The sequence below is a fragment of the Styela clava genome, chromosome 3 (assembly GCF_964204865.1).
Source record: "Styela clava chromosome 3, kaStyClav1.hap1.2, whole genome shotgun sequence".
In the NCBI taxonomy this organism is placed as follows: Eukaryota; Metazoa; Chordata; class Ascidiacea; order Stolidobranchia; family Styelidae; genus Styela; species Styela clava.
Genome location: NC_135252.1, coordinates 15169288 through 15275513, shown reverse-complemented (window position 1 = coordinate 15275513; position 106226 = coordinate 15169288). Strand labels below are relative to the sequence as shown.

The window sequence follows — 106226 nt, the reverse complement described above, 5'->3', positions numbered from 1 at the left end:
ACTCAGGAAATCATTCCAGTCAACCGAACAGAACGGCTGATATTTGTGCTGAGCACTTTAAAAATATTAGTGTTTCGAAAGCGAAACGAATCACGAAGTTCCCACAAGTGTGTCAGAAACAATAAATTATGGCATCATTATTACACATCGAATTCAATGTGTAATATTATGCAGCAGACATTTTCGATGACTTAATAGTTCTGCTAGTGTCTATCAAAAAGGATGTGGCAATACAATATCAAGATATGAATTTATTCGGAAGATGTTACCTGGAACACAAATACTCTTATATGGTGCCCTTGTAGATCTGTCTCATGTCCTTTGTTTGGATGTTTTTATGTTAGAGATTGAACTCTGCATTCTTCGAAAAACTCGCTGTTCGTTATCAGTACATATAATAATATCCCATGTCCAAACACGGACGTCGCAACAACATTTGTCCCGACCAGACGCTGAAGACTACAACTTATTCATTGCCAAGAGTAATTATCAATCTAAAAAAAAATTAAATTTAACTTTTCCCCGAACAAGACTTAAGAGCAACTAGTATTCGGAAAAAAAAACTATGACAGTGACACGCCGCGGTCTCTATAATATAAGATTTGTTCTTGGACTGATGAAAATAAATGTTCCTAAATTTTATGTAGAATTCATTTAGACTTCTATCAAGATTTGTTGGGCGATATATATTGAAATGTTACTTTAAAAAATATTTTAAATTGCGCAAATTGCATATCAGTAAACGCAACATAATCTATATCTACAATCTACACTATCTGTTCAATAGTACCATTTTAACAACATTTGTCCCGAACAGGCACCGAAGACCAGAACTTATCCATCGCCAAGAAGATTTGCATGCGATTACCAATGTCAAGGTGATATATCGTATATTATTCTAGAAAATTTTAAATTGCATAGTTTTCCTCAAACAAGACTTAAAAGAGTCTGCAACTAGTACTTGGGAACCTATATAACTGACATGGTCAAACTACGGCCCTTGGGTAATTCAATATGGCCCGCCTGATGCTGCCACAACCCAATTAAAGTCAAATTTTATAAAGTTTTAGCTAAAAAATACCTCAATGAAATTGTTGAGGTTGCGATTAAATTTTTTTATCGAGCGAAGCTTATTGTTTTTCACTTTTTCTTTTGTAACACTGTATATATTGTTCATGAAATGTAACTTTTTATGACCCACTCACATGGCCCGCCAGTCTAGGAGTGCAAAACTTTTGGCCCTTGGTTCAAAAACCGTGCCCACCCTTGATAAAAAAAAAACTATTGATACCCGCTCTAAGAATGTTCTCACTTTTTATAAAGTCTATTTTTACCTGCTAAAATTTGTTGGGTATATATATTGGAATATTGAATTTTTCAAATAGCGCGAATCGTATTTTAGTAATCGCAAAATGTTCTATACTTTCTATATATATACCATCACACAAACTGATAAGCAAGGCTCTATTTATTCTTACATGTAATATTAGATGCAGATACGTTTCGTATGCGATTACCACGAACGAAGAACGAAGAGTTTCACAAAATACGAAGTGAAGATCCGAATATTCGAAATGAAGGTATTATGACTTTATTTGATTATGAGTATAACTGTAGAATTCGATCTGAATCATAGATATTATTACAAAATTGTCGAGAATATGCGTAAAATATAATTCTTTTTCTCTCAAATTTGAATACAAATCAATTTTGAAATATTTTGCTTGCATTGAGCCTCACGAATGCCACAATGCACCATTACTAGTTGTGTTCATGGGGCATTCTACGTGGTAATCATGTTGATAACTTATTTTTACTTCCACTCAAGATCCGAAGGATATAGCATCTAATAGTCATTCAAAGTTACATCTGTGAAATAAATTCTACTCGAAACTTGTTATCAAAGCAGCTAAGAAGACTGTAACAGAATAGTAGCAAAAACAGCTAGTAACGCATTGTTTGATTCGGAAAATATAAGAGACTAAACTTTACTGATGATCTAAGTTAATTTTACAATCTTTATCTGATCCGTGATTGTTTCTTATTCAAACAGATTCAATATAAAACTAACTAAAAGAAAAAGAAAATCCTGTCATTGCGTTGATTCTGACGGAACAAAATAATGTACAAATAAACTGCCATAAGGGTTTAACAAGCGCTGACGGAAGCATGATGCCGACAAAACCGATGTTCAATGTCGTTTATGTTGGTGACGATGAAGGGCTCGAATTGAGAAGGATGAACGAAATGGTTGTAAGCATTCATTCCTACATGGCTACAATTTATGTATTTCAGGTGCTTTTCTATATTGTATTTATGTTGAGCTTTCGAAAAACAGCAGTTGAACATGACATTGCAAGTTGAATCTGAACATTATGGTTTTATGGCTATTGATTTGTTGACAATTGATCTCCAAATATGTTGTTGTGCCCATATTTACATGTTTAGCCAACAGGACGCATCTAACCATTTTCGTTTTTCAGGCTCTAATAATCAACTATTTTCGTTTTTCAGGCACCATAATCGTTTTCGTTTTGCAGGCTATGACCATTTTTGTTTTGCAGGCTATAACCGTTTTCTTTTGCAGGCTATAACCGTTTTCGTTTTGCAGGCTATAACCGTTTTCGTTTTGCAGGCTATAACCGTTTTCGTTTTGCGAGTCCCAACCGTTTTCGTTTTTTGGGCCCCAATCGTTTTCGTTTTGCGGGCCCCAATCGTTTTCGTTTTGCGAGCCCTAATCGTTTTCGTTTTGCGGGCCCTAACCGTTTTCGTTTTGCGGGCCCCAATCGTTTTCGTTTTGCGGACCCGAACCCTTTTTGTTTTGCGGGCCCGAACCGTTTTCGTTTTGTGGGCCCATACCGTTTTCGTTTTGCGGGCCCGAACCGTTTTCGTTTTGCGGGCCCGAACCGTTTTCGTTTTGCGGGCCCTAACCATGCTTATTGCAAGTTGCGTTAGTATTTTTGATGCAAAGCCTGTCTTTGGAGCAGGATGTTGAGCACATAAGTGCCTTGTGTGACCATTTGTTTTCAGGTTACCATTCTCTTTTACAGGTTTCGTTGAAATTTAGATATGTACTTTAGACACCTGGATAACTGGGGAAATTGTGTATGATGAAACCGTTGAGATCTGCAATAAAAATCTTGATGCTGCTGTCACTGCTGGCTTTTAGATAATAAAACTACTTGTTTGTATTTTATTTTCGATACATATTAAGGTTCAAAAACACCCGAGTGGAAACTTGCCTAACTGGTGGCAAATCGTGGATGAAACCTTTATTTACTTGAATTGTTGATGAACACTGACATCACTGCTGGGATTCGAGGTGACGTTTGAGACAAATTGTGGAGGATGGAACTGTTGATTTATCTGCTGTGAATTGTAACTGTGGAGTGCACAGGATATTTAAAAAGGTGATCAAATAAATAGGGTATTTTTGACACTTTTTATTCTCTGTAGTTACCTATTAAGATGTGGAAAGCAAAATAATTTTTCAATATTTTTTCTTTATATAGATTTGCACTATGGTCTATGGAGCAATTACCATCAACGATATTGGATGAGCAATTCGGATATCAGAAAATGAGTTATTGATAAAAAGGAACACTACTCCATGGAAAGACATTGGTAAGTGGTAAGCAAATAACAACAAACAATGCAAATGTCAAGTAAATTGGAAATTTTCAAATCGCAGATTCTCTTGTCCTGTTAACGTGATATATCGATTAGCATTAGAGTACTTTGATAGCTGTACAGTTAAGCATTCGCCACAGGTAGTTTGTTGAAACTCAATTTTGCTTATTCAACTTAGAGGGGTGACAGAAGCGAGAAGCGTAGTGAAACTGTGGTTGGCATCAAATCTACAAATTGTCGCAAATACAACGGCAAATACAACGGTATGTAAAACATTAAAAACCTTCATTTTGTTTGTCAATTGTTTGTCTAGTTTGCAACACAAACCTACAAAAATTGCCAGTGGGTATTTGTCTAAAATATATATTCACATTACACAGATCTATTCTACAAGCATCGAAGTGTCCTACACAATCCAAATGCGGTTCTTCACTACGGCATTTAATTCCGATCTCAACTTAACTCAACTTGAGGAACTATAGACAAAACACTTATCAGAATATCAAAGTCTTATCTCTGATATTATGAAACTCTAAAACAAACAGTCAGATCAGTGCAGCTTTAGACCGATTCTGTGACTCTTGGATCAACCGTGAACGCGTCGAACGCTGAAACTTCAATCACAGACGATACAGAATATAAATGCCATCTTAGGTCCGAAGTCGGCACATTTAGACAATTAACAGCGAATAAAATTGATTTGTAATGAACTTGTTAGACCGTGGTGAGATGCCTTTGTTAGATGCCTGAGACCTGTGTGAACATTGATGGGATGCTTAAAAATCATGCTGTTATAGAAAAAGCCCCAGTACGTATAAATGCGAACAGTGTGTTTTTGCCAAGACTTTATTTATATCATCACTCCAGCTCCGTTCATGGTTTACAGCATTTTATTTCCGTATCGATTTGTGTTATCGTTGAGATAAGGTGCAAACGAAACTGCTATACGGGCTAAATATATCAACGAAACCTCTTCAGTTTGCAGCCGTACAGTCCGATCACTTAATTCCTTTTGAAATTTTGGACACCTTCGAATTGGCGATCGTTTACATTTATCTTGTGCTGTTTTTTTTTAGATTCTTGTGTCGAAGTAGGTTATTTATTTTTTTTTCTTGAAGTTTGTTGTTTCTGTTAGTATTTTTGAGATACTGTTACGCAGATTATTAAACATTTTTATTGTCAAATTTTAATTTTTTTTTGACAAATTATTCAAGGTACTTGGCTACTTTTTTTCAAGTTGATCTGACTTGAAAATTACGGCAACAGATCACAGATGTTAATTATGCAAGACCCAGTATTCTCTATTTTGAGTAAAACTCTATTTTTAATTTAATAGAACTGCTGAAGATAGATTATTTTTGTGTAATATTTGAGTTACATCTGGACCATGCTCTTATCAGTGGCTTTTGATTGAACATTTTCGACCTATTTACTACAACAAAAGAGTGGACGTAACTCGCGTCATGTAAGAAATAGTGGCAAGAAGATGTAAGCTTGTAAGTCGGTCAGTTATTTCGTTTGACACTCAAAAAAACATGTTTCTGTGATGAATATAAAAATAACAGCAGATGGTGTAGGGCGGACACCCATTGATAAAAAAAAAAACGCATGTCGGCAACTAGTACTAGAAAATTAGAATCGCTTAGGAGAAATCTCGCCAAATAGGTTTTTATCAGTTCAAATGATTTTTTTTGGCACTTAATCTTTAGTGATATATACAGATGAACTTCTAGACTTCTACCCCACTTTCGTACGACTTGCACACATAAGTAAATTTTTATTTTTTTGATTTTTTTATTTTTTTTACAAAAAAAAATTTAGCAATTCTGCGGAGAAATCCTTTTTTCGTTGTTACTTCTTTTGTTTCTGCAATAGCAGATTTTTCTTGGGCTCTGTCTGATTCTTGTAATTCGTTCACAGTGGGTTCGCCTGGCAATATGTCTATTCTTATCTCGCTTTCTAAACTGTGTGAGGATGTTATTTTCGTGTCTAATAAATTAGGACTGTCCTCGAGATATTCATCGTCAATAATTTTGTATGGCGATTCCGATATTTTTTCGAAAGGATTTGACAAAATGTCTTCCTTACTCTTTTTCAGAAGTGATACAGATTCTATCTGTTCATTCTCTGAATGGTCGTGCTGCGACTCGACCTCGGTACGTTTCGTAGGTTCGAATTCTCCTGTATCTGTTTTGTTTAAGTGGTTGAGTTTTTCTCGGTCATGAGAATTCAATGGCGGCGATATGGAACGCAACGTAAATATCCTGGGTATAGCGTAATTGCTTTGGCTATTATTGTCCCAAAAAGTGCATCCATTTTGAACAGCCCTGAGTGCAAATATTGCATTTGTACTTTCTTCAGGCCAAGTGACACGAAATGAGAATAAATCAATCGAACCGTCTCCTTCCTCCCAGAAAGCTTCCACATCGGCAGAGTTTTCCCATTGATTAAAAGTTATTCTGGAGGTTACACGTTTTTCATAAGTAAGATTACGTACTCCAATACGACCAAGTATTTCTCTCTCATCCCAAATTAGATCTGTGAGCACCACATTTGTGGCATACACCAAGTTTCTTCTTTCCTCCGTATTTGATAATTGCTGAATGACATCCATAATTACAAATCCTACTCAACATGTATTTTGTTTTCATTTTGTGCGAGCACCTCGTTTTCTAATTTATAATAAAATTATTTACGTGCGTTAGACCTTTATGGCACTTTTTGATGTAATGTGAGCTTCTGCGCTTCCGGAACCTATAACCCTTAGCTGTTACTTCAATAGTTTTCCCATTGATTAAAAGTTATTCTGGAGGTTACACGTTTTTCATAAGTAAGATTACGTACTCCAATACGACCAAGTATTTCTCTCTCATCCCAAATTAGATCTGTGAGCACCACATTTGTGGCATACACCAAGTTTCTTCTTTCCTCCGTATTTGATAATTGCTGAATGACATCCATAATTACAAATGACAACCAACACAGCTCAAATTATACGGAAAATAGGATAATTTCCGAATTTAACATATTTATTCCATTTTTGTGATGTCATAATGGTTATAGATAAATAAATCTGATTGAAAAGAGAATTGAATCCTTGCTTTCTTCGAGATATAAGACAACCGAAATTATGAAATCATCTTTGACAAAAAAACGTTTAACCGGTCAAGCAAACAAGCAAATAATTGTCTTAATAAGTCTTTCATGGAATGAGGCCTAATTAGACAATCTTCTCAGTTACATCCCAAGTAAGATCAACGTTGTATTCCTCTGAGTCATGTTTGATCGTGAGTTAATCATAATAGTAAACAATAATATCACTACCTAATCATTGGTCACTAACCAAGAGTGAGAAAGATTATCTGGCCTCATTGTTTCTCTATGGTAAATTGGCTCTATCATGAATTGGCCAACTCTTCTCCTCTGTTTCTCTCCGATTCTGCCTATTTCTTCTCTTTTGACCTTAGAAAAAATATTTTGCGCGCGTGCCACATTTCAGTTCAGGGTGTGGTAGCGTGAGGTTGTTTCTGCGTTGGTCTGCGCCAGGTATACGCATAGTTTTCAGGCAAGGAAGATCGCAATACTATTAGTTGTCAACAGTGCCTAGACAAGATTAATGTTTATAGTTGGGTGTACGTAGAACTCAGAAACACATAAAATGAATTTTCTTAATCTGATACGCATTTGTTTCTGCCATATTCATATTTCTGATTGTCATTTTGAGTGTTATATGATTATAGTTTCTGTAATCCTATATTTTGATGTTACATGATTTACTCAACATGTATTTTGTTTTCATTTTGTGCGAGCACCTCGTTTTCTAATTTATAATAAAATTATTTACGTGCGTTAGACCTTTATGGCACTTTTTGATGTAATGTGAGCTTCTGCGCTTCCGGAACCTATAACCCTTAGCTGTTACTTCAAACGACGACAATTTTCCAATGTATTTCCTTTTTAGCTTTTAATTGGTTGCGCTTGAGAGCAATTTGTTAAGCTATAAAGTGAGTCCCAACTATTACTCTAAATTACAGGCTTGAAGGCGAAGAAAGAAGTGAAAGAAAATATATATCGACATATGATATCGACACGATTGATGGTCGAGTCACAGTTGACTGATGTAAATGGCAAGGTAGGTAGTTGGTCATAAAATATTACATGTCTTAAAATATTACAACATTACATACAAGTTGAACATTTTCATCATAACTTGATTATAAAGCAAAGATTTCACAATTTCAAAGCAAAGATTTTACAATTTTCAAACTATTCACAGGGCACAGATAAAAGATAATAATACTTCTGGTGATCTAGTGAAAACGAATCGCTGTAAATTGACAGGTTGGTTCTATTTTCTACTTCATAAAAAATAATTTTATTGCAAGCGAGGGCGTATTGTTGGCTCATGTTGTTTGTAAAATGTATGCTTTTGAATAATTGAGCGCATCACTAATAACAAAAATTTTTAAAGTTACTTTCGCGTACTTGCGTTGTGCCGTGATTTTAACCATTCAATTTGGACGGTCGTGGCCAGAAATTTTTATCTATACGTCAACACATTTATATTATACATAATAAGTTTTAATAAGATTTTGTAGTTTATTTGTCAAAGTTTTACACCACAATATTGTTGCATATTACAGTTGTTAACGTTAAAAAATATCGTATATATATTATACATAATAAGTTTTAATAAGATTTTGTAGTTTATTTGCCAAAGTTTTACACCACAATATTGTTGCATATTACAGTTGTTAACGTTAAAAAATATCGTATTTATATTATACATAAGTTTTAATAAGATTTTGTAGTTCATTTGCCACAAGTTTTAACACCACAATATTGTTGCATATTACAGTTGTTCACGTTAAAAAATATCGTATTTATATTATACATAATAAGTTTTAATAGGATTTTGTGGTTCACTTGCCACAAGTTAACACCGCAATATTGTTGCGTATTACAGAGTTTAGTCTTCCGTCTTAAACCACAATATTCTTACACCGAATGTTTCTTTTTTTACAGGAAACATACGGCGAATAGAAAACGAATTTTTGAAGAGAAATGGCAACTGCAGTTTGCTATTTGTCCCGGGACAAAGTTACAATTGGTAAGTTCTCCTTCAATGGATCTAACATATTGCTTCTTGGGTCGTGCTTCGATTCTAATATGCAATTCAAAATACCGTTCCTAATATCACTTGTTAAATATATCGGTTGCTTCGAGAAATTATTCTGATTTTATATATTAAATACTGAAAATTTCCAGTATTATCCATATATTTGTTTTGTTACATGACTGGGTATACAGTGAAGAAGACACATGGCGCAACTATGACCACATTTCTCAGAACAATATGACTGAAAGTAAGTCCTTATCAACACAAACAAATCTTGTAGCTTAAACTCAGATATAATTTTCATGCACGAATGATGGAAATAGTCAGCGCTTCGATCACGTAAGGCGCCCGTTTTTTTGGATAAAAGGATAAAAGGATAAAAATGTGCTCCGTATTTTAAGATTTCCTTTGATGAGCAAGATCGACCCGTGACCAAATATCAATCTACATGTACTGTTAAGCATTTCATTAGTCCTCTGCATAATGATAACTAACTATCCTCAATTAATTTCAAGTATAAATCTAAGAAGAATATTGAACAAACCGTCGCAAGGAAAGAAACTGTTTATCAAAATTTGCAAATACAAACTGTACTGAGCGTTTTTGTATCAACTATTCTCGCATTCTTGCACTATTAAAAAAAATTGTGAATAATCAAATGCAAAAAATTAATGTTGGCTGTGTATGTCGATTAACTTTATTAATTTCGTTCTACAATTTCTGAAATATATTCACCCGAAACAGCGCCCTGAACCTGAAATTTAGACGGCATCAGTATCGTGATAGTCAAAAAGTAGTATATGTATTATATACATATATATGCTAAATATTAATTTTGTTCTACAATTTCGGAAATATATACCCTCGTCACCGCTTCGGTCTGGCGATAGAAAATAAATATGCTAATTGAATTTTGCCAACCCAATTTTAAACTTAATTCTATAAATTAATTGGCGAGGCTAACAACCATATATTATTTATTTATTCACGTTGTAATATGTCCATGTTGGTGCGTTTTTACGGTTTGTTGTATTTATCTTGATATATTAATTTGTAGTTCATTAACTTGTGCTTAAAATATTTTCAAAATCATGACATTCTCAAGTTTTATTCCGGATATGAAAAGTTTGACAGATTAGATCCAAGCGGAGGTTGCGGGGCAGGATTGTAATTGATTTCGGTTGTAAATAAGAAAACGCGCTAGAATATAAAAGAAAGGACACGAAAACCAAAAAAAAACGGTCGGGAACAAATGTCGACGTGACAAGAATACTGATAAAATTTCCAGACTTTAAGCAAGTAATGTCACATCTACTATTCCCGGAACATCTCGGCGCAACCGCATCTTTGTTGAGTTTAATTCTGGTGTAGACCTTATTTATGAAATGATACAAACATCTTTGCGCAGTCACATCTTCCCCTGGGTCTTGGACTCCACACAAATACTCTCTTCAATGTCGGATATATTGCTATATTATGACCTAACTGAAATTCCTAATTGTATGAATATTTAGTTAACCGTAGGTTCGGTTCCGCTCCAGCAGTTCCCGATGTCAACTTAACACGATCTGAAATATATAACATAGCAAAGATGCAATATATATATAGACTGAATAAAATTCAAGAAAAGCTAAAATAGGGTAATTAGTATAGTTTTGGAAATCTATTCAAAGCTTGAATTTGAATACACTTTTAAGTTTCTTACTTGTTTTCAATTGAACATTTTCTTGTTCTCAGTCGCTTCCATTGGTTTACTACTTCGTCTTTGGTTCAATTTTTGCATTCCAAGAATCATTTAGTATCATGCTATGGCCTATCTGCAAAAATCTCACTAATACAAAATTGGTAATCTCAATGCCACTTTGTAGATATTTGAATCAATAATAGTAGCCCTAGGTTTTAATTGCATCAGTAAGCTGTAGAATCTTAGAAAATAACAGTAACGTAATACAAGCAGATTAGCGACAAAAGTGTGAACATAAACCATTGAACTTAAAAAAATCACAAAAACAAAATCAGTGCTCACCTGGCGGCGTCAAATTTGAAAAGACCGAATGGGAGCAGCTTGCCGTGGCAGGGAAAAAGTTTGGATGTAATGAAGAAACAAAGAGAGCCGTGTATACCACGAAATTAGGACGCCTTTTCATTGGTTAGTGGGAATCACATGACTATAGGTGACGCCAGAAAAAGAGGAGAGAAGATAACCACCACTACAGCCCTTATAATGATCTTCCATGGCCCATACAACCTGTGTGAAATACGCGGTTATAATTGCTGTGTTTTATCTCATTGTTTCGTCATTACCATTTATTTTCATTATTTTTTCACGTCATCATTGCTCACTCGCATACTGGTATTTGCGTTTTATTTCGTTTTTAAAGGTGATTCATCGCAGTCGTCTCATGGCTGATAATTCCAAATTTACGATTTACAAGCCAAATATCCAATCTCTGAATGGAGAAAAGCAAGGACAGTACAGTCACTAAAATAGAGTGTTATTGTGAATATTTTTGGGCATATATACAGGGAGTCTCAAAAGTAAGTACACACTTTTAATTTTGATTTGCTGTTCAGGTACTCGTCATAGCGCGTTCATTTCTTCAGAAAACATAGTATGGATAAATAGTAAACTTTTGGAATTGTTTGCATTTTTCATCAACCTACAGAATGACAAGGAGATTACCCAAAGAAATGAGGTGCAAAACTGCTGTTTGGCAAGAAGCATATAAATCAGTAAGGCAAACTTAGCGCCTTTCAAATAAGAATTTAGAATTAATTCAGCTCTGAATGTTTTCCTCGCCCGCTCCTTAGTATTCCTGATCTTTGTGCATCAAGTACAGATCCAGTTTCCATAAATTTAAGATGAATTGCATAAATTGTTCGTCGTGTAGGAGCCGAATTAATTCCAAATTCTCTGTTAAAGAGGCGATGAGTTCGCTTACTGATTTATATGCTTCTTGACAGCAATATTGCACCTCATTTCTTGGGTTGATCCTAGGTTGATGATAAATGCCAACGATATCTAAATTTTACCACTTACCCATGGGTGTCTCAAAAATGTCGTGTCCCACTTGTCCCAAGTATCCCACTTGTCATGCATTTTTCTCTCAAATTTTATATGTAACTGCAATACCTTATATTTTTTCTGTCAAGATGTTTGTTATTTTATTGCAAGAATCAATTGCTTTTACTATCTTATACCAATTTCTTTTTATTTCAATGTTAGGTTCCTTTATTTTTTTCATCTTCAAGTCATTCGTACTTAATGATACTAGCCCAATTGAAACAAGAGAGCTACGCACAAATATATGGACACGTTAGACCAGAGCGAATCAGTCTTTACAGGTACCTTTGACGCTACCGGTACCCTCAAAAAAGTTCTGAATTTCCAGTAGCAAGAATTTTGCAGAATCAAAACGTACAGCCAGTCATGACACTGACTAAAATCCGTGTTCCCATGGATAAAAAATAATACAGCAAAATTTTAGACGAAATATCAAATTTCATAGAATTCACGCAAAATTTTGAAATAAATAAAAGTAATAGCTTTCTAGCGAAGAAATTAATCTTTAACCACTGAAAATTTCAAAGCAATTGGTCCAGTATTCGAAGAGAAAAGCGATTTTTTAAAAACGTGTCAAAGAACAAGAACAAGAACAACATAATATTGAAACGATCGTTATGGCCACTAAACGTGTCCAAAAATACTACAGTCACAATTTTTTAAATCATTGTGATCATATATATTTGGCGCATTCACTACAAAGAACATAAAGTCATGTTTTTGATGGAATTAGTCTGCTTTACAAATGCGTCTTTCTAACAAAAATAAACGAATTGCTTCAATTGAGCATTGACTGATTGAATAGCTAAAGATAATATTATTTATTACGTAATTTGTCTACAAATATCTCATTTATTGGGAGCACGTTTTCCAAACTGGGAAAAAATTCAACTTTTGTTCTTTTGAGAAGAAATCGGCTTTGTATTTGCTGTAGCATTACGGATTTCCCAAAGTTCGCTCTGCCTACTATAATACAATGCACACATTAAATTAAGAAAATACTTGAACCGTACAAAATCGGTTTTTCAACTAGGGCAATAGACAAAGATCTAAGGATTGAATTAATACAGTAGTTTTTATGCATAGTAAGGGAAGAATAAAAAGGTTGAATGATTTGGTAAGGGAGAAGTTTAACGGAAAAGGTTTGGAATCACATGACTTTTACACCTACATCTTATTCATCAAATGTTTTGTCCACATGTACAATACGTATTTTGTCCACATGTATCCCATTTATCATACATACCATTTAACAGATGTTTTGTCCACCAACAGCTCATTCGTAAAGTGTTTTCTTTTCATACATGTCGTTCGGTTTTTTTTTCACATATATCTCATTCACCAGATATTTTGTCCATATACATCTCGTTTCCCCGATGGAACAACAGCTCATTCGCGAAATGTTTTCTCTCCATACATTTCGCCAAGGGATTTTGTCCACATATATCTCATTCGCCTGATATTTTGCCCACATGAATGTCGTTTATCATACATCTGACTAACCATTTATTTTGTCCATTTATATCTCGTTTCCCTGATGAAACAACAGCTCATTCGCGAAGTGTTTTCTCTTCATACATTTTGTTCAGAAGTTTTGTCCACATGTATCTCATTCGCCGAATATTTTGTCCACATGAATCCCGTTTATCATACATTTCATTCACCAGATATTTTGTCTATATATATATTTCGTTTCCCTCATAAAACAGCCGCCGTGATTATTCGCTCGTTAAAAAAACGACTTTTTCAGTGAGACTCTTCTGTGGCGTATAATATTCAATCCATGGTAATTAACTTAATTGTGTCTAACGTAACTCGCGGTGGCGGTGGCGGTGGCGTCTGTGTAAAATATGTAATTCATCAGCCACCCGTTCGATTTTTAACTTTCTTATAAAGTATGTGCCGCTCGCATTCAATTCTGGCCCGCGAGCGACAGAAGGTTGCCGACCCCTTCCGTATACATTACAGGCAGGTAATGATATACATACCATTGCCTAAATTTTTTGCATGCATGTGTTTGTTCTAGGGTCCATACAGTCACACTCAGCCAAGCAAATAACACAGGTTGGCTGGCGCACAACAAACATAATATCGGGTTGACATGTATGCTACTAAAAGTTGTGACTTAGAATGAGTGATTCATTTGGTGCTTGAATGTGTAAAAAGTTCCTGGTAAGTCAGTTCAAAAAATGAATTTTATTGCATACAATAACTAGAATGTCGGCTATGGAAATGCTCCGAATCAATTCCAAATCACGTGTGTGTTATCAAAACGCTTTTAAGCTGGTATTTAAAGCATAGTTGATTTTTTCCCTCATTTTGTTGAAGCTGCTTTTAATATCAGGTTTATCAGAGTAAGTTGAAATTTCACTTATAGGATTTCTTTTACCTATTCAGAAATTCAACAGCAACGTAAAAGGACAGGAACGTGATTCAGTATAAGAAAACTTTATGATATAAAACTGTTCAAATACGCAGGAAACATTACGAATATTCAGAATTTATATTTGTATACTTCAACGATTAAGTGTAATATTAATATAAGTGTCTTATATTCAGTCCACCAAAGCAATCCAATAGCACAGCCGTAGAACATTCACTTGTATAATTCAGTTTAGTGATATTCACTGATCAAATTTTGTTTATTATTTTTCCATACAGGAATGATCTGGGGAAAGTGAATAAAACTCCGAAACAGTTTTTTTATCTACCCATGGGAAAAAAGAAGAAGTACGACATCAATCAAGAATGCTTTGGCTACATCAGGATCGGAGTAGAGAAGTGAGTGCATGTTTCATACTTCCATATTGAATGTATATAAATTCTAGGTAGGCTTATCTTTGATAAGTCAATGATTCGCGTAATTCTTTAGAATCTTTTTACCGCGTGGGTTTGCGATTCTGCCTAGTATACAAGTAAGAAAATTGTGTTCTTTGACAATTTACATGTGGGATATTTTTATTTTAGAAACTCGGCTTTGAGGCCCGCAGATTATAAAGAAGGTTTTGATATCCCTGGATCTGCATTTGTACCAGGACGAGTGCTCTGCACTCTGAATGCAGATGACGCCGTAGTATGCTATCTCGAAAAAAATTTGAAAAAAATTCTACTACTTTCCATCCATATAAGTGTGTGCTATATATAATTCATATGACAACATGGCGTATTACTTGTTCGTTGAAAACTTTCAACAGTTTCTGCAATCCGCAAAAATCTGTAAATTGAATTCAAGATAGTTTCGATTATCCCAACTTCTCTCAAATTTTCGGGACCTTGTGTATACGTTAGGTGCTACGTCAGACCTATGAAAGATTTCAAATGCAGTTCGTACGTTTAGTATGAACGGAAGATATCTTTCTGATTGGTAATTACATTGTTATCCCATTTTCATCAACACAGGATAAAGAATACTTGATGAAATGTCATTCTCGAATGAACGATGCAAGGAATTTAACGACGCTCAGAACACATTACTATTCGCACACACCCGATAAGTGTTCGTTTAAACCAGGTCATGTTCGTCCTGGTGAACATACTGATTTTGGATCTTTTACTATTTTGTTTCAAGATAAGGTGGGCGGACTGCAGGTTGGTTTCAATTAGTATCTTTAAAATATGACATAGTTGATAGCCATTTTTCTACATATTTTAAACGGTTACAACAAAATATTAAGGTGAAAGCCAGCAATGGAGAATACGTGGATGCCACATCTTTTACTATTTTGTTTCAAGATAAGGTGGGCGGACTGCAGGTTGGTTTCAATTAGTATCTTTAAAATATGACATAGTTGATAGCCATTTTAAACGGTTACAACAAAATATTAAGGTGAAAGCCAGCAATGGAGAATACGTGGATGCCACTCCTATACCGGGAACAGCATTAGTAAACATAGGAGATGCATTGCAGTTTTGTACGCAAGGAAGACTCAAATCAACGGTAATTTAGTTTTTAGTGTCTCCAAAAAATCAAATTCACTTATAGGTGCTCATGTATACGTTTATATTTATACAATATAAGTAATGATGAACGTTTATCCAATTACAACTTAAAAATACGCCACACTACTTTGTATTAGCCCTTTCGCAAAAAATGTTGTCAACTAGTTTGGGAAGATGGTGCTTGGGGCTTCCGATGGCATTTTATGCTGTGCTATTTATAATAGATACAATATTGAGCGTTTATATTCAGAATATAAAATGTCATTTATTTGTGGCGGGAAATATAACTTTACTTTGGTTTTCGCAGATGATTGATTGTCCTGTAGACCAGAGTTTTCCAACTTTGAGGGGAAATTTTATTTTGCATTCGCGTGTAGTATTTTTATTAAGAATCACTTTAATGCAGACGAGACAAAACCAGAGCACGCGATGTACGTGTCACAATCAAATTTTCCATTGAAGATTAAATAACAAATGGAAACAGAGCTTTATGCGTAGTAGGAAAGGGAAGAAGGTTTAAAATATGCCAATGGAGGAATGAATTAAACAGGAATGTGAACTAGGGCCTCACTTGTTCGAAAACACACCACTGACAAAAATAAGTTAGACTATGTACTCGATTGTGTAAAGTACATGTTTTTGTAATCTTGTATTGGACATTTTTCGAACTATAGTTGATTTAACAAGTTGAAAATTTTGTACTCCCGTAGTACGTGTACCAGGTTAGGGCTAGGTAGGGTTACCATATTTTTTTGACTTCAAAGCGGGACGCGTACAAAGACACGACCCCTTAGCTGTGATCCTGAAACTTTACAGTTTCTGATTTTACTACATAGGCCTACATTTAAATTTTAAAGTCATCCGGGTTGTCTTCATTGACCATATTGTCATCGAGAGTTCATGCGCATATTCTCTGTCGAAATATCGGGTTCAGTTCGAAAAATAGAAAGAAATAGACGCTAACGATACAAATGATCCGAATCTAGATTTTTTTTTGTACAGCAAAAGGAATAAAGAATAATGAAATAGTCCGTTTTCAAGCATTTTCCCTGTTCGCCCAAGCATGCTTTTCATGTAGATAACACTTTCAAAAAGACGTTGCTCAATGTTACATTCACATGAACGAGAATTGATTTTACATGTGATACGTTCGCTAACAATTTTAGCGGGAAAGAACGAAACAAACAAAATAACTCATACACCTTCAGTAAGTAGGCTAGCGTTGTGCTACACAGCAACAATAGTAACGAAAACATGTTCATGTATTATGCTGGTTGGCTGAACGCAAAAGCGGGACATTCAGCTGACTTGTCGGGACGGCGGGACAAGAGGCTAAAAAGCGGGACTGTCCCGCCTAAAGCGGGACGTATGGTAAGCTTAGCGCTAGGCCATTATTTTATTCCGATTTCCCTTACTTTAGTTCTATTACGAGTTCGGGGACTGTCTGTGTTAGCCAAGTGAATATCCCCCTGCCCATAGGTTTTAGTCCCTTTACACAACTTGACGTAAAATAGGTGAACAAAATTTGTTGCCTCCATGTTGGTACACATACCTCTGGAGCGCCGTACATTTTTGATGCATGTTACAACCGTTTTTGCACATATGTCAATATAGTAACAGTGTACCGTATGTTCACAGTTTCGAACTATATACATTTATTACAGGAACACAGAACACTGAAAACAATGACATTTTCTCGCCCAGAAAAGCTTCACAAGTCACCGATGAACCCGTTACTGTTCTTCAGTATTTGAAATAGCAATACAAAAGCATTAACTTACAAAGGCTGAATGATCACAGTGAATAACAATGCGAACACTTTCAGATAAAATGTTAAGGAATCAAAATTTGTTTTATCATTACGATCAGCTTGAAATTAATTGTCGTTCTGTTGCAACAAGAAAGATTATATTTACAGTATATATATATTTATATATCGTTTCCGTCTCTATTTTCTTCCTCAGAGCAGCAGTTTTTTCTTTTGATTTGAGCAACTGACGAATCAACCATAGCAAATAAATCTTATGTCAACGTTGCAAGTACTTAATTTTATACCAATTATTTATAGTCAATCACAAGAATAGAATCTTTTTACAACCCAGTTTGAAATTGGCCCACATTTGTTTCATTGTCCTAAGTTAGGATAGATAGAAAGCATGGTGGTGCATGACATTTTTGAGACACCTAAATGACTCAAAACAATACTACAAAAGCAAACTAAATTTTACTCGTACGTTTTTACAGGAGTGTGGTTGAAAGATTATGTGCCAAAAAGCCCACAATTATTTAGAAATCTAGATGGCAATAAAACGTTACTTCAAATAATCATTCATTACACTTTCTTGTATTACAAATGTCTCTTGTGTGTATCTGAATGGATAGCACATTGTCTCACTCGCAACGAACGTTGCCGGAATGAGCTAGAAAACTAAGTCAAATAAACTTAATCAGCTTAATAAATGACATCATTAAATTGAAGACTGAGATGAGGATGCTTATATGTGCAATCGCTCTTTAGTGTGTTGAATTTAAATTTTGTTACTGATGTATGTCTATCGCACAATTCCACAAATTTTCTACCCTTTCTGCCTTTTCTGCCGTCGCCTAATGCGTTTTTCAAATTGAAGCGTCACGGGAGATTATGCGCCACTAGCCCACCACTGTAATGCAAAATTACTTTCTTTATTTTATTGGAATTTATGATTGAAATCTATATAAGCAGTCACCTATTTTGTTGTATTAGTTCGTGAAAGTAAACAACTGGGTCTGTATAAACTCGGACTCTGGGATACAAAACGGCGAACAACATTGGTTAATGATTTATTTTTATCATATTAGTTTGAGGTAAGTTATATCAAGTGCGATAATATGTTTGCACTAGCATGGCCGTAGGGTTCGAGTCATATATAGAAAATTTTCTTTAACGGGATTTTGATATAGTTCTTATAATTATACTTGAGTCAATCTATAAAACAACATAAAACTGCTGGAAAGTTTACTGCAACGTATTACAAAAGAATTGAGGTATTTGCAAGCAAACCTGATATCACATGTACAAAACCTTTCTGGTTAGATTGTAATATGTCGGGTCGCAGCCTACCTAGTTTGCTAGCGCAACATAGCTAACGTTAGTTAGTGATATCTTGAAATACGCATACTCGTTGGTGCACACCGTGAGTAAACATTTAATCAAACTAGATAAATGCCTGTGTTTACTTGGAGTTATGAGAACTCGGTAGTAGGCTAATCCTGTTGCGCAATCGTAACACTATACGAAACTGACGTTTGTCCTGGAAACTGTCATTTGTCGCGTATGTCAGGCTGCTGACATGTCAGACTCAGGAGTCAGCCTTGCAAAGCACGAAGGGTGGTTGTGGAAATGGACAAATTATGTTTCGGGATATCAAAAAAGGTGGTTTGTTTTATCAAATGGTGTGTTGTCTTACTTTTTATCTCAAGATGACGTGAAAGAAATATGCAGAGGGCAAGTTTCGTTAAAATCAACTTCAGTAGTTGCTGATGACTCTAGTCACTTCACTATTCAAAAAGGCAGCACATCGTTTTACCATCTGAGAGCTGATTCAGCAATTGAATGTGAAAGATGGATGAAGGCACTCGAATTGTCCAAAGCAACATCGATGGATGAAAAGGGTGCAGAAAATCTTGCCAGGCTTGAAATGTCATCTGCTAATTCTCTAACCGATCCTAGTCTGTTGTTGCGCATGAAGCAAAAATTCTCTGATCTAGAAGCGCATACCAGCTTAATAACAAAACGTGGATCAGATATTCTTTTTTCTTTTAGTGAAATCGAACAGGAAATTACCAAACTCCAAGCCGACTCACTCAAAAATGATAAAAATGCAAAAATAAAAGAAGCAAAGGAGTCAGCAATTTTGTTTCGAATTACTTCGGAAGCAATGGTTACCACGTGTTCTGAATTTTTACAACTCGCAAAAAATCAAATTGGAGAATGCCAGAAAATATCGGAATTTTATGCAAAACCACAGCTACTAAATGCCTTTGAAGATGCTTCTGACGATGAAAGTGAGTTTTTAGATGCGAGTGATGCGATGTTAGATGTCGGGGTTAAACAAAATGAACAGAATGATCAAACTTCAACCCTGGTTACATCTGACAACGGATTTAGGATATTTCCTGACCCTCTTTTAGACGAAACTAAAAAATCAAAATATAGAGCCAGTATTCCGCTAAAACCAGAATACAAATTAGAATTGTGGTCTATTCTCAAACATCTAATCGGTCGAGATATATCCAAATTTGCCGTTCCAGTGAATTTTAATGATCCACTCTCTATGTTACAACGACTTGCTGAAGAACTTGAATCCAGCGAATTACTGGACTCGGCTGCTACCTGTACAGACTCAGCCGAACAAATGGCCCATGTCATGATATTCGCCACAGCTGCATATTCTACAACAGCAGATAGAATGGGAAAACCTTTCAATCCAATGCTGGGAGAAACATTTGAGCTAGATTGTGAAGAAAAGGGATTCCGAACCATTGCAGAACAGGTCAGCCATCATCCACCAGTGGCGGCTTACCATGTAGAATCAACAAGAAAAAAAGAGCATGGAGGATGGTCGTACTGGCAAGAAGTCACGCCGCATATGATTTTTCGTGGATATTACGCGGCTGTCAAACCTATCGGAACATGTCATCTCGTTTTTCACAAAACTGGGCATCATTACACCTGGAATAAAGTGTGTTTAAACGTGAATAATATCATTATCGGAAACTTATGGATTGATCAGTCGGGAGTCTCCGTATTTACAAATCACACAACTGGAGAAAAATCGAGTTTGACGTTTTATCCTTATAGCTATTTGTCAACGAAAAATTTTCGAAAAGTATCTGGCACCGTAATAGATAAAGATGGTATTGAACGATTTATCGTTTCAGGAACGTGGGACAAATCAATGTCATATCGCAAAATTGATTTATGGAATCGCGGAAAAGAGGAGGAAGTTGTATTATGGAAAGTGAATCCTAAACCGACTGGTGCCGATAAGATGTATAATTTTACAAGATTCACAATGATTCTAAATGAGTGGGAAGATGGAACAGCACCAACAGATTCTAGAAGACGACCAGATCAACGAAAAATGGAAGAGGGAGAATGGGATGAGGCAAACAGTCTTAAAATGGAATTAGAGGAGAGACAAAGATATAGAAGGAAATTGAAAGAACAAGAGGATGCAAAAAGAAAAGCAGAGGGCCTTCCTGATGAACCCCACGAGCCGCGTTGGTTCAAAAAGGAAATTTGCCCTTTGACTGGAGAGAATAGTTGGACATATCAGCATGAATATTGGGAAGCTAAAGAAAAGCAAGACTGGTCACGTTGCGTTGATATTTTTGATTTGACTGGACAAAATCTTTCGGCTAATCAAAAATCCAACTGGCCTGATATAATAAAATCAGCAAGAGCGAAAAAATGATTTTCGTTTTTGTACGTTTGATTAGGAAATTTGTAAATTTACCATACTTTTATATGTACTAAAATGAATGTTGTCATTAATGTGTGCTGTATTCAGATGTTGATGAACATCGTGGGTTTCTTTAAATTAATAGCGCTGTGATGTTTAATTTTCAATGAATTTACTGTTTTTTCATATTTATGGAAGCCCGAAAATTATTATTTGCCATATTTCGTTTTTGGAAATTTGAACAAAAAGTCTAGTTATCAAAGTGAAAAAAAATTAGTAGTAAAATTGAAGTATTCAACATCGTGTAATTTGTAAGTTAAATAGAATTTATCGAACAATATTATCAATATCAAATTATTTTATTCTAAGAAGTCTATGAGAGTCAAAGTACGTCCATGTATTTCAACTATTTCGTTTGTTTGCTGATAATTATTTCTAGTGAAATATATGCAATTTAAATTCGTGCAATTGTAAATTCATGGGCATTATTTAATCATATAATGTCAAAACTAATTTTTAAATATATGTTATGTTCTTTCATGTGATTTGAATATAGAATTTTAATGTAGCGTTAAAATATTCACAAATATGGAAAATACTGTCAAGCCTGGTTTGGCGAGAGATGAGTCGAAATATTTTCACACTGTGGACTATGTGGTGTTCGCAACCATGTTGTTTATTTCTGCTTCCATCGGTGTATTTTTTGCAATTCGTTCTCGAAGAAAGGGTACGACTTCAACAGGCGATTATCTGATGGCAAGTCGAGAAATGTCTTACGGTATTGTATGATGTAATAAGTACAATTTGTATCGTAGATTTTGAATGGGCCTAACTAGAACCGTTTTAAACATAAAGATAATTATCACCAAACCAGACTTGGTTCAATATTCCAATTCAATGATTTATCAAGCTAATATTTGCATGTAAGGTTTATGTTTTGGCCGATTCAAAGTCAGCACATTTGTCGGGTCCTTCTGCCAACGTCGTCTATTTTGTTAAAGATTGATGGCTAATTACGGTGCTAGAACTCCTAGGTAAATAGTAAACAAAACATTCCGATGGAAGAAGCTAGTAAATACTGCTTACAAATAATTGACGCTTTGTATTGCGGTATTAGTCTAGTTACCAGAAAATTCCGACTGACGTGTCCGCATTCATTAAAAATTTCATTCATTAAGTTAATCCTGTATTTACCAATGTGCTTCGTAAGTTGAAATTGAGGGCATGATCTATTTGCCTTTGATAAACAAATGCCTTATTTAATTCGAAGGTAATATGAAATCAGTGGATCATAACTCATCTATCAACAGCACCATAGCCTGTAATGCTATTGAGTTTACTAGGTACAACTGTATCCTATATACATATTGTAGGGGAAATATTCCCTCAAAACAATGAAATTAAATTCTCATTACCAGGTCCAGTTTCCCTCAGTCTCATTGCAAGTTTCATGTCATCGGTTACTATTATTGGTTTACCAGCTGAATATTATGTTTATGGAACAATGTTTACTTGGTTTGGAGTGGTCTATCTCCTGCTACCAATCATACTAATTGCAATTTACATACCTGTATTTTATGACCTAGGAATTGCTAGTACTTATGAGGTGAGTAGAACAGACACAAGTACACATCAATGTTTTCTAATAATTGGAGTTTAAATTTCCAGCGTATTGAAATGCAAATATTCTTGATTTAGAAATATCATTTTAAACTAAATATGTTGAAGGTATAAATATTTGTCATTCAAGTCGTATGTTTCTTTCTGAATCACATAAAAAAAACTGACACACGAAATCTAGTGTTTTCTGTTGTTGTTTGGTTGTTTATTTGTTTACACTGGTTGTTTATTTTCGATTGAGGCTAATGAATTTTTCATTTAGTCTCAGCAATTTATTAACAATTTTAACAGCTTTTATGGGTATATTTTCATGATTGATTCAAATTTATTTTTAGTACTTGGAACTGAGATACAATAAATTTACGAGACTCGCTGTCACGTGTTTATATCTCATTTTGTCGGTAAGTCGAGAATATTAGAGATATTACATAATAGTAAGTTTGACGCTAATTTCGGCCAAATAAGCCACATAGTTTTACAAAGTTTTCTAGTGAAGCAATTTAATAGAATTTTATCACTAGTAGGTGTACATTTTCTGAATATATTAGGACTATGAAAACTTGCATACGAGTCCATGACCTGGATCTGAAGGTTTCCAGAAACTAATAGCTTTTATTCTGAAGCTATCAGTTATTCATTGCCATTGTTATCTTGCTTATACTAATATTTGCTATATTTTTAAGACACTATACGGTGGAATTGTTACATACGGACCCGCACTTGCTTTGAGTAAAGTTACAGGACTCAATATGTGGGGATCCATAATATGTACTGGAGGTGTTTGCATGTTTTATACAACGCTGGTTAGTGTTTTTTACCATCGAATGATCAAAACGTTAATCTGATTGTTCAAGTTTTATTTTCAAATTTTGTTATCACACTACAAACAGTCTTAACCCTCGTTTTACCCGTCTATGCCCACACATAACAAAACGATTATCAACTTGTATTCGGAAATGAATACATTTCGTATGTTAATTAAAATATATTTTGGATCAGAAGTTTGCAAGTGGATTATTTTTAATATGAATATTGCGTATATTAACAATACAATCGGAGAAATGTGTACAGGAATAAATCAATGTCGAAAACGATTGTATAGCTTGACAATTAGAAGTAATTTCCACTTCTGAGTCTATTATCCATTTTAAGTCAGATTGATTTCATAAGAATATCGCAATAGCAGCTCTTCGGGACGTGGCTCGCCTGGTTTTTAGTTACAAGAATTTGTATAAAAACAAAATTTTATTTTTATGACCCCAATTTGAAAATGCTCGTGCATTTTTTGCCTTTCCAACTCGGTTTCACACAATTATTCGAATTCAGTATATGTATCCAGGGTGGACTCAAGGCCGTTATATGGACTGATGTTCTTCAGTCTATTCTAATGTTGTCTGGATTTGTAATTGTCATCATACAAGGTTCGATCAACTCAGGTGGATTTTCGAACATTTGGGAAGCAGCACAAGATGGCGGAAGAATTGATTTGATACAGTAATGTTTCAATTTATGACTAATTATAAGTAGTTTTACACCATCAATATGAACGAGAATATAGACTAGCAGTCATGTAGTACTAGGTACCATAGTACTAGGTACCTGAATCTTTCCATTCGACATTGTCTACGAAGTTTCTTTACACTCGCGATGAAATGACTAGCATGGGGATCAAATATTGGGCGCGATGGTCGTGAGAGCGTTGAACCCAACTATTTCGGCATCGCAGTTCAAAATTTTGGGCTACACCCTTGCTCACCACCCCACCCAGGGTGTGGTATATGTTGATTGGGCAAAGATAAAATAAAACAATAGTATTTGCGCATCAGTGCCCTTATTTAGAGAGCGTTGTTCGTTGAGAAATCATTAAAAAACACCATATAAAATTGATATATAGGGTTAAGGTAACGGCACAAACTGATTTAGAGTAAGCTCTCATTGCGAAAATAATTCACGAAGTATTTTGGTTCGTGATTTGCTACCAAGACTCTAAAAAGTATGCTGAGTATCGTAGAGTGACACTAGTTCACAAGCAAATAACTGACAACAAACAACTTTAAATCTTCCAGTGTAATGAATAGTATATCGAAACTATTACCGATAGAGTTATCTCAAGAGTCAGTAACCAGAACGCAAAATATTAACACTGATGAATCTATTTTTTCACAGTTTTGAAATCGACCCACGCATCCGCCATACATTTTGGAGCATCCTCATAGGAGGATCTATATTATGGACTTCTATATTTGGTGTTAATCAGTCACAAGTTCAAAGATATATCTGCTGTCGGACGAGGAGAGATGCCAACATGTATGGTCTTTGTTTTATTACATTTTTACACTGATTATTCCATTTACTATATGACAGGAAATATATAGGCAGCAAGTAATCATAACAGAGCTTTTCAAACTTTTTGTGAAGAATGAATGAAAAATTTTGATTTGTAGTTTCCTTACATTCCAGTAATTATAATCGATAGCTGTAACAAAGTGTTCGTTTTTAAATTCAGTGCGATCATCATTTCTGGCATCGGTTTGATCATCATCATGATATTAGCTGCAATGACTGGACTGACGATTTATGCAACTTATGAAGATTGCGATCCTATCAACAATGGAGATGTTGATAAAGCTGACCAGGTAAACAAAAACTTCCTTTCATCCATTTACGATAAGAGAAAAACCATACTCAAATTTGAAATAATTGTTGAAGATATTCCCACTAGAATTTCAGATATATCAGGTTGAGAGCAATTTTATCTGATGAAACTAAATGACTATCATTCAAGTATTAGGATTTACAATATTCGTGCAAGAAATTGAAAAATTAGCTCCTCCTTCTACTAAAATTTAAATTTTATAAATTTTTCCAGTTATTTCCCTATATTATCATGGACATTGTCGGACATTTGCCGGGAATACCAGGACTGTTCGTTGCAGCAGTGTTCAGTAGCTCGTTAAGGTACAGCATAGAATTTTTCATTTTTCATTAGGATAAAATAACAATATAAATAAAAAAAATAAAAAAATAAAAAAAATAACAAATAAAGTTGGATGAAACGTGTACGTATATGCCCAGAACTTGTTATTCTTCCTAATTTTATTTTTTGTATTTTCAGTACAATTTCATCTGGAATAAACGCAATGGCATGTGTAACATTGGAAGATTTTATTCGCCCACTGACTGACTGGAGAGACTTATCATACACTAGAACTTCCAGAGTTCTTGTTCTTTTATATGGATGTATATATATAATGGTTGCGTATTTGGCATCGGAAATTGGAGGATTGATTCGGGTAAATACAAACAGCAGACTCGGATGTTTGAATCCTCCGATGCCTGGTTCAAAGGTCAATTTGACAAAACGATCAATGAATAGTCTGACTCTGGAACATCGCGTATACAACAAGATGCCAATTTTAACATTTAAACGTTTTTGAATGTGAAACGCCAATACGCTATAAATACCCTAATGGATCAATTGTAATGAAGCTCCAAAAGCGTTAGCAGAAGAACTAGTCGAATTAAATACATAGGCAAAACTTCAGTAGTGCGTAGTCACACTCATTATTCTTAATTTTGTCCATTCAATGCGTTCTGCTGAATAAAGCACATCTGGAGAGCCTCTTACCAAACCGTCTATTGCCAAATTCAGATTGGTATTTATTTTTACAGATGTCTTACAGCATCCACGGAATAATCGGAGGTCCAATCACTGGAATTTTTACAATTGGAATGTTGGCATCCTGGGTTAACAGTCATGTAAACAATCATTTTTTTTTTGCATTGATTCCATATTCTTTGCGGGAACCTATCACTAAGAATAATTTGAGGCAAAAATCATCACCAATGTTTTTATCTCATTATATTTATATCAAAGTTGTCTCGGGAAGACTATTTTTCAGGGACTAAATGACAGCCCCTATTACCCCCAAAACAATTGAACGAGAAGAAATAAACTTTTTAGGAATGTTGGTCTGAACATCGCAAAGAAATTATTTTCTACATCTAATCGTCTCGACAATATTAGTTTAGATGAATGAAAGTTTTCGTTTTCAAATTCAACTGTTGCAAATCTATATAACATAGACTCAAAGATGCAAACTTACACATATGTTTTTTATCATATTAGGGAGCATTATCAGGATTGCTGGCCGGACTTGCATCAACAACCTGGCTCTTTGTTGGAAGCACAATCTACCCATCTCCATCTATATATACGAGACCTCTTCCTAGATCAACGGATGGATGTGATGGATACGATACATCAAATGTGACAAATGTTTTAATGATTACAAATCAATCTTATTCACCAATTGAAATTTCTACGCCAAGTTATTACAGCGTTGAACACTCGAATGCTTCATTCGAATATCAAACAGTAGATGGAACCTTGCAAACTATTACAAACGACGTTGACCAGAATGATAGCGAAAGGTTATATTTAGTATATTTATTGATATACATTTCGGCCAAATAGCGAAACAAATGCTTCACTTGTCAATGAAATTTGTCTGCCATTTTTGGTATGTCTCTCTGTCTGTTGTCTATGGCAGGGTAATATATTTACTTATTATATTACATAGTTTGCTAACAGACAAGCCTTCCACATTGCCCGATATACAGGCTTGTCCATGGGAATGGGATTCCCATGAGATGAGATGGGACAGCACACATTTATATTTCCCATGGGACACGAAAACCATCTGATTTTCGGGAAATGATGGTAAAACATTTCGTTATGGATTTCATGTCCATATATTTGAGCATAGCTCTCTTGTTAGTTATAAAAAGCAAAATATATTCAGTATTAACAATATACTTCGTGAAGGGACTGATAGACACATGTATAATAGTTATGAATATAAAGTTAACAAAGTCCGTAAATTTTGTTGTTTTGCATGTCTCTTCTTACATGCAGTCCTATTTATTAGACGCTAAATCTAAATTTAACAATGTTTATTGAGTTTTATTCCGATGGGAATCCCATGGGATGGGACGGGCACAATTGCTATGGGATGGGAATGGGACAGAAAAATATGTCCCATGGACAAGCCTGCCAATATATAATGATCGTCGAACGCAAAATACATGCTCGAGACTTAAATGGTTAGCGCTCTTGAAAGAACAGACAATGGTAGAACTAGTTTCCAACAAATATCGAGAATAGGTGCAACAAAACCATGCTGGTATTTTAAACCTTTGTTTGGTGATTGTTTGAAGCGAAATTCTACATTTGTATATTCTTTTTGTATGCAGACCTCCTATCGCAGAATTTTACGCTCTGTCGTATCTTCATTTTGCAACTGTTGGATTTTTATCAACCATTTTCGTAACAATGCTCGTCAGTGCATTAACAGGTATAGGTTTTTGGCATTGTGACGTTGTAGAAACAAGTTAGCAGCAATCAACCACAGTACCAAGATACATTTGATTGTGATGTTTGGTATGGTAGAAAAAGGACGATAATCGTTAACATTTTCAATGCACTGCAATAAAAGTTCATTGGACCTATATACAAGAACTTTTATATTTAAATTAAAGCGCCGGTATACTTGAATTTGATATAGTATATTTATATCTATAGTCTACACTTGAGAATAACATTTAAAAACGATAAACAATATCGTCGTATTTTATACTTCTCGACGAGAGGTATTTTTGGTGCTGATCAAATTATTCGTTCTTGTTTTTGATGCCTTTACCTTTCGGTAAAACTTAATGTTCGTGGTGTATTGATATTACTTCTTCAAAAACTATTTCATTTTAGGTTGCACAGGAAAGAAGGGAGTGCATGATGATTTATTAGTTCCATGCTTGAGATCTGGAAAGAAAACCAACGACAATTCAAAGAAAGGACGATATGCCAAGGTAGCTATTGTCGTTAGAATAAGTACTTCGATTTTCATCATTTACAAAAAAATCACGATAAAATTACATTTGGATGTTTAAGAAATTATCTTTGAACAAAATGTTTGAAAGTTAACTGCATAATTGTCCAAAAACGGATAAGAAACGGGGAATGAAAAATATTGATCGAATAGAAGTAAGCATGTTAAATTCGGAAGATTTGTGAAAGTTTCAATCATTCTTGCACGTAATATTCAACGTTGTTTATCATAAAATATACGAAATATCTTTCCTGCGTTATTTTGGTTGGTATGTATATTCGCTACATTGGCGGTGCTCGCCGTAAAATACATACAAGATATATCGAAAAATTTACAGGAAAAATAACAGCGATAACTCTTTTTTGACGATCCGAATTTAGAAACATTACCCATTGCTAAAAATATCTTCATTTAGGTCGAAGGGGTTGAACGGTCAACTAGTTGGATGCCGGATAAACCAAGAGGGGCAAGCATCGGAGTATCAGATCTTATTGGGACTACTGCTCTCGTTGATGGACCTGTGTACTATCCAAACACCCATGAACAAATTTACTCAATGCGGAGAAATTCAGACGATTATGATAATGTACCAGACGAGGATTTAAATAAGGAATCGACTTTCTAACGATGTATAGGCGATGAAAGTATTACCAGGCCACGTCTACACAGAAAAAATATTGGGACTCGTGAAATGGCTAACTGTTAACGCAAGACTACACGTAGGCTATTTGCAACGAAACACAAACGAGAATATCGGTCAGAGACCGAAGACTTATCGATCGAAAGTTAGGGGATCCCCAAAACAGCGCTCTTACTCCATAGTGACACCTTGTGTCCTATCACTAATTAATTTATAACTCGCTAATTATACGACATAATTTGACCAAAATCAATAGGCTTCTGGTCCGAGATAAGATTAATGCACATGCAAAATCTGGAGCAGATTCACTCTCGCTTTCGTGAGATATCGCGTGCATCTAACAGACATACAGACAGACAAATACCTATCAAAATACTTACCGTTTAAGGTAACAACCTGTCAAACGAGAATATCGGTCAGAGACCGAAGACTTATCGATCGAAAGTTAGGGGATCCCCAAAACAGAAACTGCGGTTTCGATTCGAAAAATTCTGCAAACCCGAACTGGATTGTTTTGATTAGTTTTCAGCCAATATCAGAAATGTAGGAAACAATAGCCAACTCTCCATGTCGTCGAAATACTACTCGGGGAAATACTTTTATGAAGAATTCTGCAAATCCGAACTGGATTGTTTCGATTAGTTTCCAGCCAATAGCCTATTTCTGTATTTACCAATCCTATAGTTTGTGTCAAATACAACAGCGCTAACCCAGGTTGCGACGGCTATTCAAACACAGCCTAGCGATATTTTGGTGAGGAATTCTGCAACCCCGAACCTGATTTAGGGATATGGACATTGCTTAAACTTTAAGGAGTAATTATAAGTAACGAGATACGATCTCGCGGCGTGTATCCTTCGCTCTGACTCAATAGCGTGGAAAATTTCTCGAAGGAAACTTGCGCATAGCGACGACGTCAAAGTTACAAGAGAGATATGGACAAGGCTCAAAGATTAATCACGAGATACGATCTAGCGGTGTGTATCCTTCGCTCTGACTCACTAGCGTGAAAACTTGCGCATCTGATACGCACACACACATTCAGCGCGTCTCGAAAATCTCTCGATTTGTGAAAATCCAGATATCTTCCTCACTAATTAATTAATAACTCGCTAATTATACGACATAATTCATCCAAAATCAATAGGCTTCTGGTCCGAAATATGATGAATGCACATGCAAAATTTGGAGCAGATTCAACCACGCCTTCGTGAGATATCGCGTGCATCTAACAGACAGACAGACAGACAGACATACAGACAAATACCTATCAATATACTTACCGATCTTAAGATCGATAAGTAACTAGTACGAGTTTTACAACACAACTTTGCCCTATTAGTGGGCGATTCACTGATAACCCAGTTTTTTGGCTTACTATCAATCTTTTCTCCAAACAAACCAGCCAAAAATTTGGATTGGTTGCGCTCTTGTAATTCTACACAATAGTGGAAATTCAGTTCAGCTGGTAAACATGTTTTGTGACGAAATAAATGGCGGGATTCCAAATTTCGAGTAGAATTAATGAGACCGACAAGGAAAGAATGGCCAAAATGAATCGTTTTTTTATTAGGACAAATATCTTTATTTTTATTAGTGATATAGATTTTTTTTTGCCAAATTCGTTATTTGCACTACTACAATAAAAAAATGTGAATATTTATTTTCAGAAAAAATGTGTTTTTTATATTATATCAAAAATACGACATTTCGTATTTAGTTGTTCAAAAGTTCTTGCACATTTGTAAATCATGTACATTGTTTGTTGGCCGATTCAAAAAATCTGCATTAACCTGTACATACATGTATGAAATTGAATATAATTTATTTTATAAAGTTAATGGAGTTGTAAAAATAATGTATTTAGAAAAATATAAAAATAAATGCCACATTTTACATGAAATATAAAGTGTGAACTCCTTATAAGAAATTGTGCTACTAACTGAATAAATGGATTACTTATATTGGTCTTAAATTCCTAATTAGACTATTAAGAGGCTCAGATACTTGGACGATTTATTTTATCTCGACTAAACAACTAAACGAGAATATCGGTCGGAGACCGATGACTTATCGATCGAAACTGCGGTTTCAATTCATGACTCTATAGTGACACCGCGTGTCCCATCACTAATTAATCAATAACTCGCTAATTATACGACATAATTCACTCAAAATCAATGGGCTTCTGGTCCAAGATATAATGAAAGCACATGCAAAATTTGTAGCAGGTTCAACTTTGCCTTCTTGAGATATCGCGTTCATCTCACAGACATACAAACAGACATACAGACAAATAGCTATCAACATACTTACCGATCTTAAGATCGATAAGTAATAACAACCATCGTTCTGTGTTTGTTTTGCATCTTGATACAAACTAAAGCTCTATAAGGTTATCTTTATCTTCGAACCTATGAAAGAAAATCGTAGAAATCTTAAAGCAGGTGGACTGACATGAACAAAAGAACAATGCTCACAAGTAATGGCACGAATGCAAAATGACTAATGTCCACACCAATGCCAACATATTTTAGCCAAATGTTAAAAGTATTTTAACGAATGTTATATGGAGGTTGGAAGGCTTATTAAAATACCAGATCTCATAGAACTCAGGGGGAAACTGGCAAAAAAACTAATAGCTTACTCCAATATTTATGCATTGAAAATTCTAAATTAATTGGTTCATTGAATTACAGACAATTTTTTGCACGCCCGAATTTGCCCGAATAAAAAAGTAACAAAAACAAGTCTTCAGCAAAACGATCCATATGGCCACATCTTCTTTTCCCAAAAGCGATATTTCCACTCGCTATAAGATTAAAAACAACAATAATTTAGCTAAACGAACGACCCATAGGTTCGATTTGTGTCCAAATATGTCAGTTATGAAATAGTAAAATTTTTCTGATGTAGTGTACGAAATTGCGTCATATTATTGAAGATTGTGCTATTCTCGATATCCTCACTCGCACTTCAAGAGTTTGCATCGAATTTAAAAATAAAATTTTTCTCTCCGAAAATTTAAATCGTTACAATATATATAATAATTCCGCGATTGACCTATTTGATGGCTATCAATTCTTGACCACGTCAAAATAGTGAATTCGAATTTCAGGTGAATGATTTACTTTATATGTTGTTCAAACATTCCTGCAGCGCATCAGGATGTAGTTTGGAGTGCTTGCTTGTTTGTTCAGCACAAGTTATTTGTTTAACTTAATTTAAAGTAATTTGTTGATCAAGTTGGCGTCATTGAAAATGTTTAATTCGCTTATATTGAATGGTCGAAATGGGAAGGGTTCATTACGTATAAATATACCAGATGTTTTTTTTAGATTAGGTAACTCGATGTATTCAATGGACCGTTTTGAATTTTGTTCTACACACAAGAATGAACAAGGTGTCTGTTCATAGTCGCAAAGTTGTTTTGCGTAAAAAGTGTGCTTACAAAAGTATGCAGTGTATTCGGACAAATTGAAACTTGATCAGGCGGACCTAAATAATTACGTAATACGTTTTCGAGGTAAACCATTTTTTTGATTTCTTGGCATGATGCGCGGATAGATAGAGTAGTAAGTCAGAGAAAGACGAACGGTCAACTTGGAATAATAAAGAAGGAATATAAATTTTGTTTCTCCCTCACTTTGGAGATGATTACATTTTAAATGCATAGGGATAACAATGACGTGCATTGCGGTGTCTGTGGCGAAACCAACAGCTAAGTTCAAGTTCGTTTACATCGTTAGATAAGAAATTCGGTAATACCTTCTGAAACAAAAAAATAATGGCTATTAAATTATTAAAGTTTTTTTTTTAATGAAATTGAATATGCAATATGCTTGTATTCTATCTGCATATATATATATATTCATATATATCGTAATATTAGTTCTGATAGTTCTAAATGAGAGCGGATTTTATTTACTTTTTTCGGGGCTCCCGAGGTATGCGAACCAAGATGGCGGACATCGGAATGTAATATGTGTACTAGGTTAGGGTTAGGCCATGATTTTAGGTATAAATTACTACTGGAGGCTCTTGGCTAGTCTTCGAACTGATAATAGGACTAAAATAAGGAAAATTGGAAAAAAATTATCGCCTAACCCTAACCTGTTACCCATGTTACATCCCGATGTTCGCCATCTTGGTTCGCATACTTCGGGAGCACCCTTTTTTCATTATAGCAACAGAATAGATTTTACAATAAACAATGGAGGTAAAATCGTCAACAGAGTCTGTTATTTCGCAAATGCCGAACGGATCGAAGTATTTCCATCCGGTGGATTATGTTGTATTTTCCATCATGCTGATTCTTTCTGCTTCCATCGGAGTTTATTTTGCTGTTCAAGCTCGGAGAAAAAAAGCAACTTCGTCAGGAGATTACTTGATGGCTAGCAGGAAAATGACTCACGGTAATGATGGTATACCTAATATGCTCTAAGCTAAAGAATATTTCATACGAAATGCATAACCTTCCGCATTCTTGAACTAAGGTTCTAATATGAGATATCCAGTATATATATATATGATATATGTCATAAATCAAATAACGTATTTATGATTCGTTATAAGCTAGTGATCATACAAGAGAGCGATGCTCATATATATATGGTGGACACGAAGGACAAAACGAAGTAGTACAGCACAATGTACAACATTTTTGATGACGTCATCGCACACAAAAAACGAATCCCATAGGCATAGAACTCACAGAAATTTTCGAAAAAAATGAAAGTCATGGCCTTCTTTAGCGAAAAATATAATCTTTAACTGCTCAATTTCAAAGCAATTGAACCGGTAGTTATTTAAAGTTAAGTTAGTTGAAGAGCTTTTCGCATAACAATAAGATGAACCCAAACAACCCAACAACAACAACACCAACAGCATGATGACAAAACGATCCATTTGTACACTTAGTGTTCAAAAAAATTTTTTAATACAAGATAAATACAAATGTTTACATTGCAGCAAATATTTTGCGCAAATTGTTTATTTGTGTGTCTCTTTTATACAGGACCGGTTTCGTTCAGTCTGCTCGCTAGTTTTATGTCATCAGTCACTATTCTGGGTTTGCCAGCTGAATATTATATGTTCGGAACAATGTTTACATGGTTTGGATTGATATATCTTCTACAACCTCTCATCATAACCTCGATTTATCTGCCAGTATTTTACGAATTGGAACTTGTTAGTGCGTACGAGGTAGGCTAAGCATTTCATCAGTTGCATAAAATAAGGAAAATATTTAAAAATACAATTATCTTATGATTTTAAATTTTTATGATTCGGAAAATATACCTATATTGTATTACTGTATTACAAAATACATAAAACATACACCATTTTTAAAAAAGTTATGCGGAAAAAATTCCATCAATCAAGATAATTCCAGCACATATCCTCTAATTCATGAAAATAGGCAACATAACTGGGACAAAAACGATAGCAACACAATATAACCATATACATGTCCTTTTGTTTGCAGTATTTGGAACTACGGTACAACAGATTAACAAGACTTTTGGTCACAGTTTTGTATCTTGTTTTATCAGTAAGTTTTTATGACATCATTCTTAAAAAGTGTATACCAAGTACGTAATGATACATAAACTCTAAATAAATTAAGTCGTAATTTGCTCAGCAAGGGAATGGAAAGTAGACTATCATAGAATTTACTAATTCACATTTTTAATAGCTGTATCGGCATTAGAATAATCGAAATAAAATTTTTATATATATTCGCTTTTCCACGTAACGCTTGCATCCGTGCCTCAATTATAAACACTACAGTAGTTTTCAGCAGAATGCAAAATATCGCATACTTTCTAAATATACTAAAAATCTACATTTAATTTTTGTAATCAAATCTAAATCGTTTTAAATAATTGTTTTTATTAAAGACGTTGTACGGTGGAATTGTTACATACGGACCAGCACTTGCTTTGAGTAAAGTTACAGGACTCAATATGTGGGGATCCATAATATGTACTGGAGGTGTTTGCATGTTTTATACAACTTTGGTGAGCTGCTTCTATTTTACTTTCCATGCATGAATTTTATGCTCAATTGAAATGTCACAATACACACATATATGGACCGCATTAAATATAGTCTCAAAAACTTTAGGTGCAGCTGTATCCAGAACAACATGTTTGTCGTTGTTCTACTGAATAAACTCAAATATGTGGTTTTCAGTAGTTAATGTGTATTTACTATTTACACAGCAATTATACTCTGTATTTCTGTCTATCTTATGCAATATATGACAAAAATGCTTTGACTTGATTGTTATGCAATTCTCTAAATATGCTATTTAATATACTAAAATAAACAATTTTTCCAGGGTGGATTAAAAGCGGTCATTTGGACGGATGTTTTACAATCAATTATTATGATATCAGGGTTTTTAGTTGTTATCATACAAGGGAGTATCAATCTTGGAGGATTCTCGAATATCTGGAAAGAAGCAGTAAATGGAGGACGTATCGATTTTGTTCAGTAAGTCGTAGATGGTATAATGATGCTTGTTTGAATCAATGCTAATTTATTAATTGCATTTTTATAGTTTTGAAATAGATCCTCGGATACGTCATACATTCTGGACCATTCTTATTGGCGGAAGCGTTCTGAACGCATCAGTAAACGGTTGCAATCAATCACAAATTCAAAGATATGTTTGTTGCCGCACAAAGCGAGATGCCAGCATGTAAGATAAATTTTACCTATTAAAAGCATATTCTAAGCTCTCGTTTCCAATATGTTTGTTTATTTTGTCTCATAATACATCCACGGAATTAGAAAATATGACTCCGATTTGAGCGTCGCGACAAACAATTTAAATTGAGCAACACTTGTATCGACTGATTATGGCGATACTCATGGAAAGCATGTAATTATGTTATTGTTGAAAACAATATATCAAGTTCGATGATTGCCTCCAAACTTTGGTAAATACGGTATATTCCTGTAGATCTCTATACCTAGGCTTACCATACCTCTCGCTTTAGGCGGGACAGTCCCGCTTTTCAGCGTCTTGTCCCGCCAAGTCAGCCAAAAGTCCCGCTTTGGCGTTCAGCCATCCAGCATAATACACGAATATGTACTCGTTACTGTTGTTGCTGTGCAGCGCAGCGCTAGCCTACCTACTAAAGGTGAATGCGTTATTTTGTTTGTTTTCCTTTCTATTTTTTGAACTAAACCCGATATGTAGACAGAGAAAATGCGCATGAACTCTCGATGACAAGCCGAGATGGCTCTAAATGTAGGCCTATGTAGTGAAATCGGAAACTGTAAAGTTACAGGATCACAACTAAGGGGTCGTGTCTTTGGAGGCGTCCCGCTCTGAAGTCAAAAAAAAAATATGGTAACCCTATCTATACCTCAATTCCATGAATAAATACTCGCAAATTCCTATCGTCAATATTTCAACCAATTGGTCACTTTGAAATTTGTGACTCAGACTTTGCGATGCCACACTGAAAAGATAACTGATAGGCGCCGTTGCTGACGCGACGCTTCGCTCCCACCGTTAGCTACAGGCCCAAATGGAATCAAACAACATATTTAGATGTACGACGCTAGTGCAAATAAGATAACGATGCAATCAGTAGAAAGTCGAGTCAGGACGTTCAATTGCATTCACCAGTCGGGATAATTGGAATCATTTATGTTTTGTTTCCCAGTTCAATTTTCACTTCTGCTATTGGTTTGATTATCATCATGATATTAGCGGGAATGACCGGACTAACAATATATGCGATATATAAAGAATGTGATCCTATCATTAGTGGTGAAGTTGACAAAGCTGATCAGGTGAGCCACAATTAAACAAAATAATCTGTAACTAACAACATCGACTATGTTTCCATATTCCGGAAATATATTTGAATCGATCACATAATAAAAGTATGTAAAACAGGATAATCCATCACCTTCATTGTCTCGGACAATAAAAAAAGACTCTATTTTTTTTCACAATACTTAGTTGTTTCCCTACGTCATAATGGACATTGTTGGACACTTACCAGGAATACCAGGACTATTCGTTGCCGCAGTTTTTAGTAGCTCTTTAAGGTTTGTTTTATCGTTTTTTATTTTATTAATCAAACATTCCGGCGTTACTACTATTTGCTTCCTTCAGAAAGATTAGTATAGAAAGAACCTGAATGTGAAATATTAAGATATTTTCATAAATTGTGCTTATTTAGTCTAGTTTGATTGTTTGTATCAACACGGACAAGTGATTTACTGCCCGTATTATTTCGCTATAAACTCAGTTTGGCGAGAAGGTATCCTATTCATAAATCTATATCTCTTTATCTTAGCACAATTTCGTCCGGTATCAATGCCATGGCATGTGTGACATTGGAAGATTTCGTTCGGCCTTCAACGAACTGGACAGAAATGAATTATACACGGATTTCAAAAGTTTTTGTTATTCTATACGGAGTGTTATACATTTTTGTTGCTTTCTTGGCTTCACAAATAGGTGGACTTATCCAGGTGGGGTATAAATTCTATCTAACAGACCTATTGTATGAAATTTATCAAGAAAATGGATAAATGAAAAATTAATGTTTACTTTAAGATAGAAAACTGGAGTTGAGAGTAACACATTTGCCCCAAAATTCAATTTCGTTGGAGCCTTTTTCTTTTATTCGTAAAATGGAATAGACACTGAAAGAATAGTTGTAAGCAGCCCCGAATGCGCCGTCAAGAGTTTATATACATATATAGTTTATTGACGCGAGATTTGAAACAATACAGGTCAATGATGTCAGGTAAATAGCTAAGCGGAGAAGAATTGCACAAAGTGAACCCTCTTGAAAATGGAAGGGGTGGGAAGGGGAGCATTATAGGCTTTTTAGGCGAGAAAAGTCAAAAGTGAGACCCACTATAGCTGTTGATAGCAATCAGTTCGCCCGCAGCGGGATATGCCCAGCCTGCAGCTTCATCCCCAGAAAACCGTGTCCTATCAGGCTACCAGTTGATTAATATCTTGCTTTGTGGGTCCGGCTTTGCTATATATATCCCAATTAAATAATTTTATAAATCTGGTACTTCAAAATGATTCTATAAATAACCATTTTTGATAATGAAAATCATGATTCATTTTTAGATGTCTTTTACCGTTCACGGCACAATCGGTGGTCCCATTACGGGAATTTTCACGATCGGAATGTTGGCGTCATGGGTGAACAGCTGGGTAAGTTACACATTTATTGTCAATATATCAGCTACGAGGAAATGATTACTTAATAATATAAATGTAACATCAACAAGATCTATATATTCTCAGGGTGCATTATCGGGAATTTTTGCCGGCTTGTTCTCCACAATGTGGCTTTTCGTCGGCAGTAGATTTTACCCTTCTCCACCCAAATATACTAGACCGCTAAATCTATCTACCGATGGATGTATAGAAGAAGATCTGTTTTCAACAGCCAGTGTGACGAATGTTGACACAAGTTATGAAGTAATGGGAGAAACTTCCGCAGATTACGATACATCGACTATAAATTACAACCTTGTAACTGAGATAAGCAACGACAGGTAAATCTGTCAGCATGGATGTTTTGTTGGCCCTTGACCTTAATGAACTATTTTTTATAGTTCAACGCTGCGATAAGTCGGATGCTTATTTTGATGGTGTGTTTGCCAGTTGACCGTTAGGTTATTCAATTTATACCAAAAATATACTGTCTATACTTTAAAATAGAACCGAAAACTATTTAAATGCAACCATGTGAACCATTAAATTCAGAAAGGGACTTTGGCAAAAAAGTTAAATTTTAATTGTTATGTCACCATTGACTCCTTTTAAAGGCAACCATGTGAACCATCAAATTCAGAAAGGGACTTTGGCAAAAAAGTTAAATTTTAATTGTTATGTCATCATTGACTCTTTAGTCATTGTTACGGGCACAAACAAGAAAGTTGAGTATGTAAATAGAATTCATCGTTTAGTGGTGGAGTTTTGGCAGCATCTAGCGGTTTGTCCTTACCGGTATGCTTGCCGGTATTACGAATTGCCGTCAAGACCCTCCAAAAACCTAAATTGTTTTGTGGCTTCAGTTCGTACTGTCTAATATTTATCCTCTAATCCAGCGGTTCCCAAACTATGGGTTGCGTACACTGTACAGCACTTCATACCGTGTTTCCCCGAAATTAAGACAGGATTTAGATTTATTTTCCTTTGATAAATAACACTATGTTTTTTTTTGGAAGAGGTCTTTTGTGTTCATTTATCAAAAATAAAATTACATTGTAGAAAATCACAAGATTTTTTACTAAACATCATATAAAAACCGACATCCGTTGTTTTTATTTGTATTTCCTTTACAAAAATCAAGTGACAAATGTCATAATTTTGATTGTGACATCACACAACCTTGAATAGTGGTGTGATCTTCACGTTACCTCAGGCCAATGAAACTTTCCTCTCCCACACATTTTAAATTTATTTTAAGGGTGGGGTTTAATTAAAATCATTTTGAAAATTCAAATTATTATCTTATTTTCGAGGATTAGCCTCGAATGGCGATGATGGCTGTGTTCTGTCATAAAAAAAAACAAAAGAAAATCAAATTAAAGTTAAGTGGGTCGCCATAAGCTGTGGTAATAAATAGTGAGTCCCCACTCTAAAAGGTTTGGGGACAACTGGGAGTCTAATCAATGAATCACTTTTATTTTGGGATCAATCTCTAAAGCGGAATGAAAATTTTAATGCGTATGACCAATTTTTGCAGACCTCCAATTGCTGAATTTTATGCTTTGTCGTATCTTCATTTCGCAACTGTTGGATTTTTGACAGCGGTGTCGGTGGCAATGATTGTCAGTCTTTTAACAGGTACGTACATACGCTATTCAATGACAAAAGTCGTACATGTATATGGTCGAGTTTTCAGTGTAATACATACAATTGCTTACAATTTGAAACATTTGCTTTCCTAATAAATACATTTACTAGATATAGCTATTACAATTGTCAATTGTATAGATCGTTGTAAACTGCTTGTTTGAGTAGGTCTGATATTAGTCAGACGAATTGTGGCCCGCGGCTTCATTATCTGTGGCCCGCGTCGCTATTACGGGAGGGCAAACAAAATTTGCATTTGGTGTTGTTTCGTCATAAAAATAACCAGAAAAATATTGTGACATATTGTTACATCACTAATGTCATTGAATTGACTAGTGTTATGGCTAGCTGAGACAACTAGCGAAGTTGAATAATGTGCTTGGCAAGTCTAAATTGTTAACAGGCTTTCTATCTTTTTGGTCGGGAATATAAACAAAATAGGCTTCAAAATAGGCTTCATAGAAAGCTAAATATCGAATGCAGAATCTAGTAGCCTAGGTCGGCTATGCCTGATGTTATGGCCGAACAATATAATTCCTGCCGGGTGTTTTTTTCAACCAGCCTAAACAGTATTACAAAAAATTCTGCCTATATGCCTGAAAATTCAGTAATTACTCTCCTGTATCTCAAATTTGTTAAAATTCGGTATTCAATCAATCCGCAGTTGTTTATAAGTTATTTTGTAAACAAGAGTTTGAAAAGAAAGCTGACCAATTCAACCAGATTTTTTACTGGACATGAGAAGAAAAATACCACAATACTTGCTTGATATGTCTGCAAGTTGTGTCGGTGACAATCTAAAACCTTTTTTTTTCCTTTGGCACTTTTTTCCTCTCCGTTATGGAGAGTTCGAAATCTTACACTAAATGTAGATATAGTAAGATTTTTTTGTACGTTGTAGTGAGTTTTTGGGTGGTTTTAGCTTGATAAATGACAAATAATGTTCAATGTGTTTGGACAATAAAAGTGTTTGTTTCGTATTGCATTGTTTACCTATTCTTGACACTATTGTGGCCCGCAAACACATCAAGAATAATAGTGTGGTCCGCCAGGCCGTCAACCTTGGACCACCTCTGAATTAAATAGTGAACCATTGGTTGTCGCTGCTCCCTGGTGAAAATGTGTGTTTAATTTTATTTAGTTTTTTCCCTTTTCTATATATGTTATAGAAAAATAAACTCGGATAGAAAAAATAAACTTGTCGATGGCTATGTACATTTGATATAAGATAGTAACAAACGATCGATGTCCATTTCGTGCCCAATGATTATGTTCATAGAGACAATTCTTGTATGCGAGGCAATTAAGCTGAACTTGACTTGTTGATCCAATCAGCTATAGTGATTGACGTCTGATCCGAAGTTAAAAATTTATCTTATTAATCCAGTTTTTAAACTTGTAGAATTTCATGAGGTTGTTAGTAACATGTTGGCTTTTTTCTGTACTGTAAAAGATTCGTACATTTTACTAATATTTCTTTAAACGGTATCCAGACAATCATTCAGTATTGCTCCAAACCACCGCCAGTAAATATATTACTAATTACTTAGTCGTAAATAGAAAATAGGATCTTCTAAATTTTGGGAAATAAAGTTTGAAACGATTACAGGTCGAACAAAAGAACGGCCACCTGGTGATGAATTACTGGTTCCTATCATGAGATCAGGAGAAATTCCCAAAAAAGAAAACTTAGAGAAAACAAGTCGGGTATGTTACATGAATCAATTACTGTGGGGAAAGAGATTTTTCTAAGAATTTGCTCTCTATATACGGTATATCATAATACAGGTCGAAGGGGCGGAACGTTCAATGAGCTGGGTATCACCAGACAAATTGCTGATACACAAGCACGAAGAAACAGACAATGCACCAAAAGGCACAACGACGTTTTCAAAGAATCCTAACATGAAGGATAATAATGCAGACGAACAGATGGTTCTTCTCAAGGAAAATTCACTATCAGATGAATCAGAAGAGGTTTTTGAAAGTGAATCGCGAGTTTGATGCCTACTCTCAATCAATCATCTTTCCACTTACTACCTCTTAGCTAGATTGCCTGGGTGAAAAGCTGGTAGATGACACGGTTTTCAAATAAGGCTGATGAATCTCGACTTATTTCTATTTAGCATCAGATCTGTACCATACCCTGAATGTACTCAATATGAGCAGTTCGCCGATGTTTCCATAGGTACAGACTTTTTCGTTACAGATAATGGCCAAATTTCCAAAATCTTATGACATTGTATTATTATAAAAATGGTATTTTAATAAAACACAAATGTTACAAAAGTCTTACGATATAATAAAAAATTGTCAGGTTCCATAGATTTACGTGATCTCTATTACGGGATGGGAAGCCTCGCATGTCGCATTTGTCTACAGCAGGGGTCGGCAAACTTTTGTCGTTCGCGGGTCAAAATTAAAGCTTGCAAGTCATTAGCGGACCGCACATATTTTTAGAAAGTTAAAAACCGAAGGAATGGCCAATAAATCACATTTTTCATACAGATTTCAGGTAAATTTCAAGCAGTACGCGAAGACTGATCATTTGAATATTTTCTGGTCATTAAACCTTTTGCATCAACTTTTTTACGTTCTGTTGCCATTTGTCTAATTATAATCAATTATAGGCTCATTAAACGAGTGACTGTGAAGTGTGAATTATATACTTGTTAGGTAATAATATAATTTAGTGCCTCAAATCAAATTCTGACGCGTAAAGAATTTAATCGTCAATACAGCTGTTTTGTTAATATAATTCAGTGAACTGTCGCGGGCAGGATTATATATATTGCTCCGCGGGCCGGAGTTTGCAGACTCCTGGTCTACAGGGAAACAAATAAAACTATAAACAGAAAAGAATAACATAAGCGATGATTGCACTTAGCTTGGCGTTAGGCATTGTATTACGGAAAGTAGGGTGACATCGGCTGAGCAATTTCAAATTATATTACGATGTATCAAGCCAAGAACCAGTTCGAAATCAGCCTAACAAATCGCATGAATTTGAAATTATATCCCCAGACAACATAATCAAGCTAACGATGATTGCTTAACCGCTTGAACCCGGCAAGCCGGTTTACCGGCTTGTTTGAGTACGCTCTGTGCCCCTGCAAGCCGGTTTACCGGCTTGTTTTTTCGTGTCGGAAGGAATCAACTTTATGATCTCGTATCTCAAGAACCCCAATGAGTATTTAAATAAATTTTATATTGCATGAAAGCTTGTTATTGGGACTAATTATATTGTAAATATCGGTGCTCTGATATACGATGTTTCAGTAAAATTGGCAATTTGAAAGTGAGTATGAAATTATTGTATGATAACAAATTTTCAATATAAAGAATTTCGACTTCTCGCCTAAATAGCCACATATTCAATCGGCAATATATGTGGAGAATTTGAATAGCTTTTTATATACGTATCCAAAACGATTTTACGATGAGCCATTCAAATTTTATGGCCAAATATATTAGATTATCTGTAGATTTAACAGCGACGTTGCGTCAAAATGATGTTCTCGTTGAAGAGAGGCTACGTCTCGTCACGCACAACTTTACGTATATTACGCAAATGCAAATAAACGTTACGATATCCGCAATAACGTTACGTCGAGATGTTATTATTTAAATGTCCGCAGGAAGTAATTAATTAACCCGATGCTACGCATTCAAAATTCCACTACGCTTTGACTTTGACTGCCCGCTCAAGCCCCATTAAGTTGTGGTTACGTATACGCAATATGAACAAGATTTGGATTTTAGTAGCAAATAACGGAACAATAAAGACCATGAAAAATGTATGTACATAAAAGACTGCTTGCTAAAATTTTTAAATTGAATATTGCACTTTGTTGTGCCCGGAACAATGAAGAACATGAAAATATTATGCAGATAAAAGACACATTCTGAATCCAATATTGCACTTTGTTGTGCCAGTTATACCAATGGTTGTTGGTTTCGTTACCTATACATAGGTACTCATTACAGTATTTGTACATATATACTGTCTCGCATCGTTTCAGCAACGCTTTGTCTTTAGCAGCTGGCTTGGTTTTTTGGCAATAATGTAAATTTTGCTGCATACGACCCATCTATTATTAGAACTGGCGTTTTGCGGTAGGGTATCTAGTTTTGGCGACGCATATGATCTTGTTGGAATAAGAGTTGCTCTTTCTGCATTATTAGTTCTCTCAGATATTGATACATCCACTTGCTTCGCCTAACATTCGTACAATCAGATATTTCGATCTGCAGAGCAGGCAAGTACTTATTTTGGTTGATATTTGAACAAATACTGATGGGCGAATAAAACATTTTCCACCAGAAATTATATATGACGATATTAACTTCCCTTCACTTCGCTATTACTGCACGCATTACTCGACGTCGGTACTTCAATCCATACAGGGTTAATATCATATTGAAACTCGGCGACCGATGTTCCGCTGAGAACGTCGTCGTGAAAGTTATATTGCGCATTTTGCCACGCAATACGTTTCGAACGTACTTATCAACACCTTCATGACGGTAGTCACGTGATCGGCTTTTGCGTAGCTGCGTAATCAGTGCGCCATGGCCGCTTATCGAAGTTGTTCACGACACAATGATATACAATTAAATATTTAAATATAAAATTGGTTATATGACAGCCACAATAGTAATTCGAATATCAACAAAAAGCTCACAAAAAACTCTTTATGAACATCAAATATTGGCAGTATATTTTGTACCAAAGTAACAAAATTTCGAGCCAAAACTCACATACATGAAGAAAAATCACTGTTAGATTAGGGTCAATTTTATTAATTTTGACAAAATGTATTTCCAATGCACGATAAAATTCCCTTTCGATTGAAATGTCACACAACGTGCTACCTATAATTGGTAAAAAATTATAAGCGTGTCAAATAGCCAGTATTTAGACTTATTTTATTGTTCTACCAATACGGCGCCGCGAACCTTCAGGGTGAGCGAGTAACTTCGCTCAGAGCCGTCAGAGTTCAAAGAGTTAAGCTGTAAAACAATCCGAAATTTGATGGACGTTTCCCAGACCTTTAACCCCTGAAACCTTCTTCTTTTGCTTTACTATCGTCAAATTTTGAATGTTTATTTTGAGAGTGTTTCTTCTGGTTTTCGCTTACAAACTAGTTTGCATGTCTAAAACCACCATTCTTAATAAAAATATTCAACCACGTGTCGCTTACGGGTACTGATAACCGATCTCGGGCTAGTCTACCGCATCGTTTTCGGGACTTATTTTTGATTATTTCAATTAAACTAAATATCGTTGAAAGACATATTAACGAATGAAGATTATTTAATTTACAACTAATTTTCCGAAACACAACTAAAAACTGACAAATAGCCCGCAAATTCAAGAAAACGAGGAAATGTTACAATCATGCTTGAATAAAAGATGTGTCCGAGCGTCCCCATAAACTGCAGTTGTTACGTCATTGTTGACGATGACAATTGTTACGAAAATAAACAAGGTAATCGATGCCTCTGGACACATCCGTTACGAATAATTATGCGACAATAATTATAGACTGATCACATCCATCAGATATTATCCGAAATATAACCACGAAATTTGACCCATCGTTTCTAGAAGATGTTAGCCATTACAACGCAAGTCACACGTCAAAATCTATTTATGACGTCGTAATGCAGTTTTCGATTTGCCCCGTAAATACTGTACAGAAAATATATACCTATATTTGCGTGAAATACTAAGTTTTCAGTTATCTTATAGGCAAGATGCACACTCATATATTTGGTGATAGCTTGAATTAAAAACAAATAAAAAAAAAAAGGTCAAAGATATAATATAACTAAGGCTGGGAATGGTTAACCGATTTCAGATGGTTAACGGTTAGGATTTATTTTAACTGTTAACTGACATCTCAGGTACAAATCATCTTTATACCGTACAATTTCGTCAAATATGATTACGTCATCTCAAATTTATCTCTTGCGGCGTTTAATTCAAAAAAATATTACTAACTGTCAATAAGGGTAAGGACTCAATAAATGTAGTAAAATAATGGAAGTACCAAGGTTGCTGATAATGAAAATTTACAATGATAAATTCAGAATCAGTTTTTGGTCGATTTCGAAATATATTGTTCACGATTTCATTGCAAAATCGGATATTCAATGTCATACAACAAGTGTGCAGTTGATGCCGTTTTCTCTATGAAATATATCTCGAAGTAGAATTTGCACATCAAACACTGAAAATTTGTCACATAAATGACGTTTAACAACGGAATTGGGTTTTCTTAAATATTTCCACATGCCCGAACCACGCTGCCTATCATTTGCAGCAGAGGAATCATGAAATTATCTCAATTCGTGAATAATTTTGAGCGATACCGGGATAAGAACACGCGAAATTGCTTTATGACCATTGTGACTATATGGTATGCGTAGCGCCCTTGAGTGACGCATACCATATAGGCATAAGAACCGCAAATTTATCTCTTATACCGTAAATATATACTACTACCTTATACTTCGCCCATTCATACTATATGGTCTCACCACTCAAAGGCGCTGTATTTACGCCTAAATTTTGATTTCATTGTTATGTATATGTTTATTTGGTGTTGTGTTGTCTCTATTTGTATATATTGTCTTGTCTTATAAACTCCCCTGTATAAACAGTTTTGTATACTCCACCCTTACCACTTTCACCACACCAAATGACCCATTGCCCCACCTTGCACAACTGTCTATATAAGGGACCATATTATACATATTTAATCCAATGTTTTTTGTTTTATATTTGTCAAAAAGGGTGCATGCCGCACTTTTGTGCTTTAGGCCAGTACGGTCTTGTGCATGTATCCCGTCTTAAATAATAATAATCGTTCATTTATTTTTTATCACTATTAGGAGACGAATAAACATACATACATAACAAGCTGAAATTAAAATTATTACGTCAAACGTCACGCGGCGGTTAACCGGTTAATTTTACCCGGTTAACGGTTAAAGTGTTTTCCCTGAAATTCCCAGCCCTAAATATAACCTCATGGTACAATTCGCACCAGGTTGCAATAGATTTCGATTCATACGAGATTTACATATTTATCTCGGAGGAGAGGAAAGCCGATAACACAGCGTATACATATGACGAATCATCTCGTCAGGTTACCAGTCCACGCCGGGTTGAAAAAATCAAACAATACACAATCACCAGCGTTTCAATGACTAGTCGTTACGGCAACATGACTTGCCTCTCGAAACTAGTTCCATTTGTTACATACGAATTTTATTCGTAGGCAACTACGTTTCTTTTTGCATAAAATGTTTAAAAGCGGAGAGAATTCAAAAACCTTCTAACAAGTACTGTTATACAATACATTATCTTTCTCCGAAACTTAAACGACTGGTTCAAGATCTTCCATAGTTAAAAAACCTCATTTATCTCGAGAAATGCAAAATATTATATATACTCAAGTTGCTATTATTGTATAATATTGGTACAAGTTTGGGTACTCCTGAAGTATGCGCACCAAGATGTCGCATAACCTGAACCCTAAGCTGGAACACAACCGGAGTTCAGGTTGTGCGCCATCTTGGTGCACATACTTCAGGAGGTCCCAAGTTTGTTTGTCACCCATTTGATTTGACCCAATAAAAATGATGAAGTATGAATTTTCTAGTTGATATTACCGTGATGGGGTTTAATTATGTATATATATGTTAAATTTGAATGGTAGTTTACAGAAAACGCAGATAGAAATTGTATGTATTACATTTAAAATCACTACTCATTCGACAGTTCCCATCCCTAGCAGTTATAAATCAACAGAAAGAAGGTAAAAATTAATCCAAATATATTTAGAAGAGCCGGTTGAGTAGGGAAGCAGTACAAAACAAGAACTACTTCTGCAAAAGATGTAAACGGATTACAAAACACAGGAACAAGAGTAGACTTCCTTTTTATCCTTTATTATTACAAAAGATGAAAATTAAAGGTTTGCCATGGATGTTATCAAACATCTGCAGGACAAACACCAAGAAATGCCATACAATCACAAGCACAAATAAGGTGTGTAAATAGCATGACACTACGCAGCAACGATCTCAGAAATGAATCTCTGATATTGAAGAACGAGTACCTGAACTTGTGCTATAGTAATGCATACACAACTAGCAAGAAGCAATAGATCCGGTCTAGCCAACCTACACTGTGTTACTCGCTATGAGCTCGTATTATTTTTAATGCATTCTTCCAAGATATCAAACAAAGTCACAGCACTTTGTAGGCTAAACTATCGGTATATTGTAGATCATTACCAGTGGGGCTACCCACCCAGCACACCAACTTACACGGTGATAATCTCTGGTTATTTTTGATGGAGTATTTCCAAGATAACACACTAGATAGTACTAACAAACCACGGACATGCGGGGAATGTTAATCCAATATGTTTACTCATCGTGTTTCATCACCATCTCATTACCTTCGTCCAATCTCTTGAATTCTCAATGCAAACCAACCAAAATAAACCTTTTATTCATTGAACCATCTGTATAATATTGGTACAAGTTTGGGTACTCCTGAAGTATGCGCACCAAGATGTCGCATAACCTGAACCCTAACCTGGAACACAACCGGAGTTCAGGTTGTGCGCCATCTTGGTGCACATACTTCAGGAGGTCCCAAGTTTGTTTGTCACCCATTTGATTTGACCCAATAAAAATGATGAAGTATGAATTTTCTAGTTGATATTACCGTGATGGGGTTTAATTATGTATATATATGTTAAATTTGAATGGTAGTTTACAGAAAACGCAGATAGAAATTGTATGTATTACATTTAAAATCACTACTCATTCGACAGTTCCCATCCCTAGCAGTTATAAATCAACAGAAAGAAGGTAAAAATTAATCCAAATATATTTAGAAGAGCCGGTTGAGTAGGGAAGCAGTACAAAACAAGAACTACTTCTGCAAAAGATGTAAACGGATTACAAAACACAGGAACAAGAGTAGACTTCCTTTTTATTCTTTATTATTACAAAAGATGAAAATTAAAGGTTTGCCATGGATGTTATCAAACATCTGCAGGACAAACACCAAGAAATGCCATACAATCACAAGCACAAATAAGGTGTGTAAATAGCATGACACTACGCAGCAACGATCTCAGAAATGAATCTCTGATATTGAAGAACGAGTACCTGAACTTGTGCTATAGTAATGCATACACAACTAGCAAGAAGCAATAGATCCGGTCTAGCCAACCTACACTGTGTTACTCGCTATGAGCTCGTATTATTTTTAATGCATTCTTCCAAGATATCAAACAAAGTCACAGCACTTTGTAGGCTAAACTATCGGTATATTGTAGATCATTACCAGTGGGGCTACCCACCCAGCACACCAACTTACACGGTGATAATCTCTGGTTATTTTTGATGGAGTATTTCCAAGATAACACACTAGATAGTACTAACAAACCACGGACATGCGGGGAATGTTAATCCAATATGTTTACTCATCGTGTTTCATCACCATCTCATTACCTTCGTCCAATCTCTTGAATTCTCAATGCAAACCAACCAAAATAAACCTTTTATTCATTGAACCATCACTTGTTCAACAATTTAGCAAAATCTTTGTTGCTCATGCCACCACTCGACGAATTTGAAGAGTCTCCGTTTTGAGTCTTTTTACTTGATGATTGGCTTATTGATCTCGGCAACAAACTCAACTGTGTTCGTCCACGTCCTCTGCTAAAATGTCCAAATGCATTCAATAATTTAGTAATATCTACTTTAGGTGTTATCATGGAAGCGTTTTTGTTTATCATCAATCGACCCCTTTTCATATAAAACAGATCTATGCAAAGCGTTAGATTTAAATCTGCATATTTTGAGTCAAATTTCCTAAAAACAAAATAAATAACAGATTTTTTAAGCTAATTTGATGTGTAACTAACTATATTACAAGATAGGGATGTCTCACAGGAATAAGTAGCAAAAACTGGTTGAATTTAAACTTTTTTTTCTGATTGTTATAATAGTGACCCTTTTACCTTCCTTGAAATTGTCTTCCATCACCTCCACCCAACAACGATTTACTTTGATCACCACTTTGGGGATTCCTTTTCGGTGGATTACTTATTTCAACCTATAAAAAGAAGAGAAGTTTTCCTAATGTAACAATTGGTATTTTTTCACCCGGAAAATAATGGACGACAACTCTTTGCGAGGGTATTGTCAATTCATCTTAGTAAAAATTGTTCAAATCATTACGAACATCAAATAAATCTGAAGCAATTAAAACGGCATTGCAAATTGCAGTGTTTTAACTTTGTATATACCAAGCCTTTTGAAGGGTATGATTGTCAAAATACTATTGAGTAACAAACTCTTTGCTCTAATCTGTAACACATATCTTATATACCTTAACATTGAATCCATCAATCTCTTTTCCATCAACTTTTAATAAAGCCTGAGCTGCCTCAGATTCATTTTCATATTCCAAGTATGCCAAACCCTGTTATATGACAAAAAGTAGTAGTGAAATGTATGAGACGAGTAACTATCAGCAGATTTTACTATGAACAACCAAAGAATCAACCAAAATGGTATATTTGAGCAATATTCATACCAAAAAATAAGTATAAGTTGTCAGAGAAGCTTGAATTATTGACTAGGCTAGAGTTAGACTCAAGTCACCATGAAGTGACTCAAGTAATAAGAAAATGAGACTCGGTGATTGACTCGACTTGGAATCAACATTACACCAGTCACACTCTTATTCACTATTAATGCTCTTATACTACTGTGTTTCCTCATTTCTATGACATTAGAAACAGTTAATCAGTTCAAGAAATGATCATGACTGGATAAACACAAAATCAGTCACACACAAGACAGTCAAGATAACTGTGGCGATTGAAAATTACCTTAGATTGTCCACTTCTATTTGTCACGATACGCAGCGCTTTCAACGTTCCATGTTTGCCAAATTCTTCTCTCAATGTTTCCTCTGTCGTTTTGAATGATAAATTGGAAATAAATAACTTGTGTTTTTCCAATCCTACTTCATATCTGAAGATCTAAATTCATAAAAAAATCGATGAGAACAATAGCAGATAAAGATTTTGAGATATGATGAACTGACTTTTAAACTTCTTCTTTATTCAAATGTGAAATCCAACTCAAGGATGTTCAAATTATAACAAAGCAATCTATTTTTATTATCCAAGTGAGAGCTCAGTATCAGAACCACAAAAAAAAATGAGCGTCAAATTTTTCACTTTACATTTGCGTGTAATCACTTATATTCTTGCTGTTAAAAATGATTTACAGGGTGCACTGCTTGATATGCACCTTATTCGAATAAACATCGGAAAAAATTTCAAAGAGTATCCCTGAATTATCTTTTAAAAGAAGAATAGGAGATTCAATTCAATAAAATTGATATAAGATTATAAGAAATTGATACTTTAGTATTTAGTATACCAAAATAAAGAATAGTGTCAAGTGTGAAAACGTTTAGGGGCCATTTATCCAGATTCATATTAACAACTCAAGCTTGAAAAAGAACAGAAAATCGTGTGCCAAAAAAACATAAGCTTACCTTGAAATTTGGATGTTTTTTCTTATCAACATTAGGAGATACAAACATTGGACGAGTGTTTATATGCTGAAAAACAAAAAAAATTCGATATTAAACATAAATGCATCATTCAGTTTTATTTCACCCTAATTCGAAAAATGTACAAACCTGTCTGTCTAATTTTAAAGCTTCTTTTGCAGAATTTTCATCAGTAAATTGAATGAAAACAAATCCTCTGAAATTTCCATTGTGACTTCTGGCAACACGAATTTCATCAATCTTTCCGCACTTACTGAAAATCTGTTCCAAAAATTGATTGAATTGATAAAACTTGATATATATATATATATATATATTCTGGCTGAGTGGCTGCTATTATCGCCTGGTACTTAGCATGTAAAAGTCTATATAGGAGTATAAATGTATGACATTTTTAAACCCCATGCAACCATCTCATTCAGGGTATACCAAATTAAGTGGGCAATGCCAAATTGAAAAAATTCATGTCCTTGATAAAAATGTAACTCTTCATGCATTAGTGGAAACTTGTGAAGAACCTTCTTACGAGTGAAGATGTTAAAAGAAAAGCCTAAAAAAGATTCGAAATATATTTTAAATAAATTATAAAATATATGACTGTTTGAATATCAACTTTATATGTTTTTATTCAACCCCAAAAAAACATGCTATATCTTATTAATATAAGAAATGTGATATTTAACCTCCTGTAATTTCTCTTCTATATTTTCTAGTTTGAAGTCCAGATTGCTGACGAATATAGTTTTATTATCTGATTCAGGTTCAGCATCATGGGAAGATATATCTAAAAAACAAAATAACAAATACACAGTTATCTTACCACATACAGCAGCACTCTGTAAGAATGCACAAATTATTGAATTTGAAAGAAATTGAAAATTGGTCATATATCTTTAGTTGATTAGCAATACTTCAGAAAAATCTTTACAAAACTCATAGTTTATCATACATCATGACTTTGCCAAATAAAGTAATTTAAGAATAAAATTTCAATCTTTATAAAATAATAATGCATTGAAATTGCTTGTCATTTACCGAATATATAAACAGCTAAACAGGGCTGTCGAGTGTCGAGTCAGTCCGAGTTTAACATGTTTGTAATCGGGTCTGAGTCTTATTTTCGAAATCCTTAAACCAGAAAAAGGACTTGAAATTTGGAATTCTCCAGAGTCGGGATTTCAAATTCTTCATGATAATAAAACGCTAATTGAAATTTTCTAAAGGAAGTCAAAAAGCATCAAGTTTACTAAACGCTCCCAACAGCCTAAATTTTCGTTTTTAGAATTTGATTTTTTCAACCCAATTTTAAGTCGTTTGTAACTTTTCTCTGGATACACAGCTCTGATCCCAAGCAAGGCTTCCGTGTATACCATATTTTACCTCGAACTATAAAAAACATTTCAAATATCGTACATTACACTCTAAATCAAAATTGAAACTATTACAAAAATACACTCAAATTTCAATAATTAATATAACTTTTATAATCACCTTGTGATTTGTTATTATTCCGATCAGAAGGCATAATCTGACCCTTGAACCCTGGAGGCGGCTTATTTTTAAATCCAGGAGGTGGACCTTTGAAGCCTGGTGGAGGTTCTAAAAACAATAGTAATACAATAACGAGAATATCGGTCAGAGACCGAAGACTTATCGATCGAAAGTTAGGGGATCCCCCAAAACAGCGCTCTTACTCCATAGTGACACCTTGTATCCCATCACCAATTAATTAATAACTCGCTAATTATACGACATAATTCGCCCAAAATAAAATCTGGAGCAAATTTAATCTCGCTTTCGTGAGATATCGCGTGCATCTAACAGACAGACAGACATACAGACAGACAAATACCTATCAACATACTTACCGATTAAAATCGATAAGTAATAAGCTTTCTTTTATAAAAATATATCAGTTGACGAAAATAATATTCACTTACTTGAACCTGTTGAGGACACTGCTGTTGGTTTGGATGGAGATTTTGATTCATTACCGTATCGTACTGGAAGGCCTAAAAAATTAATACAGCACTGTCATTTTCCCATTTAACATATTCCTGAGCCCTTTACATATTTACAGAATAAATATAGATTTAACCTGAGAATAATTCAAAAAAAATTTTTCATATAAATTCTCAGCAAGCTGGAAAAAACTTCCAAAATTGTGACACTCCAAAATTCTTATTCATCAAGTTATCAATGACACAATCTGCTACAAAAAAAAACAACAAACCTGCTGGAGTCTTGAATCCACTACTTGATGTTGAAGGAGATTCCTCAGTTTTCATTCGTTTCTGTTCTTCATGATATCCACCATGATCTCCTGGGATATTGATAAACATAAGTTTAAGAGAGAGACAAAATACAAAGCTAAGAACGAAGCTGAAAGCTAGGACTAAGCCAATAATGAGCTAACTGAATGGCTATAATTGATTAGAATTTCCTACTTTCAAATCAACAAATGTCCTCAAGGTATGCCAAAAGGCTAAGCTGCTAGTGTACCGGAGAATCATTTTTTATGAAGATCAAATGATTCATATTGAGTGAGTGAACTAAACTATATACAAGCCTCAATAATAATGGCATCCACCTTTTTTATCATGACTTTTGTCTTCTCCAGAACTTTTTCTTTTCATTGGTCCAGATTGTTTGTTTCCCTTCTGTTGTCTTGGTTGCCATTCCTTTTTTCTAGGACGCTGGATGTATGCAGAGGCAGAAGCAGCATCCTGTGAATATAAATAGTAGCCTACATAAAAAACTTTTCATACAAACTAATATCACAAAACACTCATTTGCACGCTATCACATCAACAATCATTTACTCAGCACGAAATTTCCAGGTTTGAATCTCATGATTCAATGATATGCACGAGGTTCTTAAAACTTTTTTCATCAGGACCCACATGACATAGCCAAATTTTTTCACAACCCTTAGGAACTAAAATAAAAACATGGTAAACTCACATACTTTTCAACTGCCATTAATGGAACAATTACTATTCCACTGCATTTTTTATCAACCCCTGTAACTACTAACTGCTCAGGTTTATTCAGATTCAACTTCCCTCAGTACCGTTAGCCTATAATTCGTCAGCATATTCTTTGAACATAGAGCAAAGTTGTTGCATAACAATATTTCCGTCAAGCATGATGACTCGTCTAATTTGGTTTTGTTCTGGCTGGGAGAGGCGTACTTCTTTATTTCTTTGAATAAAATTTTCTTGGCCGACTCGAGGGTTCAGCCAACTCAGGGTAATGTTCAGCTTCGTCACGTCCAGTCAGCATCGGTTTTTCTCAACTATTTGAGATGTTTCCTTGTCAATACTTTAATTCATAACGTTCTCAAAACATAACGCTCCCACCGAGGGCGGGACCGCCAGTTCGGAGAGCCCTGCTCTATGTTATAGGAAGGGCCGGTTTCACAAAGCAGCTAGTTAGCAAAAGTTTCCTCTAACAACCCAAATCACGCAATTCTGAGACTAGTAACTATAAATTCACACTATCGAATTAAATATTCGATTAGCCCTATGATTCTGTTTCCTTTTCCATCCCATAATGAATATCCCACCTTTTCTCTCCTTTTAGTGACCTTTGACATTTTATTTGTGACACGCCTCCTCGATTCATCCATCTCTTCAATATTACCAAACTCTCTCTCGAAATCGAGTAGCATCTCACAAGCAACTTCTGCATCTGGTATTCCCCCTCTTTCACTGTTAGGAAGTATTGCGCAATTCTGTACAGCTTGTCGTAATATAGATCTGCATTTATCGAGTTTGTCATCTCCGCCATACAACCTGGAATAGAATTAAAATATTGAAAAATACTATAATATGTGACTTTGAATTAAAACGACAATTAAAATACAGCTGGAGTCTTAATGGAGACACAATAGAAACAAATGGTATGTATATTATTGGCCGATTCCATTTGGAAAACTATATTAAGCAGTATATCCTTAGACTTTTATTTGTATTTGCTATGGTTTACTTTCAATATAGAATAAAAACTTTTTGAGTCTGGTTTGTTATGTTATATCAAAAAAAAATGCAAGACACGGGTACGATTTGATCATACTAATTCTTGAATAACTTTGATAGAAATCAAGAAAACCTAAAACTATCGGGATTAAAAAACGTCAACGCAGGTAATCCTCATCAAACAAAATCTACGGTAACTAAACTATTAGAAATTCTTACCAAGCAAAATTGAGGAACTACAAGAAAATGTAATTGAAGAACCAAGCTATGCAAAATTAGTAACAATAACATATTTCCCTCAAGTCCACGCATCTGAAACAAATAACCTGACTTAACTAATCCCTTACCTGAGAGACCATGTTTCGCCACATGATTGAGCGTCATATCAATTTTTCTCTCCTCCAGATAAACATGCAAAATCCTATCCAGTTTATTATGCACTTAATACATCATACCTTTCAATATTATACCATTCCCTCCAAATACAAATTTTTCTTCTCGCATCTGCATTGTCTTGAGTTAGTGTTTGTAAAATATCAACAGCTTTATTATGATTTTTTAAGCATCCAGCTTCACATCTTGCCCAGAATGTCCACATTGAATAATTGTCATCTCCGGTGTCATCAAATGCTGGAAATAATAGCAATACCTGTCAGTATGCAACATTATGACAGAAGACATTTATCCAATAGAGGTAACAGTCAGCCATGCTTATTACACAAGGCCATATATTATAGCCCTGTTGAACGCAGTCCGAAAAATGATGGAAAGTCATCCAAAGGCATTGACCATAAATGATGCTCTGGAGTAAATCAAGGAAGTTAATCACACCATATAACCAGGACTCTGTGGACTCGGTGGCACCTTCACGACCTGCTGCCCTGAGAATAAAACTCAATAATCTTTGAAGTTTCCCCTCTAGGCCTAGGCGGTGTGCAGTATGTGCAAAATGTAACGTTATTTATGGACGTACATACATGAATGTTCATTTACAGATGTCTGTAACTGTAATACTGTAATCAGATACAGACAGCAGGTACAAAATCTCGCATTTGTTGAGTTTCATAAAATTGCACACTGTTTTAATATTTGTAAACCTGTTATGAACCACAGTGATATCGCCGTAGTCGAACATTATTCATTTAGGATTGGTGTTCAACTACCGATTTTATCAAGCACTAAACTTTTTGCCACTTTACCACTAAAAGTCTCTGATAAATGGTAACTCGTGTCCAACCTCATTCGAGTCAATGGCTGGAGCCTTCCGGCCATTGGTAGAACATTGACGGAAAAACAACTTCTGACCCTCAAACTGAGTCAAACGCAAAATTAAGACCATGTTACCTGGATATAATTTATCATTGATGTAGTTAGTTGCTTTAACAAAGGTTTCTCTTAATTCTTCTATTTCTTCTGAACCTGAATACAACGTATAGCTTGACACTTTGAGGTGCATATTACCCAAACAGGACAGCAATGCATAAATATATGGACAAAAAGGTTGAAGCTCATATAAGTGTTCCAAGATGTCATAAAAAGCGTTCACATGACTCAAAATTCACCAACAAAATTTGGGGGAAAATATTTGGTCCTAACAAATTAAAAAAAAAAAACTAATAGCCTTCTAAAGACTTTACCCAACAATAACAAACTATACAACAACAATTCAGCAAAATGATCGGTGTCAAATAATGAACAATAAAGAATATATGGCAAACTAATAAACAGATAAAGTAGAGTAAAAATATGTTGAAACAAGAATAAAATGTAGAACAAAACGGGAAATAATATATATAAAAGAGCATACTACGAATCAATTTACCATTAGAAATTCTTCTCCTTATTTGAGAGCATCTTGTCCTCCATAATACAACATATTCACTAGCTGATGTAAATCCGGAAGATAGCGCTTCTTCGAAAACATCATTCAACTAAAATAATATTTCGAAGTTGAAATTCGGCATAAAGCTTTTACTTCTGCAAATTTGAATTTTTGAAAAGTAAAAACATTACCTTTTCTTTATTTGCATTATTTCTCTCCAGTGCTAATAAGTATAAAACCCACAATTGACCGGTCCATGGACAATTTCTGACTGACCTGAGATGGACATCTACCAGTAATTTCGGCGAGTGAATCTGATAACTCTAGTAAACAAGAATAAAATTTGATATTACAAATATCAAAAAATGAGTAAAAATGAATTAAAAATATTGATATTCTAAAATTAAATAACTTTCTATATGCTTGTAACTGTAAGTTGTTTGATGTCATTTGAATAATAAATCAGCGTTAGTCAATTACCATATTACAGTGAACTGATCTGGGTTAGACTTAGAAGAGTTTTTAAGCGGAACTATAGGAATCTTATAGTTAAAAAACTATAAAATACCATCTATAACATCTTTCACACTGAACTAACTCACCATATATTTCAAATATTGTATCCAGAAATCAGAATTCAAACAATTTTCAACCAATGCTCTTTCATAAATACATTGTACTCTTTCCAGAGCTCCTAATTTGATCTCATGTTGAATGTAATTTTGATATTCCTCTAACTTGGGTGAAGCAGTCTGTAGCTACAGTAGATAAGAAAAATGATAAAAGATAAAAATACAATGATAAGAGTTACAAAATGCAATGATTACCAGATTCAAAGGAAGCAAATGATAAGTCATTTGAGTTTGACATAGTTTTTAATATATTATGTAAAATCTTATATTAATATTCAAAAAAATGAACATCTAAAACGAGAATATCGGTCGGAGACCGAAGACTTATCGATCGAAACTGCGGTTTCGATTCACGACTCTATAGTGACATAATTCATCCAAAATCAATAGGCTTCTGGTCCTAGATAAGATGAATGCACATGCAAATTTTGGAGCAGATTCAACCTCGCCTTTGTGAGATATCGTGTTCACCTAACAGTCAATCAAACAGATAGACAGACAGACAAATACCTTACCAAACCGATCTTGAGATCGATAAGTAATAATGAGAAACATAAGATTATCATATAAAAATTATAATAATCCCGATTACTGCTTTATCAGTACATTAACCATGTTAGCACAGTGAAACCCCCATGTAAAACTTCTGCAAACTTTCTGTCAATAGCAGTCATACTCAAAAGCACAAAAAAATTGTTATGAATAAATCATACAATATTTTGAAAATCCAGATGTGTATTATCATCTCAGCTAAACACAAAAAATAGGAATTGCTATTTCTAATTCCATAGCTTAAAATACACAGTTAAGAAGTAATACACTATATTAATGGTATTACACTAAAATATTTGATTGATGAAATATTGGCTCTGATGTAAATATTCACCATTATTAGCATCAAGTCTATAACAATTTGTCCAAATATATCATCCAAAAATAATGAAATTGAAAATTAATTCTTACCAATGCATCTTCAAATGGTTTCAACTCTTCGAATTGTTTGAGTGATTTCTCATACATAACTTTAGTGTTTGAGTCAATTTCATCTTCACACCATTCAATATATTCTTGCATTGTGGTTTGCATATCTGAATAAAAAATATTTCAACCAAACAGTGAAAAATATTAGGAATCTAGGGTAGGATTTACATATTTATCCCCGGGAAGAGGAAAGCCAATACCTAATCGTATGGCAAACCACAGCCTCTCGTCCGGTTACCAGTCTATGTCGAGTATGAGATTAGTTAGGGTAATCCGAGGTGAGCGTATTCTTAACGTTCAGCATGTTGCGCGACAACGTCGAAAAAACATAAGACTTTATCTAAATAATATACTAGCCTCAACTATAACATAGTCTACAACATTTTTATTACTAGGGTATTACTAGGGCAAAAAATATTAATAAAGTTGCTTGCATAGAGCATGGTTTAATAAAGCAAATTCTGTGAATAGGCCTCATACAAAAAAAAACTGGACAAATGGACCTTTCCCCGAGCATCGACTTTCTTGTTTACTTCGTGACATTGGCCAATCAGCAAGATGAAAAAAGTGACGTAACAATGCTCCCTTTTCGCCTCCGCTCAGACACTTTTTTCACTCAGACAGATTTTCAAGCGTGGTCTTAAACATTACCTTGTTTTCGCGTTTTTGAACTCTATTCATTAGTTTTCAGTTGTGTTTCGGTAACTTAAATATAAATCAGATAATTCAATGATTACTCTGTCTTCCTAGGAGTTTTAATTTAATTGCAGTAATAAAAAATTAGTATATAAATAGCTGTGATAGACTAGGCTAAAATTCTTTATCGGTAATTTTGAAAATCAGATTGTTGTATGCGATAAACCTTAATGATGGTTTGAAACACTGTGAGAGCAACAAGTCATTGTTAGCCATGGTTTATCTTTCAAGTTACAATCTATGCTATTTAAATAAAATAAAATAAATTTGTTCAAGAACAGTATTACCATTGGTCCATTGTACTTACCTAGCAGGGGAATGGCGAGTTGTCGCTTGAAGAGAGTTTTTATTTTATTCGATTGTTTTTTGATTTTTTCTTGTTGTTCGGCTGTCGATACACTTCCAGGAGCAGGCTGTTGATTTGAAATATAGAGTTCAAAAAACTAGTTAGAGGAAGATTACACATTTCTCATATATACATGAATATAAATAGTTTCTATATTAAATTTGATACTGTAATTTGGACTCATTATGTATGCAGGCAACTTTTACATACCTATTACTGGTTAGAAACATTTTGAAACATATGTGCCTTGATAGATTTTTTACAATACAGAGTCAACCGAAAACTGGAATAAACAGGTTACATTCAAGAAAGCTATAAAAAATACAAATGTTAGGTTTTAATCTCAATGCGTGCCATACTGGTAAGTAATAACCAACCTGTAAATTTTGTAACATTGCATTTTCAAACTCTCTGTACATTTCCCATAACGCAGCACCTTCTGTTACATGTAGGCCTACGGCTGTTATAGATCTTTCCATAACATCACGAATTCTATTCAAACCATCTTCTGAACCCAACCATCTTATAGAATATTGAGCATATTCAAGCCATACCTCTGGACCTAATAAAATGAAAATATAAAAAAATAATATTAACTGAAGTCAAAAATTCTAAATAAATTTCACCTTTATGCAGTATGGTCAGGGTTGGCCATTATCGTATTATCAAAGTGCATTTTGAAATAATATTTACGAATGTGGAATACTGAATATATTCCCAATTGCCAATATCTTGGAAAGTAAAAAAATAAACCAGTTATGTCAAACCAAATGCCAACACAAGTATGTTGTATTCTAATTGAACATACCTAACATATTGCCTATAATATATTATACAATTGAATTAAAATTGTCGCTTAACTCACATATGTAATCCTTGACAGCTTTTTCAAATAATTCAACAATTCTATTATGATCTTCTTCCGATTCCGCATATTTTTTTTCATCTTCAATCCACTCCAACCAGAGAGCCTAGGATAATTAACAATATATTATAGGAAAAATTACCCTTTGGGGGGGGATTTTGATATTTTAGGGAGAAAATATCACTTTGTATATGATGTAATTTCACAAAATCGATTTGGTTAATTAGTATTGTTGTAATACCCATTAATGAATTTATTATAAACTATATATATAAACTGTGCAAAAGCCAACATGCCAGTTGCCCGTAGCTCTAATTTCAGACCTATTAAGATTGCACAAATAATCGATCATAGTTTTTATGCATAGTAAAGGAGGAATGAAGTTGTCCAAAATAGGCAAAAAGAGGAATTTATCGAGAAAAGGTTGGAAACCACAGATATAAACTATGACAATTTACATAAATTAGTTCCACTGAGAAGAAATTTTGGTGCAGCTATATCATGAGATCATCCACCTATGTCGCCTATCGAGTTACAGTCTGGGGTTTAAGTTGGAGAAAAAGCGATTGATCTCATAGTATACTGGCGCCGTAAATTTTCATACAATTTACAAATATTTCAGTCTTACCTGAGTTAGTGGGAATATCTTTGCCATAACATTACGAGCATCTCTTAATTTTTCAAGTTCTCCAGTTTTTCTCAGAAGTTTAATAATTGTGATGTGAGAATGATAGTCGAATGGAGATCTGGACAACTAAAAACAATACAAGGTAAATAACCAAATAGAAATAAAAACTTTACAATGGGCCAATTCTAAATCTTACATTGCTTCGAATCATAAGTGGACAACAGCTTATTTTATTCTCGATACTACTGACACCTATTGTATGTTGATGTTTTTCTAATCTGCGTTTATAACCATATTTATTACGAGTATATTGGTAAAAAATTGAAGCACCTTACAATATCAGTGCTATACATGATTATTTACATTGGGTTGAAAGGCCAAAGATTACAAACAAACCAAGAGTATCTATCCCATGGATGACAAACCACTGACCCGCAGGTCACAAAGTCACGGATTATTGCAAAAAAAAACGTTTCAACATATTTCAAATGAGGAAAAAATTTGCTATAAGACCGCCTCAGTTAAATCTATCAATATGTGTAATGAAAAATGAAACGTCAAGTGCCTCATTGATGCAGACATTGATTAAATCTACGGCTCACTTTTTCGTTTTCATGATAAAAATCTAATGAGTAAGCCAATCAGTACAAAAATCTTCGCCATCTCTGATCTATACTATAACATTTTGTTGAATAAAAATCAAATGAAATACTTTCTCATTCAATTCCTCAATTTCCTTCAAGGATTCTTCCTCAACATCCTCATCACTTGATAATTCATCTTCTTCTTTATCTTCCTCCTCCATTCTCTCCTCAACCTCCATTTTTAAGACTTTATAACAAAGAATATAGAAGACTAAAACAAAAAGATGCAATTTTTAATAGTATATTGTAAGCAAAATAATAAAAATATTAACCATAGAATCCAATACCGACAAGTATGATTATTTTGTAAATCAGAAAATATACCATATTGTACTCAAGATCAACAAAATATTGCTTTTATTGAATTATTTTTTACAGGCAGTTCGAATAATCCGAATAATCCGAAACACAATTTGCAAGCAAAAATTATTTCCAATTTTGAACAAATTCACTTCCTCTGGCATTCCTAATTTAGTGCAGTAAATATAGTCTGCTATAAACCTCCTGTTACAAAATATTACATATTGTACATAACACATTGTAGTTTTAAAAAAAATTCTTCCTATCGAATACATAAATTTGAATATATATCCTCCCATAACAATTGTTTATCATTCCTGTCATAATACATCACAAATTTCAATGCCAAAAAAATGAATTAAAAATTACCGTCAACTTTACAAAAAAACAAATGTAAAGATAAAATGATTATATCATTATATAGTATCATTGAGTACTGGTATAAGTTGAATGCTTTGATGTTTGAATGGATACATTTGCCTTAGTAAATATGCAAAATTACAAGAGGCTGCACTCCTACGACCAAAGTCCCCTATACCAACAAAAGGAGGTATTAAGATGTGATTTTGGTCGACTAGGTGGCAGGGGATATGTGTCAGTTTATATTCATTTATTAGACAACATGGTGTAACGTAAACTACAATAAATCAGGGTTTGGGTTTTTTAATATTCCCAACAGCAGGTATAACAGTTGTTTTATGAGTCAAAATTTTTTCTGTGGAACTTCTCGAACCTTGCTGATCCCATTTTGATTTTTTTACCGGATCCCCAGAACCACCTTGACTTGAGGTTGAAGATGGCTTTTTAACTGTTCCTGTAACAAACTCAACCTTAGTTTTACGCTCTTTCTCCCTCTTGGCCATATCTTCACGTTGAGCTCTTGCAAGTTCGTCATATTTAGGAACTTTTCTCCATCGTTTTGGATTATAGTCCTGAGGTGGAAAATTAGTTCCTAATTCATCAATACCTAAATATAGAATCAGTTTATCATAAATACTAGGATTGCGAAAATCTTTTCGTGACTGAATCGCTTGATTTAAGTCCTCCCCATGTGTCACTTTCCGTTCCATAAATCTAGTAATTTTATCCTGTAAACTGCTTGAACATCTTCCTTCCGGCTCAGGTGGTATGCTTACTTCATCAACAGAAGCAGATCGGAGTTTTTTTGCCAGATTGGTAGCGCTCTCAGAACTTTTTCGTTTCGCTCTTCGCTTCGCTTTTGCCATTAATGTATCACCAAGATTGCTTACATCATCATTTTCCTCCCCTTCACTACTTTCTTTTCCTCCATCTTCTTCTGCCTCATCCACGTCACTCCCATCATGAATCACCGAGAGATCCTCAACATCTTTTATAGCATCTTCCGGATCATTTGAGTCTTTATCTTCCTCCTCTTTTTCCTCATCATCATCATCATTGATATGTTCATCTGGATCTTGCCAAATATCTTCTTGATCTTCGATAGTCCCCTTAGGTGAAGGTGATTTCGGTTTATCGTTAGTCTTCTCTTGGGGCTCTAATGTTTGAGTTTTCTCTTCTTTTTCTGGTTTTTCTTCTACTTTTTTTTCTTCATCTTCCTCATCAGATATATCATATGAAGCAAGAGCGTCTAAGCCTGACATTATTTTTATAAAATATATCTGTAATTGGAAGAAAAGTATTTCAACAATAATTAACAACAATAATAACTACCGGTAATCATAGTTTGAAGCAATTTCCACTATTCATTTCAAAGAAGTTTGGAAAATATACGTTTCACTCAATGCCTTAACACAGCTTGTTCAAGTTTCGCCTTTTTGGTCAAAGCCATCGAGTGCATTCATATTAGCAGTGTTGTCATTATTACACTGCTGTCAGGCAAATTTTCATTTATTTTGGGGGCCAAGATAGGAACTAATTATACCTAATTTGATACAAATTAGTTAAAAATTATTATTATAGAGGTATTGATAAAATGGACAGTTTGTTCTGAGATATACCGAGAAAAAATACCAGGATGTAGTTCGGGTGTCACTACAAAATCCGCAATAATTGGCACCAAATGTTAGAGTAAAAATGATCACAGTTATTATCACTCATACCTTCTCAAAGAACCAATATAAGCATTGGTCACAGACAAATTTAATCTATATTTAGACAGATTAAAATCAAAACACATTTCCAGATTTAATTATTAATTTGACATAATATATGTTCCCCTAAACATAATACATCCATATTATACAATTGATAAAATGAAAGCATGGATATATTACGATTCATCTTACAAGTAAACCAGAAATAAAAAGCCAAAATGCAGTAAAATACTTTAAATTGAAAATTATTATTTTTAATATCACTCGTACATATGAAATTCATTAAACGTCTTTTTCATTTTTATTATCAAGAAAATTATTGTTATAACTATTTCAGACATTGGCACATTGTTAGGAAATCAAGATACCTGAAACAGCGATGCTTTTGTTATTATAAACATGAAAATTACACCGCCAATATATTGATGTTCATGTCTCATGGTAAAATGCATTTTTTTAATGCATGGATAATAGTTTAATTTATTAATTACTTTAATGGTGACACAGCAGCTTAGGCATGCACAGCTTATGACTGTACGGACCGTATGTCAAACTTTTTTAATTCAATTCAAGGCAAGATTAAAAATCTGATCTGTAGATAATTTATCATTATTCATTGCTTTCTCGTTGTTTACGGTCAGCTCTAATTCCTTCAATGGCTATACCTGCAACAATAGCCATCACAGTGAAACCCTGCGCAAGTATACGCCCCCTCATCATATTTTGTGATACTTTGGCATTCCCCATGTTCAAGATACCACGTGTCAAGAAAAATACTGTTCCGCCCAGTCCTAATGGTATAAAAGGATTTTCTTTAAACTTTCTCCACACCATCTGAGCAGTCGTTTCTTGATCAAATATATTAGCTGATGTATACTGGGGCATACTGGGATTTATAAATTGACGAGGTTGAATTCCATCAGGAAGCTGTGACAATATTTCAGCCTCTGTCATTTGTTTCTTTTCTCCAGACATTTTGAATTGGTACAGGTAATGCTGTAATGGTATCGGTAGTCTAAGTAATCTGGTTCAACTTATCCTATGTGTCCGCACTTTGTAAACCCAAAACTTCTGGCTGAGTGTTATATTTCCAATTATCCTCTTTAATTTCTGTTAGAAGATGTTTTAGATCTGCCAATCGTTGCTGATGAAGTTCTTTTTCAGTCTCTGATCTTACTTCTTCTATTTCCACGCCGATGTCTATAAACTCTTTCAATAGTTCGGCGTTTTGTTGCTTGCTCTGACCGCTTTCAATAAACGAGGATTTTGCAGTCGACATTAACATACAACTAGCAAGTCACTATGACATTGAATAAAACGAAAACGAACCTTGTGCGTGTTTGCAACAGCAACGTGAGTGTCCTCTGGACTCTGATACTTACGTCATGTATGAATGACGTCAGTTCAAAATGACACCATATTTCGTAAGAGGGAAATTACGTTCAGGCACTTTGTAAAAACCTGTTTCGCAATGGTTGTGATTACTGAATGCCTGATTAGTTCAAAACAGAAAAATCAAATATTATACGTTTCAATCTTTTTTACGCAGGTTTACTACACATTTATTTATACTAAAGCTTCGATCACGTTTTTACTTCACTTAGGCAACCAAGATTTTATTACTTTTCATCCTCGCGTGCCCAAAATTCCATAAAGTACCAGGCTTTGAGAATTTGGAATGATATTAACGCAAACCTGAATGAAATTTCCAATTTTTTAATTATTTTCCAAGAAGTATTTCCAGTCTTTTCTGAATAAGTACTGATTCACAACTTTTCAACTGTACGTTTTTTTTTTATTTGTGTGATATAAAATTGAACGCTTTTTCTTGACGCTATCGTTTTAAATTTTGTCTTATATATATGTGTCGTATTACTCCTGTTACATGATTATTAGTTACAACAAATTAACATGATTTATAATTGGTATAATATAAAACAGGGTGGTCCAAAGTTGCGAGTTTGAAGGACTGCAAATACTTTTGAGGAGGTCTCGTCGTCCGCAGTCGAAGAAAACCTAAAAGTGATCAAAACATCGCGAGTTTACTCACTTAAAATATATTAAAAAATGAGAGTTTATCGATCTAATCATTTTTTTAGGAATCTATATAAAGCCTTCAGTTACTTTAAAATTGCTTTCCGAGAAATATCGTGATATTTTCGGTATCTTTCCTCGTGTTTGGTTATGTAAAGTCGCTTAAAATTATATTTTTTCGTGACAGATATTACTTGAAAAAACACCATACACTGTGGTTTAACGTTGTTGTGGGTAAGAAATTACGTTTACTCTCAGTTTACTTCGATCAACTTTTTCCTACAATCATTGTATATATGATGAATTTATTACTTGTAGCGTGAGCAGGCCTAGTGCTATCGTCAAATAACAACCCAGTCCGTCCAAGAACCTGTGACCCAAAAAAGAAATGAATCGCGCGGCGCTAAGTCAACTTTGCGGTACGTCACTGCTTTTACATAGCCAACGCTTGAAAAAAAAAGAGTGCTTTGACTGAAAAAGAGGCAAAAAACTCTCTTGAAATGAGGAGTTACTTAACGCAAGCTCATCATCGCGAGCTTGGTCTTGTCTGCACAAGACAATTCATTCTCCTTTCAACGATCACAGGACGTCATTCTCATAGTCTTGTTGACGTTTATAGATACAACAATGAAATCCCGTGATTTCATCAAACATTAATCCCGATATCGGGATCAGGAAAAAGACTATAGTTCAAAAATAAATCAAAATTGTTCTGCTAATAAATACAAATATCTGCCAATGGTTTAGTAGCGTACGCTGGAATTGTTCTGTGGGCCGCACGGAATGTGTTGGCGGGCTGCATGCGTCACGGATGCCGCTGTTTGGACCACCCTGATATAAAATGTAGACTGTCAACCTTATTCATGCCAGGAGAGATGTTTTGATTTAGTGACCGTATGGTCCTTCCGACCTCCTATCAATTTCCGTGTTAGTCGATTATTTTCTTTTACTTATTGAGTGTTATTATATACTTGCGTTTATAGTTTGATTTGTTGGATAATGACTGGATGATGAACAAACTTTTGTTTATTTATGTCTAATGGACAGAGCCCAAAGTTTATTGTTACAAAACATCAATGAAATATTTTGCAGCGCGGATGGCGAAAATTCAGAATTCAAACGCACTTGTGATAAAAGTTAAGATATCATTAGAGGCCCTACAAGTTTTAACTTAGTAATTCCATCGTAAAATGAGTTTGGCATTCTCTTTTTTAGGCCTTTACATCTCATGCGCCCAAAAATACCTGGCCTCGATGAGTTTTTGTCGTATCAGGAACCATTTGCAAAAAAGCAAAGAATATTGTGAATTAATTCACACAAAACTGAAATTTAGACGTGGTTCATCCGCTACTTTCGAACATTACAAAAGCGAAATTATTTTTCAAATTATGTCTAATGAATGCGCTCGTGAGCAGACCGCCAGGCCCTCAACAAATCTTCTAAAACAATGTCATTCGATGATTCTGTGTAACTCCATGACATTGCTGTTTTCTTAATAATAACAATAAAGCTAATTAGACTATCTGTACACCTGTTGGTCAATATGATATATAGAGACTGAGAACACAAGAGACTGAGAACACAAATATGTATTGTAGGCCTATGTTCATAGCAAACAGAAAAATCGCAAACAAATAAAATCAGAGATAAAAATGCTAAAAATATTTTCAGCAAAGGACATTCAACAATGCAGTTTGAAACTTGATATATTTTAGGAACTCGTCTCATAACTTCTCCATAAGTTCATGGTTACATTTTAAAAATATAAGCAAACGGACCGTTTCAGCGTCGGCATTACCACTCATATTGGAACAATAGTTCTTTGCAATATTGAATATGCGACGAGAATAAGACAATGATGTGGAACAGGGAAGAATATCTCGAGCCATATTTTTTAAAGGTTGCAATGATTTAGGAGAATTTTTCCAGTAGTTAAGAAGGTCGTTGTGAAATGGTACAACGCTCTCCTTTACATATTCATCGACACATTTTGAAACGAAATCGTTTTCATCTTGCCCTCGCCTGGAGTTTGAAAACAAACATGAAAACAGGCGTGGTCTTTTGGGTGATTGAATAGAGATTTCGTTCAAATGCTGCGTTTCATTTAATTTCATAATTTCGCTGGTGTTTTTCTGAACACCCAATTCTGTTCTCAGCGTACTGCGGAGGTTCGTTAATAACTGATCCCGAGTAAGGGGCGATTGGATCCACTCTAATTTAAATCGTGGGTCCAGAAACGATGCAAATTTAACATCATCACAGTCTAAAAACGGATCTAGGCGTGTGGTAACTGCGTCCAACAATACACCTGCGAGTTTAGCACAATGCTTCAAGCCAACGTCTAGTATACTCTGAAGAGATTGCTTCAGTCCACAAATGATCGGCCCGATTGCAGATATAGAAATTTGAGAGTCACTGTCTCCAGACTCCAGGGCTTCCATGAAAGGTTCCATTATTAAAAGTAATTCTCTCAAAACCAAAATTTCGGAAGTATTGAGTTGGTTATCTCTACTTTTTGCATTCAACAAATTCACGGCAACATTAAACTCATTTGGATTCTCAACTATTGATGATAAGGTTTTGATTTGTGCCATCCATTTTACTTCGTTTTTAACTTTCAAGTATATGCCTCTCTCCTGAATAAACGCGTGGCCAATTTGCGAGGCCGAAAGAGAATTTATAAGAGTGGAAACCTTCAACAGTGTAAATGTCATGGAAGATCCTTGCACTTCGGGATGCATCAGGCCATCTCTCACACACAACAGTTGGGCTTGTCTGAAGCTGTTGCCGTCTGGTAGTGCATTACCTGCATCACGAAATGCAATGTCACAATCGAAAATCCTACCAGTGGTATTTATTTGATTGATATTTTCAGAATGAAAACCTGGAAAAGATGTATCGAGTGCCATTTCCATTGATGCCGCGTTGTCCACAAACAACTTTCTTACTTTTCCTCTCAAATTATACCGATCAACAACATTTTCGTAAGCGCTGACTATAGCAGATACTTTAACTTCACCCTCAAAGAAGCTGCAGCCAAGGGCACGCGACTTCAGCTCCCAATCGTCGTTTATGAAGTGCACCGTAACTCCCAAAAATGATACTACGTTGCTGGTGATTCTGGGCTTCGTCCACATATCGACAGTGAGATATAGACGACTGTAAGTCTCCAGCTCTTTCCGCAGCGAAATTTCCATTCTAGAAGCATATTCGGGCAGTAGGCAGTTTTTCATCGATTCGGCGGACGGCATAATATAATTTTGATCCATTTCATAAAACAAATCCCTGAAAAATGGACTTTCTACGATGTTTATGGGCAGACAATCATATGCAATGGTTGATACAAGTTTCTTGGTGATTCTTAGTTTTCGTATTTCCTCTGGATTTTGAGTTTCTTTTATTATTGTGAACGTAGATTGAATTTCAATGCTATTTGACTTCCTCAGTCGTCGACGTTGACCCACTTTAGTCGGTCTGTTTGCTTCGTACTCGGCGTGCTTATGGGGATGTCGATTTCTTAAATGAGTTACAAGATTTGATGTTACGTTTGGACTATATCGACATTTAGCAAAGCACGTTTTACACTCTGCTAGAAGTTTACCATCAGCTAGTTGACCATCCACAGTATAATAGTTCAATAGTGAATAGGGTAGTCGTTGATATTGCATCATATGTACTTGTGCTTCGAGTTTATCCACACTACTCTCTTCATATTCAGTCATACTTGTTACTATTTTCTAAGCTTGGATAGTTTCTGAAATATTGAACAAGTTAAGACATGTACACTTTGCTTTTACATGAATATCTACATCGATTTCTATTCAATAATATAAAACAAAAAAGTCCGTTTCCGTTGTAATTAAGTATCATTTTCGAATTGTGACCGTTGCTGAGGTACCGGTACTGGGGGTAAGATATATCAATTTGAGTATTCAGAATAAGTTCGGATCCATAACTCATAACAATCTCCAGTACTGACGGCTTGTTGCTGAATATGTACAATTGTCCCTTGAGACATTCTCTTCTAAACGTGACTGAAAGCTATGCGTTTATTGAGATTGGAAAGATCTGCACAATATAACAAATCTTTTCTGTCTGACTTCTATAATTGAATCGAGCAGAACGCAAGTTCAATAACGGACCAGACGAACCGACTTTTGGTCATATCTTCAACGAATTACTGACTGCATTCCTCAAAGCGAATTAAATTGACTGCGCTCTACAGTACAATTACCCCGTCGGCAACAACGACCAACAGAGCGTGAATAATTGAAGCTTGGGATCGATAACCTAATTTAATTAGAATACCGCGACTGGCTGACGTCATTCGATATGAATTGAATTAGTTTGACAAATATTAAAGATACGCGCGTTAGGACTGTGTAAAAACTATAGGGACTATTTGGACAGTCGGCTAAATTTTCAGAAATAGTCTGCAAGTAAAAGCATTGTATCAGTAGGTTATTGTGATAAACTATTTGGACAGTCGGTAAATTGTCAGAAATATTCTGAAAGTAATAACACTGTATGAGTAGTGTATTAATTAATAAACAGCATAATTGCACGCCATTAAAACACAATATTTCGCACACGGGATGTTTCTAACATAACTTTTATTTTAACATATCGAAGAGTGTATTACACGTTTTGAAGCAATACACCGTCACATCCCTCATATACCCCGTCTGAGCTAAGAAGCAAAGCCACTAGAGAATTTGATTTCATTCAGATATTTTATTCATATTACCCACAAAATGGGAAAATATCTATTAACATAAAGATTATTATAGAATATATCCCGCAAGAAAAAAAAAGAGCTGATAAAGAAGCTTACACCATACATACATTGAATGTTATCTATGATACCGCGTGCGAGTCTCCAATACACGTAGATGTGTGAGCGTGGTATCACAGAACTGTGGGAATAATTGTCTTCATATTTCATTAACCTTCTAATTATATTAATTATGTCAATCGGTAGACACTAATTCTATCTGTAAAACTACGAAGACTTTAAAAAAATATGAAACGTCGGACAATTTTAAATATATATATAATACATTTGCGTATTTGCTAGTTCAGAACTTTGGTAGAAGTGCTGATGGCCTAATAAATATTACAAATTTTATAATGATCATAAATTGAACCCTATGACGAAAGCCTACTATGTTTATCACCTTAGGTGTAATAAATTGGGTTGGCAATACCAAACAGGAGAAAAATCCGTATTTTCCAAACTATTTGATGATTTGTGCGGAGTCTTGCTCGGAGAGAAATGCGTATAAAATACTGATCGAATCCAATATAATATTTGCACTGCGTATTTGAATGCTATGTAGATGGTCAATTCGTGTTTAATCTCATAATTAAGCAATGGTAGGATGTACCGTGATGTTGTGCATGGAACCGTTCGTCGGTTAATATACTTTTGAAGTGCTGAGTTTGGGATGAGTGCAGACAGGCTGCCCATCCTTTTCTGTTTCATTTCCCATTTTCTGCCTTCAATCCCGGTCTCAGACATTCTAGGCATCGGTACGTTTTTTTTTAATTGATTAGTGCTAATATTCAATATCACCATATTTCTATTTAAAGCGGATCAGCTGAATTGTATTAAATAATTTTATCACCAATCGATCGTTCGCGTGTAGCTTCGCATATAAACCCATCCGTTTGTTGATGGTGATCAAAATATCTATTCACTTGAGTTTTTTGGGCCAGTCAACACAAACCGTGCTTTTCCCACGAAAAAGGAACAAAATTTTGGTATGATCTTTCGTTACTGACACTCTCAACAATATGCGCTAGTATTTTTCAATTTACAATTTTCAAGTACGACGGATTTTATCTATTCAATTTATATCATGAAGAAACCGATGTCGTGGATATACCAATAACAGTCGACTTTTTTTTATCCTGGACTATTTCAGCTTTTTCGCTCGTTGCAACTAATAAACCTCTTGCAAATCTTACGCATAAAACAAAAACGAGTCCCTGAATATCTGTGAAAAGGTGTCTGAGCTTGTGGTAATTTTACAATTGTTACCTCACCACTATGCTGATTCGTTATTATTACAGAAATAAGAAAGAAGTTGGCACTATTCTCGGGTAGGAATATGGACGATAACAAGAAGTTCCAATTACAAAGCAACGTATTTCCTTGACTGTGAATTAAAGTCTATGTCCTTAACTTATAACTAAATTCTACTTCTTTATACAGCAATGGATACGATTTGATGATCATGTTCTGCGCAACACCTTTTATATATGACGATCTCTGTGTTCGCGGTCCCTTGGCTATAGCGCACTTTGCATTACTCAAACAATAGGACAAAAAAATCTATACACGCAATACAAATAATATGAAACACGAAATGAAACATAAATTATATATTATATTATGGACAAAGTAAAACTAAATGAAAGATTATAATTTTTTTATTCCCGTAAATCAGTGCAAAAGCGGCAGTTCGCTATTCGGCGAAGCTTCAACAATCTCTATCAGCAAAATAATACAAACGCAATAAATTTTTACATTCAGAGAATACAATCCAAAATTTGAAACGAACTGAACAGCTTGGCAACGAGTAGTAACGTGGGACGCGAGCAAAAGTAAATTAACCTACTTGGATATAAGTGAATAGAAGTGAACATTCTGGGTTCAGTTCAGTTTTGAAGTTGGTACATTCACTACTATAAAAGGATGAGAACATAGAAAATCGTCCTGACAATTACCCACTAAAAGCAAATCAGATTATAATGATTAGGAAATAATTTTTAAACAAATCTAGTTCTATCTACTTAATTCTGAATCACTGGAATCAAGTTTCGGGTTTCCATGGAAACTTGAAGCATTTTTACTTGCTACAAATTATTTAAAATCTGACAACAATACATGCTCTATGTTCAATGGATATTACTATCACAGTACTAATATTTTAGGATTTCTAAATCACCGTACATTGCCCATAAATGCAACAAACAATTAAGTATGGACATGTAAAAACTACATACCTATGATGATATCAACGTTAGATGTTTGAATCAATTTTACATTTAGAGAACCAAGCATTTTATTTTGGTGGTATGAACGAATTGCCACCGCAATTTCGGGAGTGAAAGATGGTGTACTAAAATTCAAACATATTCGACAAGACATAGAAATAATTATTTTAGAATTCGTTGAATAATTTATGAGTTTTGATTCGAAAAAAGCAAATATTCAAGCATCTTAAACCTGGGGATGTCATCGAGATTTTGATTGTCCATTCGGGCCTAACTGACAAAATATTAGTATCCTGAAAGCAAGTGAGAAGATGGAAAGAGAATCATTATCACCAAAAGTAGAAGAACAAGAATAGAATAAAAATTACAATATCTTCGTGATTAGGAGAAATTTGAAAAAGAAACGAGTTCTAGAGGATGTAGTTAGTGTAATAACAGTAAAAAAAGATTAGATTTACTTTCTTCTTTATTATAAATATGTGAAGAAATAAATATTCCAACAACGAAAAATATAAATAATCAATTTGACATGACAATGTTATACTTTCTATCGTTAATAATCATATTCAATTGAATGTTATTTATAATATATAGATATTAAATACTGGTACATTTGGCAAAAAGATCTACTATGCAGCATAATTTGAAGTATTAACACAAACAAAAGTTGAATTTTTTATCTTGTCGTTCCATCATAATTTGTAACTTTAGGAGGATAAGCCATGAAATCGAAACCATACTTTGATCTGAGACTTCTTTGTGTTGTTAGATCGATAAGGTCTCTGTTTGCTGTAGAAAGTTGTCTCTTGGACTCCTGATATGAATGTTAGTTTTTAAGTTTATAGTTGAATGTACATGAATCACTATACTACAACTGATTGTTGGTTTGGTTATGAGATCTTGATAATTATCGAATGAGATGGCCCAGATGAGAAAAAAATAACTTGGAATAACAAAATAAGTGATTTTGACTATTGATCTAAAAGGAAACCTGTTCTTAGTCCCAATCAGGGTCCTAACCAGCAATGGAATTCAGGGGGGAATAGGTTTATGTAATTCGTATCATGTTAATATAGCATATGTAGTGACATTCATACATTTCCTAAAATGATAGGACCTGTTGTTAGTGAGTTCAATACAAGAGAGAACCCAATCCTAAAATTTGGAATCCTAACCCCTTTTCAACATTTCTCCAGTAATAGGGATACAAAACCCGTTTCAATGATAAAATACCCACTTCACGATAATTAAAATTTCAACTAAGGTACCTCACTTTTCAATAATTACCAAGATTTCCTAATTTAATGGAACTACACATAGTTAGTGATAGCCAATTAACCTAATTGACTAAATGGCAATGACAAGACAACATTAATTACAACAATTATTGAACTACTACTTATCAACATGCAGCTCATGCTTGCAGAAATTCACAATTAAAACACTGAGAACAAAAATTAATATAAAACAGTATCCATATTTATCAACAATATTCTTTGGTATAATTGGGTCAGAACATAAAAATTAAAAACCGCCTATTTTACAGCCTCAATATCGGTAATTAAATTGAAACAATTGAAATTAATTAAATTTAGGTAACTTGATAAAATCGATTAAATTATAATTATTTTTAATGGGGAGTTAGGGTAATCACTAGTTACATGCATGTGTAGAATTTTCTATAAATTCATTTTTGAGCGAAATTGAATGAGAGTAAGTAATACAACGAATATTGCATGATTTACTACTGTCTATAGCTTTTAATAGCGCTAAACAGAGTAACCTGTTCAATAGTTTCAGTACTTTGTTCTTCCTGATTTTGTGGTGTGGTAATGTTCAGAGAACGAAAATATCTTGCAAATTATAACATTAACTTGATGAAACACATTAAATAATAAGATTATAGATTGTACAATATGGTGATGGTGCAAATATAGTAGGCAGATTTAACATTGACAGATTGTGATACAAATATTGTGTGAAACGTGAATGTGTGATGCAACTGTCAGCATATTATCAAATTTACAAATTATGAAAGTGTTTGCAACATGTCTTTGAGTGACCGCTTAATAACAGTATGTTAGCTTGCTTACAAATCTTAAAAAAAACGTTAATTAGCACACATTGCAAGCACCACCCAATATTTCAATAAAAACTTAATTAGTACATCAATTAATTCAGTTTGCTCTTAGTACGACTTATTCAGTGTTCTGTATGTTGGCGTAACACAAGGGAATGCCTTAGGCATGGGTGGTAGAAAATCAATGTTATGTTGTGACCTCAACCACTCCATGCCTTTTTGGTGTTGTTCCGCAGGGGGCCAAAATGTGCCTGGAAGATGAATGCGGGCACTCTGCCCTGGGGATTTTCTAGGCACTTCATCGTAAGTCCCTCTTATTCCAGCAGGTGCAGACTGAAGCCTATCACAATCTTGTGTTATGTTATTAGTAGTACGATTCAAAGGGGCAGATTTAATTTCAGTATAATTAGTGTTATCATCTTCTTCCTGGCAGTAAAGTGACCAGGGAGGAATATACGAACTGTTGCCACTCACTTGTGTTGCAGATGTTCTTGGTTGATGTAGATACAATGGTGCACTGCCAGTACGTGAAGGCAACAGACCCATAGATGCAGATGTTCGTGATCCTGGTGATGACCTTGGTCTGTGATATGAAAAGAAATTATTTCTGTTGATATGTGATATGAAGGGACATGAACAAAAACTTGAAAATACGAAAAAACGTGACAATTGCAAATTATGAAAAACTGTGACCGTGTTGACATCTTGAGATCTTATAAGTATTGTCAAATCCCCACATAGATGTGATAGCCTAGCAGCTAATCGAATCTTCTGCATCACAGGTTACAAATCTCAGGTCCAGGGTGTGATAAATCAGGTAGACTATCACATTGAAGGTTCCATTCGCTCCAAATATGGTAGCTTGATATCAGTGAATGCTTTTACGTGGCCTTGTTCAGAGATAAAGATGCGAATAGGCCTAATCAATCCTAAAAATCTCACAGACTTGAGTAAGTCTGTACTGTTGTTAGCCTCTCTCTAAAAAAACATGACAAAAAAGTCCCGAACCAAAAGATTTTTCGTCTTTGCAGCGGAAATCAGAAAAAAATACCTTGATTGACGCAGATGTGACTGATAAATACACTATGGCTACTTTTTCATTGTGATGAGAAGGGGTGCCAATTCAACAGATGATTGCAGTGCACATCTAATACTTTTTCATTTTAGTCAAATATGCTAAGATGTAAGTCAAAAATATTGCTTACTTTCTTATGGTTGGATTTGGCCTAGGGTTATATCCAGTATCTCTATATAAAGTTGGTTTCGATGTGTACATTGATGGTAAAGTAACTGGATCAGGTTTCCATTCGTCTTCTGAATCTTCATCAAAATCATTTTGTTGATTCTATAAATGGAAGTAACAACAATGAAATTTAACACAGCAAATTTTAATAATTTATATTGTAAGAAAACCAAGTTTGTTAATTACCGGTAAGTTATGTATTGGATAATGAACACATTAGTTTAGAAGAAACACATTATCAAAAAAATTGCAATTCATGCATGTTGACGTTCTGGGTCCTAGGCTGGACAATAGCATACCTAATGTGCCAAATGTTTCCAATTTGCATCCTTGCCACATTCTGTAATTACAACTCTTTTAGTCCATGTTTTGCATACTTCTGGATATTTGAAAAATGCATTCCATGGGAGAGAGTGCCTATTACCTCATCTCTATTTTATAATTTTAGGATTGCAAATATTACCATACAAGTATCAAAATAATAAAACAAAGATTCATTTTACCTTGACTCGAATATCTTCTAACAATTTTTGTGTTTCCTCAGATTGCTGACTGACATTCGGAGCATATTTGTATCCTCTGTGAGCCTTCATTGTGCGCTAATAAAAAAAAATATTATTATTTACTGTATTGCTTTCCGTTCCACGAGAATACAAAAACGATTTGTTGCTTTATAATGTCTTTTTCCAGAATGGAATGAGGTTGATATATGAAACATCATGTCTTTATTCATGAAATTGTAGGCACTCTCGAAGTATGCGCACCAAAACGTCGCACAACCTGAACGCTGACCTGGTACACAACCGGAGTTCAGATTCTGCGCCATCTTGGTGTGCATACTTCAGGAGGTCCAGATGGTATTTATTTAATGTTGCTGGCACTTGCTCCCTTGTACTCAGGTGTATCATATTTTGCTTTATTTTACTGCTAACAACATTTACATGACCGTGTATGATCTGCTATATCATAAGTAACAACACTCAGCTAACTAAAACTTTCACACAACTAAGAGTTATATGCCATCCTGAAATCTGTACTAATACTGATATGTTATACCGGTACCTGTTCATATCACCTCAACAATGATATTACTGTATCTCATTTCTAAAATAATATCAGTATACTTATACTTTTATCTATCAACTGCATTTTCTGGCTCACATGATCCAAGGCAGTGGAGATCCTGAAAGATTAATACAAATGAAAAACAAGCCTCTATGATTCAAAACATCTATAAATATTACTACTTTTTGAAAAACCTTTTGATATTATCCAACATCAGAAAAATGACATAAGTATTGTATCTTTGCAAATGTTAAAATCCTTCTATCTATCATTCAAGCTACGTCTGTGCTAATTTCTAATGTTCTACTTTCAACCTAGAGCTCATTTTTCATCTACACAAAGTCTATCCAATTCATCACAATTTAAGACACATCACAATCCCCGAAAAAAGTTTTATGATGAATAAATTTATCTATGCATTCCTACTTGTAACTTGAATATTATTAATACAAAAACTCACAAAAAAGAGATGTACTTACTGTAGCAGATGTCACCCATGCAATTGCCTGACCATTTGGTTTACATAGAATTGTTGTACATTCTGGTCCCGTTCCCCATTTATCAAGCTGTGACCAAACATAATGGAATGGTGGATTGTGAACCCCATTCAATGCTCTTGCACTCCAAACCTGGAAAGTAGATGTGGAAATGATCAAGTTTGAGTTTTTTTTAGCTTGATCTGTATTAGAATACCAGTAAGACATGATCCAAATTTTTTTTGTGGAATTTTTCACACATCTCACTCTGAACGAGGCTCTATACAAAATGTAAACGATATACAAGAAAGCGCCATGCGTTTTTGGAAGGACTGGAATCTTTAAATATTGGCATCCTGGGTGAGGTGGTGGGCATGGGATTTGAACCAGTGATCTCTATCATGTGATGCTAACATGGTTGAATCCCACATTTTCACCACTATGCTATTATGGCTATATCAATGTTAAAGTGTTAACAAAGTCCAAATACAAGTTATTGATCCAGAAACATCTTATTTGTCTCTGATAATTTCTGATAAGACAAGAGATAGTCATGATTCACAAAAGCAAATTACTGTAGTAGTAGTTGATGGCTTCAGTCTGGTTCTAGGAGGAAATCTAAACACAGCTACAGGATGCCCTCCAACAGATTGTTGCAACATAAAACCACCGATATTTTCTTCTTGTGTGGCAGATGTGTTGCTAACAACTACACACGATCCATCATCTGCAACTTGTAGAACTTTCACATTTCCTGTGGCACTGGATGAATGGAAAGGTTATTTTTATATTAACATATAGATTACAGTTAATTACAATGATTTTCAAATATAGTGTACTAATCAATTGAACAATTATAAAGTTGAATAATAAAATGAAAGCAAAACTAAGGATTGCAAATATAGATGTCCAATTTTATTAATTTATTATTGTAAAGTATGATGGATACCATGGTTTGAAATTTTGATTATAGGATATACCTCATCCTTCTTAGTTCAAGATTCACAAAGCAGTTTAGAAAATATTTCTAATATCCTTTTTGAAAGGAAACAACAACATAATATTTGTTCTTGCCAGATACCAAGTACAATTTTATCAGTTATTGAGTGGTATCTAGGAGATCTTTAATCAGTTTCATAAATGTCAAATCTGTTGCTCAAAATGTGAAGTTCTAAAATATTCTAAAATGGTCGTAAAACTGTTTTCCTTATCAATTATTATCCCTTTCAAATGTCATATTAATCGTAATAAATATCTTTCAAGTAAATATGAAATTCTAGCACAAAAAATTACGAAAGCTGGGATGCTAAAAACACAGTCCTGGTTAATGCAAACTCTCAAGGTTTCACATTTCTCAATTCAATTACTTTGATACAAATTAAAAGCCACAAATGGTGGTGTAAACCAAAATTTGAATTTGAATTCTCCATCTTGGTGAAGTAGCTTTGATAATTATAATTTTAAATATGTTCCAAATCAAATCCGATGATAACATAAAAATTTAGCAACACAACAATTTCACACCCAATTTAGTCAACAGTCTCCTAATATACATAAATTATTAAAAGCAATCACAAATACTCGTCTATGACTAGTCGGCTTAAGACGTAGACAGAGACATCGTAAAACAAAACAATTCATTGCTTGAAGACATTATTCGAAGTTTGCGCAACCAAGTTATAAACAAAGCAAATCAGAAATACGGAAATTTTTTTATTTAGAAATAAAGTTGATAATTGAGAAATACCCCAGTAATTTACCTCATTTTGATTGAAAATTGAAAAATGTGATACTCAAACAGATTTGTTTAAAAATTTTGTAATTAGAAAATTTAAATTTTTCATTATTGGTAAATTTGCTTCTGTGTGGTAAAATCAAAAGCTTCAGACAAATTATATTATTATTCATTGTACACCTAAAATAACATAATTTTGATGTATAATAGAATAATTTTCCATCACATAGAATTCAATTTTTTATAATATAGTTATACGCAGAGTTTAGCGAAGGATTAATTATTAATTGCATAAGAGCAGTTTATTTTAATCTGCAATATACACACTGTTATTCAGCTCACAGCATATCACGGTAAGCTATATAATACAATTTGTAACCTGGTTGTAGCTCCAGAATACCATATTTTATTGCTGGAACCAGCTATAGGTTGGCTGAAGGTAAAAGTATAAATAAGCAATACAACGCCAATGTTGATTCAGTGTACAATGAAGCACTGTCAACAATTATAACTGATAAAAGAATTCCATTTATTTTATGTATTGTATCACAGCATGAAATAATATTAACAAAGAGTATTGAAGTATATTTACAAGAACTTGATATCAAGTAGATGTCTGATTATTTAAAAACATGGTGACTTTATTAAAGTTTACCAAACATGGATCTAATGAATCTTAAAAGTGCCTACTCAACTTTTTCAAACATTTCAAATTAAACTATTTCTGACAGCAAGTTATATAAATTCAAAATGCAGCTCGAAATCTATCAATCTGATTGAAATTTGAATGGTTTGTTCACTGCAAATTTGTACATCATAAATGCATAAGTGCTAATGATTTGGTTTTTGCAGGACTAACTACTTATCCTTCTTCTATGTGCCGGTGGATCCGAATACATATAATGCAAGGATGTTGTAGCAAGAGTAAAGATAACTACCCTTATGGATTTAGGAGTGTTGTTGTACACTAATACAAATATATTTTGTAACGCCTGAGGATGATGGCCAGAGGATGAGGATGATGGCCAGATGAAATGTTACAGAAATATATTTGTGTTATTGTGCAGCAAGACCATTGAATCACTATAAATATATTTGTCATTATATTATAAAATACTCCATAATAAAATTATACAAAGTACCTTCCAGTTGAGTTGATCATGTCCTGATGAACAGAAGAAATATGAGCAGTGGAAGGACCGGTGTCTTCTTCCGTTACTCTTGAATACAAAGTATCTTTTCTGATGTCACTGAACATGGCATCGAAGTAGTCTTTTCCTTGGCCTTAACAACAAATGGAAATAGTTGCATGGCATATTTGTAGATTCAAGGAATGAAATAAACTTTAATTGACAATTTGGATTCTTTTTCAACAAGTCTCCATTTATTCAAGAATTCTAATTTAAATCAATATTGTCAATATAATAACTAGTGAATACTGACTGGAGATAATGGTCGCAAAGTGTTATGGAGGACATCAGTACAGGGTAACAAAAGTAATACAATTGAACACTCATTGTGATCTTCGAACGTCTCAAAACAGGTAGACAAGTACAACCAATGACAGAATTTTCTTGTTCACTGATTCATTACATTTTTATTTGTTGATATTACATTATACACGCTCTTCGAGTAAAAATACAGAAGAATGAATAACAAGAGGTTCACAAAACAAAACTAAACAGGAGAAAAGTATACAGAATCTTTTTTTTATGAACTATGAAAACACCTTCCAAGCCTCATCATCGAAATTTTGCAAATTACCTACCTGCAGATGAGATATATCTTGAGTTAGATGCACTTAATGGACGTGAGGGTAATGGTGTTGGAGTTGGGTTATCTGGTCTGGGTGGTAACTCGTCCATTCCAACGAGTGGACCACGTTTGATGTTATTGTTGTCATCTCCTTGCCGCATATCAAACAAATCACTACTTGCACTTTCAGACAATGGTGTAAGAACTTTGCTCTGTAATAGAACGATGGGATTTTGTAGAAGTTGCTCAAATGTATTTAAAATATCTGGATCCTTGATTGAAGTGGTAAAAATATAAATATACATTAATAGAATCTTTTATAGCTCTTAGCGTATCAAAATTTGATTGTGAACCATCTATCTGTAAGCTTCAAACCCTTAGTTGCAAGCTTTTGACATTCAGTAAATAAACTTACATTTCATAATATAGGTAATAATTTATAATAGTGTTGACTTTGTTTTTTTGGCAATAAATCTCTCTCTCTCTTTTCTCACGCAGAAATATAAAATCTCAGGTAGAAGTTACATATTTATCCTGATGGAGAGGAAAGCTAATAAAATTGCCTAATCATTATGGAAAACCATGGATTCTCGTTCGGTTACCAGTCATTGGTCGATGGGTATAGAATTATTTAGCTAGATATTTGCTTCTGTTGCATGGACTTGATGGTGGAGAAAGCCGTAACTAACCAGCGGTTATGTGAACCATTTTACGGCGGAGAGGAATCCAGCAATAACTCGCACATAATTATCCCACACAGTATTTGAGCGTGCAAACTCAAACAGTGTAATCAGATGTGCAGTGACAAGTGTAATCCTGACAATCAGTATGATGCACCGCATTTCTGAGCCTATTTTTATCTTAGATGATATAATAGATCTAAAATGATTTTTATATTATTTTTTTCAACCTGAAGTTGAAATTATTAAAACTATTTTAAATTATTTTCCAAAGATTTTTACCATATAGGATAACTATACGGCATATCTATCAAATTTGGCATACTATGTGACCAAACAGAAACGTTCAAAAAAACATCTAAAAAAGTGCATTGTATCTGATGATACAGCACATAAAATATACTGTCCATCATTTAAATATAGGCACTACTTCAATGTAAAATTCATTACAAACCTCGAATTCATTCGAATTTCCTCTTAATAATCTATCAGAAGTCGTTGGTATATATGTAGGAGCAGATCTAGGTATATTTAATATATCTTCCTGCTTAGAAGAGCTTGTTTTGCTTGGACCTGATGAAGGACGTTTGCTTAAAGGAAAAGAAGTTGAAGCATTTGTTTCTCTGTGATAACTACTGCTCGTTCCCAAAAGGTGATTCGGAGATAAGCCCCCTGGAGAGGTGGTTGCCCTTGATATGCTAGTGTAATCTGGACTTTTTTGTGGCAATCCACCCAATGTTTCCACAAATGCAGGAGAGGGTGACAGTTGTTGATTAGTGAGTGATGCCATAAACATATTTTCAGGCGATGAAACAAAACGTGTGTTCAGCCTAAAAAAAATAAAAACAAGATGCTACTTTCATATTAATAGCGTTTTTGGGTAATCCTGGCGAAGCTAAATCTGCCGCGCTCAAAATTGTCCCAAAATAATTGGCGAACACAGTAATGATACATAGTATACACATAGATGGTAATTGGTAACTATTTGAGCATACACTCAAAATTGGAATGAAGTTAGTAGTACGAGCATGGTGGAAACATAAACACAATTGTGTCGAAGAGTTGTTATCAATAATATTGATGTTTTTAGATTTTAATACTTGAATGGATAACTTGATTCCAATGTTAACGATATGCAAAGTATTAGAATTAATGGAAAATATTTTATTATGTGAAATATGACATATTATGAAAAGTATCAGAAGATTTCCTGTGATAGACGTTACACTGTTAAGCAGTCTGGTCCTAAGCATAAAAATAAAAAATTGTTAAGACTTATAACATATTGAAGATCAATCCTCAGAACAGAGTAACTGTAAGCACTGGTTGTTTTTCAAATTATCTACATTAAAGATTAAATGTTTAAATTATTTGACTTCAATTGCTGATATTAATTGTTTGATTGATTTTTTATTAATTTAAATAAACTATAAAAATAAGACACCTTCTTTCTTCTTCCTCAATCAAAGTTTTCAAAGCATTGATTTCCGCTTTTAATGGAATATTTGCCTCCTGAGCAATACCAAGTTCCTGAATTTTAACCAATAGGAGATCCTGGGTTTCCTGAAATTATAAAAACTTTTTCTATCAAATTCTGATCCAACTACAAAAAATATGAATTACCGGTAAGAGTTATAAATTGGTCACAAGTTTTTTTATTATTCAATTTATACAAAGTAAACGCAAAACTTCATTCAGGATATAAATTAGTTACAAGTTTTTTTTCTTCAATGAATGAATATCTAATGTGATTTCTTTATAAGACTATCATTAATTCTCAATAAAAGATCAATATGAGAGCCTTCGATCAATTCTGTATGAATGTTCAATGTTTAATGTATTTATATTTAAGTTGAAATTTAAGTTTATTCAACAAATTTAAACTTCTTTCATCCAAATATAACGTAAAATATACCTGTAGCTTCCTTTCTAACTCTCGAACATGTGATTGAAATAAGGATTTTTCATTTTCCAATGCATTTTCAGCTGAGATTTTTTGATTTTCAAGCATTGACAACTAGAAAAAAAAGTCATAATTAAATCAGAAGAAGCTCTGTATGGTAACTAAAAAGATCAACAAATTAATCATTTCATCAATATAAAGCAAACTTTTGGAATTTATTACCTTTGTTTCCATTGCTCGAACATCTGCTGCCTGTGTATCGATTTGTGCTCGTAGATTTCCATTTTCTTCAACAAGAGCAGTCAAATTAGAGACATTGGCATCCATCCGCATTTTAACTTCTTGTATCTAAATAGCAAAGTTTAAATTTGTTGAATGACATGACAATATTTTACAACTACTGTAATGGTGAAAACCGAATTTCACAAATTAGCACATATAACAAGAAAATGATGATATACTGTAAGTATTTTTTATATTATGTTTCAATACAAATACTTGCTTACATTAAGACTATATTTTGCTTCAGTTTCTTCCATGAATCTTCTTAGTTCAGCTTCACTGGCTTCTCTCACTTTTCTCATCATATCAGCAAGACTTGAATCTGTTTGTCCTGCTTTCCTAACTTTATCTTCAAGTTGAAGAATGAGTTGATGAGATTTTTCTAATTTATTTCTCATTTCAGTTTGTTCCTACAAAGTAGAAGAGTTATCAATTACCGTTATATGATCTAAAAGTTTTAAATAATCGACAGTTACAATTCATGAATGTTTCTACTTGAAAGTGATATCCCTCTGCTGAAACGCTTTGTTGGAACTTGGAATCTAAGAAAATTGGTATCGCCTAGTATCATATATCATAATATTTACTAGAGCCTAGTCATTCGAATGTTCTGTAGTTCAATTAAACTGGGATTTCTAACAAACCTAAACATATGCTGATGAATCACATTACGGCTGGTAAAAGGCTATCATCTTGTTTTGTCAGAATTCAAAAATTTTACTTAAACATGTATTGATTGAGCATTTATAAAAAAAAAATTATAAAGCTCTAGTTACTTGCTGATATAAAAGAACTTCTTGTTGCATTTTGTTCTGTATATTTGACAACCGTTGTTGTAAGTCTGACTTGGCATTTCCTTCCAAAAGTAATCTGAAAAGTACAAATTGTAAGAATACAAAATCGTTTATTTATACGTAACAACTATTAACAAGCAATGAGAGATGTCAATGATAACGAATAACAAACAAACCTTCTTTCTGATTCTTCAAGTCTTTTTCTGAGATCATCAGTCTCCATTCTTGCACCTTCTAACGCAAGTCTGGGCTGAGTTGCATCAGCTCTTGCTTCTTGAAGTTCAACATCTTTTGCAGCTAATGCACCATGTAACCTTTGAAGCTCATTTTGCTTCGCAAATACAGTTTCATTCAATGAGACAATTCTATGAAAAAAGTCATAAATCAGTCATTCAACATCTCAATCTTCTTGTAATGTTAATTTTTGATGATAAAAAATTCAAACACAGTAGTTTTGATAGAATTATGCAGAGCGAAGCTTAAAACTAAGAGATCCGTGCCCATTGGTCACTTCCATCATAAAAATCATGTGTGACCTTCAAACCCAAATTGCACTGATTTTTATTTTAAAATATGTGATATGTTAGATAAAAAGAGCTGTAGTGCTGAAATCATACTCCACTAGTGAGACTTAGCTCAGTGACTCAACTTTAAACTCAAATTCAACTCAAGTAGATGACCCAATGACACGACTTGTAATTTGGGCATTTCTAAGCAACATTGTAAGTAGTTTAATATAATTTAATATTCAATCAAGCCTTCTTTTTTCAAGTTTGAGAATTGAGGGTTTTCTCATAAAAAATAATACTGAAAAAATCATTTCAAAGATCAAAAATATTTATATTCACTTTTATGTGGAATTTATCAACATTTTTAATCAAAAGCAAGAAACAAAGATAACTTGCCTATTTTCATACTCATCAGTTGTAGTTTCATATTTTACTCTGGACATTTCAAGCTCCTGTTTTTCTCGAGACATTTCTTCCAACTTTGCCTGAAGTTCCCTGATCTCTTGTTCATACTGTAGTCGAATTGAATCTGGGATATCAGCTTGTTTTCTGCTTTCAGCAAACAAATTTCGTTGCTGAAGCTGTTTAAAATCAGAATTCAATTTAATCAAACTTTCAACCACAAATGCTTTCCATTGATTCCCAAGTATTCTTATAGGTATAAAAATTCCAAAAAAATTGTTTGCATGCAATTGAAATTGTCTCTCTTATTAGAAGAACCCTAAATATTCGCAATTGGCGATATCTTTTCAAAAATATTTTGGGGCTCCCGAAGTATGCGAACCAAGATGGCGGACATCGGAATGTAATATGTGTACTAGGTTAGGGTTAGGCCATAATTTTAGGTATAAATACTACGGGAGGCTCTTGGCTAGTCTTCGAACTGATAATAGGACTAAAATAAGGAAAATTGGAAAAAAATTATCGCCTAACCCTAACCTGTTACCGGTGTTACGTTCCGATGTCCGCCATCTTGGTTCGCATACTTCGGGAGCACCAATATTTCTCTATTTCACTCCTGGATACAGGATAAAACCTGATCTAAATTTCATCATCTAAACTCATCATTTATTTTGTCTGTGTGATTGTATTTGTATGTATATGTGTGCGTGTTTTAATTAGTTTTGGGGTGAGCCAACATGTACCACTTCTTTCATCAACAACACTTTTCCATCTAACATCTGTACGTTTTAAACCTTACTTAGGGTTTTGTTTTCTTTCCTGATTATAAAATCAGTTTTATTTTGTTTTTATCAGTTTTTTTCCCGCTGATTATGGAGTCAAAATAAACTAATATGATATAGTTACATTCACCTTATCAAAACATTTTATCTTGTCAAATAGTCGAATTTTAATTGTGCAAATTATTATCTAATTTACTTTGACTACAAATAATCCAAAACTTACCTCACGTTCTTGAGCATTTCGAACAGACTGAATGTACGATGCAAATCGATGGTTTAGGTTTTGCAAGTCCGCCTTCTCACTGACTCTGTTGGAAACCAAAGGAGTGTCTCCTGCGGCTCTAACTATATCCATTTTTATGCAGATTGTAGAAAAATAATGATTGTTTGATATGCTAAATTAGCAAAATATACATTCGACCAAGCCGTTATCGACGATAAACATGATTTAAGCCAAAAAGACGCAACCAGATAACTGAGAACGCCCGTTGCTACGCTAATGGCTTCCCGTTTCTATGATCACCTAATGTCATGCACTAGGTGTCGCCATTGATATCACTTTGTCGCAGAATAAAAACACTGCTGATGTTATTTTCCAATTCAAAAAATACCGTATTAAATTAACAATTTTGAAGTGAAACAATAAACAGCATATGATATATTGTATTATATTTTAGTTGTTCAATTTAGCAGTTATTCCGTGTACGTTTCAATCGATTTAGTTCAGCAAAACAGTTTCAGTACCGACCTTCCTTGGTTTCAAGAGCCCTCCAAAACAAATTCGCATCCCTCCATAATCGCTAAATGAATTAGCGAACATGCTGTTACTTCACAAGTGACTCGCCAACAAATATCGAACTTACAAGCTAAAAATTGGTTTTGGTGTCTTTTCTCTACATATCACAATGGATAAAAATATCATATATATATATATATATCTAATGCGGTAGTTAAGTAGACATACCCTGCTAAAAAAGCGACAGTTATGTAGACGGAAAAATTGGGTAGACATTTTCCTGTCCGCTTAATTATTCCACGTTCCATAATTAAAACGTTTTGCGATATTTTGCTGAAATCTCTTTTTCTCTGATAAAACAGTATCAAAATTAATATGTTCTTTCAATATTTTTTAAATAATTGCACATTTTCGCCAACTTTAATGGGACAGTAGTTCTGCTGGTTTATAATCAACGGGTTTAATTTTCGTACATAAAGTGGACATTTTATTTATGCAAAAATCTTTTAATTTTTCGGTATATGTTTTTACGATTTTTGGAGAGTAGGTTTGATAATTTTGATACAATAACCAGGCAGAACATGAAGATCGTCCGTTCTGTTTTTTGCAATATAAGCTCAATCAATGAGCATATATACAATGAGTGGAAACTTGCAAAGATTTGCTCATTTTGGTATTGTTCCCTGCATTTTTTACGTCGTCCGGCTAAATGGTTCGTTGCATATTAAGAAAACGCATTGCTCGCTGCCAAAATCTCTTGCTTCAGCCGAGTCGGGTGCAAAATTGACCGTATTGAGGTCTTTAATTCTTCAATACATATTTGGTTTTGGGTTTCGAAGTATGGTACGCTGAAAGCATACAACTATGAGCATATGCTTATTGGGAATGCATATCTATTAGATAGTAAACGTGGAAAAATTTGTATTCAATGGAAGAAGCATACTGAAAATAGGGAATTCGTGGGGTTATGATATTATTAACATACCCATTTTTACAATGTGCATGTACATAATTAGTGTCTTGGATTATTATAAAGCTAGAGAATGTGATTATAATGAGGATTACAATCATATTTGTATGTCCTTTGTTGAATACAATATTGGACAACAACTTAGTACATTTTGGGGGATTAGAACTAAAAATACATGTTTACATAGATTTTGTCCTCAAAGTGAGTATAGATTAATATTAGAATTTTTAAGAAAGCATAACATAAGTAGTACAGATATAAAAGAAGATATGCATAAACTATTTATAAAAAAATTGTTATTTCTATGACTGGGGACAGATTAATTTTTCTACGCAATTGTAATTTAAATATTGCATGTGAGAATATTCATAATAATATTCTGGCAAACTATATGAAAACCTTTAATTTCAAGTTAATGTGGGATATTTTACCAGTAAAAACAAAACCTGGAATAAGAAATATAGCAGGAAATGATATGTGTGTGTTATGTGGAAAAGAACCAGAATTTGTTAGCCATCTTTTTATGAACTGTGAATATTTTGATTATGTTTTTGATTTCATGGAAAATACTGTTAGGAATTTAAATAATGCCAGACTTTTGAAAAATTATGAAACTTGTGTTTTATTGGATTTAAGCTATTTGTTACATTCCAACATTACAAGATGTTTATTTAATTTCAATCACTAGATATAAAATATGGATACAAAGAAATTCTGTTATATTCGAAAGTAATACCCCTAATCAGCACCTAGTTATCAAACAAATAAAAACTGCAATCACTTATAGACTCAACATTGAAAAAAATAGAAAATCACCAAATTTTGTCAGAGAATTTGAAATACTAAGGAATTGTATTTGAACTATAAATCTAGTGTGTATAAATTTAGTATGTATTAAAATGAACATGTCTAATATATTTAATTTTTTACGTTTATTGTACATAATCTAACTCAATATACTAAAAATTGATGAATTGTATGCCGATGCGATCAACACCTCAAACACTGATGGAATGGACATATGAAAAATGAATATTGGATTATTTATCCTACAGTACAGAATATGAACCAGTCGCCCAGTGGGGTGCGGTTATTTATGTATTTATTAGGATAATGAGGATAAGGATTTACATATTTATCCCGGGGGAAAGGAAAGCCGATAAGACGACTTATCCATATGGCGAACCACGGCCTCTCGTCCAGTTACCATTCCAAGTCGGGAATGGGATTAGTTATATTGTTTGTTTTCGGAAGCATGGACTTGTTAGTGGAGGAAGCCGTAACCGACCAGCGGTTACGTGAATCACCCAACGGCGGCGAGGAGTCCAGCAATCCTCTTGCACATAACCATCCCTGCATGGGATTCGAACCTGCGGACCCATGCAGAGTAATTAGAGGTGCGGTGGCGAGCGTATTCCTAACGCTTAGCCCGTTGAGCCACACCGCCGCGCATGGGATTTACATATTTATCCAAGGGTAGAGGAAAGCCGAGAAGAATGCCTAAATATATGGCAAACCACGGCCTCTCTCAATCATAGCTCTGTCCTCCATATGAATCACATGGCTCTGCGAGCTATTCGTTTACTTATTAAAAATACTGATTTTTACTATTTCTCTGGGATATCTTGCCATTGAAAACAAAAGCCAGAAATTGGAAGAATAGCAGAGAATGAAATGTGTGTATTATGTAATGAAGAACCTGAGTTTGTTTCACATATTTTCATGTATTGTAAATTTACAAAAAATATTTATGAGGATTTTGTTTTAGATATATTAAAATTGATTAGAGTACATTTTGTTATCAATATGATTCTTGCACATTATTTAATTTCAACGATCCTTTATATAGTCATATAGATACTGTTGATTTGGATGCAATTATACTTTTGTAATCAATAGTGAGATATAAAATTTTGACCATGAGAAATTCTATTATATTCGAAAATAAAACACCCCATTTTGCCTTTCTCAAAAAGCAGATAAAAATGGAACCCATTTGAGAGGGAATTGAAAAATTTATGTAAAGCGTTATTTCAAAAAGAAAATTATATGTTTATGATATGTATTTTATATTTACTAATTTCATTTTTATTGTTTTATATCAATGCATTTATTAAAATAACCTAATTATGGTATGGATTACTACTGGAATTGAACAAAATAAATACTGAATCATGGATGCAACATGGAATATGAACTTATTTATATTAACCGTAATTAAAATCACTCATTGAGTGAACGAATGAGCATACTGTAATGCTTATTGGGAATACATACCATTTATTAGGCAGAAAACTTAACTACAGAACAGAATATGAACCAGCCAAGTGGTGACCTGGGATATTGTATTCATTGATAAAGATAGTTTATTTTGAAAAGTCCACAATCTGACAATACAAACAAATAAAAAATGGAGAGTTCTGGAGAGCGAGCAAAACCTTTAAAAAAGTTTAAAACACGATGAGTATCATGTGCCCGCCATGTTATAGCAAGTAGTAATGTGTAATGAATTTAATTCACTGTGGTAAATGAATTGCTATCTTTTTATTTGTTATGAGCACACTTGCTGGAACTCCATAATCTATTATTTTATTTGTTAGTAACACTTTTTATAAAAATATCAAATTGTTTATCATACTTGCATCCATATTTCGCCCTAAATTCTATGACACTTTCTCTGTATCCAAATATCTATGTACATGACCACATTTATTTTTTAGTAATACTTCGTTTAAAAGTATCTTAATGTTTATTATACTTGCTATTCTGGTATTTAATCAATTTTTTGCCTTGAATTTTATTCTATGATACTTGCTCTGTATCCAAATATCTATATGTATATGAGCACTTTATTTATTTTTTAGTACCGGTAATACTTATTTAAAAATAACCTATTGTTTATCATTGCTATTTCGGTATATTATCAATATTTCGCCTTAAAATTCATTCTATGATACGTGCTCTGTAGCCGAATATAGATATGTACATGAGCACTTTATTTCATATATATATATATATCTGCTGGAGAAGGGTCAAATCCTGATCATGTATTAATGTGTGTCACTATCCTCCAAATCACTTGCCAGTCATAATCAAGTATTATAATTTGATGGGTTCAAATTATAGTGTATAAAGAAATATACTCATGATTGCATTACTATTATCAAATGTTTATAATTAAAGTGCTATAATAATAGAATTTTCCTCATCTTTGCTCATAAAAAACCCATGACCTATCACATTAATTTTTAGTAGATAAATTTTCCAAATAATAGGTATCCTTGCTAACCCATTTTTATGCAGTTGATATGCAATACATGTCAACTTATCAGCTGAATAAATGATGATCTTAGGACAAAACATGATTATTTAGTACTTTCCAAATCAAAAATTCTTGTGAATAATGTATATAGTGAATACGGTATATGAGAGCTATTGAAGAATTTAACACCGAACCTGTTAAATGACCCCAAATGTTGTAACGTTGTCTCCCAGTCAAACACCTGAGCATCTCTTTTTTTTATTATAATTTATATATCTTCATGGTTTGACGAACGAAATAAACTCTCTCTCTCTATTAGTTTAAAATACTGACTTCTGGACTTGGCTAATTTTATACATATCAAAACTTGTAAATATTTGCATATCAAAACTTGTCATTTATTTCGTTCCATCCATGTATTTTCAACTGTTTTTCCAATAAAACATCTGTTACTACTGTTATTTGTAGCTTATCATTGTTAGCTAACTATTTTGAGGTGGGGCGCAAGACTTCACAAATTCTAAAAAGGGGGTGCGGCTTGAAAAGTTTGGGAATGCTTGTATGTAGTAGACCCTAACCTGGTACACATGGTTCCGGTGTCTACCAACTGGGTTTACATACTTCAATTTGTATTACAGTTGTAAAACAGAAAAAAGCTGAATGTCGGTCTTATTCCATCTGTAAATTTACCAAAATCTCCACAAAGAATGAACAATGTGCCAGACCATGTGTATTTTCGATGAAATGAAAAGTGACATATGAAAAATACAGAAGCTGTAGAAAATATTTTGCATTCCAAAAAAATTAAATATTTTACATTACAAAAAAAATGGTGCTCCAGAAGTATGTGTACCAATATGAAGGTAACTAATTTTGTTCGCCTATTTTATATCAAGTTGTGTAAATGGACTAAATTCTATCGGTAGGGGATATTCACTTGTGTAACACAGACAATTCCCGAACTTTTAATAGAACAAAAATAAGGAGAATCGTAACCTAACCTGGTACACATACTACAAGAGTACCGAAAAAACAGCCCACATAGTAAAAGCAGTTATGGAAATACTTTACATTGCAGAAAAATTAATTCACATAGTAAATAGCAGACGCAAGATGTATTTTGCATTGCAGAAAAAATAGCTCACATAGTTAATAGCAGTCCTGAAATATTTCTCACTATTGATAACAAAAGTATAATTGCATCCAAATCAACAGTATCTATATGACTATATAAAGGATCGTTAAAATTAAATGATATGCAAGAATCATATTGATAACAAAATGTATTCTAATCAATTTTAATATATCTAAAACAAATTCTTCATAAATATTTTTTGTAATTTACAATACATGAAAATATGTGAAACAAACTCAGGTTCTCCATTACATAATACACACGTTTCATTCCCTGATTTTCTTCCAATTTCTGGCTTTTGTTTTCAAAGGCAAGATATCCCAGAGTAATTTATAGTTAAAATCAGTATTTTTAATAGGTAAACGAATAGCTCGCAGAGCCATGTGATTCATATGGAGGACAGAGCTATGATTGTGAGAGGCCGTGGTTCGCCATATATTTAGGCATTCTTCTCGGCTTTCCTCTCCCATGGATAAATATGTAAATCCCATGTTATATCAATGAATAAATACATAAATAACCGCACCCCTCTCGGCGACTGGTTCATATTCTGTTCTGTAGATACGTTTTCTGCCTAATAGATATGCATTCCCAATAAGCATATGCTCATAGTTGTATGCTTTCAGCGTACCATACTTCGAAACCCAAAACCAAATATGTATTGAAGAATTACAGACCTCAATACGGCCAATTTCGCACCCGACTCGGCTGAAGCAAGGGATTTTGGCAGCGAGCAATGCGTTTTCTTAATATGCAACGAACCATTTCTATAGTGGTGGTAGCATAAAAGTCATATTGGGGATGGCAGAATAGGGATGGCGAAATACGGTCGAAAGGTGGCAGATTAGGGATGGCGAAATAGGGACGAAAAGTCAAATTGGGGATGGCGAAATGCGGTCGAAGCGTGGCAGATTAGGGATGGCGAAATGCGGTCGAATGGTGGCAGATTAGGGATGGCAAAATGCGGTCGAAGCGTGGTGGCAGATTAGGGATGGCAAAATGCGGTCGAAGCGTAGTGGCAGATTAGGGATGGCAAAATGCGGTCGAATTGTGGAGCAGACTAGGGATGGCGACGTTTGAGAAAGTGAAGGGCATGGTGTCAGTGTTACCGTACATCGGTACCGTACGAACATTTTAAGGTTCTTAAGTTTAGCATGTAGCCTGAATGTACCTGCATATGCCAGGATACGGTAATACAGTAATAGGTACCGGTACCACCTACCGGTACGTACCGTAGTGAGTACGGTACCGGTATGTGGCCCATTACATCATTAATCTGTTAATGCTAATCCAGTCCTTGACGGCATGGGCAGCGTAGAGAATGGCAGTAGACAGAAAATAAGAGATTTAACATTCTTCTGGTTCAAATTAGGCTACTCTGGCAATTGTTTTGGTGGTAATTACAAGGACAGTACGGTACCGGTACCGTACCAAGACTTGGACTTTTAATTAATATGGTAACGGTAGACTACCGGTACGGTACGGTATCATTGGACTACGGTACCGGTATGCCTTCGCGGTGGAATTATTGTGTGGCAAGATGTAGGCACGAACACGGTATGTCAAATTGGGACTGGTAACATTGCAGCATTGTGTGGAGCAAGCGATAAACTAAAAAGTGAAACTGCTAAAGCCGTTTGACTGTTTGAGTGAACTCCGCAGACCTAAGCAAAAAGTTAATATGCATTCTAACCATTTGATATATTTAATTGCTGAATTGTCTCAAATTAGCAGTGGTGTGGCTCATCATGCTAAGCCTGTGAGCGGAATAAGCTTGGCATCGCACCTCTTATTACTTACACTATGTCAGTCTGTGTAGGTTCGCAGGGTAAATGTGGAGATTGTTAGGAATACGCTCGTCACCCCATGGTTATGTGCGAGAGGATTACTGGACTCTTCGTCGCAGTTGGGTGGTTCACATAACTGCTGGTCGGTTACAGCTTCCTCCACCATCTGGTCCATTATCTCTCTCCTGGGATAGATATGTAGATCCTATCGTTAATCCGAGCGAGACAACATGTCATGTCAATTAACTGTAGTAAAAGCCCCGAACTTCCAATTCCATTATAAAATTTGATCGTAAATGACATTAAGTCTATAATGACTACTTGAAACTCTGTCAAGTATTTTGATATAATTTCAGATATGAAGATTAAGGTTATCTAGTCTTTAGGGATATTGCTGCAATGACTGAAGTGAGTCTATTTGTGCCAGAAAGGGGATCAAGAACTTTATAGTTTGCACTTTCAACAAGAGAGCGATGCTCAAATATATGGACATGCAGCCTGAGCGAAGCAGTAGTCCAGCTTACCTTTGACGGTTCGCTAAACACTAGAAGCACCAATGTTCGCTGACCTCGTGACTCGCTGCGCACGATGAACCGCCACATGGTGGCAATTTTTGATGAGGTCATAGCACAAAAGAAATGAATTCCATGCAGCTCTCAGAAATATTGGAAATACATGAAAGTAATAGCCTTCATGCAAATCAATCTTAAACCATTGAAAATTTCAAAGCAATTCGTCCAGTAATCAACAAGAAAAGCGGTTTTTCAATATGTATCAAAGAACAACAACATATAACATATAACATAACAACACAATAACAAAACGATCCATAGGTCCACTACATGCCCACAAATGAATTGTGACATGGGACTTGATATAGTTTTATCTCCAAAACTATCTTTGTACTTCAAAACTGTGTTTTGAAGTTGATGACCGGCTCACATACTCTACTGTGTATTGGTTCAATCTGCAAATATTCTGAAACTTGAGAATGTTTATGAATTTGAAGTGCTGAAACTTACGTTTCAGTTCAGATTTGGTATCATTGCTGATCATTGCTTCGGACAACTCATTAAAAAGTAATAATAATCGTTCAGCAGACGGAGGTTCCTATTTTGTTATAGTTAACTTTACCCTGGTACAAAAATGTATTGAAGATACTTTCTAACACAATAGCTTCGTGTAGTATTTCACAAGTTCTTGGAATATGATTATGTTCAAATTTCATAAAGGAACCATTCTAATCTAGTAATATTTAATATTTATTCAGCATTTTAGCTTATAAGGCAAATGTTAAATGAGAAATTAGATACTTGTTATTTGTAAAGGGCATATAAAACATTAAACTTTAGTGTATGTTTGCTAATCCATGTTAGTAAGAGTTGTTTATTTGCCATAATTGCTTCTATTAAAATAATTTTCCTATTTTTGTTAATGTAACTTGGATCAATCATAAAAATCACTCTCATTGTTAATCTTGTTTTATAGTTTATTTATTGCTACTGTTTTTTATGCAAACTGTATTCCAATTGTTGCATCCAAGGTTATCCATCCAGCTAATCTAAACATTTTTATGACAGATCAGCTTTTTCATAGATTTCACCTAATAGCACATAGGCAGCCCTATAGTTATCATTTTATTTACACAAACATTTGAAAGAGTGCAATCTCCTGGTCTGATCCTTTACTGCCACGAATATTTTATCATTTCGACTTGCTACTAGTATGCAATCTCACTTACCTTTGTGATTTCCATTTTCGTGTCTTGAAGACATTCTCATAAAATTCAGTTCCTAACCCTACCTAAGATCACTGAGATCACACAATCGCTGAGTTTGAATACCTTTATATGTTTAATAGGTGCTCCCGTGTGTGCATCCCGTCCCAGCATGTGCACCAAGATGGCACACAGCCTGAACATAGTATGTGTACCATGTTAGGGTTATCAGGTTGTACGCCATCTCAGTGCACATACTACAGAAGCGTCGTTTAATAACCTAATAGCTCTATTTGTGCTACTGTTCAAATTAATGTCACTGACTTCAACTTGTGTACACAAATTCCAAATATTTATTTTTTTGCTTCAAATAACGTGCAACATACTAAATTGTATTTGTTTGAGATTCATTTTTCCAAGATACAGAATTATGTTTTAATTTGCTTTCAGTATTTTTTGCCAATTATTAAACACTATTTATGGGGACTGTAGCATTTGTGTACACGATATTATATACTTTGTCTAGTCCTTGTTTGTTTTGAAGTCAATCAATAAGATCTGATTTCATTCATGAATCATAACCACTTTGTACTAATGCATTGTCTGCAATCCTAAAATAACAATTTCTCTGCTACTACTCCATACTGTGTTATTTTGTTCTTGTTATAAGATAAACTTGTTATTTATGTGGGTGGGTGCATATGCTGTTATATATATTCTATAATGAAGTTCCTGATTACTTTCTGTAGCAAAAGTTTTCAGTGTGTAATCTTGAAATCTTGCAGTGAAAATATGTCTTCCCCCAGATAATGTCCTAGCATTTACTAAGTCCTTTGGTTAAGTTCATGTTTTAATATGCCAAACTATGCATGGAAACACATGTAATTGTGTGACAACATTTCGAATCAATATGATATACTGGTGTTATATGCTTTCATTATTATAAAATATTGTAAATTAATTTCTCAATAATGTAATAATTTTTTATTGGTTGGATATCCCAATTTTTGTGTTCACATTTTGAACCTTACTGTAAATGATGTAGGATTTCCCATTTTGCATTTATACCCGATATCTTTATAGCATCATGTCATCTCAAATTATGTGCTTCATGTTATCTCAAATGTCATCTCTTTATTTCCGTTTACAACTTCTTTCTTGCGCGCATGTATGAATAAACATGCATGGTTCACTAACATTTGCAAGTTTTCTCATGAATTGTAATTTTCTTAAAAGCAGAATGAAAAACTATTGTAATTTATAATTTAACATTGGTGTTCTTTCTTCTATTTTTATTAATTCCCTGCAATCAGGGAAATGCTGATGCTGACACTATTGCTGATACTAAGCACTCCAATTAGCATTTAACCCTCACTCTCCATGCCTTCCAATGTCATATATTTCTTGTTGCTTGTGAACACTATTTTTTCAAAATATTCGAAATTTCGAAATATTCAATTCATCACTTTCATTAGGTGCTGTATATATGATTCATTCTGGCCATTTGAAGGAATATACGCTCACTCTCATGTCAGTGCGCTTTCGTTTCTATAATATAGAGCTTTCAAAATCATATCATATTACATGAGCCAACTTTAATGTTGCTCAATTTTGAAATGATTGATGATGATGATTTTTTTAAACCTACTTAGTTACAACAACTAGACCATTATAGTTACTTTTTAATGCCTTATACCTTACTTTGAGTCATTCACCATTTACATATCTTAAGTAACCAATGCCATTACCTCAAATTTGAAAATACCATGTAATACCTGTACTGCATTCCTGCTGCTGTTCCCATAGTTACTCGCACATATGTGCTTGGAGTCGTTTTTGGTTTTGCTTTTCTGTGTCTCGAGCGTCTCTTGGATTCAGGTCGTCTCGATTTTTCACTTCTTTATATTCTTTTATTCATTGTTTGACTTTTTTCATTGTTTTATGATTCATTTATTAGACTTTAGCTCAGGTGTCGCTGCTCGATAACCAATTTTGGTTTTCGCGACTCCTTTCACCTCGAATTATCCGTGCTTTTTAATTATTTGCTTCCTTTTACATTCCGTATGCATTTAGTGTATTTCATGTGTGGTGAAAAAATAAACTACTGACTGACTGACATAAAACCTACGATCTCTGGTCGTTCTTAGAGCATCGATTCACGGGCTTGTCAAACTCTCTGGTCATTTAGTTCAGGGACATTTAATTCATCCCTACATATATACCGTTCAATATGTTTTCAATGTTAGTCTAGTCTTGGAAAGTTTTGAGATTGTTTTTATCGTGGAAAACTGAATAAAATGAAATAAAGAGGCCTCCTAATTCACTGTTTTTATCGTGGAAAACTGAAAATGAAATGGAGAGTTTATAACGCCTCTTCAATCACGTAGTCGTTAGAGGGTTGTGATTAGAGTGGTAGTGACTTCAACGTGGCAGAAAGCCAATCTAAAAATGCAATTCTCATACAGTGAAATCCCGTTTCAAAGCTCTTTTGAAACCACGGGAATATTTACCGTAGTCCGTAGCGTTGGAACATATTTCGGTAATTAGTATTACACAAATTACATAAAATCAAGTACAAGATATTACCTTAGTCCTTCAACGTCAAAGATTATGAGTCTAACGGAAAAATTGCGGTAGCGGGTTTACCTACGAGTGGCCAATACCGAATAGTTCACTGTTTCGAATACATTTGAAGTTCAAAAAACGCTTATCTATAATATGCGAAAGAATTTGCATGCAATAAACAATGGAATAACTGGCTATATTACCAGGCATTTCATATTCACAGATTACTGCGATATATATTTTAGAATAGTAACGCTTTTATTTTTTCACAAGTCGACGTAATCATGAGTTAGTTACGTTAACAGATTTAAATTAATATGGCAAGGCATTTGAAATAGTGGTATCGGTCATGGATTTGAATATTTGGCGCAACACAAAATCATCCTGGTAAAAAGTTCATACTTTCTACCAACCATTATTCAAATTATTTGCCAAAAAGCGGGATAAAGTATAAATTATTTTTCCGACTTGGGACAATTTTTCCAAGAGTCTTAAAATACGAATCAAAAATTAATTATATTCAGGCGCTTTACCACACATTTTAAGCCCACAAATTGCCGTTGTATTTTGGAGTAATAATACTTTTATTATTTTGTGAATACGAAAATACGAATCAGCAATTAATTATATTCGGGCACTTTACCACACATTTTAAGTCCGTGTAGTGTATTTTTGAGTAATATTATTTTGTGAATACGAATCAGAAATTAATTATATTCGGGCACCTTGCCACACATTTTAAGTCCACAAATTCCAGTAGATTTCAGAGTAATAATACTTTTATTATTCAGTAAATCCGAAAATAGGAATCAAAAATGAATAATATCGGGCAGTTCACTACACATTTTATGCTCACAAATTGTCGTCGCAACCATAAGTTACGTTAAACAAAACTAAATTAATAACGCATAATAATTTTATATGCTAGTATCGGTCATGGATATAAATAATTTGCACAACAGAAAATCATCCCAGTAAAAAGTCGAAACTTTCAAATATCATTATCAAAATTATTTGCCATAAAGCGGGAAAAAGTATTGATTATTTCCTCTAATAAATCGACTTGTTTTCCGACTTGCGACAATTTATTGGGTATCATAACAATTACGACATTGAATAATCTTCAATTTCTTGACGTAATGGAAATGAATGTGTAAAATCGTTTGAAGATTCCCGCAAAAACGAAAAACCGTGTTTACGATGAAAAGAGACTATATATTATTCGAAAATCAGCCGAAAATGTATTCGAATATTTGATTCGTTTTAGACAACCCTGTCTACGAACCACAGTCTTCTTTTCTACAATACAACAATAATTTTCGACCCAATTCTTTAAAAAGGTTCGCCATTCCTGCTAGACTAACCCATCAAATTGCGTGTTCCCTGACTACTACATGAAACATTAGCGTTTTCTGACCATCAAATGTTTGAGATTGTTTTGTAAAGTTCAAAAACAATTAGGTTGAAACTTTTCAGTTGCAGATTAGTAATAATTTGACTCCAGTGTAAATGTCGAATATTCAGGGAAGTATTTCACTGGCTTTATTTCGCTAAATGTCCGTACAATTATAGAGACCCTGCTCAGCGCAGAATGTTTTCAAAACATTTCGCCTATAAGTTTTTGAAAGTATAATTTCATTTGATTTCAATTGAAAATCTAGAAAGGCTTTTTTTATGTTATACTCACCAGAACAAATATTACAATCATTAGATATGAATATTGAACGTATTACTAGCTTAAAATTAATCCCTCATCAAACGCATTTGAACGCGAAATAACGGTGCACGAAACTACGCCAGTTATAAGCACTATTAAATATTAAACAATGCGGATATATATAGCACCAAGGTCTAACCCACCCTATTCCAAGCAGCACGGAAAATTTGTCGCAAATGCGTCTTTCCTTGGAATTCAATTGCAACAGAGAACAAGACTTGCGTTACACGTAACACATTAATTTATAAGTTGCTCCTTCGCTATCCAGTAAGACATGGGTTGGATTCTGTACCAGGTAATGGTAATTATGTTCCTCAAGAAGTAAAGCATGCAAGAAGATTCCTAAAAAGTCAAACTAGTCTTCGACATTTACTTTCTGAAAAACGATAAAATGGATGAATTTGGTGGTTTCCAACATTTTGTGTTGAAATCTTCTATTAGTTGGTTTTTGAACTGTTTATACCAAAATCCCTATGTTTAATTACCTTGCCTTTTGTAGATTCTTTGCCAGTGTTATACAAAAGTCGCATTTTCATTTTTACGCAGTTCAAATAGTTTGTCGCGTTTTCATGAATAATATTATACAAAAGTGAGTAATACTACAACGTATATTCCTATTCAAAGACTCTCCTCTAGATAGGAATTCACCCAATATCATAAAAATTATTTTATAGCATAATATATCGAACACATCTTTACATCAAAAGGTTATATTCAAATTATAAAACCAATTAACTTCGAAAGAAATTTTGAGAATTGAAATTAACGAAACACGGAGAATGAACTCTTCATGCAGTGTGATCGTGAATTATGCCAAAAATATTTTAAAGCAAAACAGGATTCTTCTACATATATACTTGAGCAATTTAAAATATTTGTAATTGAAAAGAATTGTTTAATAACAGTATTTGGAATAGAAATATCGCAGGCTTCGGGGTGGCGTAAAAAATTGTAGGGACAATAATACCAGGGAAAAATTGAAATTTCCATGACGAAAGAGATAAAACATATGACCTCATAAATGATGGCACGATCCACAATGCTATGCCAGCCAATGCAGACCTCTTGAAATATGCGCAACAAGCTGGCGCATAACCTGAACTCAGGTTGTGTACCAGGTTAGGGTTCAGGTTGTGCGACATCTTGGTGCGCATACTTCAGGAGTACCCAAAACTTGATGAGAGAAACGTAATAATATATCAAACATTAAAAGATTGTATTAAAATTATTAATCAGAAAAATATAAAAAAAATGTTCAAGACTTGATGAGAAAAATGTAATAATATATAAAACATTAAAATTAATCATAAAATAAAGACACGATGTAAAATCGGACAATACCTTTTAAATGAATTTTAAAATGTGAAACACTGATCAGATTAGTTCCTTAAATTTGACAATGTTCGTTTCCAAATCTGACACGCATTTCGCCATCCTTAACATGACACCCGTCAACCCACTGCCCTATTTCGCCCTCCTTAATCTGACACGCATCGACCATATTTCATCATTCCTAACCTGACAGGAATCGACCCTATTTCGCCACCCCCAATTTGACACGCTTCGTCCGTATTTTGCCATCCCTAACCTGCCACGCTTCGACCGTATTTCGGCATCCCTAATCTGCCACCACGCTTCGACCGCATTTTGCCATCCCTAATCTGCCACGTTTCGACCGTATTTCACCATCCCTAATCTGCCACCACGCTTCGACCGCATTTTGCCATCCCTAATCTGCCACCACGCTTCGACCGCATTTTGCCATCCCTAATCTGCCACGCTTCGACCGCATTTCGCCATCCCTAATCTGCCACGCTTCGACCCCATTTCGCCATCCCATTTTGACACTCATCGACTGTGTTTTCCAAGCCCGAATTTGACAGGTACTAATCCATTTCATCAGCCCCAAATCTAAACACTTTGGCCATATTTCTTTGTAATTTTGAGGCAATTGTTTATTGTTATCTGTATACTAAACAGCGCATTATGACAGTCGATTTGGCAAAAACTGACAGCCATCGACCGCATTTTGCCATCCCTAATCTGCCACCACGCTTCGACCGCATTTTGCCATCCCTAATCTGCCACCATTCGACCGTATTTCGCCATCCCTAATCTGCCACGCTTCGACCGCATTTTGCCATCCCCAATTTGTCTTTTCGTCCCTATTTCGTCATCCCTAATCTGCCACCTTTCGACCGTATTTCGCCATCCCTATTTTGCCATCCCCAATATGACTTTTATGCTACCAACCCTCCTCAACCATTTAGCTGGACGACGTAAAAATGCAGGGAACAATACCAAAATGAGCAAATCTTTGCAAGTTTCCACTCATTGTATATATGCTCATTGGCTCAATAAACTGAAAAGGACCTCAATTTACAACTCCGTACTAAAGAGGCTTTGTGTCGCAATAGTAAAACTGTCGGGTTCGCCGAGAACTTTACCACGTTTGCCGTTTTGTTCGCAAGTAACCTGGGCGCCGTGAGGGGATTGGGATCTTCATGAGCGTGATTGCCGAAATTTAGATAAAATAGAACAGTTGTGTTTGGAGAAGCTATCCAAGTCTTTTGTGTCAGGTGTTATCAGTTACCCAGTGAGTTGAAGTCGAGTCATAATAAGCAAGGATTTCAACGTCACCGAGGAATGCTGCTGGAAATCATCACTCATCGGATAAGGTGATTAGTCATAACGATTTTCAATATTAGGGTTGCTATATTTTTGGTGTTGAGATTTTTCACGTAATCCAGATTATCAAAATATAGACTACTGATACTGTTATGCTTTTACTGGTCGTAGTTCTGATCTGACCATCAAAATAATGCTACGACTGGGTTTGCGTTTGTAAGAGTGTCAGAGTGTGTAATTCAGAGGGATTTCTAAATCCAGATGAAAATACAAACGAAGATTGTGGAAATTCAATGAATTCAATTTTTTGTCGAAACAGAAGGATATACGAGAAGCGAGTAGTTGACGTTTGTATAGCTTGGTGTAAATAAAAATATCTAATACACCGCTTCATATTAGATTAGAATATTTCATCTTCGGAAAACAGTTTTGAAGAATTGCATTGCTAGCAATTTTGTTTTGTGATTTGGCACATGTCCCTGTGTTATTTTACCATCTTCATCTAGTTATTCACCGGGCTGTATTTTTTGTTCACATGTAGGTGACTCTCCAACGAGATGGCCTACATTTCAGAACTTGGCAGACGGAAATGCGGGTAGTGATTCGGGGAAAGCTGTGCCAGGAGGTGACTAAATGAGTTTGCTATGCTAGTTTTTTTTATTAAATACAGTATCGTAAATTGATACCAATGAATGGTAATAAACCAAATCATAATATCATTTGCAGCCCATCACAAATAGCGCAGCTATCTACGAATAATTGTAGTGCAACGTTTAGAAACTCTGGTTTATTTGAGTAATAATGCAATTATCCATTTCAAACATTTCGTTTGTTCGATCAATCAAGAGTAGCATAATTCTGAATTGTACTAAAACACTGTGATGATGTTTTGTGACTTATGCATGAATTTTTGACCAAAGTTTCAGATAAGTCAACAGACTATACCGCACCATCTTCAGAATCACTTTCAATAAGCAATTTAGGTGATTTCAAAGAAAACCATATATATGGAAAAGAAAAAGGCTGTAAATCAATTAAAAAAAAGCTTCTAAACAAACGCGAACCAGAAAAGAAACGACGAAAAGAAAAATAATTGCACAGATTGGTATATCTTGCGAGAAGTTTATTGTAAAGCTTTAAGACATCTCTGTATAATTCATAAAGATGAACCGGCAGTGAGCATAATCTTGTCTCTCCTCAACAACTTAACCTAGTGAGCATATCCACATTCGTATACATACTTGGCATACATTTTTACTATTTAATTATAAATTCAAAATAACAATCATGTTTTTATTTTCCGAGTTGGTGCAAAAATTTTAAATAAATTGTGCAAAGATTCTAAATTGATATTGAGGTTCAATAATTTCATTTTGATCGCTTGTATAGTTGACTGTATAATCAATCACTGCTATAATTAGGCGCCCTGATAGGTAGACATTTGAGGTATATTTGGTGTAATGTTTCTCATTTTAGTTGACATGGCAAAATTTCGTTTCGCATTTATAGGCCCCACTGAAAACGTCACTTTATTGAACATTTGAGATATGTTGTGTATAATGTTTCTCGATATTTTATTCAGAATTTCGTGTTTTAATTATATACCTTCTGAAATGGTCGAATGGTTGAAATTTTTTTTGAATGCTTCTCAATATTATTGCCATTCCAAAATATCATTTTGCATTTACATGACACACTTACGTAGCTGAGTAGTAGATGACGATTTGCGATTAGTTTTCTGTTTTGTTTTTCAATACGGTTTCAAAATTTTGGTTTATAATATTTGTCACTCTCAAGTTATCGGATAGGTGAACATTAGAGATAAATTTTGAGCAATTTTCCACAACATCGAAATATGATTAGTATTCGAAATTTCGTATTTCAGTTAAATTTCACACACTTAAGTGTGTGAGATCTATTTTGTTTAAGATTTTCTAAGACGATTCCAGAATTTTGTTTCAATAGTTGTATGCCACACTTAGGTGGTCAGATATGCGGACATTTGAGATATATATTTTGTGTAATGTTTCTCAATATTATTTCAGAATTTTCATTTCAATTTTTGTATGCCCCACTTAGGTGGTCGGATAGGTGGACATTTGAGATATACTTTGTGTAATGTTTCTCAATATGATTTCAGAGTTTTCATTGTGATTGTTTTATGCCA

At 34.3% G+C, this 106226-nt stretch overlaps 8 protein-coding genes, 2 long non-coding RNA genes and 1 pseudogene across 18 annotated transcripts in view; 6 read left to right on the top strand and 5 right to left on the bottom strand.

Annotated features, from left to right (window-relative positions):
- The first annotated feature begins 7129 nt into the window (after positions 1 to 7129).
- On the top strand, positions 7130 to 9098 carry LOC144421064 (uncharacterized). 3 transcript variants are annotated; one of them, XR_013474929.1, is made up of 5 exons: positions 7130 to 7576; positions 7665 to 7762; positions 7907 to 7971; positions 8656 to 8740; positions 8941 to 9098. It is a non-coding gene; the product is annotated as an uncharacterized LOC144421064 (long non-coding RNA). The 3 variants fall into 3 exon arrangements; XR_013474930.1 differs by having other exon boundaries at positions 7160 to 7262; XR_013474928.1 differs by having other exon boundaries at positions 7130 to 7762; positions 8941 to 9095.
- A 1976-nt stretch (positions 9099 to 11074) lies between these two features.
- LOC120342932 (uncharacterized) lies at positions 11075 to 18184 on the top strand. Of its 2 annotated transcripts, XM_039411984.2 has the most exons (6): positions 11075 to 11287; positions 14475 to 14594; positions 15213 to 15401; positions 15488 to 15565; positions 15640 to 15750; positions 17417 to 18184. In XM_039411984.2, the coding sequence occupies exons 2-6, from the start codon at positions 14562 to 14564 to the stop codon at positions 17504 to 17506; spliced, it is 501 nt and encodes a 166-aa protein (XP_039267918.2). In that variant the 5' UTR covers positions 11075 to 11287; positions 14475 to 14561; the 3' UTR covers positions 17507 to 18184. The 2 variants fall into 2 exon arrangements, with proteins under 2 accessions (XP_039267918.2, XP_039267919.2); XM_039411985.2 differs by lacking the exons at positions 11075 to 11287; positions 15488 to 15565 and having other exon boundaries at positions 14404 to 14594.
- An 829-nt stretch (positions 18185 to 19013) lies between these two features.
- On the top strand, positions 19014 to 21671 carry LOC120342441 (oxysterol-binding protein 1 pseudogene; annotated as a pseudogene).
- A 103-nt stretch (positions 21672 to 21774) lies between these two features.
- LOC120342440 (sodium-coupled monocarboxylate transporter 1-like) lies at positions 21775 to 31285 on the top strand. 2 transcript variants are annotated; one of them, XM_078110956.1, is made up of 14 exons: positions 21775 to 21974; positions 22615 to 22802; positions 23152 to 23217; positions 23500 to 23619; positions 24156 to 24310; positions 24983 to 25123; positions 25323 to 25452; positions 25686 to 25774; positions 25932 to 26109; positions 26489 to 26575; positions 26946 to 27250; positions 28073 to 28173; positions 28584 to 28684; positions 29120 to 31285. In XM_078110956.1, exons 1-14 carry the CDS (start codon positions 21785 to 21787, stop codon positions 29327 to 29329), a joined length of 2061 nt encoding a protein of 686 aa, XP_077967082.1. In that variant the 5' UTR covers positions 21775 to 21784; the 3' UTR covers positions 29330 to 31285. The 2 variants fall into 2 exon arrangements, 1 of the variants encoding a protein (XP_077967082.1); XR_013474841.1 differs by lacking the exon at positions 28073 to 28173 and having other exon boundaries at positions 29120 to 29259.
- A 1404-nt stretch (positions 31286 to 32689) lies between these two features.
- On the top strand, positions 32690 to 42515 carry LOC120343444 (sodium-coupled monocarboxylate transporter 1-like). The gene is made up of 15 exons (XM_039412616.2): positions 32690 to 32870; positions 33532 to 33759; positions 34362 to 34549; positions 34833 to 34898; positions 35248 to 35367; positions 35691 to 35845; positions 35913 to 36053; positions 37030 to 37159; positions 37332 to 37420; positions 37672 to 37849; positions 38466 to 38552; positions 38646 to 38899; positions 40096 to 40196; positions 41815 to 41912; positions 41994 to 42515. The coding sequence occupies exons 2-15, from the start codon at positions 33558 to 33560 to the stop codon at positions 42207 to 42209; spliced, it is 2025 nt and encodes a 674-aa protein (XP_039268550.2). The 5' UTR covers positions 32690 to 32870; positions 33532 to 33557; the 3' UTR covers positions 42210 to 42515.
- Positions 42516 to 49206: 6691 nt separating this feature from the next.
- Positions 49207 to 62629, bottom strand: LOC120343443 (spliceosome associated factor 3, U4/U6 recycling protein-like). 2 transcript variants are annotated; one of them, XM_039412615.2, is made up of 23 exons: positions 62494 to 62629; positions 61782 to 61907; positions 61154 to 61259; positions 60666 to 60850; positions 60250 to 60355; positions 59229 to 59353; positions 58236 to 58391; positions 57825 to 57956; positions 57634 to 57742; positions 57156 to 57230; positions 56267 to 56441; positions 55400 to 55628; positions 54422 to 54557; positions 54065 to 54154; positions 53772 to 53843; positions 53323 to 53430; positions 52515 to 52615; positions 51961 to 52092; positions 51814 to 51879; positions 51137 to 51289; positions 50632 to 50724; positions 50261 to 50355; positions 49207 to 49958 (listed from the first exon to the last, which is right to left on the bottom strand). In XM_039412615.2, exons 1-23 carry the CDS (start codon positions 62602 to 62604, stop codon positions 49814 to 49816), a joined length of 2826 nt encoding a protein of 941 aa, XP_039268549.2. In that variant the 5' UTR covers positions 62605 to 62629; the 3' UTR covers positions 49207 to 49813. The 2 variants fall into 2 exon arrangements, with proteins under 2 accessions (XP_039268549.2, XP_077967128.1); XM_078111002.1 differs by having other exon boundaries at positions 49207 to 49955.
- Positions 62630 to 62636: 7 nt separating this feature from the next.
- Positions 62637 to 64396, bottom strand: LOC120343445 (uncharacterized). The gene has a single exon (XM_039412617.2). It carries the CDS (start codon positions 64345 to 64347, stop codon positions 63373 to 63375), a length of 975 nt encoding a protein of 324 aa, XP_039268551.2. The 5' UTR covers positions 64348 to 64396; the 3' UTR covers positions 62637 to 63372.
- LOC120343505 (HIG1 domain family member 2A, mitochondrial-like) lies at positions 64365 to 66424 on the bottom strand. The gene has a single exon (XM_078111003.1). The coding sequence runs from the start codon at positions 65773 to 65775 to the stop codon at positions 65410 to 65412; it is 366 nt and encodes a 121-aa protein (XP_077967129.1). The 5' UTR covers positions 65776 to 66424; the 3' UTR covers positions 64365 to 65409.
- Positions 66425 to 68558: 2134 nt separating this feature from the next.
- LOC144420852 (uncharacterized) lies at positions 68559 to 70556 on the bottom strand. Its single transcript, XM_078110560.1, has one exon. It carries the CDS (start codon positions 70554 to 70556, stop codon positions 68559 to 68561), a length of 1998 nt encoding a protein of 665 aa, XP_077966686.1.
- Positions 70557 to 73134: 2578 nt separating this feature from the next.
- LOC120343340 (uncharacterized) lies at positions 73135 to 88046 on the bottom strand. 4 transcript variants are annotated; one of them, XM_078110999.1, is made up of 18 exons: positions 87766 to 88046; positions 86755 to 86939; positions 86026 to 86214; positions 85832 to 85925; positions 85280 to 85465; positions 84996 to 85121; positions 84786 to 84887; positions 84315 to 84433; positions 83325 to 83700; positions 82204 to 82402; positions 81578 to 81719; positions 80815 to 80868; positions 79276 to 79462; positions 78704 to 78853; positions 77663 to 77758; positions 77122 to 77261; positions 76391 to 76499; positions 73135 to 74650 (listed from the first exon to the last, which is right to left on the bottom strand). In XM_078110999.1, the coding sequence occupies exons 1-18, from the start codon at positions 87895 to 87897 to the stop codon at positions 74513 to 74515; spliced, it is 2724 nt and encodes a 907-aa protein (XP_077967125.1). In that variant the 5' UTR covers positions 87898 to 88046; the 3' UTR covers positions 73135 to 74512. The 4 variants fall into 4 exon arrangements, with proteins under 4 accessions (XP_077967125.1, XP_039268412.2, XP_077967124.1 ...); XM_039412478.2 differs by having other exon boundaries at positions 74509 to 76499; XM_078110998.1 differs by lacking the exon at positions 80815 to 80868 and having other exon boundaries at positions 74509 to 76499.
- Positions 88047 to 103709: 15663 nt separating this feature from the next.
- Positions 103710 to 106226, top strand: part of LOC144421023 (uncharacterized) — a 3452-nt gene continuing 935 nt past the window's right edge. Inside the window, exons 1-3 of the long non-coding RNA XR_013474879.1 lie at positions 103710 to 104109; positions 104601 to 104684; positions 104980 to 106226. The exon at positions 104980 to 106226 is cut by the window's right edge and continues 935 nt beyond it. This is a non-coding gene — a long non-coding RNA (uncharacterized LOC144421023). The remainder of the gene's footprint in view (positions 104110 to 104600; positions 104685 to 104979) is intronic.

Coding starts and splice junctions, on each gene's coding strand:
- LOC120342932 (XM_039411984.2), top strand. CDS start 14,562: ATGCTTTGGCTACATCAGGATCGGAGTAGAGAA. Junction 15,566..15,639: donor ATAAGGTGGGCGGACTGCAG/GTTGGTTTCAAT, acceptor CAAAATATTAAG/GTGAAAGCCAGCAATGGAGA. Junction 15,751..17,416: donor AAGGAAGACTCAAATCAACG/GTAATTTAGTTT, acceptor CATTTATTACAG/GAACACAGAACACTGAAAAC.
- LOC120342440 (XM_078110956.1), top strand. CDS start 21,785: ATGGAAAATACTGTCAAGCCTGGTTTGGCGAGAGATGAGTCGAAATAT. Junction 26,110..26,488: donor AAATTGGAGGATTGATTCGG/GTAAATACAAAC, acceptor TTATTTTTACAG/ATGTCTTACAGCATCCACGG. Junction 27,251..28,072: donor GACCAGAATGATAGCGAAAG/GTTATATTTAGT, acceptor TTTTGTATGCAG/ACCTCCTATCGCAGAATTTT.
- LOC120343444 (XM_039412616.2), top strand. CDS start 33,558: ATGGAGGTAAAATCGTCAACAGAGTCTGTTATTTCGCAAATGCCGAAC. Junction 37,850..38,465: donor AAATAGGTGGACTTATCCAG/GTGGGGTATAAA, acceptor ATTCATTTTTAG/ATGTCTTTTACCGTTCACGG. Junction 38,900..40,095: donor ACTGAGATAAGCAACGACAG/GTAAATCTGTCA, acceptor CAATTTTTGCAG/ACCTCCAATTGCTGAATTTT.
- LOC120343443 (XM_039412615.2), bottom strand. CDS start 62,604: ATGGAGGTTGAGGAGAGAATGGAGGAGGAAGATAAAGAAGAAGATGAA. Junction 60,851..61,153: donor AGCTGTCAAGGATTACATAT/GTGAGTTAAGCG, acceptor TCATTTTATTAG/GTCCAGAGGTATGGCTTGAA. Junction 54,558..55,399: donor TCACTAAAAGGAGAGAAAAG/GTGGGATATTCA, acceptor TTATATTCACAG/GATGCTGCTTCTGCCTCTGC.
- LOC120343445 (XM_039412617.2), bottom strand. CDS start 64,347: ATGTCAGGCTTAGACGCTCTTGCTTCATATGATATATCTGATGAGGAA.
- LOC120343505 (XM_078111003.1), bottom strand. CDS start 65,775: ATGTCTGGAGAAAAGAAACAAATGACAGAGGCTGAAATATTGTCACAG.
- LOC144420852 (XM_078110560.1), bottom strand. CDS start 70,556: ATGACTGAATATGAAGAGAGTAGTGTGGATAAACTCGAAGCACAAGTA.
- LOC120343340 (XM_039412478.2), bottom strand. CDS start 87,897: ATGGATATAGTTAGAGCCGCAGGAGACACTCCTTTGGTTTCCAACAGA. Junction 85,926..86,025: donor CTTGAAGAATCAGAAAGAAG/GTTTGTTTGTTA, acceptor TGTACTTTTCAG/ATTACTTTTGGAAGGAAATG. Junction 83,701..84,314: donor ATTGAGGAAGAAGAAAGAAG/GTGTCTTATTTT, acceptor TATTTTTTTTAG/GCTGAACACACGTTTTGTTT.